The sequence below is a fragment of the Emys orbicularis genome, chromosome 12 (assembly GCF_028017835.1).
Source record: "Emys orbicularis isolate rEmyOrb1 chromosome 12, rEmyOrb1.hap1, whole genome shotgun sequence".
Lineage (NCBI taxonomy): Eukaryota > Metazoa > Chordata > Testudines > Emydidae > Emys > Emys orbicularis.
In genome coordinates this window covers 4,543,030-4,669,939 of record NC_088694.1, presented here as the reverse complement: position 1 = coordinate 4,669,939, position 126,910 = coordinate 4,543,030, and the positions used below count along the sequence as shown (strand labels likewise).

Below are 126,910 nucleotides of genomic sequence, written 5' to 3'. Positions count from 1 at the left end.
GACATACACCCAGTGTTACACACACACACCCCGTGTGTTACATACACAGAGTGTGTGTCACATTCATAGACATACACCCAGTGTTACACACACACACACACCGTGTGTTACATACACAGAGTGTGTGTCACATTCATAGACATACACCCACAGTGTGTTACACACACACCGTGTGTGTCACATTCATAGACATACACCCACAGTGTGTTACACACACACAGATACACACACAACGTGTGTCACATTCATAGACATACACCCACAGTGTTACACATACACACACCATGTGTTACATACACACACAATGTTACACACGCAGAGTGTGTCACATAGACATACACCCACAGTGTGTTACACACACACACATACATCATGTGTTACGCACACACACTGGCCCAGTGGAGCCCTCTGCCCATGTGGTGTTAATTTCTGAGCAGACTCCATTATAGATTGTTTTAGGTAGGGCCCCTAAACTGTCTCTGACAGCTATTTTAAATGAAGGGCATGTTCATACCCATCAGTTTCAACAAGGATTTAACCCATCTTATTACAACAGCACACTGTTTCACACACAGCATGTTACACACATACACATCCCCTCAGTATGTTTTAGAAGGGGGCAGCAGCCTTTCTGGGCCAGGCCTGCGAAGATCCCTATTGCACATGCAGCACCTCTCATCCCCAAAAGCCCCAGGACACTTGGCAAACTGTGCAGATGCTGCATCCGCCACGACAAGGGGATGTTTTGACTGAGGAAGCCAGGACCTTGTCTACACTAGGTCTTATCTTTTTTTCTTAAATTTCCCACTGTTACTACAGCTCTTTTGAGACGGCAACTGAGAACGTGAGCGCAGACAAAGTTCCAAGTGGCCACTAGTGTTTCAAGCACTGTGGGCTTATCTACACTAGAAACTCGCATAGGTGCAGCTGCACCTTATATACGTAGTTATACCAAAGTAATTCTGTAGTGTACACCAGAGCTGTGTTGCGTAGACCTGTGCTGAGTGTGTGGAGTGCGGCATTATTAACAGATTTGTTTTTCAAGGGGGCTGTCTTTGGGGCCATTCACTGGTAGCACAGAGTTCAGGGAGTACTTGGGAGGCAGGGGTCTTTGGGCCCAAACCAGTGGGGATATGGGAGAAAGTAATCTGTTAAGGAAGTGGAGTTGCAGCTGCACAGTTTCTGGATCTGGCCCTCTGTTCATAAAGTACCTCTGAAGCACAGCTGAGGTTTCCCACTTCATCAATGCGGAGAAGGCGGGTAGTCCGGACAGAGAAAAATGGTATATTGTAATGTTAGGGCATTTACTTCCTGTTGTTACCTTGGCACATCATGATGCAGCATAATAATGGGATATCTGTATGTCAGCATGTCCTTCTCCTCGTCAGAACATCACTGCTACTTCACTTTGCCCCATTTCCATTTACCCAATAAAGCTACCCAGGTTCGCTGGAATGAATCTCAGCCCCGCTTCATAAAAATGTCTTTGGCAGAACTTTCAACATATTCTGGCCTGAGTGACAGATTTGTAGCAAAACCAAGTAGAATTGCTTTAAAGCTGCATTAGAAATATTACAGAGTTCTACAAAACTCCACTGCATTGACTCAACTCTCAAGTGACTACTTTCCCACTGTGAGAGGCTTTTAAGAATTTGTTGAGGAGCACTGAGCAGAGACTTTTCTCTGTGAAATCTTGATGGTTCCTGATGGCCTCTGCTCTTGTGTTTACCACCAGATGGAGCACTTTGCACATGAATTTGTCCATCAGAAATAATCGTCTTTCAGATGCATAGTTGAAGAGGAAAAGAAAGAAGCTAAAGGTTCTTTCTGCATGTCCATACTTAGCATTGAAACCCACCTTTCTGAATGAAAGCATATGAAATCTTCACACTGTACTTCTTACCAGAATTCATTCAAAACTCAAGGGGAAAAGGTCTTCATAGCTTGAGTAAATTTCTATCCACTCTTCAGCCTAGTGATTACAGCCTAGTTTTGTACATCAAGTGAACTGGTGTCTCATCTAACAGACCTTTAGGAGAAAATTAATTCCATATCTTAGCTCTCGGTATGAAGTTAAGTTTAATCTGTGTGGATGTATTTTGCTATATTGCTTATTGAAGGGATAATATCCATGGCACTGATATATGCAAAGCAAATAATTGAGCTTGTTGTTGATTAAATGCTGAAGTGGAGCTGTGGCATTTAATCAACAGCAAGTGCCATTTATTGCAAATATGGTTCAGTACCATGACAATTGCTGCCATTGTACTACTAGAGAGCACTTTTAGGAATCTATTCTTATTTTAGAAGGGTTTGCAACTAGTGGGTTGCTATCACCATCTTTGTAGGACTTTACAGTAATGTTTATATCTGGGATACATCTTAGCTGAATAGGTGGGTGGAATGAACTATTGCTGCTGGCTTTTAGGACCCTCAAAATAAGTGAAGTCCTCTGTCCCCCTCCATTCCTAGTAAGCCTCAAATTGCAAAACAGCCGGATATTTTACATGGGGGGTGTTGCTGTGTCAGTGCATTGATTACAGAGGGAGAGGGAAAGGAGATTGAGAGGGGTGCAAAGAAAGATGGATTAAGGGGATTTATGGGGCATGTGGAGGGAAGAAATTATGAAGGCCCTGACCCTCCTAAAAAGTCATGCTGATGTCCCCCAGAATCCTAAAACTGGTTCCATTAACTACTGATGAAGTGCCGGACAGAAAGTGAATAGCTGATCTAGGGTGGGTCTTTAATGTGAATAATTGATCAAGGGTGGAAGGCATGTGTGGAGAAAGGAGTGAAACCACTGGAGATAGGGTCTGAATGTCAGTAGTGGTTTCAATGTCATAAATAATGATAGTGCTCTCTCTTCAGGACTCCATTTGGCTTAGAATATTATTTTCTTCTAGACTGTGCTCAGTGTCATTGTTATTAGTTATTATTTGCTTGGCACTGGCAGTGTGCTCAATGCTTTATCCCATGTGCATGCAGCAACCTGGGGCAGCTGGAAACAACAGCAGTGGATACATATATACTTTGGCCCAGAGCCACAAAATTACTTAGATGCCTAAACCCCTGACTTAGGCGCATGAGTCCCAGTTTTAGGCACCACTACAATCCACAAAACCCCTGCTTCAGCGCTGCCTAACCCTGGAGGTGCCTAAACTCACTTGGTGCCTAAATTTCCACAGATGCCTATGTTTCTGCCTCTGAGCATGCGCACCGCTGCCGCTTTCGCCACATCTAGATACCTATATCCTACATAATCCCTAGCGTGAGCCACAAACCAGGGGGAAGATAGGCGGAGGAGCACCTCTCACCCATGGGCACGATCTGGTAGGTGTGCTGATAGCAGGGATTGGCAACCTTTGGCACGTGGCCCATCAGGGAAATCCACTGGTGGGCTGGGATGGTTTGTTTACCTGCAGCATCCGCAGGTTCGGCTGATCGCAGCTCCCACTGGCCCGCACCGCTTCCCGCAGCCCCCATTGGCCTGGAACGGCGAACCGCAGCCAGTGGGAGCTGCGATCGGCCGAACCTGTGGACGCTGCAGGTAAACAAACCATCCCGGCCCTCCAGTGGATTTCCCTGACAGGCCGCGTGCCAAAGGTTGCCGATCCCTGGCTTATAGCCTGCCCAGTGGATTGGGTCCCATCCAAATTCAAAAGCAGGTGGTGGTTTTATAATTTATAAACCCAGTGGTTGTGGAGACCCAGGTTCAAGTCCCATTTCAGGCAGAGGGGGGAGAAAGGATTTGAATAGGGGAGTCCAACACCTCTTGGGAGAGGGGGTGTTAACCACTGAGCTATTCTGGTGTAGGTCTCCCTCACGCTTTCCTATGGACGCCGCTGTCAGGGCCGGCTCCAGGCACCAGCCGACCAAGCACGTGCTTGGGGCGGCACCTTGGGGCAGGGCGGCGCTCGATTTTTTATTTTATTTTATTTTATTTTGGATTCGGCGGCGCGGCGCTCGGAAGCGGGAGCGGAGGCTTCAGGCGGCGTGGTGCTCGGGGGCGGAGCTTCGGGTGGCGTGGTGCTCGGAGGGGGGGCGGGGCTTTGGGCGGCGTGGTGCTCGGAGCGGGGGCGGGGCTTCGGGCAGCGTGGTGCTCGGATGTGGGGCGGGGGCTTCGGGCGGCGCTCGGAGGGAGGGCGGAGGCTTCGGGCAGCGTGGTGCTCGGAGAGGGGGTGGGGGCTTCGGGCGGCGTGGTGCTCGGAGGGGGGGCGGGGGCTTCAGGCGGTGCTTGGAGGGGGGGTGGGGCTTCGGGCGGCGTGGTGCTCGGAGGGGGGCGGGGCTTCGGGCAGCGCGGTGCTCGGAGGTGGGGCGGGGGCTTCGGGTGGCGGCGTGCTTGGGGGGGCGGGGCTTCGGGCAGCATGGTGCTCGGAGGGGGGTGGGGCTTCGGGCGGCATGGTGCTCGGAGGGGGGGCGGGAGCTTCGGGCGGCGTGGTGCTTGGGGAGGCGGGGCTTCAGGTGGCGTGGTGCTCGGGGGGGCGGGGTCTGGCGCGGTGCGGCACTCGGAGGGGGGGCTTCGGGCGGCATGGCGCTTGGAGGGGGCGGGGCTTCGGGTTGCTTGGTGCTGGGGGGGCGGGGATTTCAGCGGCACTCGCGGGGGGGGGGGGGGTACGGCGGGGTGGCGCTCTTCTTTTTTGCCTGGGGCGGCAAAAAAGTTAGAGCCAGCCCTGGCTGCTGTATTGTGGATTAATAATTAAAGAATCACTGGAGCAGTGAGACAGGAACGTGGGTCTCTCACATCCTAGGTGGGTGCCCTCACCAGCAGGCTATAGAATCATTCTTCTGCTGGCTTGCCCAATGACTATGATCATTGCAACAAATAACGCCCTTTGTGGCTCTGGACCCTTCTAAAATGTTTCCAAAGCTGTTTCGACCAGACTCCATGGTACGTTTTGCTTTTACTGGATGTTCTGTGAACTGGATGTCCTGTACCTAATGCATCCTTGCATATACTTACTTGATGTTTTGCTTCTTTGCCAAAATTAAGGCAAGTACCCAGAGACAGGACAAGGCTTTATGGTTTTTTATTTCTTCCCCGTGGCGCAGAGCAACATTTTCAGTTTTGGCTCGGCAGCAGAAAGAGCTTATCCTCCGGCAATTGTAATTCATGTTGAATGTGCCTCTTAAAATATTTTTATTGTGCAGTTATTTCACTTTTACAACATGTGTGTATGATACTGTAAAAACGAAAAGTGAAGTTGCACAGGACTAGCGTAGCTGAACTTAATCAAAAGCAACCCAAATAAGTCCTTTGACAAGGGCTTTAATATCTCTTCAGCACTATTGCTTTGTGGCACCACAGTTCTGCTCAGAAGGTAGAAGGAGATCATACTGCTGGTCACACTGTTGCATGGACAATCCCTAATGGTATAAGTCCACCCTCCCCATCAGTGCTGGCCCAAGGCCAATCATGGATGGTACAAACTGCCCAACCAGGACTGCTTCACAAATTATCCCTGTTGAGGCAAGCCCTGCAATAGAGACTGAAGCAAGATCAGTGGCATAAGACTCCCAGTGGAAACTGCCCCTGGACAATACCTGGAGCATTTCCAAATAGTTCCGGAGAGAGCTTACAAAGGACAAATTTTAGCATCCCCAGCCATGCAATGAAGACTGCTTGATGGATGGACCTCTTTATATGTGCTAACTATGAGTTAGGGCATCCAGGTCTAAATGATAGCTCTTGTCCTCCATTTCATCCCCAAACATTCATCCCTTTGGCATATTCCAAATGTTAAGCTTCTCAGGAGCTTTAGTAAAGAAGGGGAGTCCACGTTGCCTAAATATGATAAAAAAACCAACCCTCTCAGTGCTGCTCGCTTTGCTACATAAAAGGCACAATAGCTGAAAATAAGTATATAGGACTAGATCCTTACCAGGTGTAAATCAGCATATTTCCAGTGAAAAAAATGAAGCTGTACCAATTTACAACAGCTGAGGATCTGGCCCATAAGAAAGAGCAATAGCAATTTTCCTCCTAATTTGTGTCTAATAATGAGAAAATCCTAATAGATTCATGCCATACTGAACAAAAGACGTGTGCATGCATTTAAATAACTTGGAGCTTTTTGCTGATTAATTACAAATTGGGTTTTTCTTCTTTTGCATTTCCAATTAAGAGTTGGAACAGATGGTGAAAGCTTAATTTAAACTTATATATCCCTTGAAATAATCAGAATCTCCCTGTGCTGGGGTTTCTGCTACATCAAGAGGCTTTGAAAAGAATCAGGACTATAGGAGAAGTCATCTTTTATTAGAAATTTATGATTGGGTAAGCTAGATGACCCAGAGGTATGCTAATGTTCTGTGTTGCCTTTTGCCTGTGTATCACCAATTCAAATCCATTCCAGGGCCGTAGACTGAAAATTGTTGACATCAGATGGATGGTTGTGTGGTAATGACTTCAATCTAGTTTCTAGGGGACCAAACCCACATGATAAAAATCATCATCAAGGTTGGCACCCTTGCAACCAGTTTTCATCGAAGAATATGCACAATGTGCCTAAGGTAGCATGTGACCAGGATTCATCAGTGAATTTGGTCCACTGGTTGGATCCTTAGCTTCCCCGGTCCAGGCCAGGTACTGAAAGGGAGCACGACATGGACATTGATCCATGCCCTCCCTTGGGCCATAGTTACTGAGTTACCCTCTGCCATTAGGGCATGAACAGGCAAGTTGCTGAGCATCCTGACTTCAGAGCATATCAAAAATAATGGAAGAAGAAACTGCTTTTAAAAGAGTACGGTCCAGAATTTCAAAAATAGTAAGCTTGCAAAATGGGTGTGCAACTGCATGTCATATTCGTGCATGCAGATACCACAGATGAGTGTGCAAATGCAGTAATTGCACATGTTAATATGCTTAATTACTGTTTGCATATGCAATCACCCAATTTGCAGAAGCTGTTGTAATAACTATTGTACTTGCACAAAGTGGGAGTGCAATTGCACCTATTGTGCGTTAATAAATCTGCCTGTGAGACTGTGCTAGCTGTAGCTCGCTGGTCACAGGTAATTGTGAACAGAAAAGATCACAAGCTTAACTGGAAGCAATTCAGCTGTGATGGTGGAGATTGTTGACCCTTGGGGGGCAATGGCTGGGTAGTGAGGTAATTAGCCCAATAAGGGGACAGTGTACAATTGTCAGGAATAGGACCTAAGGGGGGGAGCTCAGAGTGAGTTGCATGGAAGGCTGTTTCAACCTGAGTGTCATGTTCTGCGCTGCTTGGAATCTAGTGATTAAAAGTACATACGGGGAAAAGAAATGGACTGTATGTTGTGGGCTCTGCAATTAAAAACAAAAATCAGACTTCTCCATTTCACTGAAGGGAGTACAGCTACTGACAAGAAGTCAGTAGTGAAGTGCAGTGTGAGGAACAGAAGGCTTCACCCTGAGAAACTATTGGGATGCGTTACAGTCTTTTCACACAGGAAACTGAAAGAAGGCTGTGGAATTCTGAGCTAGGACCGGCTCTCTCTGCTCAACAACTTGGTAAAGCTTGTCAGAGAGCAGTAGCCAGAGAAGAGCTTTAAATACATAAATAGATAAAGATTGCAGGTTAATGCTAAGCCTGCACTCTTTTTTATTAAACTACAGTTTCCCAGTGTTTTAAATAAACAGTTTTAATGAGGTCTCTGAGAAAGGATTACCTTTTTTTCTCAACTATTACCAAACTCCTCAGCATCCTCCTTCACTGTCCTTTAATTGTCCCGTTATAGTCCAAAGCATATTAGATACGTGAAAGGACACTTCCTTTATGCGACATTATAGCTGGCATAATGCCATTATTGCTGAATTCCTCTGTGCAAATGTGTTTATGTTTAGGGGATATTTGAAAGGTTTAAAAACAATATTCTCCTGGGAGCCATATTAATCATAGTCAGCCTCATGGGCTTGATCTCCTTTCTTAACCATGAACTTTAATACAGAAACATTTTCTAGCACAGCACTTTCTGAACAGAGACTAATTAAGACCCAAAGCAATTTTCTGTCCAGCACCAGAAGCAGCAGCAGGTTGTCATCAGGTGCAAGTGGCTTTAATTTTCAGTTTTGTCTTCCCAAAGATGCAGAGGTGTCTGTAGAACGGATGGCCTGTTGAATGTGAACAGAAATGGAAAATCAGCTTGTCACAGGTAGGGCTCTGCTCCTGCTTTCCAGCCCCTCAGAAACAGCTCAGCCTCCCCCACTTAGATGTCCACACCGTGCTGTTTATTTCAGACCCCTCCACCAACACCTTTACAGATCCATGGGGCAATACTATTTAGAGCAGCGATTCTCAAACTCTTCATGGGGTCACCAGGGCTTAGACTTGCTGGGGCCCAGGGCCGAAGCCCGAGCCCCACCACCCGAGGGCGAAGCCTGAGGGTTTCAGCCCTGCATACTGGGACTCAGGTTACAGGCCCCCACCTGGGGCTGAAGCCCTTGGGCTTCAATTCCCCTCCGGTCAGTGGGGCTCGGGCGGGCTCAGGCTTTGTTCCCCTGTCCTGGGGTCGTGTATTGTCAGAAGGAGTCGTGGTGCAATGAAGTTTGAGAACCCCTGATTTAGAGCATCCCCAGGACCCAAGAGGTCTACCTCCCTTCCTTCAGAGCTCTCTGAGGCTATGTCTACACTAGCACCTTTGTCAGTAAAACTTTTATCAGTCAAGGGTGTGACTGATTGGGAGCGGGGCCAGATTGGATAATTCAGATAATCAGGAGAATTGGTAAAGAGCTTTCTATCCCTTAAGATGGGGGGGGGTGGGACTTGGGCAGTCAGCCCTGCATGGCTGGGGCTCAGGCAGTTGGTGATTCGGTTAATATGGGGAGACAGATAATGGAGGCGTGGATAAACGGGGTTCTACTGTATATCAATAAAACACTGAGTTCAACTGATACCTGTATATAGTGTGGCTAGGGAAACTAAAGTTCAGCATTTCATTTTAATTATGGAAAAACATGGATTTTTATGGGTTTTTTTTATCAGAGAAGTTTGGGGTTTTTAGCACAGGAAACTAGGATCCCTGCCGATTAGATAATTACACTCTATTCCTCAATCAAACCTCTCCCGGGGAGCCAGTGAACACAGTTCAGGCTCCCTTGCTAGCTCCCAGCGCTGTCACACTGTCTCTGAAAACGGACACCGTTCAAATGTATTATTCTCACGGTGACCAAATAGCAGGTGTGAAAAATCAGGACACTGTTTTTTCGGAGGAGGGGTGAGGGGATAGTTGCCTATATAAGGTAAAGCCCCTAATATCAGGACATCTGGTCACCCTACTCTCAGCTGAGTAGACAATATCAAACGTGGCTGCATTCTCTTTGGTTTACTTAGACATTTCATGATACTTTTGCAGTGGCAAACCATTGTTCAGGTTTGCTGCCCCTCTACAAAATGCCACATTGATTCCTTCTTTTCACTGCTGCAAGATGCCTTTTGCTTACAGTGAAAATCTTGTGAAACTACACCAGCGAAAATGATTTGTGTTTTGCCATTTTGCAAAATTGACAAGAAGCCAAAATAAAGCATTTTTTAAAATGGCTTGAAGTGGGTCATTTCTCATCTGAAAAAGAGGCTTGTTCCACCTAGAAGGGTGTGTTTTGTAATGTATATATTGCTTGAAGAAAAGGGCTCCCCTTACCCACTTTGTATTTCTGTTCTTTTGGGGACCCGTACAGCTCACGCTATTTGCTGTAGCTATGATTGGCTGATTACAAAAATTGCAGAGCACCAATGGTGAAATTCACCCTGTTCAGAGGGTCGGCATTAGACCTGTAACCGCTTCAATCCCATTTAAGATTCATAGGTTTTAAGGGGCACATTAGCCTTATGCTGGCCTTCTGTATAGGGGTGAATTTCAACCCTAATGATCAAGACAGTTCGGAAGGCCAGTCTCTGATGTTGAGGACCAGTCTCTTGATCTGAAGGTCCATATTTCCTGTTGAAAAACAGTCTCCAGTGCTGAAGACCTTTCCCTGATAATCTGTGGACCAGCACAGGTGTGGAAACTGCTTATACATTTTCCCAGTACTGCTGCACCTCTGCTGTCTCTTGGCCTGACTCAAAGCCCATTGAGGTCAATGGAAGCCCTTTCCATTGGCTCCAGTGGACTTGGGATCAGGCCCTCTGGGAAAAGGAAAAGAAAACAAATTGACCAGATTAAAGTTCTTTGGAATTTAAATCTTATGGGGATTTGACATTCTACCGAGATCACTGAAAGCTTTTGCACAAGCAATTATAGAGTTCATTTCTAATCGTGCTGGAGAGAGAAAGACCTACTGTGCCCTTGTCCTTTTGATATATGGGTTTCCTCTCCTGAGCTAGCCTTCTTTTCTAAGAGGATTTTGTCCACAAATGTAAGCTGGTTGGGTAGAGAAACAGAACTTGGCTTCTGCTGTGCAGATGGAGTGACTGTAGGGAGTACCCTGATTCTTTCCTCCACAGCATTGGACAATGCTTCAGAATAATATCTGGAAACATAATGAATTGGGAATGAGCTGCTGGGCTGCCAACGCACATGGCAATAATCTGGGGAGCACTCAGTGATTTAAAGATCCAAGTTAAATATTTTGCATTCATCTTCCAACCAGCAGCCTTGAGATTTGCTCAGCTGGAGCTCACGTCTCCTGGATAAGCTGTTAAAATTGTCAATAAAGGACTGAAAATAGAGAAGGTTTTCAGTGCGCTGAAGGGCAGTACTTAATCTCGCCCAGTGGGGACAAAAAAGGGACATTGATACAGGAGCGATTTACATTAACGAGCAAGAAAGGGCTCTGCAAGGCTTCTAGGTATATTAGAAGCTTCATCTCCTTTCATAGCCTCTTGCTGCAGCAGCAATGACTCTGATGTCACAAAACCTGAAATTATTACTTTGCTTTAGCATCAAAAACATAGACGAAGAAGAATTTCGGGGTGGGGGGGCTCTTATTTACAAGCAAAGTGCAAAGAAAATAGTAACACCCTCTTCCCTGGGACAAATGCAATGAGCTAGGCAGTCTCAATCCAGTTCCCAGAAGATGACTGTACACATCACAAAATTTAACCAGCCCTCTGCTGGCTGTCTCATTAGAGCTTCAGGACTGAATGGGCATGAAGACTTTTACTCCAAGACTGAGGCAAATTGGTGGGTCCAGGTGTGGACATTTACTGTCATACATGGTTTACCTGCTTTCTAAGTGTCCAAAGCTGTCAGGCCAGCATCTTTCAGCTGATACAGATTAACATGGCTACCACTCTGAAACCTGTTACTAGAAGGGAAGTGATTAATACACATATGGTAGGTCAATGTAAGATTGCCTAATCCCCAGTGAGGTCAATTCTATTTACATGGAATTTAGACCACTTAGGGCCTGACCTAGCTGGCCTGACTCATACCTAGGGTGACCAGATGTCCTGTTTTTAAAGGGACAGTCGGTCCCATATTTAAGCCCTCCTGCAGGTGTCCCGAATTTTTCTTAAAAATGGGCAAATCGTCCCGTATTTTCTGTCTCCACACCATCAGTACTGGCGGGTCCTGCTGCTAGCCGGATCCCTGTTTGCCAGTCACCCACTAGTGGTGGGGGGGGGGGCTCCAGTGGCCGACGATGGGGGTGGGTGTGCAAGGTTGGTTAGCTCAGGGCACTTGGAGTTGGGCCTTCTGAGTGCTAGGCCTGTCTCTGCCAGTGGCCTGCTGTGTGACCTTTGCTGAGTCCCTTAACTGCTCTCCATTTCCCCATCTGTAAAAAGAAGGCAATAATACTTATCAACCTCATGGGCAGTTGTGAATCTTAATCAATGTCTCTAAAGTGCTTTGAGATCCCTACATGAAAAGTATGGTGGCCAAGTTGATCAAAGTGACTGGTGATTTTGGGTGCCCACTTTGAGACACCTCAAGGGGCCCTGATTCTCAGAGAGCGGGTGATCAGCACTTTCTGAAAATCAAATCTCTTTAAGGTGTCTCAAGTTGGGCTCTCAAAAGCAGAGGCACCCAGAATCACTAGTCACTTTTGAAAATCTTGGCCATTAGTATTATTACTATTATTAATTACATATAAGAGGCAGCCTGGCACCAAAACCCTCGATCTGAACATTCCTGCTGTCAACTAGGATGTTGTTCAAAATCCAGAGATAATTCTGGATTTTGCAAGCAGTCCCTATATTTCTAAAGTGATGAACCAAAACCCAACCAAAATCTGGAGTATTTCAAATCTGGATCTAAAGCTTGCAGATCAGGCAGAATTTCTATATTTTATTTTTCTGCATAGTGGCGTCAGAAACTCCCTGGATTTTAGAGGACGGGGAAAAGACCATATGGTGCATTCAGCTGTAGTCCAAGTCAGTTTGCAGACAGTCCATGGGCTAGTGCTGGCTGGCCTAGATCCTACATCTGACAGTCTCAGTTGGAGGACAGAGAGAGAATTATGTGCTGATGTACAGCTCTGGGAAGTACCTGCGTCTCTCATCTTCCACGTGAGAGCACTCATTTATCTCTAGGGGAAAGGGAAATGACTCCACGGAGGCGCAGAGGCAAGAATTTATTACAGAATTCGACCGCTACCATGTCCCTGTGACCTTTACATCAGGTCACATCTGTTAAAACAGCTGTGTCATCAAAGGGTGGAAGAGGTAGCCATGCCTCCAGGGGAGGAAAGCAAAGGCCTATCAAAGACTAGTTTCAGAGTAGCAGCCGTGTTAGTCTGTATCCGCAAAAATAACAGGAGTACTTGTGGCACCTTAGAGACTAACAAATTTATTAGAGCATAAGCTTTCGTGGGCTACAACCCACGAAATATATGCATCCGAAGAAGTGGGTTGTAGCCCACGAAAGCTTATGCTCTAATAAATTTGTTAGTCTCTAAGGTGCCACAAGTACTCCTGTTATCAAAGACTAAAGGCCGAGAGGAAAAAAGAACTATTCTGACTCTTTTATCTCTTTCAGTGGGCTTCTCCTGCTGTTCACCTTAGCCTGTCCCAGGGCAGCTCACCTCCTGGAGGCTTCCGCCCAGCTCCACTAATCTGCCCAGTCCTCTAATTACACATTTCATGGTTTAATGAGTTAACACGTATAACTCAGGGCCTCTGAAGGAGACTGGAGCAGAGGGTGCCTGAGCAGGATTATTGTTTGTGTAATCTCTTTAAACCACTGGCAAATGCAGCGTCCTTCATTCAGCGCAATGTTTGATTATAAAGTTATTCCCTCGATACAATTGGAAAGATCCCAGGTCCCAAATAAATGAGAGCGTTGGTGAATTCTCAATGGCACACAGCAATCTTGCACACTGAATAATTTCTATTGTTTCCTTAAAAAATTGTTTTTAAAAAAATGTATATGTAGGGCGTCCCGTCCATTTCCCTCTAGATGTAGCAAAGGTAACACAAATGGAGCGCAGGTATGGTCCAGCTCCTCAAAGGTATTTAGACACCTAACTCCCATGGGAATCAATGAGAGTTAGGCGCTTCAATCCCTTTGAGGATCTGGGCCTGTGTGACAGTGGCTAATAAACACACAACACAGATTTAGGCCGCACTCCTGCAGGCAACACCCTGCACTACCCGGAGCCCCGTAGAAGTCACTAGTGTTCCGTGTGAGCAGAAGCGGGGCCCAAGTCCTTAGAATACGCTGGAAATGCTTCCATATACGTCCCTCTGTGGGCGTATAAAGCGTGCCGTTTTGTGCATCCCAGAGGAGTTGGAAGCACTCAGCTTTGTTGCCGAATTTAACCTCTGACTCCCCCAGTAAGATAGCGCTGTATTATCTCACTTTGCAGAGGAAGAAACTGGCACACAGCGGTTAAGTGACATGCCCAAGTCTTCATAGCAAGTCAGTGGTGGTGCAGCAAATCGAACTCCCAAGCCCCGACTATCCATGCAACCTCCTGCATCACTAGATCACGCTCCCTTCTTTCTGTATCCTTTTAGCTTTTGTTTTCTACTTGCTTTCATTTCCAAAGCCCATCTCAGAAGCTAGAAATAGATATTTTTTAATCCCCTACCAATTTGTTCTTTTTCATTTGTCAGACATTGATTTCCTCCCCTCACCCCGCATTGTTTCTGATGCGCTTGAAATGACCATGCTTCTATTTTGCTTCCTGTTTGTGCCACAGTGAAGATGACAAAAAGCAAGGCCTGCCACAGGGTGGCTAATCATTTTTAATTTGGGGGGGAGGGGGGGTTTCCATTTGAGGATTGATTTTTCTGTTCATGTGCTGGATATTCCTTTTTCCCTATGGTAGGAATGTGCTAGCAACTGTGAGTTTGAATGGTAGCAAGTTCTAAATTGCTGTAGAATTTCAATCTCTATTCTATTCTATGTAGATTCTTAGACTGTGCTCATCATCATAGTATCTGTATCCTCCAGTAGCATATTAACATGACTAACACATCTGTCATGGGTTGTTTGTTTTCTCATCCCTCTCTCCAGGGGCACAAGCATGTGCAGTCGAGTGCCTTGTTTTTGTTGGGATTTAAGGATTTGGTTTGGGTTTAAATGTGCGTATTGCTCTATATTTATGTTAGAAAAGGCAAGGCCAAAGAAATGCACCTTGGAGTAGCAGGTAGTGAGGTTTTGTGATGGTCCTTAAGTTTCTCTGTTTCAGATCCTCAAAGATATTTAGGTTCCTAACTGCTACTGAAATCAACCAGAGTTAGGTACCTAAATACCTTTGAGGATCTGAGCCTAGTTTCCAACCCTGCAACTGCATCCATGGATAGGCCTTGGGCTTGGGCTTGGATGGGCTTGGGCCCACCTGTGCCCTGGGAACTCAATAGGTTCATCCATGGATACAGGCCTGCATGCCCAGGCAGAACCCCTTTGAAGTCAACGGGCTCTGTGCAGGAGGTCCTTTGAACCTCTGGAGAGCCCATTGACTTCAGTGGGGCTCCACATGGGTCCAAGGGTCCACCCACCTGGATGCCATTGCAGGATCAGGGCCCTAATGTATAAATCTTACCTTGCTGTATAAGGAACTGCCATGGGGATGCCTGGCTGCTGCTGTCTCATCCAGTTGGATTAGCCTTGTTTAGGTCCCAGGTGCAGTGAATTGGCAATCTCTTGGAACTGAGGTTCAGGAAGTGCAGGAATATAAAGAGGAAACTTAGCAACAGGGTAGATAAGGAAGCTATGAAGAGAGAGTCTAATGCCAGAGCTGGCTAGAAAACTTCATTCTACTTTTGGTCTAAACATTTTACTTATGGTAATTTTGTTGATATTCTTGTCTTTGGCTCCTTTCTCTCCGCTAAAGGAGGTTAATATATTTTATTTTACCTTGCTTGGTCTGGTGCATCCTTTCCTTCTGTGTCAAGCCCACCTTCTTCTCCCCAAGCTATCACTATTGGTACAAGGGCTGCTTGTTCTCCTATTTATCAGGAACTGAGCTGACGTCTGTTTTCTGAAACCAATTTAGATATTTAGGAGCAGTCTTACAGCCTTGGATTACTTGAATTATCACCTGGGGTCAGGAACTCTGCTCTATTTTTACAGTGTCTAGCATGCTGGGGTCCTGTGTCCATGACTGGTGTTCGTATTAACTCCATAGAGTTAATAATTCTGGTTGATTACCTAGTTTTGCTAACACTAAGGATTAAAAAAAATCATGTCACGCCTCCAAAAATTGAGATTTTATTTAAGACTGAGGGTTTTTTTTTTTAAACTTGCCTGCTTGTTTATTAATCTTTTAGGGTTCATACTTTCAAACTCTTCAGGGCAGGAACCTGGCTGTAAAATAACCAAAAGCAGAGCTTGAGGTGTACTAGGAGTTAAAAAAAACACCATATCGTGTAGGACTCAGCTTACACTTAGGAGAGTTGGCAACACAGAATGGAAAAATGCCTGTGATTCTACCTAAGTGATGTGTAATTATCTTGTTGGATTTAAAAAATAATAAAGAAGCCTCTCTGAGGCTTTAGGCACCTTAATATAATTAATTGCCCAATAAATGCAATTACATTGAAACTCAGCAGCAATGAAATCGATTCCACCGGAAGTTGGCTGGTTGGCCAGTTATCCTTCCATCATCCAGGAAGCATGTCCTCAGCCTTCTCCAAAGACCCTATTGAACAGGTGACTTTCAGGGTATGCTGCAAGGCACCAAATTTACGGTATTTTGGACCAAGAGGGGGGGATCAAACTCTAAAGTCTTGGAACTCTCACAGGGAACATCCTGCCGGCCACCTCCTTGCTTTCATAACCACAGCTTACGTTGGCTTTATGTGCCAGTAGTCATGGCACGGGACTGGCCTGTGTGCGCTGGATTATGTAGAGGATTCACCTTGGATTTTTTCCCCCTGGTATAAAATATACTAATAATTTCAAAGCAAATTATCCCTGCGACTATGAAGAGGTTTTTGGTGATTGGTTTTGATGTATTGAATAATTTCATCAGCCCCTTGTCCGTGGCTGCTGGTCTGTCTGGATTTCTTGCACTTTTAGGCTGTGCTGGATTCTAGCTCCAACTCTACAGCAGGTTTAGGGGCTAAAATTCCATAGTGTGTAGAGTCCAGCTAAACAAAGTAAGGGGTGGGGTGGAATCTTTCCAAGATTTGGATTATACAACCACCAAGTCAACCATTGAAAACACCGACTTCTCACCTCTCTTTAGACAAAACCCAAGTCCTTTACTTAACCGAGATGGAGTCAGCGTCTGCCTCCCTTACTCTGCAAATAGAAAAGAGCCACTCAAAGTAAGTAAGGGTGGTGGAACTTTGCCCTTGTTATGTGCCCATTGATAGGGTTTCTGCCCACACTACTTACTATAAAAAAAACGACTCCCCTGCTTCTACTACTCTACAAAGCAGGCAGCCATAACCACACCTTCCTTTCCCCACCCAGGTTCTAGTCAACTGGGCCAACCCACCAATTAGAAAAGTCTCCAGAGTCTAAGCCTAAGGACAAGCAAACACACGGTGTCTCATTTCTGGTGCAGCTTATTGCCCATGCAACTGGTTTCTGAACTCTCTTCATGCTTCCTCACTGCTCGGCTCTGGCACGGCTATCTCCCTGGCAGCTGCCCAATCAGCCTATGCCAGTGAGCGAATCCACAAAGAAAGGCAAGAGCTTGTAAAAGGATTCCACGCAGGGGGCTCTCTAAATAGATCAAATGAGGCCACGTGCAATAGTGTCACTTTATATGATAGGGATAAACAGCGCGGGGGTTGGGGGTTGCACTCTCTCTATGACCTTGTCTGCACTGATGATTTGCCCCAATTTCACCCATCAGTGGCCCAGCCATTGGCACAACCCTTAGCGTGGACAGGTTACATTTGCACGAAAGCAATTTGTGGCCAATTGCATCTTCACCTGCCTACGTTAGGTTGAAGTAGGGGCAATTCATCAGTGTCGACCAGCTCTGTCAGTCTCTCTCTTTGTTTTGTGCAGAAAAGCAAAATTCCAGACTTTGTGAAAATGATTCATTTGGTGCAGCCTGCACAAGCGATCCGGGAGTGATATGCATGTTACACCTAGATACAAGGGGAGAAGCCGCAGTTCAGACAATTTCTCTTCCTTCAGGCTGGAGCCTGCAGTGCTAACATGGACACTTGGAACCATTTCTGGGATATGGGGAGGTGGGTGAGTGGACGTTTGGCACGGCATCCCCCAGAGTCAAATTGATCCCCATTCTGACTCCATCTCTGCCATACTGGCAGTGCATGTACTGGGGAGCTGTCTAATGGGACTGGAGTTGGAAACAATCTCTACCAGTTAGCAGCCCATTAAGAGTAGAGGAAGTTCACCCCCTCCTGCTTTGCTGGGTCCATCTGTCTGAAGACAGACTCAGAGAGGCCCGATGAAGTGGGCTGTAGCCCATGAAAGCTTATGCTCAAATAAATTTGTTAGTCTCTAAGGTGCCACAAGTACTCCTGTTCTTTTTTTAGAGAGGCCCTGTTTACCCTGAAAATTTGCTGCGGGTTGCAGCTGGGATGGGTAAATGGGGCCTACAACAGCAAATTGTGGATTCACATGAAGGCTCTTCACAACCACAAAGAGCAGAGGCTTCTTTATTTTAATGAAAGCTCAGACTCTGAAGAATTGTGTGTGTGTGTGTACACAACGGAAGACATTAGTTACACAACTCAGTAGCTTAAGCAAAGGGCTGGGATTCAGGAACCTCTCTGTTCTAATTCTGTTTCTGACACTAATTCCCGCTGTGGTCTTGGAGTAAGTCACCTAACCTCTCTGCCTCAGTTTCCTCAGCTGTAAACATGAGGCTATTATTAATTTGCCTTCCCCATACAGCTGGTATCAGGATTAATTAGTTAAGATGTGCAAACTGGGTTTGAAGATGACGAGCGCTAAGTGTTAATATCTTTCTGCACAGATGGAACGGGCCCGTGGAGTTGAGCAGCCGTCATCCTAGAACACACTGCGCTCAGCTGCTGTCTGCAGCTCTTCACGCAAGGTTAGGGCCTGGGCTGGGGCCACGTCCGCAGTGCTCATTAAGGCTCTGCGGAATTTGAGGCTGGCATCTGTTTGCAGTACAGAGGCAGGAGTAGCACGTACACTTGAATCTTAGCAGAGGAAGGGGGAGAAATAAAAGACCGTCGGAAAGAGAAAGCCCAGGGAGATTTTTCTTCCAACAGGCAAGCCAAGGAGCTTGTACTGACTCCCTGCTCGGCGAGGGCAGGGAAAAGAGAGAGCCCTGTGGCTCTGGAGGAAAAGATGAACCCGGCAAGCACAACCTTCGCTTTCCTCACTGTTCTAACAGCCTTCATGCAGGACAGCTCTGCAAACCTCGCTGCTCCTCCAGCCAATGGCTCCCCCTCTCTTTTGAAGTCCCTGCCAGGTTGCTGAGCTCTGGATTTTGAAGAGTAAAGCAGCTGTAGCTAGGACATTTAGCTCGATTTCACATACGCGTTTCACGTTGATCTGTCTGGTTTTCGTTTTGAAATCGTTCACCTTAGGCGAAAGGTTGGGGTTGCGTGAGGATCATTAATGCTGGGCACGGAGCGGCAGGCTTCTGTCTGAGAGGCTGGATCTCAGAGTTCAGATGCAGCGTAGGGAACAAATTCACCCAGAACAGCCTTTCAAGTTGAGGGTTCCCAAGCAAAAGCAACAGGGCTCCACACTGCTGCAGGGAGCCAAGTGCCATGCGTTAGCTGCTGCTCCAGGCTGGCGGGGAGGAGATCAAGTCATGAGTTGCCCGTGTTCTCATTCCATCAGCGAGCCCAGAGCTGGCATCAGTTGCCTCCCATTCCGTTCCTGCTGCTGGAAGGAGAGAGGGCACCAAGAATTGCTAAGTCGTTGCAGGATCTTCCAAAGTGCCAGTTCCCCAGGAAGTCGCTTGCTGGTGCTCTCAAGGCCAGCCCTGGAAATGACCATAGAGATCTGAGGCTGGTCCTCAGGAAATGGCTTATCTGGCAGCCTCTCCCTAGGAAATCCCCAAGACCAGTGCAGTCAGGAAAAAGCTGTTCATGGGGGATTCTTCCCTGTGGGCACCAGGCCTGGCTCCAGCCAAGGCAATTAGCCGGTTGCTTTTAGAAATACAAACTTCACCTAGTTTAGGAAGAAAATAAAGGAACTCTGGTTCCCGGAGGCAAACTTGCCCCGGCTCTGTGATTCTTCCTGCCATTAGCATAGTTGCAATAGCTGTGGAGTGGATTGGGTGCTGCCAGGGCCGGCTCTGGCTTTTTTGCCGCCCTAGGCAAAAAAGCCACCGGCCGCCCGCCCCCCCCCCCCATTGCGGCAGGGGAGGGCGCCGAGCCCGGCTGCGGGCTCGCAGTCCCCGACCGGCCGGAGCGCCGGGAGCAGGGCGGAGAGCCCGGCCGGGGCTCTACGCTCTCCCCGGCGGCCAGAGCGCCGGGGGGAGGGCGGAGAGCCCCTGGCGGCCAGAGCGCTGGGAGGAGGGCGGCGAGCCCGGCCGGGGCCCCGCTTTCCCCGGCGGCCGGAGCGCCGCGCCGCCCCCCTCCAGGCGCCGCCCCAAGCACACGCTTGGTGGGCTGGCGCCTGGAGCCGGCCCTGGGTGCTGCTACTCTTTCTTTGTCCTGTACCATCCTGTGCACTAGTCAATTTGCTAAAATTAGATCTTCAGAGAACAACACTGTCGATGCAAGCAGCAGAGAAGAAAGCAGCCCAGCCGCCCCACCCGAGCTTTGAAGTGTCAGTCTACTTAGCTTCATGTTTTCGAGCGGCTCAGCTGCCATTTTCTAGACAAATATGGCAGACCAGGCTGTAACCCCTTCGCTGCTGCCGGAATCAGCCGTGTTCTAATAAATGGAAGAGCCGGGCAAAACAGAACGATGCACCTAAAAGGCCGGGGCTTGCTTTCACCATGATTGTAGAGGGATATCTGGTGTTTGGCTAGGCAGTCAGACAGGTAGGTTCCTAAACGGCCATTTGCATGCTCCATCACTTGCTTTGTGCACACAAATGTAAGAGTGCGGTTGTGGGCTTGGGCCTGCAATTTTAATGTTTGACCCAGAGAAGGGAGGTTGGCCACGCGTGAGATGGGGAAGGATCGTCTTGAGGTTAACTCACAGCAGTGGGAGACATTCGTGGCTTTGCCACAGACTTCCCTTCGTGACCTTGGACAAGTCACCTAACTTCTCCTTGCCTCTGTTTCTCCCTCCCTAAAAGAGGGTTAATGACACTGAGCTGCCTCCCAGATGGCGTGTGAGACTTGGTTTGCTAATCATTGAGTGCTGAGAACCGGGAGGGAAGGTGCCAGCCAAGTGCAAAGTGTCATTGCTGCAGCTGGGCTTTTGTAAGGGTGCTCTGGCTGGATTGCTGGGGTGCGAGATGAGTCATCTCTTCCCCATAAGGTGTGAGGCAGGGGGCAGGGGGCATTAGAAAGTTCACTCTGCGTGTTTTGCAGTCATTGCCTCAACAGCTGGGAGTCAGTGTCTAGGGCTGGTTTGTCCCACTGCGAGCAGACCGGGGTGTGTGTGGGGGGTCTCTGTCAAATTGTGCTCTCTGGGACAGTGCTCATACTGTGTCAGGGGGGTGGACTTATCATGTCGGGACCCCAAGCAAGGACTTGGAGCCAAGAGGAGGAAAGCTCAGTAGTAATGTGCCTCCCCTCCAGTCTTGCTGCTGTGGCAGAAGATCAGGTGGTGGGTTGCCTCCCTCCTGGGAAATCTGGCTGGCCCTGGACTGTGAGCTTAGTATGGTGTCCCCAGATGTACCGTGATCACTTGCATTGCTTGTGCAAGGCTGAGGTGGCATCGCAGTGCTGCCAGCTATCTACCTTTCACCTACACGAGGGACGGGTCACTTTCTGATTGGTTTCTGGGCTTTAACTGGGCAGGGAACACCTGGCTTTCTTGGGAAGGTTGGTAGGTTCCTGGTATTGCAAGCCAAGGGCCTCATTCCTCACAGGCCTCCAGCTGAGCTCAATTACACTGGGTGGGAGCTGTACTTGCTCTTGGTCACGGGGCCGTGGCCTGGCAAAAGGGTGATGGACCATTGGGTACCTGGGCTGGTTAAAAGTCAAGTCAGGAAAAGCAAATGGGTCAGAGAAGAGGGTGCAGAGAAAGAAGAGAGGAGAGGATGGATGGGCTCAGAGGAGGGGAAGAAGGGGGGGAATGGAGAGGCACAGAAGAAGGGGGAGAAGACAGCATAGAAAAAGGAGAAAGTTGGGAGGGGAGAGAGGAGAGAGGCAAGAGTTCCAGGGAGGTAAAAGAATGAAAGGAAGGGGGTGAGAAGAGAAGGTAAGGAACAAATTCATGTCCCCGCTCTCTTCCTGCCCCACAGCCAGCATTCTTTCCCCGCTCTCTGGCATTGGAGGAGGAGAGTTTGCTGTAGTACAGCTACAGGAGTAATGGCATACGGGACCTTTCAGACCAGGACCTGGCACTCGCTAGAGAGGAAAGGCCAGGCCAAGAGTTGCGTGTGTTGAGGCAGGAGAGACCTTGAAGGAGCTGGCTATGCAGTCGTCAAAGAGGAGGACGGGAAACTGAGAAAGGGATGGGAGGCATAAGACAGTGTCCCACCCTTGTTCCAGTTCCTTTCCAAAGAGGGGTTGAGCCGCAGGTTGAGGTCAGCGTAAATCTGTTTTCACAGGCAGCCTGGGTGTCAGGTTAGTACTGTCAGCCAATGTCACTTCAGAAAGCACATCAAACAGTGAGTCATCAGAGGATCCCTTTGCATAAGGCAGACAGGTACAGGCTGTGATGGGAATTGCAAAGGTGACCTTACCTGTCTTTCAGCTGGCGGTGAAGGTTGGAGGCCCATTAAATCAACAGAAGGAAGAGGTGCCACTGCACATAAGTCTCTGGGTGAAATCTTAAAAGCCTTATTAAATGTCACTGATAAAATGACTTAGCCAGACCCAGACCTCTCTCTCTCCTGCTCTCAGCTCCTTCCCTCCTCCTCCTGGCTGGCTACAGACACAAAGGGCTGGGCCGTAGATTCAGCTGGGAGAGGAGAAGATTGATCTGTTTCTCCAGACAAATGTGACAATATCTTCATCATCGCTGGGTGCAGCAAGTGAACTGTGGACCCTTCCCAGTCACTGCATCTGTCTGCAAGCAGATCGTGTGTGTGTGTGTGTGTGTGTGTGTGTGTAGTGTTCCTTTTGTTTTTTTAATGTAGAGACCTGGCTCTAAAAAGACCCTGTTGTTCTAAAATACAAAAGGTGGATTCATGTGCTAAGGGAACTAGGCTGGAATCAGCCAGGGCTCACCTCTGCACCCCTGAAGGAAAGGGGGCATATCATTTCCTGATAGCGCTGTAGGCCCAGACATTCCACAGTAGACTAAGAAGAGTTTAAACTCTTCACAAAACTACTTGATTTCCATGATGTCTAATACCTGGTGTGGCAACGTTGGGTGTCCTTTTCAAAGGCAAGTAAAAGGGCAGAGCCTGCAAAAAATACACATCTATTGCACTCATAACATTCACATGGGTACATACAGCCATCCACTGGTGTTAGAGTCACAGGCGGAGGAAAAACCGAGACAGAAGTGTCTTGCGGCTAAGGCAGGCAGATAGGAGATTGGAAGTCTATCCCCAGCTGCGCTAGCAACCTCCTGTGTGACACTGAACAAGTCACATCACCTCTTCATGGCTCAATGCCCCCATCTGTAAAATGGGGATGATAGTACCTACTACACAAGGTGACTGAGGGTACATTACACCTTGAAGGGTTTAACCCTTTGTTACTTGCCAGCTGGCCTCTTTTCTGGCACCCTTTTACCGCCATTATGGAACTGCTCAGTTTTGATCCTGACTTACAATCAGAGTGACAAGGTGGCTGAGATAATATCTTTCATTAGACCTCACCCACTTTGTCTCTCTAATATCCTGGTTACAACAACACTTCATATTACCATCCCAGTGGCAGGCTGCTGTATTCCATGCCCTTTCATATCTTTTTCCTTACAAATCTGCCTAAGCACTGATTCTGTCTTAGGTCTCAAAGTTTTGGCCCCTTGTCGTGACAGTGTATTTCATCGGGCTTGTCTTTCACCGTGTTGATACTTAAGTTGTGGGTTTTTGGAACGTAGACAAAACGATTTCTCCTTTGTTGTGTTGTGCTGGTGCTTTGGGGGCCCAGTCACAGCTCAGAACCTGCTGTGCTGGGCATTGTACAAATACGGAACAAAAAGCTGGTCTCTGCCTCAAAGAGTTTCCAGAGCATAAAGCCTTCCCAAGAACACAGCGTGAAGGACAGTGAGCCGGATTCTGAGCTCAGTCACCGTTCTGTAAATCCAAAGGGACATGAGAATCTGACTCAAGCCAGGGAGGGTTTTTCCCCCCCTTGTTTCACTTGATTCATGACCCACCCCCATAGGTGATTAGGAGTGACTCCTCCCTCTCAGCATCAAAGCAGATGGATGGGGCAGGGAGGGGGAAGGCTGCACTACCACTGCCCAGGCGGCACCTGTTCTGTGGGTCAGTTAAGGACGTCACTCTCCGAGGCTGTCAGTCTGGCTCACGTTACTAGCCCTATACTTGATATTTCTTCTCCAGTCCAGAATATTTATTCTGCCCTTTCAGTTTTCCTTATGAACCTGGCCACTCCCCCCCCCCCCCCCCCCCAGTGCATCAGTGAGGCTTTGGGTGTGGGGTCACAGACCCTGACAGAACTTAAGCTTCTGTACCCTTGAGGTGCTTATTCCGTGCTGCTCATCGTTATGGTATTTGAGCCTCTCTCCGTAACATCCTCAGAGAATGAGACTGAGGCATGGACTTGCCGGAAAGCACAAAGCACTTGTCCTGGTCGCTGTACTCGGCAGCAATTGTCAGGGGAGTGCTTGGGGGAAAGATCTCAGCTCACGGACAAGAGTTGGTGCACGTCCACCTTCCTTTGTAGAAGTGGCAGCCTGAGTACTAACTCATATACGCTGGTCGGGCTTTTGACCAGGGCAGGACAGTACAGCTCCAGGGTCCTAGGCTGGGGAGCTGAGGGTATTTTGGCTGAATCCTCTCTATTGTTGCTTCATGCAGTGGCTGGTCAGAGCATTCATGAATACAGCTGGGTGTGGCCCCTGCCTGCGGATGTTGTGTGAGGACAAGCTTGAGGGCTTTGCAGCTTGTCACAACATCACAGTGTGAGAGGGAGCCCAGATTGGTGAGACAGAGGGCTCGGTTGTATCCCAGTTCCCGGTGGCACAGAGCCATCTGCACCGAGGCTGTATGCCTCTCCTCCGGCTTCAGGGCACGCTCCATCTCCCCCACCTCACTGCTGCCTCTGGAACATCGTTCTCTGTCCCCTACCGTGCCAGGTGCACATCAGAACCACGCTTCCGGGACTGTCACAGTAACTCCCTTACAGACGTAGAACGGGTGTGTACAGCACAAACACAGCCAACAGCTGAACACGCCAATGGCATAGGGAACTCCCAGACAGTCAGGGTGTCCAAACTTGGCCTTACCAAGGAGCCACGCTGGTTACTTGCCAGGAGCACAAGGGACAGTCGAAAATGGGACAGACTGTAAACTCTTTGCTACAGAGGGCACCGTCCACGGAAATTGAAGGCCCCACTTTGCAATACTCCCCTCTTGAAAAAAGCATCTGTCCTCCTCTTTAACAAAGAGGCGAGAGCAGATCCCAGCATCCAAAGCAGCTGTCTGCTTGGCCTGAGATGGGGCACCGCTTGTGTGTTGGGATCCCCAGTCTCCGTGGAACGCTGAAGGCAGCTGGGAGTCAGGCTGTCGAACTTCAGGCCATGTGACCCTGAGTCACACTCTGGCTGCTCCCACCGGACTGAAATTAACATGATGTCATTTCCAATGCCCCCTTTATCACACAAACCCTCCTCTGAGCCTCTGAAAAATCAAATGCCACAGAGGACAGGACCAGACTGGCACAGGCCTTTCCTTTTCCATTGAGCTGGGCTATTTTCAGCATTAACCACAGAGAAGGGGCCACCGAGTCGCCCTCCTCTCCCAGGACAACAGAAATACAAGACGAGGAAGCCGGGGTGGGCTTAGCGGGGTTGCATTCATCTGGCCTCTGCCCATGCTGTTCTGTTCCAGCGCTTCAGGAGCCAGGGCTGGTCGGCTATTCCGTCACTCCTCCGCACAATACATGGTCTGTTCCCATCTGCGATTGATTTCTTGTTTTTTACAAATCCTCCAGTGTCGCAGGCTTGTTAGCGGGGTGAGCGACCTGATGAGTAGCCCAGCGTCTCCGTGGAGACGGCTAGTGAGGACACCTTTCCAGGCAAAGCCAGCCTGTCCCATAGGACCTCTGTTGCCTTGAGTGCTGCATATGGTATTGTCTTAATATCTTCTGCAAGATCTGTTGTAAACAGTGGAGGGGTTATAACCAGGTTCTGGGAACCCCTGGTTCTTTCCTCCAGGCTTCCAAAGCCGGCTAGCACTTTATCTGACAGAGAGAAACTCAGAATTCTGCATGTGCCTAGAAAGTAACGGAGCTAGAGTACCATGCACTGCAAAGCCAATGGATAACGAGTGATTATCTCTCTCCCCCAAATCCGGGGGTTGGTCCCAGGGTAGTTACTTTAGGATCGCCTGGGTGTAGTTCCTGGGCACAAGCTAGCCTAGAGAGGATAACAATAGCAGTGAGGACAGCGCAGGTAGAACAAGTCCAGTGTGGCCCCTGGGTATGTCCTCAGTGCCGAGCGTGCTGGCGAGCCATCTTCACTGCTGTTGTTACTCCTGCTAACTGAATCAAGCTAGCTCGGGTCGGCGAGCCCCTGCCCAGGTTTTGGTGTGTAGACATACAGACTCCTGGAGCTTCGGGGTAATTACTAAGGACCAAATCTTGCTGTTTTCTTTACATGGGCAAACCTCCAATGGCCACGCCTTGCCGATGCTGAGCAGCTCCCCGTTGATTCCAAGGGGAGTACAGAAGTCAGTGGCAAGTAGCCATGGTCTCCAAGGAGAAGGTTCTCAAAGGCTGTGGCAATTACATGCTTAATTTGCATGTGTAGTTACCAAGGTTGTTCATGCAAATAACCAGCCTTGGTCATTTGCGAGTGCAGTTAACTAGTGTGTCTGCACAAAGTGATTTTTATGGAGTGATTAGGCCCATAAATATATGGTGAAAGGTTTTAAACCCAGGCTGGGCTGCTCTACACTACAGCCCTATACAGGTATAACCGTGTTGCTCAGGGGTGTGAAAAATCCACACTTCAAGTGACATAGTTACACCAACCTAACCCCCTGTGTAGACAGTGCTGTCAGCGGGAGAGCTTTGCCTGCCAGCGTAGCTACCCCCTCTCTCCTGGCAGTGTAGAGCGGCTTCATTAAAGCACTCCAGAAGCAAAGCAGTGTTTCAAGTGTAGACCAGCCCTCTGTTTCTCTCGCGCACACACACTAGGACTTGTGCACAACATTAAAGCCGTGCCTATGCTTTGAGCTGGGAGGGCGGGGGGGTGGGGGTGGGGGGTGACTCCCCGCTCGTGTGCTGATTCTCCCGTTGAGAACTAGTGTATTTATAAATAGCAGTCTAGCAACAAACCCAGCCATTCAGCCCAGCTCAGCCATGCCCCCGCTTCCCATGCTACCATGGCTTTGCTACCAGAGTCTGTGCACACAAGCAGGGAATCACACCCCTAGTTCGGAGCACAGATGTAGGCTGCAGGCGGCTCCTTGGAGGTGTAAGATAGGGGCTGGGCTGCAACTCATGAGGGAAAAAAATGACTGTGAGGTGTCTCATGCTAACAGAGATGTCAAGCCCAGAGCCCAGAAGGTAATGCAAAGCCAAATCTGGGGAAATTGACACCTGCACTTTGCAAATAACTAGCTCTGTTTAGGTGTTGCTGCTTTATAAGCCTCAATGTGATGATGACTTAGATTTCAGCTAGGAAAGTGAGAGAAAGGGCTATAAAAAAGGACTTGTTTTTAGTCCTGTGTCTGCCTCATCAACTACTAAATTAACACTTCTGGAAACTATTCTCACTTGATCAGTGCTGCCGAATTCTCTGAAGACAGGATGTCCTACTTAGCGAAATCAACTCTGCATTAGGTAAATATACTTCCTGAAATATTAAGTAGTCCCACGCAGCAATCCTGAGGGGCTCCCTCAGGATACAACTACCACATCTGCTTACTTCAGGATGGGAAACAGATGCTCAAAACTTGCCGACCGCAGGGGAGACTTTCAAAGGCACAAATGGTAACTAGCTGCTTAATTCCTATTAATGTTTAGGGAGAATTTGGAGCCTTTGAAAATCTCCCCCAAGCCCAGTGGCAGAGCTAATAAGAGAGCCATGGATGATGTCTGCCACCCGCAGTGTCCTTCAGATCTATGTGTGGCACCTTTTCGAGCATATTATGCAATTGACAAAAGGAATTGTCTGATGCAAAGGTTGCCCCATGCTCACCTGGCCTGTGGGGCAATGCCCGGCTTGCTGCTCTGAGCATTGCAATATGGTGGAGAGGGTCGTGTGGTGCTGGGACCCCATGTGCCAGGTCCCAAAGCCACTCACTCATAGTTGGCGTTACAACCCCGTGCATCAGGTCACAATGCCTGGAGTTAGGCGCCGAGCCTAGGCCTGTGGGACAGAAGCCACCGCTGCTAGGTGCACGTGGGGAAGACTCTGTCCAGCCCACCACCAGTGACACATCACCATCCCAGGCTGCAAAACCTGAGTCTGCCATTGCCTAAGCCTGCCGATATCCCAGAGACAATTAGCAGGGCCTGTCTCCTAAGTCCCCTCTAAGCTGCACGGTCACGCAGCAGGCTATAAAGGGCTGCCTCAGCGCGGAGAGGCGCCTCTCCCCTGGCCCCAGCCCCAAAGCTGCCCCAGTGGGGAGAGACGTTCTCCCCCGACCCCGGGCTGCTGCAGCGAGAGAGGGCTGGGGGGAATCCTCTCTCCCTGCCACAGCCCCGGGGCAGCCTGCACCCCAAACCCCTCATCCCCACCCCGGCCCCACCCCAGAGCCCGCAGCTGGAGCCCTCACCCCCTGCACCACAACCCTCTGCCCCAGCCCTGAGCCCCCTCCTGCACCCTGAACCGCTCATCCACGGCCCCACCCCAGAGCCCTCACTCCCAGCTGGAGCCCCCACCCCCAACCCAACCCTCTGCCCCCTCCCGCACTCTGAATCCCTCATCCACAGCCCCACCCCAGATCCCTCACCCCCAGCCAGAGCCCTCACCCCCCACACACACACCCCAACCCTCTGCCTCAGCCCTGAGCCCCTTCCCACACCCCAAACCCCTCATCCCCGGCCCCACCCCAGAGCCCACACTCCCAGCTGGAGCCCTCACCCCCCACACCTCCCCAACCCTCTGCCCCAGCCCTGAGCCCCTTTCCGCACCCCAAACCCCTCGGCCCCATTCCCGCTACACATCACCTCCTTATTGGTGCACATAACAAAATTCATTCCGCACATGGGTGTAAAAAATTAGAAGTAACTTTGCCTGTCTCTAAAGCTTCCTCGGTGAATAGTTTGCATCCTCTGAAATGGTGCAAAGTGGGCGAATGTCAGCTAACAGCTTCCTGGGAATAATCCCCATTTTAGGGACAGCCCAGAGGAAGCTAAAGGGCAGTAGTTCCTTGCCAGCAGCCAGCTAATGATAATACTTAGCCTGGCTACAGGACCATTCCTCTGGAGATCTCAAAGGACTTTACCAAATAAAGCCAAGATTTATCACAAAAGAGACCAGTGATTTTGAGACTTGAGATGCCTTAAAGATTTTCAGAAAGCACCGAGTTCCTGCCCTGTGAAAGACCCTTTAAGGTGTCTCTAGTTGGACACCCAAAATCACTAATCACTTCTGAAATTCTTGGCTTACCTGTGAAAGAGGAGACCTGTTACAGCCATTTTAGAGATAGGGGAAACTGAGGCACAGAGTAGTTAGTTGATTTCTCAAGTCTTCCCAGCTGGGGGTAATAATACTTAGCTCCTTCACATGAATTAATTATTTGTAAAGCACATGGAGCTGATAGTTGCTATGGAATATTATTAATAGACTCAAAACAATCACTGATCAGGAATATAGAATGTATAAGGGACCGCTGGTTGTTGCATATAGAATGATATGTGGGTCTGCAACAATTGAGCGAGCTCTCCAGACAATGCTCTCCTTTATTCTACAGCCCTGATTCACCCCCAGAGCGAGTCCAACCTGTGCACTGAATGAAGTAGGGGTCCTGTGGTTAAAAACAGTATGTGACCACATAATAAAAGACTGTATCATAATGCATATGCACAAGGGGGCTGAATTAAGGTTGCACAGGCATCCTTAATTCTGGCATTTCTTACATTTTGAGGGCTGGACTTTGCAACCTCACTAACGTTCTTTCAGTGTGAGTTTTTTTGGGGTGTAATATAACTATATAGCAGGCTGATGGTTTGCGGTTCACAAGTACATACCTATCACTTATCAGATCACGTAACACCATGCAGTTATAATCAGAGCACAGCAAATCAATTCAAGCCGTCCTCTACCTTTTATAATCAAGCAGTGTAAATAATAAATCAAATGCCATACGCAATTAAAGAGAGCAAGCAAGCACTCAAATCACAGTCCTGCAATGGAGTGAGAACTTCAGGTCACGCGTACGTATATAACTACTATACTTCTCATGCCGGTTAGCAGCTAGGTGCTTAGAAACCCTTCTCGGGTAACTTTGTAGGGCCTTACCTTACTAGGCACATAGCCCCATTGATCTCAGTGCGGCAGCTTGCAGAGTAAAGGACTAGTCATTGAGAGTAAGGCTGTCAGATTCTGGCCTCTTGTGCTTCACAGGGTTACATACTGCCATTTCAAGGGCAAACTGTGGGGCATGTACTCACAGGAGTAGCCCCACTGCCTTCACTGGGACTCACTTGCGTAAGTGCTCGCTGAAGGTACTTACAATGGACCAGCTGGCCCTTAGCTCACCCCTCCATTGCGGCTTCCAGACTTGTTGGACTCTTTACTGGGGTTATGGAGTTCGCTCGCATCCTGGTGCCGGTTCTCAGGGTCTCATCCATGATGTGAGGTGGTTTGGGGCAAGACTCTATAATACCCAGATGCCATGTCCCTGGGGGGTCTAAGTGGCCAGGCAGGAGGTTCAAGGCCAGATTTTTCAGCCATCCAAGAGGGTCGGGTTTTCTGGTACCGCTTCCCTTCTTGGCTGACGAGCCCCTGCAGAGTGCTGATCATCCTCTACAAGGTGATGAGCTCTCTCCATTCACAATGAGGACAATAGGAGTTGAGGGCACTTCAACTGTAAGCTGTTTTGGGTAGGGACTGTCTTTGTCTTGTGTGTGTGATGAAAGCGAGGAGCACGAAGCCAGCAGTATAATTTAACTGGACTGAGATAGGATGCTGGGAGAATGAAGAAGCACGAATACTGCAAGATTATAGCCCCAATAAAAATAGCCTCTCTGCACATTTGTATTTGACAAAAATACCTTTTCCCCCTTTGCCAAAGCCATGGCTGACGGGGGTCACCTTCTGTAGCCTGCAGTGAAACCTGAAAGCTGATACAATCCCTATCCTGAGACCAGTACTCATTTATAGTCAATTGGATTTTTTATTATTATTTGTTTTTGCTGCCTTGACATAATCCTGATTAATTTTTCATAGCCCTGTAGACTGCTACCACTACAGTTATACGCTGGAGTTAAAGGTGAACTTTCCTCCTCCTTTAAGCATGCTGAGTATAGATTACTGTCTCTCAGGTGCCACAAGGACTCCTCATTCTTTTTGCTGATACAGACTAACACGGCTACCACTCTGAAACCTGTTTTTAAATACAGTTTTCTGACTTTTTCCATGCAGCATTCTCACTGTTGAGAATATTTGTAAAGCTAAGAGAATATTTTGGCAAGGACTAAATTCTCCAATGAATTTAACTCCTTTTTATGCTCATAAAATATCCATACCTACCTACCCACCTACCTGGTCATCCAGCCTTGGAATCATTCCCAATTCTATGTCCTCTACACCTCTGGCACCAGCAGCTGAAATCACCAGTTGCCCGCCTGGAAAATAGCTCTCCAACACCACCTTCTGGCTTTCTGGTCCCTATAGGACAGTCACCAGAGGCTGTGCAACCTCCCACAGAGGTGGGGGGAGGATCACAGGTTAGGCAGGAGGGCACCCCAAGGGGGGATATGGGACCTGATCGTAAGCTGGGACAGAGGACGATTTGTTGCTTCTCAGGGGACCCCTCCCCCACCACAATTCAGGGCCTATCCTGTTTAAGTACAACAGAATAAAAATGAGAGACATCTAATGCGGCTGAATCATTAGCACTGATGGACCTTGGCATAGTATTGAATTGAATGCTGATGGTGAAGGTTAATAATATCCTTTAGATTCTAGATATACTTAATAGCCTTTTTGATTTATTCCCATCATGTGCTATGATTTTTCCGGCTGATGAGAGGTTTCCATTAATGAATGTGTGAGTGAAGTAACGGTGAAATTATCCACTTCTGTTCCTGCATTTTTCTCCTTATACAAATAACTTCCGGCAGAAATCTTTTTATCTCATCTTCCTCCTTTTAAGATTGCATCAAGGGCTTAGGCTGGAGGGAGGAAAGCTAGTGCTTAATTACTGTCTTTCTTCTATGCAAAATGAACTTGCTGAATCATACTGTTCTTATGCCCTTCCCGGTAAGGTCTGGAATTGGTGAAGCAGTGTGGTCTAATGATTGGAGATGGGGAAATAGGAGTTAGGATCGTCTGGGCCTTGATTTTTAGAAATGTGCATGCCAATTGCTGCTCTAAAAATCAGGTCCCTCAGTTCTACTGCACAAACCAATTCACTGTCTGCCCTGGGGCGAGTCATACCCTCTCTGCGATTCCATTTCCCCATCTTTAAAGCAGAACTAATAAATACTTACCCACCTTTAACTGAGTACCTCTCATGAAGGGTGTTTTGTGAGTGCACAGCTATTGTTAAACAGACAAAAATCTGTGTAAGTGGTACTAGCATGTATATATGGAGCTACGCTGGCATAAAACTGGAGTACCACAATTGTGAATTAGGCCCTTCATATTTACCCACCTTTCCTGAACTCACAGTTCGTTTGCTTTTAATAAACCTACATGAGTAAATATTATATCGCACTTCCCCAAAACAGCCTCACCAGGATCACACTCATTCCTGTGTTCTGTAGATTCACTTTTAATTTAAACCAAGTAAATATGTTGTAGCCTGGTGTGATTCTCAATCAGTTTTATCAATTTATTTGCCATTGAAGGTCTCTCTAGAGTAGCAATGGGTGAACCTCAGAGTGCTTTGGGTTTCCCAAACCTCCCACATTATATTTGGGGTTTTCAAAAACAGGTTAAATTCACAGACCTTTTTTTCCTGTTTATTTTTCTTTAACGTGTGATTAAGTAAACAAACAGTTGCTTTCTAGCTCAAGAGGAGCCTGTCCGTGTAGTATGGTGAGAAGACTATTGTTTCCATCAGCGTGTTTTGTAAACAGTACAGGGACTTGTGACATTCCCCAGAGTACATCCCGAACTACTGTGTCCCTTTAGCACTCCAGCCTGGGATGCCTTTTACACTGCTTTGCTAGTGAACAGCCACTCCTCCAGGCTCTGCTCACTCGTAGCCACCAGCATCCAAAGTCACTCCCAGCTGAGTACATGAATGCTAGGCACAGCCATCCCTGAATTACATATAGGGCGACACCCGCAGATCCCTCAATACCAGCCTTGCTGCCCCAGAAATGTGCATCTTGTTCTGTTCATTAGCCCATTGGCTCATTTCAACAATGGGTAATGAATATGCACCAGCCTTGTTGTCTCAAGTGGAGGTTCCCAAACACTTCAATCAAGCACACTCGTTTTGATAAAACAATAAAACAAGTTTAGTAGCTAGAGAAAGATAGATGTTAAGTGATAAGGAGTGGTAAGTCAGAAATAAAAAGATAACACCACAAGCTAAATCCTAAACTTTGCCAAGCTAAATAAAATTTGAAGCAAACACCATTCTCACCACATCGGATGCTGTAGGTAATTCTCAGTTCATAGTTCACAGGCTGGATTTCCTTTCAGGCTGGGACCACTCCTCTTAAGTTCAGTGTTAGGGCATGGCTACACTTGCAGATGTAGAGCGCTTTGGGTTAAACCAGCCTCCGGAGAGCGCAGTAGGGAAAGCGCAGTCTGTCCACACTGACAGTTTCAAGCGCACTGGCATGGCCACATTTGCGGCACTTGCAGCGGCATTGGGAGCGGTGCATTATGGGCAGCTATCCTAGCATGCAAGTGACTGCAACGTGCTTTTCAAATGGGGAGGGGGGTGGAGTGTGACAGGGAGTGTGTTGTGTGTATGTGGGGGGAGAGAGAGTGGGTTTTTGGGGGGCTGAGAGCATGTTAGCATGCTGTCTTGTAAGTTCAGACAGCAGCAGATCCCCCCCCCCCCCGCCTCTCTCTCTCTCACACACACAGCATTCCACAGTAATGGTTACTTTGTCTCGGTGCAGATAAGCAGCCGGCTGTCAGAAACGGAGCTTTCAAACGGCATATCCGCATTCCTACAGTGATTCAAAACAATGACAAGAGTGGCCGCTTGATTTAAGGGGATTATGGGACGTTTCCGGAGGCCGATCAGAGCGCAGTAATGCAACACCCCGTTCACACTGATGCCCAGGCATTGTAGCCAAGGCGCAGCAAACGTTATTCCACTCGCCGAGTGGAGTACCAGGAGCGCTCTAGCTGCGGAGTCAGAGCGCTCTACGTGCCTTGCCAGTGTGGACAGGAAGTGAGCTAGGGTGCCCGGGGCTGCTTTAATGCGCTCTAACTCGCAAGTGTAGCCAAGCCCATAGTCAGGTATTCATTGATGTTATGAGCAAAGAGGTGTAAGATGGAGAGGAGAGGAAAGAGTCTTGTGGATGCCACTATCATTTATTTTTATACCCACCTCCTCTCTTGGAGGATTACCCCCTCCCCCCATCCCCATTGGGGTGTAAATAAACAGTCCCCTGTGTACAAGAGATTCGTACTATGTCTGGGAGGAAATGTAAATTTCTTGTTTACACTTCCCCTGCTGTTGAATCTCTGATTAATCAGGTAATGGCTCTTTAGCACTTTGCTGGCATGCCAGTGTGTCTTTGTCTCTGAGGAATTGTCTTGGGGTGTTACCCAGAATTACAACATATTTCAGTAACAATCATACAGCAAAATCTCATAATTTCATATGTAGTGTTGTTACACGCATTTCAGCAGGATAATAATATTCAGCAGATTATGAGTTTTCAAATGATACCTCACAAGGCATACTTTGTACAAAATACATCATAACCATGTAAAAGTGGTTAATATGGAGTACAGGGTGACACAGGACTGTAGCTATTTTTTTTCAACAGTCTCTCTCTCCTCCTCTCTGCTCCCTTTTCCCACAGTCTATCCTAGTATGATGAGAATCCAGGAATATTCAAGCCCAAATCAAACTTCTGAACCTGTGATGGTCAGTTGGGATTGAAATTAGGCACAAGTTTGTTGTCCCTGCTATAAATACATTGAAAAATAGTTAATTGAATTTCCACCGGTTCCTTTGAAAATCCCAGCATTGGTGCCTAATGCCCCAGGATCCATATCCAATAAGGAGCCACTAAGAAACATTTCATGAAATAAGAAGTGCAATAAGCATATAAAGAATGTTAGTTTGATACATATGTAGGACCTTATACAGCAAATGAGATATTGTGGGCAGCTGTCCCTTTAAAAACAAGCCTTCATCTATATTTTATGTTCTCTATTAACTTCCCTGAAATGGTGATGCTGGCCTTCCTGACACCTAGCACTGGTCTAGCAATTTTCCACAGAAAATGCTGTTTTGTTGAAATCGAAACATTTTGTGGGAACGTGTCAATTTCAATGAAATGTTTGATGGAAAAGGTTTGAAATAAAAACAGAGTATTTCATTTGGATACATATTCCGTTCTATTAACATACATGTCAGTGGTCTCTGTTGTAATGTTTTGCCATTACTGACACAAAATGTTTCCATGTTTCCGAATCGAAATAGTCCAAGATTTCATCCCAGTTCTGGACAAAACAAATTGCAAAACGTCAGAATTGACAGCAGAATGGAAATTCCATTTTCTGACCAGCTCCACTGACCCCAGTCACTTCCCACTCCAATTCTTGGAGCCACTATCGCTCCTCTGATAGCTCAGCTAGGGTGGCACCTGTCTGGGACAGCAGGGAACACCCCTGCACTGTGCATGGGGAGGGAAGTGAGCAGTACTAGGCTCGTGTATGAAGGTGCATAGGTACCATACTGACCCCATCCCTGCTAGTCTCTGGATGGCTCCTTCCAACTGGGCTGTTCTTAATTACACTATAATGTCAACTCTGTCTAGCAATTCGGAGCTGATTTTGGGGGGGCTCTCACTAAAACACAGGCGCCAAGGAATTCTGCTTGCGCCACCTGCCGTTTCTCCTGCTAGAAGCCACTGTGCCGCCTTGCCGTACCGAGGCAGAGCTTCAGAAATGGCCCCTCTCTCCATGCTTAGTAGCACTCACCCTCCACTGCAGGCTGGGAAGGGATAGCTCACGGGAGTAAGGGCCCAGAGGAAGTCCCCTCTCTTGCAGACTGGAGACAGGGGCAGCTGCTGGAGCCCACCAGGGAAGTGAGGAGACTGGGATCATGGGGGGGGACACGCTCTGGGAACTTGCCAGAGGATTTGGGTTCTGGGTGATTGGGTGTCTGTGTGAGCTGGCCAGGAGGGATAGCTCAGTGGTTTGAGCATTGGCCTGCTAAACCCAGGGTTGTAAGTTCAATCCTTGAGGGGGCCACTTGGGGATCTGGGGCAAAATCAGTACTTGGTCCTGCTAGTGAAGGCAGGGGGCTGGACTCGATGACCTTTCAAGGTCGCTTCCAGTTCTAGGAGATGGGATATCTCCAGTAATTATTTTATTATAGGAGATTGAGAGCTGCAGGAATGGGGAGCCTGCCAGAGGGAGTGGGGGTTACAGGAACCTAGTGGGGTCAGACCCCAAACCAGGATTTATTCTTTGGCCTAAAAATCAGGAGTGTTTTTTTTTAAATCTCATGATTTTAGGGGTTCTGTCTCATGACAGCGCAAATACTGGGATTGGAAGTGCTGATTACCTTGCCCCAATAGAAGTGGCTTGGAGCTGAGACTCTGGAGGAGGAGGAAGAAAATATGAAAGCAATCATCCAAAATACCTTGACTGCTCCCTTTTTAAGATGGAGGAGGGGATTTACCTAGAAACCGAGCCCTGACCGTCTGCAACATTTCACTGGAGCAAACAGCCATTTGCTTTACTGGAGTGCGAGAATGTGACTGAAAATAGCAAACTTCCATTTTAAAAGAGCATCTAACTTTTAAAATGTCCAGAATGATTATTAATTATTATTTTATTCTTGATTTGTTATTATTTGTTTCTGAAGTGGCACCTGTGAGAAATGTATTTTTAGGGTCAGACTTCCTCTGATCGCTCTCATCTCAGAGCGATTGCTTACAGTTGCGTTACGCAGTTTTATATAGGAAGTGTGTAAGAGACACTTCACCACCGGCAGGCATCTGGCTACCTCTGAAAATGGGGTTAGGTTTATAATACAAGAGCCCAGAGTGTATGCACGGTGAGTTCTTGTTCCAACGATTGTTTGCTTCTCAGCGCTGCACACTGGCCCTTCATTTCAGCAGCTTCCTAGAGAAGGAACGTTGCGGAGAAATAAAATGAAATTACAGGTTAGTGAAATGCTGCTCTACAGAGACACAGTCCTGGATTGCAGCTGAACCTCCCACTGACGTCAAGGAATTCAAGAAAGGACCCTAGCTTTTCATTTCATAGAATGGGGTTGATGTAAAAGGCATTCCAAGCCCTGTGCCCACAAACGTGTTAGAACTTCCCCTGAGATCCCTGATTGCTGCTAGAACAGTGTGAACAGTATGAATTCAGAACAGGGCAGCACTTATTTTGTAATCAAGACAGTTTGGCTTGGTCTGAAAGCATTTTTCCAGTGCTGTTAGCTTCTTTCTCCCCAGATCCATTTTTTAAGCACAGTTCTCTTAGAAGACTGTGGACATGGGGTGCAGACAGAGCCTTAAACTACTGGGATTTAAAAAGTAATAGATAACAGGGTCTGTAAACGGAGGGAGAGATATCTACAGAAAGCTTTCTTTACCTATATTCCCCCACAGCATTACCTGCGGTGGGAAAGGAATGCTGGTAGCAACCCTGCTAGTGTAGATGGGATGTCGAGCAGCTATTGGGATCTCATCTATCCTGGCAGGTGGTTAGAATGGTCTGTGCTGCTGCTCCCAGGTTTGCAATCTCCAGTTCAGCTCTGTGGGTAGTAATGATGATAGGAAACTTGGGGCAAACTCCCTCCAAATCCTAGGCCCTGATCTTGCAAAGACTTACGCTCATGTTTAACTTGACATTTGCGAATAGCCCCATTGACTTCAGTGACATTACACATGAGGCTAAGCGCGTGCGTAGGTGGTGGTAGGCTCGGAGCCCGCATGTAGATAACAGTTTCATGGTTTCTGAAAAACAAAAAAAAAGTTCAATTTCTGAAAACCAGAACATTTCCGCTTGGCAAAGCCGCCGTGGTGGCTCATGGAAATTGCCGTTCTGCTTCCTTGTGCCTCTATTTTTCTCTATAAGCTGGGCTCCCTGGCTGGACAATGTCCAAGGTGAAGGGTGGGGCCAGTAGAGGTCCCCAAGCTAAAGTCAGGGTTGGTGCTGGTTGAGGTTCTTTGGGTAGGGTTGGGTACCCCAGGGCTCACTGGCCAAGGGTTAAAGCTGGGGTCGGTATGAGTCCTTGGGATGGGGACTGTAGGGTTAGGGATGAGTCTAGGAGGGCTCTCTGGGTTAGGGACAGTGGTTGGCTGGTTGGGGGCCCTGTACTCAGACTAGGTTGGGGCTGGTATGGCATTCTTGAGTATGGTTAGGGTTGGGGCCTGTTGTGGTCCTTGGCTATGTTTAGGGTAGGGCCACTGGGGCTATTTGGCCAAGAGGTAGTGGTGGAGGTGCTGTTGATAATGGTGGTGTTTCCCATGCTGGAGCTGGGGCTGGGGCCAAAGTAGGGCTCCCCAGTCTAGAGTTATGTTTGAGGTCAATCAGTGGCTCCAAGCTAGGGTTATGTTATGGCTGAATAGGTAGCTCCAGGCTAGGGTCTGAGATGGCTAGTGGTTCCAGGCTACTGACAAGGTTGAGGTCTGATTATTGCCCTGGTCATGTGGCCTCAGTCGCTGGCCTCAGTCTAGGGTTGTAGTTTGGAACAGTTGGTCAACCTTTGTCAGGGTTTTGGTTGGGTCCCCTTGGTAGCCTCAGCCTAGTATCAGGGTTGGGGTCGGCAGGTTTCCTCACACTACGCTTAGCGTAGGGGCTGGTTGGTGGCCGTTTGGGGCTGGTGGGTGATCCTGGTCTAGCATTACTGTTGGGAGGGGTGGGGTTAAGGGTTTCGGGGGCAGGGTTGGGCAGGTTTGATATCTCTGGCTAATGTTAATATGGTGTCATATTTATTAATCACCATGTAAAACTCTGGAAAGTGCCTAGGGGTCTAACCCCGTTTTAATGGATCTTATGCCATAATGAGATTGGTTTATAACCAATATTAATAAAAGCAATGTGCTGCAGTTTATAGCTGCATCAAGGTGCTTTATCACCATCACTGCTTCGCAGCTGAATGCAGACTACTCAGGAAAACACAATAAAAGCTAGGAAATGCTCAGTCCTTGCTGCTGTTACAGAGGTATTTGTGAAATACCCTCCCCCCTCCAGACGCTTGCAGGATTCCTTTGTTGCATAGATCAGAAGAAACTATTCACTCCTCATTTCACTTCATAGCACCTTGTCAAGGAGCTGCGCAAACTTCCAAGTATGTAAATCCTATACATCTTTTTGGATCTCGAGGGAGATAATAGAGGCTTTGTGCCGAGAACAGAATGGGGCTTTCTGACAGGGAAGGGGGTTTAGTTTCCAGTACCTCTGAGGATTAACTGGCAGCGTTTTGCCCGGCCATGCTATATTATACCATGCAGCAGGATGATTGGTTTTCACCCACCCACCCATGCTTGATGGGGTAGAAATATTTTGTTTATATCTCCCTATCTGCCTCTCTCGCAGTCATTTGGGCACGCCCCCCTGGCCAAGCACTCATTGATGGTTAACTGACCGGGCTTCCCTAATGATATGCAAATTAGCGGATGGCCTGTCAGACCATCCCCTCGCACGACGCTACCGCCAGGGTCCTGCCCTTCAAAGCGGCGCCTCCCAGCCCAGGTGAAATCGTGTGTGGAAGGGAAGTGGGTGTGTCTCTTCCCTGCTCGGGGGGCGTAATGCCGGGGAGCCCGGAGAATACCTGCCGCTAGTGCCCTGAGGGGGTCAGTCGGAGAAAGCGGCGCACGAGAGGGGGCTAATCAGCTGGAAACGGAGCAGCTTCCCCTTGTCCGTCTGGATCAAGCTCAGAGCCAGGATGAAACCAGCCGCGGCGGCGGCACATGTGGCCGAGTGAAACCTACCAGCGCCCCGCAGGGCGCGCGAGGAAAGGGAGCGCACAGCCGCAAAGGAGATCCGCCAGACGCAGCGGGCCTGGGGGTGACCACTGCACCGCTCCCTCGATCCCCTCCACCCCGGGGGGCTGGGCGGACCCCGGAGCAGAGACCCCCGGCGCCCGAGCGGGAGGAAGACCCGGCCGGGCGGCCCCCTGACCTCTCCGGAGCCCGCGGATCCTGCAACCAGCTGTTGACGGACTGGCGAGCGCCGAGGGAGGGCGGCTGCCTGGGGACCCTGCGCCGCTGGCGCACATGGGGGAGCGGGCGCGGAAGGACTGACTGGCTCCCGCCGCCAGGCTGCTCCCCGAGCCGGATCGGCCAAGGAGACGGGGCCGAGGGCGGCTGGGACATCGCCCTGGCGGGGCTGGGCTGGTGACCTTGCTGGGATGCGGGCGCCTGTGCAGCCTCCCTCCAGCCAGCCGCGTCGGGGGGCTCTCAGCCCGGGGACACAAAGGCCGGGCAGCCGGGTAGCGGTCGGGGCTGGGCAGGCGGATTCGTAGTGCCCGAAGTGGGATCCCCCGGGGGCAGAGGCAGGCAGGAGAGAAGCAAGCGCCTGGCTGGATGCACACACGCCCAGGGGGAGGCGGCCGTGGCTGGACTTGGGCAGCCGAGCCGGAGGAGTCGGGCTAGGTGGCTAGGTCCTCCTCCTTCCCCAGCACGGTTCTCCTCCTCCCGCGAGGAGCCGGGCGCCTGATGTTCACCGACCTGCGAGCCAAGCTCAACCCCCCGAGAGGCCGAGATGGGGCTCTGAAAATGAACTGCGGCGACCCGAAAGAGATGGAAGGTAAACGGCAGCGGGCGCTGGGTCGAGGGGGGGGGGATGCTCTTGCTTTCTTCCCAAGCCACACACGCCGCTTGCTAGGGGCAGGGGGGGTGGCAGACCCCGGGCTGGCTCTGGCTCTCCGTGGGATGCACCAGGTGGAGGGAGGTTCGCAAGCTTTCAACCTGGGTCGTCCCCCACCCTTCCTGCAGAGCCCCAGCGGAGCGAGCTGGGTGTCTTGAGCCCCTTCCAGGCGGTCCTGGGTTTGCAAGACGGAATGGGGGCGCAGGATGAGACGGGGCGGGAGGTGGAAGCAGGCTGGGCGGTGGAGGCAGGTGGGCGCCTGGCCCGTTTGCTGAGCAGGGAGGTGAGTGCCAGGGAGGGGCTGCGGCTTAGCTCAGGGGTTAGGGTGCCGGACCCCGCTTTGTTTGTGGGCTGGACCCCTCGGGGCGAGGGGGGGTCAGATGGAGGCGAGCGTGTTCGCTAGAGCGATACGAACCCGGGGGGGAGACTTCAATCGCCTGGGGGTAGAAGGCCGATGAGCGAAGCAATTGTCTCGCCTCGGTGCAGCGGACAGCCCCGGGGGCCGGTTTCCAAGCACTGTGGTCTCTGGCTCCCCCCGGCTCCGCTCTCACATCGATCACATCCAGGCGGTGCAGTTCCCAGGAGCTGCCCTACGCCCTGGTGCTAAAAGTTTGCCTCCCGTGAACAGCCCCGAGGGGAATGTGGCCGCTTTAGCTAACCATCTGCTCTCCTTTGTCTGGGCACGTCTGGCTGTTCCAGGGCATCTTCCGCTTTCTGTCCCCATCTCTGCAACTCACCCTGGCTGGGCATCCTTAAGACAATTCACCCCTCTGTAATGATACTTCCCTCCCTCCCAGGGTGTTGTGAAGCAAGAGGAATGTTTGTAAAATGCTTTGAAATCCTCAGATGAAAGGTCCCTGTAAGTGCCAGGCATTATTTAGGACTCCACACAAACCCAGCGGACAAACGCTGTTCTTTCAAAAGACTTTGATCCAGAGTCTAGATCAGACCTCCCTAATGCAGCAGCCTAATCATTGACTTCAGGCAAGGAAGGAACAAGATCTCTGGGCTAAATCCCGACACATACTGAACATTAGCAGCTCCCATGGTTCTGAGTGCCTGGCCACATGTGACCCTCGGTGACTAGATTTTCTGTAGCCTTGTTCTGGGTGGAATGAAACACCAATGTTCCTGTCTAATTGTCAGGGCCTTTGAAATATTATCTGTCCCAGACATATACAGATACATTGTCACTCAAAACCAGCACAGGCAACTCACCCTGGTAGTGCCTATCTCCCCTTGGTATGCCCGCAGACTCGCTGGGTGCCTTCTAGTTCTGGCCTGGTGGGAAATCTTCTGAAATTTGCAGCTAAATCAAGCGGCTCTATTTTAGCACTAACTTTCGGCCCGATTGCACTCATGTCAGCGAGCACTCACTTATAGGAACAGGCCCATTCTCTCTTGTCCTTGTCACTCCTTGCATTTCACCTGGCCCTAGCTTTAATTTTCAAATCAAAATCAGGAATTCAGTGCAGGAAACAGAATAAAGCAGGTACAGTTTGTTTTCTTTTCTCTCTTCTTTCTTCTCCCCCAGATGAAATAGCAGGAAAAGGCATCGACCTGATCTCTCAATGTAAATTAATTTTAAAATAACAAAATAATATTGACAATGTAAATATTCAATGAGAGAGCTTTAGACGAAGCCAGTATGGAATATTGGATTAGCATAATCCAAGGCTCTGATACACACTTAATGGGCAAAATGGGGCCATAGTGTAACTTCATTGATAATAGAAATGAATTGGTTCATTGGTGTCAAGCCGTCCCTTTAAAGGCATGTAATTTCACTGAAGCCAATGGGGATCTCTGGATACAATGGGGGGTAGAATATGAGCCATATGTTGCATTGAAGCTTGGGCTGGGGGTGGGAAGGCCATGTCATAATTTGGAGCGTCAATGATCCGATGTGCTAAGAACCACTCTTCTCAGGGGAGCCATGTCACTAACGCCCCAGTGCCCAGGAATCTTTCCCAGAGGGTCGAGTGGAATTCTCCATCCTTTACAGCATTCGAAGATCAGCTGAAGGGGAAAAGTAAAATAACACGAAGGCCAATTTATTTTGTGGTTCACATGGTGAAGGTGTCAAAGGCGAGGCATGACCTCTGGGGACCCATTCCATGAGTGAATGATGTGATATATTCACCAGTCCTAAGAAGCCCCAGAAGAACCTTAATTGTTTTTTCTTTTCCTGCTGCAAGCAATGAAGGAAATGCAACGGGCCTCTAGTTAATCTGAACCACAAATCCATCTTCTTGATTGCAGGCTAGTTTCTTGCACCATTAGGTGCTAAATGTCTCTTTCCCATGGGGAAGTTGGAAATGCAGCAAAATGACAAACGGTTTTTGTTCATCATAAAGCACACTTCTCTAACGCACTGTAGGAAGTTTATACCCAGTAGCAGAAATGCTAATCTATTGTAGGTACTTATGTGAGCCCCAACTCCATAGTATCTGTGCACATCACAGTTTTTACTCCTCACAGCACCCAATAAGATGAAAGTGCTATTATCCCCATCTTGCAGATGGGGAACTGAGGCACCAAGAGACTAAGTGATTTGCCCAGAATCATAGAGGATGGTGTGGCGTAGCAGGAACTCATCCCAGGTCTCCCATAGCCTGCCTAGCACGCTGACCACTGGACCCAGCCTTCTTCTCTGAGGAAGTTCAAGATTTTGGGGCCCAGATTTCCCAGAATTGTGTGTGAAAGAGACATTTGTGCACTCCTAACTTGCACGTGCACGTTTTACTGCACACAGCTGCAGTAACTGTGCACACAAAGTAGATGCAAAGGCTGTGCCTTTGTGTTTTGTATGAGTTTGAATTATTTCCTTTGGGCTTCTTCTTTTTTGTTGTTGTTGTTAAATAAGAGACTCTGAAATAAGTTTTATGGCCCCATATTTAGGCCCCCTATTGACGTTTGTCCCAGTCTGTAAACCCCCGTGAAGTCTGGCACGGTTCAGAAGGACTGGCAATTGAGAGAGGAAACAGGTGCATCAAAGGGGCTATCTCCGGAGGTGAAGGGAAGATTGGAATTAGGGTGACCAGATGTCCCAATTTTATAGGGACAGTCCCGATTTTAGGGTCTTTTTTTTATATAGGCTCCTATTACCTCCCACCCCTGTCCCGATTTTTCACATTTGCTGTCTGGTCACCCTAATTGGAATAGCGGGAGTGTCGCAGGTGAAGACTGAGGTACACCGGGTATGGAATAGCAGGGCTGCAGTACATGTAGGAATTATCTGCCTTTCTCCGGGTATTACCTCTTCCTTTTCATGAACAGCAAAATCACTCACACATTTTAAATGGAGCTTATTTTCCTGAGGCAAAATTCACCTCTCTAACTTGTGTGCTGATGTTCTGCTTTTCTAGATCTGCACAGGGAGGGAGAGCTGGAGCCCTACAGAGATCTGCCATTTTTATTTTGCACTTAACAGGCCCCTATTCCCATAGTATCTGAGCGCCTCTAAGCTTTCAAGTATTTATCCTCACAACAGCCCTGGGAGGTCAGGCAGATAAGGCCATTTTATAGCCTGAGGTTAAATGATTTGTCTGAGGTCACACAGGAAATCTGTGGCATAGCAGGGAACTGAACCTGGGACTCTCCGGATATGTCTACACTGCAATAAAACACCTGTGGCTGGCCTGTGTCAGCTGACTGGGCTTCAGCTGCAGGACTATACAATTGCTGTGTAGATGTCTAGGCTCAGGCTGGAGCCTGGGCTCTGGGACCGCTCCCTTTGCAGGGTTGCAGAGGCTGGGCGCTAGCCCAAGCCTGGATGTCTACATGCAATTTTATAGCCGAGCCCTGCAAACCTGAGTCAGCTGATGTGGGCCAGCTGCAGGTGTTTTATTGCACTGTGGACATATCCTTGGGTCCTAGGCTAGTGGGCTAACCACTGGGCAATCCTTCCTCTTTGCCAGGTGATGGGAATCTTGCTCCTAATTTGTATGCTTTTGATATGAATTTGGCTGCTTGAAATTTCTCTCTCAAGGGATGGTTGGTAACTTCTGCAAGTGGGTTGGCAAAACTGACATATCAAGTCTGTTCTAAGCAAATTTATAGCAGCAGGTAGCGGTCAAACTGCATCCGACTCAAAACACTGGGCAGTCCCTACCCTGAGACACTGCCACTGACTGTCTGTCTCATTCAGTGTTTTCAGGTCCTGGACTGAACAGTGGGATCTGTTGTGGAGGATTCAGAAATCATACATTTTCCTCTCCTCCCCTGCCCAGTCGTAGCGGTTGTTGCACTGAGCTCGTGTAACATCTATTTTTCATCAAGACGTAGCTAGTGCTAAAAGTGACTTGGGGGGGGGGGAAATTGAAGCCGCTGTGTATTTTGAAAGTGAGTTGAATAAACTCCATCTTCCTGTGCTGTTCTGAATGGCAGCTCCCAACCTTTTTCTAGCCAGACTCTCACCCATTCTGAACCCAACCAAGATGCATGCACAGTTAAGAAGCTCCCTAGGCTGTGAATTTATATGCAATGCCTATGTTTCTATCACCCATCACAGAAAGCAACAGCTGCTATGGGTTTCCATGCAGCAGGTTAGCCTTGTTCTGTCTCTCTGGCCTTTCCAGCATTAGGGGAGAGGCACTGAAACAAATCAAAGTGTAATGAGAGAAAACGCAGCGGGGGGATCAGCCACTGTCTTTCTGTTCAGAGCACGCATGCTAACCTGTTAGGTGAAGTCTGGGGACAAAAAACTATCTCCCAGGAAGATTTAGGACAGGCTCATCTCCAGTCACTGCTGGTGGAGGCTGAAATGCTACAGGGATGGAATGAACCAGGTTGATTAAAAAATAACCCTTTCTCTTCCTGGTTCAACACTTACTGCTGCTAAGCACGGCAGCTTGGCCTGGTAGGGGGAACGCAGCAAGAGGGTACAAGAACCAGTGCTGTCTAGAAATCCAGTGAAACCTACTCTAAAGGAGGGAGTGTTGTCTAGTGATTAGACTGGGGGGGGCCAGGTCAGAACTGGAATTCAGGACTCCTGGGTAGAGCTGGGTGAATTTTTTTTTGGAGAATAATAAATTTACTGAAAAAGGCATTTTTCAGGTCACCAAAACTATTCATGAATTTGGATCAAGTTTGACAAATAGTATAGTTTCATGCAGGAAAAAAATGGGAAGGTTTTTTTTTTTTATTTGTCAAAAGTTCATTTTGAAATGAAACCTTATGATTTTTCTTTTCAACATGTTTCACGTTGACTTTTTTGTTTCAAAAGAGCATCTTGTTTCAAAACTTCGCTAAATTAAAAAAGAAAGAAAGAATGAGACACCCAGAAATGATCTGAAACCAAAACTTCACTTTGGGTTAAAGGAAACATTTTGTTCAACCTGAAATGTTTTTTTTTTTTGGTTTTTTTTTTTTTTTCAGATTTTTTTGGTTTGGCCCCAAACTGAAAAATTAGTTATTTGTTCTCATCTAGCTGTTTAAGGGGAGTGAACTCTATCCCTTAGAGCGGAGGACTGGAAGTCAGAAGGCGTCCTGGGTTCTATTCCCACCTCTGCTCCTGAACTGCTGTGAGACCCTAGGAAAATTACTTAATCTTGCTGCTTCAGCTTCCCTCTTTGTATTTAGCTCCCAAAGGTATTGCAATATTTAATTAATGTTAGTCAAGTGTTTTGCAATCTTTGGCTGGAAGCTGCTCTAGAAGTGCTAAGTATTATTATGATTACAAAAAGACAATAAATCAAAGAGAATAATTTACAAGTTGTTTTTTTTTTATTGCCGAGTTTCACTGTAGGCAAATGATTGGTTGACTGACCCCAGCAGAGATGTTTTGAAATGGCAAGAACCCCATAAAGCGAGGAGGGATCCCCTGCTCTGAGGCGAGCTGCGGCGAAGGAACAGATCATGAGTATTATTTTTTTTAGGAAAGGAAGTATGGTGGGAAAGAGGTAGGCTTGGAAGAACATAGCTGAAGCCAAATAGCATTTTAAGAGGGGTAAGGCAGGATAGTGAGATTGTATAGGACGAATAGACCAGGTGAGGTAAGTGTCAAGTACATGTGGGTAAGTGGAGATGCATAGGAGACAAGAACGCCTGAGCTGTCACTCCATTTCTGACATGAACTCCCGGTGTCTATGGCCTTGGACACCTCATTTTATCTGTGAAGTGGAGCTAATGATATTTGCCTGCCTTACAAGGGTGAGGGGACTAGGGGAGGATCCTGGGTATGTAGGTGGCCCCCAAAGCAGGGTGTGTGGCCAGGCTGCAGAAGGCCCATACAGGGCAGGAGAACTCCCCCCCGTGCCATATGTGAGTGAAGAACTTGGCCTCTGACTGCTGCGGAGAAGGCTGCGGGCAGAGGGATTTAGGGTGAGAACGGGAGCGGCACAGGCGCAGCAAGTGATCTGGTGACTGGCCTGGATGTGGGGGAGCACAGGGGATGTGGGTGTGCCATGGCAGTGGGTTGGTGGAGGAGAAAGGTTACATCCCTCTGAACCCAGCTGAAGTTCCCTGGCTGAAGGTCCCTGACAGGCTGTGTCTACACTACCGACTTCTGCTGGCATAGCTGTGTCGCTCAGGGGTGTGAAGAGGTGTGACACTCCCCCCCCCCCCCCCCCCCCGCAGAAACCCCTCATGTAGAGATAGTTATACTGGCGAAGCTCTGCTTCCAAGCTTGTTTCACTTGGGGATAGAAGGATGGAATTAGCAATACCAGTAAAAGCATGGCTTGGCCAGTATAGCTGGGTCCACACTAGGAGCACTTTGCAGGTGCAGTATGCCTGTGATCCCATCCCAGCAAAGCGCTCGGAGTGTAGACAGCCTCAGGCTCTGCCCATGGGTCCAAGACTTGACCCGGTGCTTTGGGGATGAGAAATGCTCCGTAAAGAGATGTGCTGGGTTGTTGGGGAGACGGGATGAGCTCCGTTAATACAGGCGAGGGAGGCAGAAAGCTGAGAAGATTAAAGTCTCCTACCTTTTTCTCTCTCTGTGTTTCATACATGCCTGCTAAGTAAAGGAGCCAAAGTCTTGCAAGCAGTGAGTAAAAATGACGATTAATACTCTGTTTCTGTAGCGCCTTCCATCCCAGCCTCTCTCACTGCCCAGTTCCGACGAGCCCCTGCTCAGGGCTAGGAGGAGGAAATGCACCTTTGCTCTTTGCACACCTGGTCACTCCTAGTATGCCCCTGAGTGCAAGGACTGCTCCAGTTTAGTGGCGGGAGGGTGCTCAGCTCCTGGAGGCATTGTGCTGCAATGAGAAGATCTCCCTCTGGGACAGGACGGTGCAGCTCTATGCCAATCCTCACCATAGATGCTGGAACTAAGGGGGCTGGGGGGCTGCAGCACCCCTGGCTTGAGGTGGTTTCCATCATATACAGGGTTTACAGTTTGGTTCAATGGCTCCAAGCACCTCCAATATACAAATTGTTCCAGCCCCCCTGCTCCCCGCCCACCCCGGGCTCCATGGTGCCAGCACGCGGCGGCCCGAACCAGTGAGGCCGCACCACGAGAGCCGGGCAGAGGACAGAGATTCCGTCCCCAGGAGGATTTTGCGATTTCAGAATTCGATTTCATTCTGATTTGGAACAAACCCTACACATGTTGAAATTCTCCATGGAAGCGAAATTGCCAAAAGAGCTGTTTGTGTGCGGATCTCTTTAAAAACTGGAAATGCAGTGGCATTTGGAAAGGAAAAATTGAAATGTGGATTATGTCAAAATGGGACATAATCAAACTCACCTCCTCCCCTTTTGTTTTCCTCTGAATTAAAGTTTGGTGAAATCCACGTGATTTAGCAAAGCCCTTCAATTCGGGGGGAACTGCATTGTTCTAATGGAAAACTGTTCCAGCCCAGCGTTCCTGATTCAGCTCTATGCACAGCATCCCAGGGGAGTAAAATGAAGAGCCTTAACGTGGGGAAACGGAGGCACGGAGATAAGGAGCATTCAGCAAGTCTGGGATCGAGCCAAGAGCAGAACTTGGATCTCCTGGAGTTTAGCCCTGCGGCTAGTGTTGCTTTCCTAATTCTCAGATGAGTTCCGCTTTCCAAACAGTGCGGGCAGCTGGTGACCACTGAACTGTGACATACAGGAATTCCACAGGCCCTCACCCTCCATTTTATTTGTCGATTTGGGTTTCCACTGGCAGCTTTGTCTCCACTGGGGAGCTGCTGCGTAGATGCACCGAACAAGGCTCCTTCCCCTCTTGGAGAACTCTTTCACCTCCGCGTATAATCTCCACTTGACACAGGATTAGAAGGGGCGAGCAGAGGAAGTGACAGGCAGATATTTAGGTCTAGTGGTAGCGGGTTAAGCCCTTTTCAGAGTAGTTTACATTCTGCCCTTCTGTGTCACTCCCTGGCCATGTAAATGAAGGAGCTTAGCAAGGGGGTTGGAGGGTGGGGGATAGAAGAGGGGATTATCTAAGGACAATGACCTGGGGGGAGGGGAGCTTTGGCTGTGCTGTCAGCAGGAGAGTGCTGTGTATAAAGAATGCCAGGGTCTTAATCCCCCTCTCTGCATTGCTGATTGGCTGGGTCGCTGCCCAGCTCGCAGAAAAAGCAGAGGGTACTGAGTGCTGCATATTGGCAGGAGGCTGAAGCGCCGATCAGGAGGAGTCAGTCAGGTATGGCAGGGGTCTGAGGGCAGAAGGGACTCGCCCAGCGCTGGCTCGCTCTCATTCGTTCATCCTCTTCTGAGGCTGCAGCCAGGGCGACCACCCTTCTCCCACGACGACGGAATACGGAGCCGTCGCGGTGCAACCCGGGAAGGCTGGGTCTGGTCTGGTGAACCTGCGGTGCAAGGACCCAGTTCCCTGTTGGTGTAAAAGGCTGGTGCTCCAACCGGCAGGGAGATGTGTCTGAGAACAGGAAGGGATGGGGTCATGCCTCTTTGTGTTTGTCTGGAGGTGGGCAGAGGCGTCTTTGCAAACACTGGCTCTGGAGAAGCGGGCCCAGGGGCAGCCTAAGCAAAGGGAGTTATAGTCCGTGCAGAAGGAGACAAAGGCCTGGCTGATTTTTGAATTTGTTCCGTTAGGGTCATCGTAGGAGGAAATCGGTTGATGCTTTTGGTTTTGTGGCTCTGCTGTTGAGCATTCATCTGTGTGGCTTTATTACTGTATTTACTGTAGTGTATGAGAGCCATGGATCAGGGCCCCACTGAGCTTGGCCTCTGTACTTTCCTATGCAAAGACAGGAAATCTCTTCCATCGGGTCCTGAAAGGAAAAGCTAGGGCTTGCTGATCTGCTTGTACCTTGAGCCCTCTTGCTCTAGAAAGAATGGACTCCGGCCCCTGCTGAGCGACCCCTTGACTTTTGCTCCTGTGCTGCAGAACTAAGTGCTGTTGAGTAACCAGAGAGTTGAAACCCGAGGGCTGGTTGGGAGAAGGGAGCAGAAGGTTTCTAAAGAACTGCCTCCAAGCTCTGGGATAATACAACTGCTGCCTGTCTCCATCGGAGCATAAACCCATCGGGGCGCTCCGTACACTGCCTTTATTCAGAGCGCTTTCATTTTTTGCCTTTCTCCCATCTGCTGCCTGCTCTCTGACACTGTTGGCTCGTCTCAGACCAGGTTTGAATACAGGAACCTGAGCTCCTGTGCGAGCCTCAGATACTGTGGGGATGGATGCAGGATAATGACCTTTGGAAACAGGTCCCTGTCTTTCAGCTTCAGGCCAGGACCCCTAAAGGAGTTCTTTAACAGAGCAGGACCCCTGCTCCCCTGCGTACCCCTTCTGTACTACATGCCACACTAGATGCAAGTATTCTGGGAAGGGATGCTAGTCCTGCTGCGGTGAAAGCTGAAGCCAGCTTCTCCTTACACACCCAATTTTATATATGTAAATAACACACACATTGTGGGTACGTACGTGGATGTCATTACACAGCACATGAACTAAACTGGAGGGGTCCCGCCGTGGAGCTGTCTCTCTTCAACAGCCTCAGGGTAACAGCAGGACCAGCTGCTAGCTAATAATGGGCTCTTCAATCTAGCAGCGAAAGGTCTAACACAATCCAATGCCTGGAAGTTGAAGAGAGACAAATTCAGACTGGAAATGAGGCATACATTTTTAATGGTGAGAGTAATTAACCACGGGAGCAATATACAGAGGGTCCTGGTGAATTCTCCATCACTGACAATTTTTAAATCGAGATTGGATGTTTATCCAAAGGATCTGCTCTAGGAATTATTTGGGGGGGAAGTTCTTTGGCCTGTGTTATACAGGAGATCAGACCAGATGGTGAGCATGGTCCCTTCTGCCCTTGGAATCTATGAATTACGGTCCCATCAGCAAAGGACGTAAGCAGCCAAACATGGCATGGCTTTAGAATCTAATATCCCCCTAATGAGGGCCCATAAAGACAAATGATTCTAGACCGAGCAATCCATCTGTGGGTGCATCATGTCTATTATATAATACTTTTGTTTTTAAAAGGGGAAAAACCCCAAACTCTTGTCGATTGGCTCTTGTGTTTCTGAGGGCGGCTGGTAACCGCTATCACCCTGGCTTGGAACGTTCAGCCACCAGTGGGGCTTTTACTTCTGTGACGGCCATATTATAATGCTTAATAACCTGTGGATGAGGTCAGCATTTACATCTCCCCTCTTCTTTAAGAAAAGGTCCCCTCCCATCTGTGATGTCAAAGTCACATTACACGGCGCTGGCATCAGAATGATGAAATAGCCCTTTCCATCTAAACCTCTGCACTTCTTCAGAACAGTCCTGTTGGCTTCTCATTGTTCCCAGTTACTGATGCCTTTGGTATTTACCTGTGACTGGCTTCTCCAGCAGACCCCTCTTTGCAGTGGGGTGGCCTCTGTTGCTCGGCCCTTGCACTGATTTGACTTAGCTCTCTATCTAAGTACCTACACGGCCTCCGAGCACCAGGTTTCGCTATGCAGTTGCATTTGCATGAAAGACTCCGCTCCATTTGTTATATTAAAAGAAGAAGTAATCACAAGAGAATTGTTGCAGTGGTTTACCGAGCAATAATCCCATATCCTCTCACGATCCAGGGTGTCATCAGAACCTTCATGGCTTATAGAGGAGAGCAGATACGTTTAGCAAGCCCATTCTTAGATCAGACCAGTTTCCCATTCCGTTTCCCCTTATTCTCTTAGCTGGTTTATGTCGTAATTAATTGACGAGAGCTTTTCTTTATTTCTGAAAATTAATGAAAGGAGGACATTCCCTTTCAGGGACCCATAGTCCTTTCAAGCTGTTCCGTCATTTAGTTCCTCCCTTGGGGACCAATGTAAGATTGCTTTCCACAGTGTGTTCCCTAAAGATTCCTTAAGTCAGATTAAAATGTCTCAGACAATGGCATTTCCACCTCATCCCTTAGGAGACCATTCCACAGCCTAATTGCTCTCACTCTTAAAGGAAACGTTTGATATTTCTCTCTGCTGAATGTGATCCCATTACTCCTCGTCCTACTCCTTGGCTAGGTTTAGTTCTGTACAACGTATCATTTGAGTGAGTGGCATTTTCTTAGATTTCAGTTTCCTGTTGCACAAGGGTTGATTTTTCTTTTCAAGTTAGGGATCACCCCTAGAGATCCCAACTATAGAAGTGAGGCTTTTTACCCATGAAAGCTTATGCCCAAATAAATCTGTTAGTCTTTAAGGTGCCACCGGACTCCTTGTTGTTTTTGTGGATACAGACTAACACGGCTACCCCCGATCCTTAACTATAGATATTAGCGCCCAATGGAATGATGGTTTTCTTGAACCCTTTCATTCCTACAGTGCCTCAGGTATCCTTGGAGAGGAGCTTCTCTTTGTGTGGCTTCAGATTGTTCATTGTAGTCTAAACAGTGAGATCTTAGTCCAGGGGTGGGCAAACGACAGCCCAAGGGCCACAACCAGCCCGTGGGACCGTCCTGCCCAGCCCCCGGGCTCCTGGCCCAGGAGGCTAGCCCTGGCCTCTCCCCTGCTGTTCCCCATCCCCCGCAGCCTCAGCTCGCTCGCTCCGCCGCCGGCGCAATGCTCTGGGCGGCGGGGCTGTGAGCTCCTGGGGCAGCGCAGCTGCAGAGCCCGGCCTGACCTGGTCTCTGTGCTGCGTGATGGCGGCGGCGGCGTGGCTGGCTCCAGTTGGGCGGTGTGGCCCGGCTCCAGCTGGGCAGCGCGGCTGTAGCACCGCCAGCCACCGGTGCTCCAGGCAGCGCGGTAAGGGGGCAGGGTGCAGGGGAGGTTGGATAGAGGGCAGGGGAGTTTAGGGTGGTGGTCAGGGGGTGTGGATGGTGGTCGGGGGGGAAAAGGGGGGTTGAATGGGGGCAGGGGTCCCGTCAGGAAAGAGGGGGGGGTTGGATGGGGTAGCAGGGGGCAGTCAGGGGCAGGGGTTCCGGGGGCAGTCAGGGGACAGGGAGAAGGGGTGGTTGGATGGGGCAGGGATCCCGGAGGGGCCGTCAGGAATGAGAGGAGGGGTTGGATGGGGCGGCGGGGGTCCAGGGGCAGTCAGGGGACAGGGAGCGGGGGTGTGTGGATGGGGCAGGGGTTCCAGAGGAGCTGTCAGGGAACGTGGGGGTTAGATGGGGCAAGAGTCCCCGGGGAAGGGCAGATAGGAGGTGGGGGCCGGGCCACAACCCCCTCCTCTAACTGGCCCTCCATACAATTTACGAAACCTGATGCGGCCCTCAGGCCAAAAAGTTTGCCCGCCCCTGTCTTAGTCCCTCATACAGCCCCATGCATGAGCACCCACAGACGATATGCCCATAAAGCCCGTACAGGGGTACCCACAGCCAGCGCACTCTCAGACCACGCCTGCCATTCCTTCAGTCCAAGGGGCTTCGGCCTGCTGCTCACAGCCTTTCACTGGCTCGCTAGCGATGAGAAGCTTGAGGCCTCCCATCATGACACGGTTACCAAAATCTCTGCACAGGAAACATCAGGTGTTTTCCTTTGAAGGAAAACTGGGCTGGGCTGTGGGAAGGGAGGGGCTGGGGGGACTGGTATCAAGTGGTTGGGGCCGGGGGGGTTAGCAGCAGGACTGGGGTAGCGCTGGGAATGCCCGCAGCACAGACCCACTGTTCCTCAGGTCGCAGAATCTGTTGCCGTGGTAACAGCAGCCATCTGAACAGACAGGATGGTTTCACAGGCGCGAGGTGGCAAGAGGCAGCACCCCCGGCACTCACGATCCTCCAGCAGCCAGCCAGACAACACAGGCCCGTCCTGCTCTACCCACCAGGCCCCCAGCCCTCCTCAAGTCTGGTTCTGGGAACGGCAGGTAACAAGGGCCTGGTCATAGCACAGAGCACGGGACCCCGGGTTATACAGACCCTGTCTGGCAGTTTCGGGAGCAGAGGTGTACGGCTCTTTTATACACACACACACACACACACACACACACACACACACACACACACACACACACACACACACACACACACACACACACCCCGACCCCTTCCTGTCCTCCTATTTTTACTTCCTGCCCCTCTGAACTGGAGCGTGGTTTCCACGGATCACGCTCCCAGCACGCGGCCCCTGGGATGTTGCCTCTTCAGCATTTTTGGTGCTCAAATACCATTGGAAAATGTACCAGGATTGCCCAGCAATGGTCCGAGACACTGCTCCTGCGCCATTGCGAGCCCTGGCCTGTGGGCTCCTCACTGCAGAGCTCTCTGGCATTTCGTCAGGGTACGGTACGTCTTTGCTGGCAGTGCCCGGACTGGAGAAGTTTTAGGGGATCCATACAGCAAAAGGGCACTCCGTCCCCTCCCCCCACATGGGAGAGCGGCATGTGTGGGGCAGGCCAGGCCAGCCTAAAGCTCAAGCCACAGCTGGAGGGTCCCGTTCACACTCAGAGCTCCACACTGCACCTCCCCCTAAGCAGCTCTTTGCTCAACCTCCTCTTTGCTTCCCCCACCCCCCATCACAGCATGGGGCCCCGCAGACCAGAAGGCCAGTGCCAACGAGTTTAAGGCACTGTAGCTTCTAAAGGGTTAACGGGTCCTAGCTGGTCACATGGCTGCTTGGGGCAAACTCCCCTCCAATAAGCCTTAATTTGCTGGGACACTAAATGTAATGGTATTGCCTGTGTGTGTGTGGCGGTTTCAGGCCCAGGGGACCCAGTTAGCCAGCCCTGGGCTCGGGGGAGCTCTACATCAAAGCCTCCAGAATCAGCGCCGATGCAGCACCTGTGTCCAACCCAAACGCAGCTGAGCGAGGGGCTTAGCAGCCCACCTGCCAGTGGGAGAGGGGCCTGGGAATGCATCTGGTACGCAGCTCCATAGCCAGCCCATTTCCTCACGGAGCTGAGGTTTGTGGTCGGAGCTCCTGCAGCCCGTGTGCATGGCTCCTCATCAGCGGCTGCGGCCCCATTGGGTGTCGTTGTGCATTTAAGTGCCTGCGGCACTGTCTGCTGGCAGCCAAAGCTGGTCACTGAGAACTGGGGCTGATTTCCTGTTCCTTCAGAAGAGCTGGGCTTGCTAACATGCTGCCTCTGCTCCCTGTGCGGCCCACAGACAAGCTTCCTTCCTTTAGAACGGCCTCACCGGCTTCTTACTGGAAAATACTCCCTGTCCTCCCAGCAAGCCCTTCTCCTGGCCACAAGCGCTGCCATAGCAACAGCCCTCTCCTGCATGGTTGCTCTGGGACTTGTAGAACAGACTTCTGCCACGGCAGCTAAGAGCAGGTAGCAGTAGTAGGCTGTTCTCCTCTAGAGGACCAGCCACCGGAGGGGAAAGCAACACAGGCTTTGCCAATGTGGTGCACTTCCACATCCTTCTCAGATCCTTCGGCCTCAGGGGTAGAGAAGAAGACTGGAGGACGTGGACTCAGTCCTGTGCCTCTTGAGCAGCAGCGCATAGGGCAATCTGGGCAGCTGTGGGAGGACGCTGGTGCATGGGGTATGTTTGTTGTCTTTCTGATATAAATCGTTCTCCTCCCCAGCCGCTGCCGCGCACTTCAGCTTCTGCCGGAACCTCCTGGAGCACACGGTGTCGGCCGAAAACCTCAACTACCGTCTGCAGCGGAACACGGGCAGCAGCCTCACCTGGCATGACGGGCGGAGTCAGAGGTCAGCAGGAGGCAGGACTGTCAAGCTCCTACAGCAGCCGGGAACCGAAGGCTCACAGGTACCAGCCTGTCAGGAGTGCACGTTCCTCGCCTCTTATGGGGCGTTAGCCATGTCTACGTGCACTGCTGAATGGCCCTTTGGGATAGAGGGGACCCTTCCAGCACATTTCCAGCATGCTCTCCCCCTAATCCCCACCCTCTGCCAGTGCATGAGGTGTCACAGTCCTAGGCTCTGGCTTGCTCTGATCTCCGAGCTCGCACTCCTTTTGCCTGCCTAGCAGGGAAAGAGAAGGTCTGTTCTCCCAGACTGATCCTGTAATGTGCTGAACACCCTCCCAACCCGTTGACTTTAAGGGGAGTGTCTCTCCCGCGGAGCTCAGCATCTCGCAAGAGCAGGCTCCTGATTTTGCTTTACGTTCTCATGATGAGTCCATAACCTGCAGAATTTAAGAGCTGATTATTGAAAGGGGACTTTAAAACCCCACCGTGTGGAAGGAGTAGGGGTGGGGAGTGGAACCTGGAAGCATTGTTAATTCTCTTTTTTTGCAGGGCTTTGAAGCTGAAAAGAGAAGTGGGACTTTTATTAGGCAGGCTGCACCTGCCGCTGGGGTTCAGTGGCACGTGGGTTCATCAGCAGAGTGCATGCTGCTGTCCTGCACTGAGCAGGCGTGGGGACCTGGAGTGGGCATGGGTTCTGTATTGTACACACCGTGCTGCAGTGTTCCCTTAGGGCATGTTGATAGTGCAATTGGAGGTGTGATTGCAGCTCAGGTAGACGTACCCAGCCTAGCTTCAGTCTAACTAGCATGGATAAAATAGCAGTGAAGACACAGCTGCACAAGCTAGGAATGGAAGTATGTACCCAGGCTTCCAGGCCGGCTTGTACGGCCTTTGCTGCCGTGTCTTCGCTGCTGTTAGTACCCATGCGAACTAGATTAAAGAGTTTCAATCACACACCTCCAACTGCAGTGTAGACTGACTCTAAAGCCTGCTTTATGCACGGCATTCAGTACCTGCCACTGAAGCCATAGGGGTGTAACGCTAGATCTCTGCAGCAGAGATGCGCCTGAGCTACAGAGTCTGGACCAAACTCCCCCAAAGTCCGGGGGGTTGGTTCTGGCCCCATCTCTGCAGTGACTGCCCTGGCGTTCTTTCTCCATGAAGCTACCATGTGGCAGCCTACTGCATTTTGCTCCAGCCATGACTGGGGGCGCCTGCTGTCCTTTCATTGCAAAAGGTCTCACTGCAGTCCTGACTGGCCTGTTGGGGAAGGAAGTAGGCAGGTGAACCCACAGGGGCATTGTATTCGTTATTACTAGCTATTAATGATAAGGCACTAGTCAGTGCTGCCTCATCACTGGAGTGTTCCCAAGGAGGGAGGCAAAAGGTGCTGACACCAGCAATTCTGCATCATCAGTTCTTTCATTTCCAGTACAAACTCCTGTCCATCAGAGGCTGAGTTAAGGGTGCCAGAAGCATTTTGCTTCGTGCCTCCAGCTCAGCGTCACTCTGTGCAGAGAGAAGACCGTGTCTCTCTGTGCTGAATGTCTTGGCCTCTGATTTAATTCTGCAGCATTAAAAACCAACCCCACCAACTACAACCAGGCTGTAACTTCCTTTGGTGCTTAAGGACCACTGAAGACCTGGGGAGCCTTGCCATTGACTTTGACTCAGACCCTAAGAAAATATGCAATGCGCGCGTCTGGCTTTAAACTTGCAATATCTCGTTCCAGCTGCGTGTTCATCCTGCCTCCTCCTGGCCAGGATGCAGCTGACGTTTAATTTCCTTTCCCCAGTGCTCAGTACACACTGTGAGTGCCTGGGGGACAGTTCAGTGGCCCCCTCCCGTTTGTGAAATGAGTTTGGTGGGTTTCAGTCAAGCTCCGGGTTTGCCAAGTGCCCACAATCCAGTTTGTACTAATAGGGGCCCACTTCCACTTGGCAGTGTTGGCAGAGAAGTCCAGGGCTGAAGGCGTGTCCATATGGCGGCTTAGTGCACGGGAAGCAGGGGTGTGGATGTGCAGCACGCTAACTGGCTGCGCGGACCCTGCTGTTGCGCACTAAAAGGTCCCTGGTGCACTTTGACCCGCTGCTGCTTGACGTGGGAGTAGGTGAACGTGCGCTAGGGGACTTTTAGTGCCCAAGAGCAGGGACCACCCGGCCAGTCTGTGCGCAGCAGATTCACACAGCCTCAGCTTGCCACGCGCTGAGTCTCTGTGTACATAAGCCCTAGATGACCCATGGAGATTAAATTCCCATTTCACCCTCCAGGGCAGCAGGGCTGGGTCTCCATGGACGGGCAGGCCAGCATGAGGTAGCTGCCCTGCTGCGGTCTGTGCTGAGCCCATCCTGTCAAACTCTGCTCAGGACCCACTTCTGCATCCATGGACTCGCAGGCTCCTTTCTCCTGATGTCAATGTAATTTGCTCCTCAGGGACAGTCAGAGGTCTCAAGCATTGGGTGAGATTAACAGAGTCTTGATGAGAAAATCTCCAGCCCTTCCAGCTGGAGCTCCCCAGTGACTGAGCTAGAGACGGGTCTGATGGCTGCAGCATGTTTGCTTTTATTTTAGTCCCTGCAGTGAACCCAGGGTGGCCTCAGGAGATGCTCCCTGGAGGGCGTTTTTCTCTGGGATTAGAAAAACAAAGTAGATCTCACCCCCTCCCTGTGGCGATCCACCTCTGGGTGCCTGAGTAGTGGTAACCCCCAGACTGTCAGCTGGGGCAATGGCTTAGTGGAGAAATGCAGCTGTGGTCAGCAAGGTCTCTTGCTAGGAGAGAGGAAAATTTAAGTGGCTACCATCAGAAAAGGACCAGGCAGCAGCTAGGGCTCCAGCCCTGCCCTATGAGCCGTGGGTGCCGCCCCTGACTTTCCCAACTCTGTCCCAAGCAGCCATCCTTGTACCCCTTCCCCTGAGCACCTGTGCAAAGGGAGGGGGAAGCGGAGCTGGGGTTGAGTCCTGGTTCACTGGGGACTAGGAAGCAACGCTGCTGCCCCCTGTCACGCAGTCCCATCAGAAATGGGCCATGGCATCCGCTTGGCTTGGAATCCTAACTGCTCTGAAGCTTGTCTTCTCTCCCTGCTGGCTGACTCCACGTCCCCAAGGCAGGCATTCAAGGTGAGAGAGGTTTCAACTTTTGTTGTCCCTGCAAGCGAGAGAAGCTAATGAAGAAAAGCCGGGTGAATTAATGCAAAGCGATTTGACTGTATTCGAAACCCTGACCTCGCAGCCCTTTCACACGTGACCCATGGAAGGAGGACATTAAAAGGCAGATACCTTGCAGATGGTTCCTTGGTCTCTTCCCAGTAGAACAGCCTTTAAGGCAGCCTCTACCTCAGTCCCTGAAACACCAGTGTTTGATATTCATGGCTGTGAGTTTATCAGAGAGACAGTTTAGTTCAGCCAGCTGGAAGAAGAGCCATTGATTCATTACACTTCCCCATTTACCACCTTCAGGAGCCCAGGGACTCATGCCGAGCTTCCAGCTGAGCAGAAATAACAAAAGAGAGAACCTGCAGATGAGTAGGGCTCGGTGCGTGCTGTTCCCATCCTCAGAGCCTGGTTCTCCGGACCGCCACTAGAGCTTGAGGGCGTCCCGCTGTGACCTTACTGCTCAGGACTGCAGTTGCCCTGGCCAGCAGAGACAGTCTGAAAATCACTGGGGTGGGGGAAGGAAAGTTGAAAGATTCCCATCTGGAGCAAGCAAAGGAAATATTTTATGGTATGCTCTGAAAGAGTTTCCAGGTGCAGGGCTGCATCTGTTTGGCTTAGCGGTCACGTTCGAGGTGTAATCTCAGCCAGTTACGGGGAGAGGCGATTTCAGACAGCTTGCCAATTTGTGCAAACGTGCTGAACCGCCAGGAGTTCTGCAGGGCTCGCTCCTGTCTGGGGAAATTGCGGGTTCCTAAGTGCCTATTACCCCGTGGGTGGGTTATTTGGATAAGTGATGCTGTGGTCTCAGCATTGTTTCTTTGTTTGGTTTTAAAGAGCCATTGTTATGCTCAGGCACTTTGTTTTCCTTCTCCCATCATTGCTGGTTACTTTGATATCTGTGGGCAAATAGTCGTGTTCTGCATTAGAACCAGATGTTCAACGGGGTGTGAATGGGGGTGAACTGTGGGGACGCAAGCCGATTTTGGCCTTAATGAGGAAAGGCTCCATACAGGCACATAACAATCTCCTTCCTGTCCATGCTGCCGTTGAGCTCACTGGAAGATTTGCCCATGTAAGATCGTAATCTGGTGAGTCCTCCACGATGGGGAAGAGACATGCAAAAATGTGCGTGGCACTTAAATGAGCAACTTGCTTAACACATGGAACTGAATCTTTCCATTTTGCATCTTTGCTGATTCCTGCCCCCAACGAATTCATTCTCCCAACACCCCTATGAGGGAATAAGGGTTGTGACCATGGAGAAGTTAAGTGATTTGCTCAAGGCCACAGCAGGAATCCAAATCAGAGCTGGATTAGGACTCTGGATTCTCTGGCTCCCACTCCTGTGCTCAAACCACTAGGGCGGGCCTTCATCAGAAAATGTGTTGGGTATTGGAGAGAAAATGTTAAAGCCCAGAGTCCTTCCCCTCCTTACCCATCTCCCCGGAATCTGAACCTTCGGAATATGTCTTGTTGCATTAGTTTCCGTGAGTCGTGGGATATCCAACAGAAACTCTTTGTGACTCCTGGGCCAGATTTCCGAAGGGTCTCAAAGCGCACCCCTACGTTATGCGTGCAGTTAATGTAACGGTGCATGCAAAGTGGGTAACGGCATGTGCAAATGCCAGTTCTGGTAACTAGTGTGTGCAGTTCCCCAATTTGTGCTCACAAAAATCACAGTAACAGTGGTGTGTAGTTAGGCTATTCAGTGGCTATTCAGATTCTTTGAAAATCTTGCCCTCCTGTACACACAGCCCCAACACTCATGCATGTGCCCACATGCACCTAAGCTAGTTTCCCAAAATTCCCCCGAAAGATCTCAGGAGGGATTCTCCCGCCCCTTATAGCCCCTGTCTGATGTAGCGGTGTACAGAGGCCTTAAACGCCTCTAAGATGGCCAGGGGGAAATTCTCCTGGTGCAGGCACCGTCGGCAGCTGACGGCTGCTCTGCAGAGCTCCCCCCTGAAGTGCTGATGGACAAGGCTCAGGATAGAAAGGTGCATGTCGAACGCTGGGGGGATTCTGGAGCAGTGCTGTGTTGCAGAGCTGCCCTCTCCGGGGTCATTTTTGCCTTTGACTAATCCAAAATCAGGAGGAAAGAAAGGTGGCTTCCCTCACCTGCCCCTGGGCTGCGCCAGTGTGTGTTACGCCACCTGGAGGCACCACGCATGATCCCGGCCCTCGAGGGCAAAGCTGCCGTTCAGCCTCATCCATCCTCGGATGCCAAATTTGCTCTAGAAAAAGCTCCACTCATCTGAGCACTCCTCGTGCAGCCAATTGCCAGTGCATGAAGGGGGTGGGTTTGGGGCATTCCTACCCTGGTTATTTCCCAGACAAAAACCTGGCCACACTCCGACGCCTGCGGCTGCCTGAAAGGGAGTCACAAAGTAGAACATTTAAGGTCATGGCTGATAAAAGGCACCGGATTGTAAGCAGGGACGGGGCAGCAAGTTCGTGTCACAGCTGCCCGTGGCTGGCTGGTGTTTGCCATGGCAAGGACATGGGACTAGTTTTAGTAATCCTGGAATGTCTGAGTTCCTGGTGCACTAATTGTCTCTCTTCGCCTGCTTAATTAGTCAGTGTTCACACAAGGAAGTTGACACTGCACATTGCAGTACAAACGCAGCTGACCTTCTGAATCCTGGCATATTGCTACTTGCCGCTTCCAAACACCACTCCCTACTTCTTGCTTGCCTCGAATATGCCCCAGCTATATTCAGCATGCATTGGCCCTTTCCTATCCCTCCAGCCCAGGCTGAGCCACGGCGGGCGTTGGGGAATTCAGCTTCCGTCTGTCTCAGAAAAGCTCAATCTCAACGAAGACTCGGAAGAGAAAGCTCCTCCTTTCATGGAGATGAGGACACGCAAAGGAGGAGGTTCCCTGTACAGAATCCAAACCAAACTGGAAGAAGGGTGTGGGGTGGATAAGATCCTGCTTATCTAGGAGCAGGAGAGCAGTTCTATGGTCCTTTTCCGAGCTGCTCCCCCGACCCGCGTGTCATCCAATGTGCCGTGACACATGGAGGGGCCAAGAAGTTAAATAACTTGTCCGAGGGCAGGTGGTAAGTGTGTGGCAGAGTCGAGAGCACAATCCTGATGCCCAGTTCCCTGCTGTAACTACTGGCCGACCCTTCCTCCCCTAACACCGTGGCTAATAAGAAACATTTAAAAAATTCAGCCCTGGCTCATATGGGCAGCGAACGGGACCTGTGATCATTGGTGGAAGCTCTGTTTCTGAGCACGGTTTGACTCGGGGCTTCTGTGCACAGGGGCGGTTCTATGTTTTTTGCAGCCCCAAGCATGGCAGTCAGGCGGCCTTTGGCGGCACGCCTGTGGGCGGTCTGCTGGTTATGCGGATTCAGCAGCGTTTCTGCGGGTGATCTGCCGGTCCCGCGCCTTCGGCGTACCCGCCGCCGAATTGCTGCCGAAGCCGCGGGACCGCCGGACCTCCCGCAGGCATGCCGCCGAAGGCTGCCTGACTGCCGCCCTCATGGCGACCAGCACACCGCCCCCCCATGGCTTGCCGCCCCAGGCACGCGCTTGCTGTGCTGGTGCCTGGAGCCGCCGCTGTCTGTGCAGAAAGGGGTCTTCTTATGGCCTCCAGCCCAGGTAGTTCCTGCGATGAGCTCTCCCAGAGCCCCATTGCTCTACTTGTGGACTGTGTCAGCCTCCAGCCAAGGCTATTATTACCTTCCTTTTCAGGAGCACTAAGAAGGAACTGTGGACTTTGGCCTCCCAGGCCTATTTCCCCACCTAATTGGGCTGACTCCTGACAGGAAGAGAACTCCTGCTGGCCAGAAACATTCTCCGTGAAGGATTGGAATAGTCAGTCCCTGCTATTGCTGCTCGGGACATGTTATTTGCTTTGTACTGAGCTTAATCCAGGTTGCAATGACCTTGCAGCGCTGAAGTTTCTGTAAAAATCAAATGGGAAGAAGAAAACTTTACCACAACTCCAGAGCCACCTGCAGGCTTCAGAACTTGGCCAGGGCAATGAAGACACATGATGTGCACCCGGGGCCAATGCTCCAGTCCCTGGTGGGACATTCTGGTCTGCATGACAGCGCTGTCCAGAATCAGAGTGCATGGGCCAGCTGCAGGAGGCAGCTTCTTGGGTGGGAGAGGGGAGACTGTGTCCCAGGTGGGTGAAGGCGAAGGCAGGAATTCGGTGTGAGGAACATATTTGTGACATAGCCTGGGAGGCAAGTTTAACCCTATCACATTGCCACCAGAATGAGTTTGAATCTTGGACTTTTGTTTGCCGTGGAGGGTCTGCTGGAGTGAATGAAAGCAGGGATGTGCCATGTACCTCTGGCTGCACTGAAGCCATTGACAAGCCAGGTTCTACTGAATGTTGGCTGGGACACCATGAGAGTAAGGCCCGAAAACTTCTTGGGATCCTGGGTAAGGGACGGGATGTGCCTTTTTGTGTCCCCCCCCCCCCCCCATGGAGCTCTACAGTCTGCTTTTCAACGATGTCTCTTCCCATATTGACCACTAAGAGAAAAGCTTCAAGCTAGGTTGACAATGAGTAAGGCTAGCGGGTAGGCCGTTGCTCTGGCATGGCATCAAGGGTCACTGCGCTCTGAGCCCTGTGCTTCTCCATAAGGAATCCCATTTAACAGCTGAGGGAAGCAAGACACAGAGAGGATGAGAGATAAACACTTGTCAGGGATGGTCTAGATAATACTTAGTCCTGCCATGAGTGCAGGGGACTGGACTAGATGACCTCTCGAGGTCCCTCCACTCCTATGATTCTGTGACTTGCCCAGGGTCGCATGGCCGTGCCAAGATTCCAATCCAGGCTCCCAGCCTCATGCTCTTAACCACTAGAGATGCAGGGGAAAGAAAGTGGATGCTCGAGGGTTCTCTGCCTCCTAGTGCAGGGAGTTTATTGATAGAGTTTCTGTGGGGATATTTAGGGGATCCACGACTGGGGTGGGGCAGAGGGTGAGTGGTCCCCTGGAGTCTCTGTTTTGGGGGGTTTCCAGTTGTTAGCAGCCTGACTACAGAAAACCTCTTCTTACCAGCAAGCCGGCAGGTCCACCAGGACCAGAGAGGCCTTTGCTGAATCTCAAGCTGTTCTTGTACTCTTCCATCCTCTTCAGAACAACAGGGTCCAGGTGTAAGTGATGCCACTGCGCCAGCCCAGGCCATATGCTCCCAGCGCCATCAACAGGGTTTTTGCATTTTGCTGGAGGTAACTTGCTGGTGCCTGGTTGACAACAGTGGACCATAGACAGGTTTATTAGCTAAGTCATTTGCAGGAGCTGTGAGCTGCAGATGCAGTTCCAGCCCCTATCTTTCTGTTGCATAATGTTCAATGCATCCATCCCTTCACCTCCCATCATTGGCGACTGCTTCTTTCTGCACTGAGCAGATTAAATCAGCCCAATCCCTGCAATCTGTGAGGGTGGCCCCCTTGCTCTGGAGAGAATGGGTGCAGTGCACGTGCAAAGAGCTAGTCACCTGTTCCCTCACTCTGGCTCCTTGTGAGTGTCCGAAACCTGGGATGACTTCACTCCCAGTGCAAGTGGGATAAAGAATTTGGGGATGAGATGGAGACCGAGAGTTTCTTGAAGCCAAGGGGGGACAGCAAGGGCCGGATGCCCAGCAAGCATACCGGGATGGCAAAGGATGGTGGGCTGCAGCTTCCGTACCCATCTCGTGAGCATTGCAAAGCACAAGGTGGTTGTGCTGGGGGGGAGGGGGTTTCTAGGCAGCTTTAGTGTCTCAAATGTTGGGCTTATTCTGAAAGGACCATCCCTGGAGCGGGCTGTGAAATGTCGCTTGAACTCCCCATTTGAATCTCTTGGCAGCATTTGGACATCCCAGTCCGGCGCTGGGTATGTGCACTGAAACCACAGGGCTGAGCGCCGAGGGGGGCGAGTCCCAGCCTGTTGTTGTTTCCAGGTCACACGGGGTGCCGCACACTCAGCCCTGCTGCTTTAGAACAGCGCTGGGGAGTCTTGCGCTCTGGCCAGGGCCGGCTCCAGCTTTTTCGCCGCCCCAAGAGGCGAAGCGGAAAAAAAAAAAAAAAAGATAAAGCCGCGATTGGCAGCAGCTCTACCGCACCGCTTCATAATTCGGCGGCGGGTCCTTTGCTCCGAGAGGGACTGAGGGACCAGCCGCCGAAGACCCGGAAGACCTTTCCTGCATTGGGATGAGCCAACCTCTAACTGCCAGGGCAGGGAAGTGACTTCCCCATGAGCAAGCGGCCCCCATGGATGGAGCTTGCACCTTCCTCTGATTCACCTGGCACTGGCAGCTCTCAGAGACGGTGCCCGACGGCTCTGCTCTGGCAATCCTTACAGGGACAGCAAGACACCAGGCACTGCTGGGAAATGTCCTGGCTTGCTCAGTGGGGCACGTAAGCATTCAGGTCCCCTTTGGTCAGGGCCAACGTCTTGTGAGTTGGAGATTAACCCTGTCCCCTAAATGATCCTGCCGGGACAGTGACCCTGCACCACTGCTCTTCCTCCCCGCTGGACCTAGGGAACACACTGGAGAGGGGGGCTGATTTTGCAGCTGATCCCCTTGGTGGCTGCAGAAGGTCCTGGATGAGCCCTGTAACAGCTAGACCTGGGAGCTCATTGCTGTTTGCCTTCGGGCGCAACCCCCCTGGGAAGGGAGTTGAGGAAGGAGCTGTTATCTCCCAGCATTATGTGTGACTGAGGATTTCAGGGCAGGTGGAGGCAGAGGGAAGGAATAAGCAAGTGCTTTCTGGCCAGTGCATTAGTGCGTAACAGCCCTGAGCATTCGTTGTAATTGGATTCCTAACTAGCAAAGTCACGGCTGGCTGGGACATCTTTGCAGAACGGTTCCCTGGAACGTCACATACACTTTTCTGCGGAAAGGAAGGAAACAGCACGTGACAGGCCCCCCTTCCATCCCCCGCCCCCCATCAAGCTCTAGCACAGCACCAATTTTACAGTAACGAAATGGGAATTCAAAAAGGTGGAGCTCTCCCATTTACCCAGGGGAAGATGCAGCAGCCACGCCAGCATTAAATCACACCCAGCGGGGGAGTGGGGGTGGGACATCCAGGCACCCCCTTATTCACCACTGTCATGTCATTAGGACATGTTTTGTACAAAGTCTGCCTTGTGAGGTATCATTCTAAAATCCTTGATCTGCTAGACAGTAATATCTCCTTGGATTGTATGTGCTATCGGTGTATGTGAAGTTATGAAGTTTGGCCATGTGTGTGTTACTGAAACATGTTGTGAGGTTGAAAACATCCACAAGCAGCCTTTCGGGTACAACAGGAAAAAGGCCAAACAATGTTAATGGCTTGTTGAGGAAATGCACACAAGCACAAGGATTACCCCAGGAACTGCGTACAAGAGAAACCTCTCAGAGATAGCACCACCCAATGAGAACTGTTTGACCCAGGTCACAGCAAAAGGGCTTTCCAGCAAGGGGAAGAAGATATAAAAGGGGGAAATGATATTATGATGGTACCTCACTCTCCCTACAACAACTCGCTTGGAAACACCTGAGGAACAAAGACTGAACTGGGGGAAGTGATGGTCCCAGGCTAAACGGATTTCTAGCCTGTGTATGAAAACCTGGGAAACCCAAGCTGCAAAGCAAAGGCAGCTTGTGCCTTCAGAATCTGCCAACCTGTTTATCACTCGGGGTGAGAATTTGCTAATTCATATCCTACCTATCTCGTATGTTAAGCTCAGTTTGTGGTTTTGTTTATTTACTAGGTAATCTGCTTTGATCTGTTGCTAACACTTAAAATCCATCCTTTTGTAGTTAATAAACTTATTTTGTGTTTTAATGCAAACCAGTTTGCATTTGACTAAAGTGTCTGGGGAAAATCTCAGCTTGGTCACCAAAAGTGTGCATGGCTCTCTTCACATTGAGGGAGAGGCAAACCGGCTAGATTTGACCAGGGCAGGATGGTACACCTCTGGGGTCCTAGGCTGGGAAGCTGGTAGCTAGAAAGCCTGCGTGTAACTGCAGCCGTGTGAATGCTGGTGCAAGTGCAAGCTTGAGGGCTTTGCATCTTGTCACAGCAGCGCAGTGTGAGAGGGAGCCCAGGCTGGTGGGTCAGAGGGTTCAGTAGTACCCCAGTTCTAGGAAGCACCCAGGGGGAGAACCCGTCACAGGTGGCTCAAGGATCGGCAATTGAAGAGGTCGCCTTTAGGCCCCGGGTTGCTGGTTCTCGTCCACCAGAGGTCGATGTTGATGAGGAACTGTTTGCAGCCTGTGTGAGGAGTTGGGTGGGTCTCAGTCCTATCCTCTCTGGACAGGTGCCTCCCCCAAACAATCCTCACCGCTGATACTGATTGGCAGCTTGCAGGGGAAGGTGCTGGGACTGGTGGATATGGAGGGAAGAGAGATGACAAGAGTTATTTGTTTGGGGGAGATCAGAGTATTGGCTTGAAAGGTTTTGTGGGGCCCAGGCTGCAGTTACTCTTGGGAGCCTGCCTGCGCTGTTCTCTCCTGACAGAGGCCCTCAGGCAAGAAATGCTCTGGCGAAAGAACCTCCATGATTATGGATGCAAATTGGACGAGTGCACCTCCGAGGGCTAACAAGGCTGGGTCACGCTTCACTCGCCACGTGCAGGTGCATTTACCCTGTTTGCCCAGGCAGCTACAAGCATGTGTGCTCTTGTGAAGGCTGTTTTTTTTACAATATAGGTGCAGCTGGGCCTCGACTGTTTGAAAAGCAGCGGTAAGTTGTGGAGGGTGCTTACTGGCGAGCAGCTGAGCACAGGTGCTCTCCGCCTGCGCACGCTCCCCAGCTGAACGAAGACACACATTGAGAGGTACTGCCAGGAGCAATGCAAACCATCAGGGCAGTACCAGGAGTGACAATGCTTCTGAGACAAAGGCTGCTGCATCACATGCTGTATTGTTATTAGTCTGTATGTAGGCAACCTAGGGGCCCTGCTCTGCACCCCTTTCTGCTAGCCACTGTGCATACAAAGAGGGAAAGACGGTCCCTGTCCCACACAGCTTGCAATCTAAACACAGGATGAGGTAACGGGCAGAGAGAGCAGATGGGGGAAGGACAGACTGACAGGGAAATTATCCTGATTAGTACAGTAAGCAGCAGTCATAGCATGCCCATGCAATGCAACATCCTTCCTGAATGGCGGCTTTCTGGGAAAGACTGGAAAATGCAGGAGTAGAACACACAGCTGGGGCGTAGTCAACAGGCTTGCCATGGATCTGAGTTCTTGTCCCTCTCCTCTCTCCCTGTGTTAGCTTCTGTCCATGCATGGTTTCCTACAACTCGGCTGAGGCTGCTTCTGGACAAGCCAATAAGAAAAAGACCATTAGGAGGGTTAGGATGATCTTACAAAGTAGCTTGGGCAATGTTATGCAGGCATTGCTGCTACCAACAGTGGGGTTCTCCCTTCCAGACTATCCAAGCCTCTCTCTTCTCCAGCGATGTTTCAGCCTGGCCTCTGTTCATCCCATGGCTGAGTTTTTTTCCTCCTGGTGGTACTGAAGTCCATTAACACCCTCCCCTTTCTCTGTTTCTTGCTTCAAAACCTCTGTAGGGTCGTCCCTGTGATCACTACGGCATTTACCATACCAGCCCCACGCTAGGCAGCCTTACCAAGCCGGTGGTGTTATGGACCCAACAGGATGTGTGCAGATGGCTAAAGAAACACTGTCCCCATAACTATCTCATCTATGTGGAGGCCTTTTCCCATCACGCTATCACAGGTACAGTAGATGCTCCCTCTCCAGCTGGTACTAATTGAAAAATGCTGATGATGAGTAAAGACTTTCGGTGGTTGTTGCATACAGGTGGTTTGGTTTATTAACATAACTAGCTGAATGTGATTCACGTTTCCCCAACACCTCTCCCTCAAGACAGCTCAGTCCTCACCTGTAGCTAACACCATACTCAGAGCTAGAAGGGAGCCTTCAGCCAAACCCCTAGATCCAAATACCATTTCAGGGGCTTGGAATCAACCCCCAGATCTGAACTCTGCACAAGACCCCTACCTCTATGAATCAAGCCAGAGTCATGCCTCTGTAGTGTAGGGTGCTGGGCCCAGCTCTGATCTGTCTGCACCCAGAGCCAAGGCCATTTAAAACCCTTGCTGACAAGCGTGGTGGAAGTAGGGCACTGCAGGGGGAATGTCTTGTGACAGGCAAAGTTGGTCTTTGGGTACTATGAGGGCTTTGACATCCCTGATTTAAAGGGAAATCTCAGCTACCTTTCTTTCTTTAAGTAAGTTTCTCTTCCATTTCCCTGCTCAGGCAGCCATGAGGAGAGGCAGCAGCAAAAACTGCTTCACACTCCCATCCCAGAATGCTAAGACCGGCTCTAATCAGCTGAGTTTCTTCCTGGCCCTCTGCTAACCAACACCTGAGGGGAGCTCCTTAGCCACAATCTCTTTATGCTGACGGGTTCTGGGAAGGGCTGGGGGCTGTGTCAGGATGGGTGAGCCTGTAGCAATCTGTCACAGCAGTCTTTTAAAATAAACTGTAAGGCAAGATCTTATGTTCAAGTGTCTGTCTAGGCACCTGAAGGTGACTTAGTGAAAGAGATCTTCCATTGTTGTTTGCAGTGTAGCTGTAGTCATGTTGGTCCCAGGATATCGGAGAGACAAGGTGGGTGAGGTAATATCTTCTATTGGACCAACTTCTGTTGGAGAAAGAGACAAGCTTTCAAGCTCCACAGAGCTTTTCTTCAGGTCTGGGAAAGGTGCACATTCCATATCTGATCTCCGTCCTCATCTTCAAAGGAAACCTGCACCCCACCTTCCAAAGACGAGCCTGGGAGCTTAAATTCATAACTGTGCTAGACATTAAAAATCATGGACTCAGTAAAAGACATTGGATTTATAACAATCTGTAAGGCACTAACCCTCCTTTGTCCTACAGCTGCAGAGGTGTTAGCTGCCCACTTCACCTTGAATGGTCTCTTGCAACATGTGCTAACTCCTTAAGTTTAACAATCTGTCCCACTGTGACCCTCTGAGCCCTGGTCTACACTGGGGGGGGATCGATCTAAGTTACGCAACTTCAGCTACATGAATAACGTAGCTGAAGTCGGCGTACTTAGATCGACTTACTGTGGTGTTTTCACCGCGGTGAGTCGACTGCTGCCACTCCCCCGTCGACTCCGCCTGCGCTTCTCGCGGCGCTGGAGTACTGGAGTCGACAGGAGAGCACTCGGGGGTCGATTTATCGCGTCTAGTCTAGATGCGATAAATCGATCCCCGCTGGATCGATCGCTGCCCACCGATCCGGCGGGTAGTGTAGACATACCCCGAGTACGTTTCCCAGACCTGAAGAATTGCTCTGTGTAAGATCAAAAGCTTGCCTTTTTAATCAACAGAAGTCGGTCCAATAAAAGCTATTACCTCCCCCACCTTGTCTCTTTAATAAAAAAGAGTCAGGACTTATTATTTTAACAGCAAAATTTAACCATTTCCAGTTTCTTTCCCAGCTCAGAAGTTAGGCGGCTGTGGGTTTTGTGTGAAAAGAGGAAATGGCTGAACAGAAGGCTGTCCTCTTTAGAATCCAGTCACGCCAGAGAGTCTGGCTAGCTAGGTTCTCCACTGTTGTATCTGAGCACCTGGTAATCAGTCACAGACTTTCATCCCCTACACCACCCCTGAGAGGCAGGAAAATATTAATCCCATTCTATAGATGTGGGATTGAGGCTAGGTTTAATTAAATGACTGGCCCAAGAGTCAGGCTGAGTCAGGAATCGAACCTCATCTTGTGCCCTAGTTACTAAGACATTCTTCCTATCTGCCTTGCTGCCTATTGCTCTGCTCAATGCAACAACTAGACTCATCTCATGTAATATTAATAAGGCGCCTGATGTGACAAAAAAAAATGGGAGTGACTGGAAAAGTCATTAGAAATGCAGAGATGATTGAGGATTAAATATTAAACAAATTTCCTGTTCCTCATAATATCAATTTCCTACCTCATCATTTGTTGCTGATTGCATTGCGTGCCGATAGCTGCAGGGTTAGACATGGGAACTTGTTCACCTCTTCATTCTACAGCACCCAAGGAAGAGGCGGAAAATGCCATCAAAACCCTTTAATCCAATGAGACACTGGACAGTGGGCACTCTGCACCTCAGATATGAGCAAAACGTGGAACTAAGAGCCTAAGGAACACTTTGCAGAATGTACATAATGTGTGAATGGGACTTTTTGCTCTGTTCTCTATATTCAGATTCAGTTTAGTGTAGGTTTCGGTTGAGTTCAGATGCATCTACAAGGCAAATCATGCCTAGGTGTTGTGTTAGAAATCAACAGCAGCAAAATCTCATAAACTGTTCTTGCAAGAATGTTGACCCAAACTGTCAGGAATATCATAAGATCAGCTGGAAAAAAATCTTTTGCAAACAATTTCAAAATGTCGAAGTTGTTTCTGTTTTGCAGCATTCAAAACAGACCTATTTTTTTTCATTGTCTGGGATTTTTTAAATGTTTTTTGTTTTGTTTTTGCAAAACATTTTAATCTATTTTCATCAAGACCAGTTTTCAATACATAAAAATATTTGGATAATGCTTTTGATAAAGTGTTGTGAAAAATTTTTCACAAGAAGACAAGCTTATAAAAGTCACCCGCTTTTTGTGAATTTCTTTGTTTTCTAAAAGGGGCCATTTTTTTGTTTTAAGAAAAATAAATGAAGCCAGCTCTGCTGATATCCTGATATTTTGCCCATCTCGGAAGATGTAAATCTAGTGAGATCAGCAGCTATAGTAAGACTTCCACCATCTTCAGCAAAAATCTCATCAGAGCGACTGTTCTTGCAAGATTTTGCTACATCCAAACAGAAACCAGAAAATACCTGAGGCCTCTCCCAGTTCTGGATCCAACCTAGAACTGAAGCCCTAGGTGCTGGGTTAATATGTGAGGATCCACCCGCTTCTCCCTCAAACTCTGAAAGGCTTCAGATCTGAGATTCTGCTACTGTCCTATGTCCCACACACACATACTATAGACAAAGTTCTGCCCTGGAATGTGTACACATGAATCCCTTTCATTTCAATGGATGGCTACATTCCCATTACCAAAGGAGGACTCTAATCAGCTGATGAAGGTTCTAGCCGAGCTGTCACTGGGAATAACCACAAAGGCCAGGGCTCATTAGCTTGTTACAGAAAGATAGTCAACACCAGCTTTTTCCCTGCTCCAAAAATAACAACAAAGCAAAGCAATAACCTAGTTCAAGAAGTTTCATTATAGTAAATACCTGCAGTTCTCAAGCGGTTAAAAGGTCTTTGATATTCAGCCTCATACTGCACAATCTACCTACATTATGCAGGTATTGGTATCACTGCACATCTGGCCAGGTGTTATTGCTTACATATGTATTTAATATCTAGGTACCTGATATGGCCATATAAATTACACTTTTTTTCAGGTGTTAGACTGTAGCAGAGTATCCTAAAATAGTAAATCGGGGGCTGTTTGATCTGAAGAACAAAGGGATGTTTGTAGAAGAACATCAAGAAAGACAGTAAGCGAAGCTGCAGAAGTAATGTTTTAAAGTTTTCAATTAGCTAGCTGGGTGTTGGTAGTCAAAGTAGTGTCCGCTCCATGGGTGTGTCTGTCTGAGGAGACCCAGAAAATGAATCCAGTCCCCACAAAGCAAAGGCGATGGACTCAGTCCCGGCCTTTTTTCCCTCCCTCTCCACCTTGCACAGAATCACTAGTCTGCAGCCTGCTTTGCAAGGCAGAGATGGATCATAAAATGCTTTGCCAGGAGAAGGCAGCGGGGAAGGGAGCGAGAGAGATGGGAAGCTGTATGCCTTTGTCTCATGCCCTAGAGGAATGACACGGCACTAATGTAACAGCTCACCCAAGTCCTTGCATCGGAAATAAAGGAAGTATTAGCGAATGTACTCTGGGAGACGGGGACAAAAGCTGGCTGTAAAACCCCTCTTCTGATAGCCCCTGGACTGGAGGAGAATGGCTGTGACTAAAAGCGCTGATGGGAACATTAATGTGTTCCGATGGGTACTTCTAATTTAACTCCTCACATTGCCAGCGTACCAGAGAAGAGCGGAGCCGGGGCATTCCAAATAATATGTCCTGATGCAGGAGATGGAGCTGACAAATAGAAAGCGCCTGCCTTTAGGGAGTATGTGATCTGAGGGGCAAGCACTTGACCCAAACTTCAGGATTAGGATTAGGGCCACTTTGTGATTGGCGTTGCTGGAGCCTTGCCCTTTTCAGGAATGTCAGAGGATGGCGAAGGGTGCCCAGTGACTGTTCGGTTCTGTTTGATTTAGCCTGGCCTTTAACAAGTAGGGTGAGCGACTAGATCTTTTGCTGAGACAAAAGCTGGTCCTAGCCTTGTGTGAGCGCTCGCACAGCCCTTGCAGCTGAGTCGTGGGAGAGCCCCGCGGGTTAGCCTCTAGGGCAGGCTCCCGGAACCCACAATGGAATGTTTACACTGAGTGGCGGTGCACACTGACAGCTGTGCATTCAGCAAGACACTACCTGCTGGAAACAAGCGTGCCAACATGGCTTTATTTGCAGAAAAACACCTCCCCCCGTTCCTGATTTTACTTTCCATGACCACCTGGAATGGGCCCCAGGTACAGCCCAGGCTCCGGTACTCCTTGCATGGGACTCGGAGCAATAGAGCACTTACTGCAGGCAACAGAAGTCATTTTGACAGACAAAAAGCTTGTCAGTGCAGGGCTGAGACTCTCCCCACAAAGGGAGCTGGGGAGAGTCATCAATATACAATTCAATTGACTAACAGTCTTACCGGAGCTGCATTACGATTCAGTCTAAGAACGTGATACGGCAGCGGCAAACACTACATGTGTGCAGCTCTGGTGTAATTCTTTTGTATTGTATGGTTGCTGCTGAGGCTGTTGCATTGCTGTGTTAGGTGATCACTGCTGGAGGGGGCTGCATTTGTCACCATTTCCCTCCCCGTCCCTCCCTTCTTGCCTTTCTGATGAACAGAATTCAGGTGCTTATTTGTTCTGCATTATGGGGATGAATTTTCAACACGCCCCTCCCCATTAGCAGATGCAAATGCCGGGTTATGCATGTGGGTGTTTGATGTTTGCAGCTTGATCCTGTGGGCAATACTCATGGGGCACTTTTGAAGCCTGTTTGGGTACCTGGCCCTCGCTGTGCTAGGACTCTTCCTGATGGCTGCCTTTTGGAAGCGAGCACCTTTTGACCCAAGCGGTTAGCCAAAAATTCAAGGTCCTGTGCGCTGTTCCAGTTAGGAGGAGAAATTGGTGATGGAGTCAGGTGATTCTCTGATGCAGTCCTATTGATTTGCATAGAATGTACAAAGTCCTGTTTCCCTAAACACAGCAGGAATCAAATAACAAGAGATGGTGTCTTTGTTCCAAGCCCCTTTTCCAGCCAGCGCTTAGCCCAAAAGCTCTCTCTCAGCTTTTCTCAGGGCCATGTTGCCAGTGCTTTTTCTGACAGCATCCTTGGCTTTCTGCTGCTTCTCACCCTGCTTCTCTGGTCTTTTTCCTGTTTCTCCGAGACACCCAGACACACACAGCTCCACCAATCAGTGCCCCAGCCCCTGTGTTTGCCACGACAGTTCCCAGGGAAACCCCTTGGGCCTCACACTTCCGTTTTTACTCAAGCCTTGCCAGATGCCTGTTTTGGGTGGTGGCTCCTATTGTTTGAGCTATCTGGTTATAGGAAGGAGCTTAGTGGCTTTTTTACATCGATCCTGGCAGCTGATACACCCACCAGCTCCAGCAATGTTTAACCCAGCCCAGAACACCCTGCACCTGCCTATGGACTCCGGCCGGTGTTCCCAGCGCCTGGCTTTCCTTAGCACGCACCATTTCACCGCTGATGAGAGTCGGAGTGGTGCTGCTCCGTCACTCTGAATGAGCGCTGTCTCTTCGCTTGTGTTTGGCAGGTCGGGCACTGTTGCGGCTGAACGCAGAAAAGCTGCAGCGCATGGGCATTATTCACGAGTCTCAGCGGCAGGAGGTCCTCCAGCAAGTCCTGCAACTCCAGGTGCGGGAGGAGGTCCGGAACCTACAGCTGCTCAGCCAAGGTACATGGGAGGGCGAGGAGGGGCTGTGAAGCAGCAGCCATGAATCCTTTGGTGACTGCAGCGGTATGTGCCTGGCTCTGCAGTCATTGGGTAAATGCCAACGTTCTTGGGGCTTGAAAGGGGAAAGGGGGCAGATGGCTTGGGATAGGTAATGGACTGTGGCATGTTTCGTCTGTAGGTCACTGGTTCAAATCCAGCCCGCGTCGGCTCTGACTGAAAGTTGTTGCGTCCGATGGCTATGTGGTGGCCTGCATGCAATCGGTCTGACGATGTCAGCCCCCTGGGGATAGGTGACCTCCTCCCAAAAGCAACCCCCTTTAAATACTAAATAGGATCCCATGCATGAGAACTGTGCTTTCTGCCCTGGACATTGTCACTACAGAACAGGACTCAGCTAAGGGTGGAGCTTCTGCTTTCTTGGAGATTAGCAGAGAGCATCAGTCAGCTCCTGCCGCTGACACAGGCAATGCCATTGTTCCTTTCGCAGCTGTGTCTTAGACCCAAGCCACAGCCGCGGACCCTCCATGGTGCCTTAGCCTGCTGTCCCAGGATTTCTCAAGGCTCAATCCCAAAATGAGGACAGCAAGGGAATAGAGGAGGAAACTTGGAACAATACAGGACTGAATTCTCTGACGCTTTAGCGCCAGGTGCCTAGTGCCATATTCCCAACCTAAGTCATAGCAAAGATGGGTCTAAGCCAAGGGCCCCTTCTGTTAGCTCTGAGGGGCAGCTGGCTCTGTGGGGTGCAGCAGGGCATTTGTGGCAGCTCTAAAGATGCAGCAAAGTTCTCTGTGCTTTGCAGTGGGCACGCTCTCTAAGGCCTGGTCTGCACTAAAAAGTTAGGGCAGCCCAGCAACGTCGCTCAGGGGTGTGTAAAATCATAGTTAAGCCGACCTAGCCCACGGTGTAGACGGGGTAGAAGAATTCTTCTGTTGATCTAGCTACTGCCTCTCAGGGAGGTGGATTACCTACTCCGACGGAAGAGCCCCTCTCTTGGCATAGGTAGTGTCTACACTCAAGCGCTACAGTGGTGCTGCTGGAGCCATTCCGCTGTAGAGTTTCAAGTGTAGACAAGCCTGTCAAGTGTAGACAACCTTGGCGTTCATCCTGTTCTCTCTTTCCTCCTTATTCCAGCTTCTTTTGGAAACGTCTCCTAGCCAAGCCGTCTGCTTGGCAGATTGTTCCAACACTGTGAACCGAGCACCTCTGGGATGGACTGTGGACCACAGATATGAAAACCTGAATCGCATGCTTGGAATATAAGAGACAGTTTCCAAACCACTCAAGGGTCTTCTCTCCCACCCTCTCTCTTTCTCTTTTATTAATATTTTCCTGTGCAGAGATCAGACATTTTCTCCAGCAGACATGGCTGACAATTAGAGGCAAACTAGGACAATGGTCACCAGGACATGTGATGTGCTCCCCTCTGGGATCCAGTCAGTCACAGGGGGAAAGACCTCAAGATGAATGTGGTAGCTGGAGACAGTTCATTTTAAGAATGGAGTTGCAACCCGGTCATTCTTGGGACTAATCAAACCAATGCACCATGAAACCTCATGCGCCCCAATGACATGCTTTAACCGGGAGGGCCTCTGGGCCCAGTGCAGGCTGCAGATGTCCCCAGACTCTATTGGTGTCAATACCTCGGAGCTTACTGGGGAAGCTTTAGTTCTCTCTTCAGACTGGGCTGTCTTCCAGTGTCCTAGGAGATAACGTTAGCAGCAGCAAATAAGATGACTGGACAAGCCAGCAAAACAAAAGGCAGAGCCAAGCCCCTGGAGATTGGCTTCGCTTTGTGAATTAAAACAAGAGCTGAGTCACTGAAGCCAGAATGCATACCCATAAAAGAGTAAATGCAGGATCCACACACTCAGTGAGGTCACTGCGGCCTCTCAGAAGCAGCACCAGGAAACGTTCATTGGGTTGTCCTTGTCCTCATTTATGGGCATATGGAGGAACCATGATTAGTTGGTTGGCTTCATCCACCTTTGGCACCACCCACCTCTGTGACTGGTTTCTGCACTGCCAATGCAGTCAGAGCTGAGGGAGAACAGGCAGTCCTCTTTGTAGAGCTCAGAAATGCTGGCTGAGAGAAACTATGCCGTGGCCAAAGGCCTCGCCCGACTGTTAGCCTACAAAACGGCAAGCTCCTAACAGTTCATGAAGCTTACGCTGGCTGCATTTATAATGCTGTGGAGCCTCCGGGGTAGGTTGGTTCAATAGGATGTGGTGGCGGGACTGGGCAGAAGACTGGCTTAAGGGCTGAGAATCAAGGGTTCTTTGGTGCAATATTCCATTGCTTTTGTGTCCTCTCGTACCCTTCATTTAGAGAACTCCTTATAAACCTTCATGTTTGTTTATATTTTTTTCACCTGGTTCATTTGCATTTCGAGCTTTCACCCAGTGTTCTGTTCTAAATTCTGATTCTCCACCGCACACAATAATCCAGGTTTGAAGCTTGAATTGCTATCCAGGAGTATCCTGGCATTGCCCTGGCTCGTGAAATGCAGGCGCCTTTCTGGCCTCTGCGACATGATTAGTACCAGCAGCACTCCTTTGCCATCACATCTAGACCCCTCCTTTCACACCCCGCCCTGATAACGCAGGCGTTGCTTCTGGAACAGTTGGCTGGTATTTCACATTTCACAAACTGGCAGGCAGGTAAGAAACTGTGAAACAAACCCTGGAATTTTTGTCTGAAGTGTCTCTCTGGTATGTCTCAGACTTTCCATTCTTCTGTAACTTTCAGTGACTTATGCACCCAGAAAGCAGTCATCAGCCCTAAGTATCTGGGACCAAGGCTTCTTGCTGTACACGCTCAAATTTCTCAGGCCAAAACCAAAAACCAAACAAGGCTCGTCTTATCTGCCCGTTGTCTTATCTAGAGCTGGGCAAACTATTTGCAGTGAACAATTTATCCTATGAATCTAGCTGTTTTTTCTGTTAACAAAGGAACAGGCTTTGCTTTTTTGTATGGATTTGCCCATTATTTGATATTATTCAGCAGATGGTTTTGTAAACATTTCAGGATATGCAGAGCAAGAGCCGATAGTTGGAAGCGAAGGTATAAAAATTCAAACTGGAAACAAGATGAAAAATGTTAATAGCAAGGGTAATTGACTTCTGAAACAGCTTACCAAGGGCTGTGGTAAGTTCTCTGTCTCTTGGAGTATTTAAATCAGAATTGGATGCCTTTCTAAACAAGATGCTCTAGTTTAACCACAAGTTATTAAACTAGATGGATGAAATATTGTGGTCTGTATTATGCAAGAGAGCAGACTAGATGACTGTAGTATAATAGCCTCTTCTAGTCTTCAAACGTATGAATCAGTCACAAACAATTACTTTGAGTATTCACATATCAATATCTGTGTGATTGGTCACTTAAGTCACATGGTATTCTTGCTGCATCCTGATTGGATGACTCATGGGGATCCTAGTTTTTGGTGATTAAAAAACAAAACAAAATTTTTTGATGAAAAAACCTATAAAAATCCATGTTTTTCTGCGATTAAAATGAAAGGCTGAACTTCAGTTTCCCTAGCCACAATATATGGAGCTATCAGTTAAAACAATATTTTCTTGATATCTTTACAATTTTTAAGCTGACAGCCCGAGCCCTGCCCATTCTCCTGATTATCTTAATTTCTGATTATCCGATCTGGCTCATGTCCCAATTAGATGAGATAATTGGGGTTCCCCTGTGTATGTTTTTATTTGTTCACAAAATGTAAAAACTAAAGATTCTCTGTAAAAATGCAAATTCCACGTTTTTCCATGGCAGACGGATTTCTAGGGTCCCTGCTCATGCGTAGCTTTCAAGATGGTTGTGCAAACTCTCCTGATCCAAATACTAGGGAAATTACTCCTTCATAGGTGTATCCACAACGATTACTCTTTCCGTGAACATCCTTGGGAATGAAATAGGCTCGCACACATCATCCCACAAAGGGCTAAAATAAGTTGCGAGTACCGTCAAAGGAAATTCGTGGGATTTATAGATAACGCTTATGCCTCATTCACCCTGCTCTGGCCCTGTCTCTGTGGAAAGCAAACGGACTTGCACTTGAGCCCTGTTGACTCAATGCCATCAGAGTTTGCTAAGAGACTATTTGTTCTTTTAAACAGCCCAGCACAAAATACTCAGAACGTCTGCAGCTTCAAAATAGACTGGACCAGCCTGTTGACTCTGTAGTGATGCTGAGGGCACCTATATAGATGACATCCAGAAAAGCAGCACACTTCAGAAGTGTCGCTCGGGGGGAGATGCAGGCAGGAGGGAGGGAGTAGGGGAGTCACAACTCTCAGAGTGCCCCCAGTGATGGGCAGGGGTGGCTGTGGGCATCTCAAAAGAAAGACTTGGCCTTTTAATTTTTGGCTGTTTAAAATCCAAAACAATTCCACAGAAATGCTGCAGAAAGGAGAAGCAAGAAGCCTGTAATCTTTGCCCCTGTGGGAGTGGGGGGTTGTATGTTTGCTCAGAGTTAATAGTTCAGTACAGCTAACAATGCATGGGAAAGGAAAGGCCGCCAGCTTGAGTGGAAGCTGCATTTCCAAAGTGAATGTGTCGTGGTAAGCAGAATAGGAGCACGCAGTGCTGCACCCACTGATTAACACGTCTGACAGTGCAGGCTGCTAGTTGGCAGGGAGCTGTCAGGGACATGATCTGCTGAGTGTCACTAAGGAGGAGAATGTGATGTATTGAAAACTGTTAAAATGATAAACAATCACTCTAAATTCTCAGGGGGCTTCCTGGTCCTGCTTGCAGGCTAGGGGGCTCTGTAGGGAAGCGTGTGATCTGGATCTTCACTCTTCAGAGTCAGTCTGCAAAGAGCCAGGCTAAAGCAAGATGGGTTGAGTTGTGCCTTGCCATAGGGAGCAGCCTGCTCTGTCTCTCTCTGGTTTTGGTTCAACAGTATTTTATGTTTTTTATCTAACTTCTCTGCATGTATGTTGTGAACATGACAGAGACCATTTAAGTGTCACTGGAAGGGAGCTGGAGAGTCTCATGTTTAAGGAATTGGAAAAAGTAAACTGGGTTTTGATGTTTTAGCCCAATATGGTGCCAACACCGCAGAGGTGCAGCCTGCAAGCCACCCCAGCGCTGCAGCTAGCAATATCATCGGTATCACAGAGGTGCAGCTAGCATCTGAGAACATGTGCAAATACCCACCACCCATCTGCTTCTCCTGCACGCTCCCCAGAGCAGAAGTATCATTGCAGACAATAGCATTGCAACAGCTGGGCAAATACTGCAATTTTAACTTCCGCTTGTTAAAATGTTGAAATGAATTTGCTTTGGCCGCGTGTGCCCCTTTTGTGTTTGCTCCCCGCGGATAGTCTAGCAAATGAGTTTACTGGCAGGAATGTTTGGGAATTTCAGCAAATGTTGTTGATTATTCAGAGATAGTGAGTTTCAGACTCATATTTGCACCAGAAACTTGACCTTACATTTATCCAGTCAGGGACCAGAAACATACCATGTGACCTGTGCCCAATCAAAACCACTCAAATCACTATTACTCTCTGTTAACTGCTCAGGGAGGAGCTAGAGACAAAGAATTATTAGTGGAAATTCAGTGACTAATTCTGATTAACAAATAAGCTTGGGAAAATCACAATCTGTTCGTGGACAATTTGCAATGAGAAAAAGATGTGGAATTAATTATTTGTTATGAATTATTTGCCCAGCCCTCGTAACGACTGTGATCACTTACAGAGCTAGTGCTTTGCACTCACGGAAGTCAATGATAAAGCTCCCATTGACTCACTCTGGTTTCTCTTCAGATCGTATAAATCTTTAGAGGTGCAGTATCAGGGCCTGTGAACATGGAGGTCTAGCAGTGTGGTGTTAAAATACCATATGAAGTTGTCCCCAATGAATGATGATGACACTCCATGAAGCTATATGGCCCCTCAAAGTTGGCCAAGAGAGCTGTCTTATTTGCTGAAGTAATAACCACAGCTCACAGAAACCAAAAGAGTCAAACAGCCTTTTAAGTCCCCATTACTCCATACCCACTAGCCATCGGTCAGAAAGGGGACTAACTAGTGATGGGTCCGTTAGGAGTGAGGCATATTAATGTCCCCCAAATCCCAGGCAATTTTCAGCTTTACATCTATTTGCCAAAGAACCCCCTTTTCCCCCTGCATCTGGGGGGAAATCCATTCCTCACGATGCAATGAAGCCATGAAAAGTGGACTCCTTTGTACACTTGTAGTCATTCCATGACCGTTCACCAAACCCTCTTGCAATGTGCAGCAAGGGGCTATCCTGCGTTAGCCAGCAGATGGATTAGACGATCCAACAGCCCCTTTCCAACCTCTAATTTCTGTGACGCTCTGCCGGGCTGTTAAAGGGCCCGATTCTCCTCTCGCACTGGTGTAAATCAGGAGTAGCTCCATTGCAGCCCAATGGAAAGTGCTCAGATACTATGGTGATGGGCAGCAATATAAAACCTTAAGATAAGCTCCATGAGAGGAAAATTGGGTCCTGACCCTACCCTGCTGAACAGGTGAGCTCCCTCCAAAAAGACATGGAAGATTGCCAAGCCCTGCATCTTCCCGGAGGCCTTCAGCGCGTGAACAGTGAGATCTGTCTGTGCTTCTGCGTCAGTCACAGCACTGCTGCCCTGCGCAAGGTCGAGCGGAGGATGAAGGGTCTCATGGAGGGAAGGGGCTTGGAAGCTGCAAGCTCTTTGGGGATATTGCCCATGCAATTTTAATCAAACACTAGTATTTTTATGTTAATTTGTTAATTCCATTCTACTCTTGGCTAACCCCAGCTCAAGTGCATTGGCCGGCCTGCCTGGCAGGAAATGGACTGAGGCTTGGGAATTGGGATTTTGACGGGAACTTTGGGGGGGGGGGGAGGAGAGGGCTGCAGGGGTTGATTAGGATCCAGAAGGGAAGCTGTGTGGGGCCAGTTGTGTCTCTCATAGGAAAGTAGTGCAGGCTCCAGGCTCTTATTAATAATGCACAGAGCAGGATGGCTGGAGCTTCCTGCCGGTCCCAGGCTGATTTGCTTCAATTGCCTGGTTTGCTTCGTCACATTAATATTAGCAGTTTCAACAGAATCTTTCGGGGGGGGGGAGCTCGTCCCCCTCTCTTCCCCCCACAGCCACCTGCCGCTGTCCCAGGTCATCCTCGGGGGATGGCAGCCCCGCCGGGGCAGCTGATGACTGCAATGGCTTAGAGATCCAGTACAAGGCTCTGGACTCTGGACCCCTGCAGCTCAGGACGGAAAATGTGAGCATGGAAGCCAGGTGCCGCTGCTGAGTCACGGCGCCAGGCATTCCAAGCCCAGACCGGGGAGCCGGGCTCCAGCAAGGACTCGGGATGCTGGGGGTGCTCAGTGACCGTAGTAAGCGCTCTCCTGGGTCAGCTGGCTGAGAGCCCACATTCGCGGGGTCGGCTGAGACCTAGCCAGACTCCTCAGCACGGTGCAGGTAAAATGGCCAATGAGCCATTGGGCCAGAGGGGGTCCCCAGATGCAGGCATGGCCGGCCGCCTCTGCAGGCAGGTCTCTCTCGCCCTGCCTGTTTGGAAGAGATGGCGTGACCCCTCTGGAGCACTATACCCCCTCCCTTGCATGCCCCTCTGGAACCCCCGACTGCCAGAGTCGGGGGATGGGAGCCAGGATTCCTGGGTTCTATTCCTGAGGCTGCCACCAGCTCACTGTGTGGCTGTGAGCCAGTCCCATTAACTTCTCTGCTCCCTTTTGTCCAGCTGGGCACTGGAGAGGCGCATGGTGCCACTTCGGGGTTTTAGGAGAGGTGTGCCCCATGCAGAGCATTGGGGGTGGGGTATGATCATGTTCACACTAAGCAAAAACCAGAAACTTCAACGTACTGTACCAACAACTGCTCCAAATGTAGGGCCCAATCCTGCCCTCCGTGTGCAGCTCCGTTAACTGCACTAGGCCTGTGCATGGCTAGCTGAGAACCCATCCGACCCAGGGGTCTTACAGTGCTGCCGACCATTGCAGTGTTATCACAAGTATCATGATAGTTTGTATCAGAGGGGTAGCCGTGTTAGTCTGGATCTGTAAAAAGCAATAGAGAGTCCTGTGGCACCTTTAAGACTAACAGATGTATTGGAGCATAAGCATGCGTCTGATGAAGTGGGTATTCACCCACGAAAGCTTATGCTCCAATACATCTGTTAGTCTTAAAGATGATAGTTTGTGTTAGCCAGGCTGGTCAGGGATGGTGTCCATAGCGTCTGTTTGCCAGAAGCTGGGAATGGGCGACAGGGGATGGATCACTTGATGATTCCCTGTTCTGTTCATTCCCTCTGGGACACCTGGCACTGGCCACTGTCGGAAGACAGGATACTGGGCTAGATGGACTTTTGGTCTGACCCAGTCTGGTGTTTATTTAAGTCCCTGCTCCTAGGGGCAAGTGACGGTGTGAGAATTCCCCTGAGTTTCTAGCCTTCATGTTGAAAAGATGACCGGAGTGTCCCCTAAAGGTTAAAAAAGCAAAAGGCAAATAGAAAGATCCCAAATTTATGATTTGAACAAAATCTCGTGACTTTTAAGTTGATCTCATGATTTTAAAGGGGGCCAGATTCATGGGTGTTAATGTCTGGGTTTGGCAAGGCTGGTATTAGTCGTTCAGTCTCCATCCATCTGAAACCTCTCCTCTCCCCTCCAACTCCATGGGAGAATCCGAGCGCTCCGCTCCCAAGCCCTGCAGACCACTCCATCTGCATGGGGGCCTGGTGCCATCCCACCAGCTCTGGGGACCCCTACGGGTTTTCTCCCGGGTGGCCCGTCATCATTGGAGCTGAGCCCCTGTGTCAGGCGGCCCAGGGAACCCCTCGGGGGGGGGGCGGTGCACGGAGCTGGGCACAGAAAGCTGTGCAGCTCAGGCCCGACTCTAGCATTCTGCTTTAGGGTGAGAGGAGGCAAGACCCTGCCCAAGGCTAATCCCCTTACCGCTAATCGCTGGACCAGGGGTATGCGGCGCAGAGACATGGGTATTCCAGACTGAAGGGATCTTTTTTCCAGGTGGATCTGGCTCTCTCCAGCTCCCACTCTTTTATGCTCATACCCCCATTGTCCTCAAGGCCCTGCACATAACCACACCCTATCCCAATAAGACAGGGTCCTGTCCAGCGTGTGCCTGCACCGCAGACTAAGCCTGCGTCTCTGGAACCGGCGCTTGTGGACTCGGTGTTCCCAAGCCCATGCTTGAGCGTCCTCACTGCATGGCAAACCTGGGCTTACACTTGCTGGGCCCGTGGGTCACAGCCGCGCCAATGCGTCCGTATGGCGCTACGCAGACCTCGGACTCAGGTCTGGAGCTTGTGCTGCATCCACGCTGCAAAACAATTGGGCCTGGACTTGAGTCAAGATGGGACTGAAGCTCTGAGCAGGGTGGTAGGCTCCGGGTCCTGGGTTCTTGCTGACCCAAGTCGGACTCAGGGGCCCTGGGCTCAGGCCTGGGACACAGCCCAGGTGTCGTGTGCAGTGTAGACACACAGTTCCCTCGTGCTTCCCAGCCCCTCACTCTTCTGCAGAGGCCACTAAGCGCATCCCTCTCAGAAAGGGGCTCTGCAGAGCTCCCAGCCCAGGCACCCAGTGGCTGGATGGCACGCTGGGTGTACTCGTCTCCCAGTGTGGTGCAGTGCCCCTAGGACCCTGGACTTCAGAAAAGCAGACTTTGGGTACGTCTACACTTACCGGAGGGTCCGGCGGCAGGCAATCGATGTTCTGGGATCGATCCCGGAAGTGCTCGCCGTCGACGCTGGTACTCCAGCTCGGCGAGAGGAGTACGCAGCATCGATGGGGGAGCCTGCCTGCAGCGTCTGGACCCGCGGTAAGTTCGGACTAAGGTACTTCGAATTCAGCTACGTTATTAACGTAGCTGAATTTGCGTACCTTAGTCCGAAGTGGGGGCTTAATGGGGACCAGGCCTTTGACTCCCTCAGGGAACAGATGGGCAGGATCCCCTGGGAGAATAACATGAAGGGCAAAGGGGTCCAGGAGAGCTGGCTGTATTTTAAAGAATCCTTATTGCGGTTGCAGGAACAAACCATCCCGATGTGTAGAAAGAATAGTAAATATGGCAGGCGACCAGCTTGGCTAAACAGTGAAATCCTTGCTGATCTTAAACGCAAAAAAGAAGCTTACAAGAAGTGGAAGATTGGACAAATGACCAGGGAGGAGTATAAAAATACTGCTCAGGCATGCAGGAGTGAAATCAGGAAGGCCAAATCACACTTGGAGTTGCAGCTAGCAAGAGATGTTAAGAATAACAAGAAGGGTTTCTTCAGGTATGTTAGCAACAAGAAGAAAGTCAAGGAAAGTGTGGGCCCCTTACTGAATGAGGGAGGCAACCTAGTGACCGAGGATGTGGAAAAAGCTAATGTACTCAATGATTTTTTTGCCTCTGTCTTCACAAACAAGGTCAGCTCCCAGACTGCTGCACTGGGCAGCACAATATGGGGAGAAGGTGACCAGCCCTCTGTGGAGAAAGAAGTGGTTCGGGACTATTTAGAAAAACTGGACGTGCACAAGTCCATGGGGCCGGATGCGCTGCATCCGAGGGTGCTAAAGGAGTTGGCGGATGAGATTGCAGAGCCATTAGCCATTATTTTTGAAAACTCATGGCGATCGGGGGAGGTCCCGGATGACTGGAAAAAGGCTAATGTAGTGCCCATCTTTAAAAAAGGGAAGAAGGAGGATCCGGGGAACTACAGGCCAGTCAGCCTCACCTCAGTCCCTGGAAAAATCATGGAGCAGGTCCTCAAGGAATCAATTATGAAACACTTAGAGGAGAGGAAAGTGATCAGGAACAGTCAGCATGGATTCACCAAGGGGAAGTCGTGCCTGACTAACCTAATTGCCTTCTATGATGAGATAACTGGCTCTGTGGATGAGGGGAAAGCAGTGGATGTGTTATTCCTTGACTTTAGCAAAGCTTTTGATACGGTCTCCCACAGTATTCTTGCTGCCAAGTTAAAGAAGTATGGGCTGGATGAATGGACTGTAAGGTGGATAGAAAGCTGGCTAGATCATCGGGCTCAACGGGTAGTGATCAATGGCTCCATGTCTAGTTGGCAGCCAGTTTCAAGTGGAGTGCCCCAAGGTTTGGTCCTGGGGCCGGTTTTGTTTAATATCTTTATTAATGATCTGGAGGATGGTGTGGACTGCACTCTCAGCAAGTTTGCCGATGACACTAAACTAGGAGGCGTGGTAGATACACTAGAGGGTAGGGATCGGATACAGAGGGACCTAGACAAATTAGAGGATTGGGCCAAAAGAAACCTGATGAGGTTCAACAAGGACAAGTGCAGAGTCCTGCACTTAGGACGGAAGAATCCCATGCACAGCTACAGACTAGGGACCGAATGGCTAGGTAGCAGTTCTGCAGAAAAGGACCTAGGGGTTACAGTGGACGAGAAGCTGGATATGAGTCAACAGTGTGCTCTTGTTGCCAAGAAGGCTAACGGCATTTTTGGGCTGTATAAGTAGGGGCATTGCCAGCAGATCGAGGGACGTGATCGTTCCCCTTTATTCGACATTGGTGAGGCCTCATCTGGAGTACTGTGTCCAGTTTGGGGCCCCACACTACAAGAAGGATGTGGAAAAATTGGAAAGAGTCCAGCGGAGGGCAACAAAAATGATTAAGGGTCTGGAGCGCATGACTTATGAGGAGAGGCTGAGGGAACTGGGATTGTTTAGTCTCCAGAAGAGAAGAATGAGGGGGGATTTGATAGCAGCCTTCAACTACCTGAAGGGGGGTTCCAAAGAGGATGGAACTCGGCTGTTCTCAATGGTGGCAGATGACAGAACAAGGAGCAATGGTCTCAAGTTGCAGTGGGGGAGGTCTAGGTTGGATATTAGGAAACACTATTTCATTAGGAGGGTGGTGAAGCACTGGAATGCGTTACCTAGGGAGGTGGTGGAGTCTCCTTCCTTGGAGGTTTTTAAGGCCCGGCTTGACAAAGCCCTGGCTGGGATGATTTAGTTGGGAATTGGTCCTGCTTTGAGCAGGGGGTTGGACTAGATGACCTCCTGAGGTCCCTTCCAACCCTGATATTCTATGATTCTATGACCCCAGCCTGGCCAGCCAGCCATGAAGAAATGCTTCTGATTAGCTCTCCGGCAATCCGTCTTCCACAACAACAATCCATTTCAAGTGTCCCCAGTGATTTCCCTAAGTCATCTCTCCATTAAATCTCCCTGGGATTCCAGATCAGCAATAGGGCAGTTTAGGAGAGGCCAGCAGAATCCCCTGGGAGGCTAGCCACCTTTGTTAATCGGCCTTGTCACTCACGCCACCAATGAGGGGGATTAGATCTGCACAGCAGGGCTCTCCCAGGCCTCTGTTCCCAAGGCACCCAGATTCTGTTACGCTCACAAACAGCTTTGCTACGTGCTTTTCTGGTGCGTGCCTGTTTGGTTCTTCCAACGTGGTGTTTTAATGAGGATGCCGATTTTGCAAGAGTCACTGAGTCCTGCAGGACTTTTGAAGGAAAGCTGTGTCCTTTGGTGTGATTGGCCAGCAAAAGGATTTTACCCAAGTATAGCCGCATTTTCCTCTTCCTCATCAGCGTCTGGTCTATCAGGAGGAAGAGGCAGAAATACTAGGAGCCAACAGCACTGGCAGCAAAGGGCTGAAACCCCAGTGCTTCTGCAGTAAGCTGTGCTAACCATGGGACCTCCCAGCCTGCTACGGTATTTCAAACTAACTGCCCAGCCCTGTGCCCATGGAAGTCACTGGGGAGTTCTGCCATTGACTTCCAAGGGAGATGGGGTGTACCCCAAAAGAATAAAAGTTACGGGGCGACCTCTTGGGCTTTACTATTTGAATGCCATTTCCCGCTCTGTAAGTGAAAGGAGGAGGCATCCTGCTGCAGCTTGTGTCCGACATCCCAGGGACAAGAGAGGTTCACACTGAGAGAGCCAGGTGTAGGATCATGTGACCTTCGTCCTGCCCCATGGCCCTAACCCTTGCTGTCTCCTGAGCAATGCTGCACGTGATGTAATGGCAATCATGGTCTTGGTTGAATGTATTTAAGAGAACTTGGTGAGAGGCAAGGTGTCTGCGAGTTTTCTCTTTTGCTCTGTGGTACCTGATCCTTTTCCCGGGCTTTGAATGTGTGTAAGGTTTGTTCATCTGGTTTTGGTTTCAGCAGGAAGTTAGATTAAGAGATGGACAATAGCTGGGACGCTTCTTTTTATACCTGACACAGAGATCAGGAATAAAAACTGGTTCTTACATTGAAAAGCTTTGGTTTGGTTAATTGCTTTGACAGATGGTGCTTTGATCTCAGAGGCCAAATTCTGCTCTCAGTTCCGGCAGGGTGACTCCAGTGATTTCCGTGTTACTCTGCTGTCACCAAGAGGCGTTTATCATCCTTCAGCGTGGAGTCAAAGGTCTGATGCTGCTCCGGAGGCAACTCAAGGCTCAGATCAAACACCGCTCTTCCAACGTGGAGAAATTTAGACGCTGGTCCAAACCAAAACACCACCTCCAGGCTCCCCTCTTTCTCAAACGTTGGTTGGCTCCTGATCCCACCCCAGGGGCTCAGTTAATTTCCATTTGTGTTTGATCACCTGCAGTGGGTTGATTGGAAGAAAACCGCCAGCCTCCATTTGTACGGAATGTTTTTTTTTCCATCTGAATTTCCTTCTCTGCTTACTTCTGACCTTTTCAGAAATGTAGCTGATGTTGTCTCCTGCCGTCTCTCTCACACTCCGCAAGGCGGCAAGGCTGACTGGGTTGTATTTATTTATTTATTTGTTGGTATTCAGCTTCACTCTGTGCAGCCTGAAGATCTCAGCAGGACTTCTCACAGCTGCGGGAATTGTGTTTATTAACAAGCTGCTGGGCTTACACCACCTGAGCCGCCCACATGTTGTTCCTTGGTGCATCAGGATGTAGCAGTCAGCAACGTGCCCGTAGTCAGAGGCTTTCTGGGGGGCTGTTCTTTCCTCAAAGCACGGGCTCAGAGAGAGTGGGTTTCTAAGCTGCTCCAATACAGAGCATGGCCAAGCAAGCGTCCGAAAGAGAGAAGCATAAGATTGAGCTGACCAAACAAGTTAGAGCTCTGTGGAGTTAGAAAAACACCTCTGAGCTGGGGAATAAGCTGCAATGGAAGGTGTGGAGAGGAAGAGGGTGAAAACATTTCAGCTAAAGGCGTGCAGGGTGGGTAGTGGCAGCCAAGGGAGAGTTCAGAATGCAGTTCCTTCTTGAGAACAGAATGGTTTTCCAGACAGAGAGTGTGAGGGAGGGAGGGCATGGAGGAGATAAGTGCATACAAGGTTGTTACAAGGAGGAGGGAGAAGAATTGTTCTTCTTAACCTCTGAGGATAGGACAAGAAGCAATGGGCTTAAATTGCAGCAAGGGCGGTTTAGGTTGGAGATTAGGAAAAACTTCTTGTCAGGGTGGTTAAGCACTGGAATAAATTGCCTGGGGAGGTTGTGGAATCTCCATCACTGGAGATTTTTAAGAGCAGGTTGGACAAACACCTGTCAGGGATGGTCTAGATAATACTTAGTCCTGCCATGAGTGCAGAGGACTGGACTAGATGACCTCTTGGGGTCCCTTCCAGTCCTACGATTCTGTGATAACTGCAGTTCTTGGGCATGCAAGTAGATTTGCTGGACGATGGCCCGCATTCTGGAAGAGAGGCCGCGGAGGTCAATGTCAGGTGCTGTGTCTGTGTATCTATGCGTGTTTGCATGCACACACATGGCCAGCAATCAGCAAAAGCAAAGCAAGCAGCTTCCTGGGCTCCTAATCTTTGGGAAAACCTGCCCCACTGTGAAACCTCCGTAACTCACAGGTAGCCTTATCTCTGTGCCTAGTTGCCACGGTGATGGGCAACTTTATATCAATACCTAAAATAGCCGGATTGATCAGATCGCCCTCTCCAGCAGAGGAAGCAGATAGAAGGAAGCAACTTGCCAGCAGAGAGAGACACACGCACACATACATACACAGAGCAAAGGACTCCATGCAGATCCATGTTTTCCCCATGGTATTTAGCGGCAAAGTTCCTTGGGAAAATAATCCTGTTCCCCAACTGCAAAGTGAATTAAAGAAACATGTAGAATAAAGAAACAGGCCTGCTCCGTCAGGGGGCCGAGTGATATCAGATCCCTTCCACAGCGTCTCACTCATTCATTCTGAACTCTCTTGCACCCACATGGGCGCATGCACACCCACACCCCCCAGCCTACTGTCATCTATCCTTGGACCCCCCTCTGGGTATTACAGACAGACATTGGGAGCCCGGATTTGTCTTAGGGTAGGTCTACACTTACCCGGTAGTTCGGCGGCGAGCGATCGAACTTCTGGGTTCGATTTATCGCGTCTTGTCTGGACGCGATAAGTCGAACCCGGAAGTGCTCGCCGTCGACTGCGGTACTCCTGCTCGGCGAGAGGAGTACCGCGGAGTCGACGGGGGAGCCTGCCTGCCGCATGTGGACCGAGGTAAGTTCGAACTAAGGTACTTCGAACTTCAGCTACGTTATTCACGTAGCTGAAGTTGCGTACCTTAGTTTGAATTAGGGGGTTAGTGTAGACCTGCCCTAAGACACAATAAACTCAGACACTTCTACACGAGCACCGTATTTCAAGTCACATCCCTTGAGAAATGTGACCTTATCCTTGTTTGTTTGCTCTCTAACGCTACGCTCAGTGCTGTACGAGACAAAAATAAAAACAGCGTCTGCCCCAAAGAGGCTGCGCCGGGAAATCCAGAGCGTAAATGACTTCAGGTTCTTTTCTTGTCATGACTGTTACTGTTATGAACATGCAACTGGTGGGCATGGCAGAAGAAATGAGTTATTAACAGGGACCTGAATGAGAAGAAGGTGGCGTTTTTGTGAACCAGGCCTGGGAGGTCATTCTCTGCCTTGGGGACAACATGGAGAGGGGAATGAAAGAGGGGGATCCAGGCTGGCATCGCTGGAAGAGCGTGGTGGGAAGGCAAATTGAAAAAAACATACAACGGGAGGATTGCATGAGTGGATAGAATCATAGGACTGGAAGGGACCTCAAGAGGGGATCTAGTCCGGTCCCCTGCACTCATGGCAGGACTAAGTATTATCACAGCTGGAGCTGTGAACATCAGACGTGGCTGAGTATTTCCAGCAGCCCAAGGTTTGGCGGGATCTAGATCTAGGGGTTTGGGCTCATTACCGAGGTAGCTGGCCTATCAGAGCACCAGTCCATTCCCCAAAAGGAGCAGGGCTGGGATCTGGGATCTAATACTGAGAGAACAACCAAAGCAGAGGAAATGGCCAAGGTAGCCTCCTGGGGCCTTCCCACACCCACCTGGGGAGCCCCCGGTTCTGCAGACAGAGACAGCCGTTGCGACTAGGTAGCTGTAGTGCTCCAGTCAGCCCGCACCCTTTCCAGTGATCTCCTGTAACTCTGGCTCAGACTCTTGCTACCCTCCTCCCAAGGGTAACTCTGCTGTGTTTGAATGCTCTGGGTCTCCCCGTGACCGCTGCCCTGGGTTTTTGGACAGTGACAATACCGCTGCGTCTGGCCCGTCTCTCGCTGTCGGAGAGCATTGTGTCATTAGCGGGAGATGCTGCGCCTTGATTTGAGAGCTCCTCCGACGGAAAGAGGAGTGACTGCATCGTTGCTGGGTTTGGCTTCAGGCCGCGCTACCCGCTACTCTCAGTCACAGTCGGTTACTCTCCAAACACAACCTGGGCAGGTGGCTGCTTGTTTCAAAATGACGCTTTCCCCGGGCGGCGTCTGTGCTTGCGCTGTTTCAGTTTGTGACCCTGGGACAAAGACCCCGTGTTCAGCACCAGCCAGCTGGAAAGTGGTAGGGAGCAGCAGGGAGACCAGCATGTCCTCAGCTTCATGGCACATTGAAAGCTAAGAGCCCAGCTCCACTAGGGGTCATTTATACCAGCGTGTCTGTTCTGTCCCCTAGGTGGCAGCAGTACGCTTCCACTCCAGCCATCAACCTACGCACCCGGCCGTCCTGTGCCTCTTATTGCCCCGTGGCAAAGTATCATAGAATCTCAGGGTTGGAAGGGACCTCAGGAGGTCATCTAGTCCAACCCCCTGCTCAAAGCAGGACCAATCCCCAGACAGATTTTTGCTCACCCTATGGCAAAGGGCCAGGGGCTTTAACTTCCCCAAGCGGTGAGCAGGGGCGACGTGAGGGAGTTCCTTTTATCTGCTCTTCTATTGCCTGTAGTTTCTTCCCATCCCACACCTAGCTGGTGCATGGCTAGCACGGTGGTGGGCAAGGAGAGCGACCCTGGAAGCCATGCTGGGGCGGGTAGACGCTCATCACGCCCTTAACATCTGGGTTCAGCCCCGCTACACCTGGCGGACAGGTCCCCGCATTGAGGATCCAGGAGAAGCGCTCGGGACCTAGTGTCGGGGACAATGCAACTCTTCCCTGGGGCCAGGGGAAGCCAGTCTGCCTCCAACCAAACATTTTGAATCCACTCTGCTGCCAAGACGGATCGCAGCTGGATCAGCTGTGGGGATGTGGGACCACGGGGGGACAGCTGGCTGGGTTGTGGTGGGTCCATGCTGGCGTATAGTAGCCTGGGTCATCCCGGGTTACGGATCCAGCCAAAAACTAGAGAGATGCAAGGTGGACCTAACATGACCCAGTCACCGCTGAGGGGCAGGCACGTGGCCTGGCAGGACGCAGCACTTCCTGACAGGCCGAGAGCCTGACACCAGTACTTTCCCTGCTCTTTCTGGACTTGATCTTCTAGCACTGGTGCCCTCGGGGCTGGAGCCTCCCCTGTGGAAATAAATCCCAGTGGTTTATGCTGGGTTAGCTTCCAAGCTGGCAAACGGTGGCCCTGAGGGAGTGCGGTCGTAGCAGCCCCTGCGGGCTCTGCCTGCCCCCATGGCCAGCCTGCAAAGGGGCTGATGCCCTTCCCCAGCAGCCCCCAGCTCAGGCCATTGCCCAGGGACCCGCTCTGCTGTCCGGAGTTAGAACACGCTGCCCCTAGCCCCTTTGAAGGACGTGGCCAGGTTAGAAAGCTCTGTCCCAGCAAGCCAGCCGATTACTGGTCCCGAGCGATGAAATGCCATTGGAGGTAGCGCACGGGCCTCATTGGGCTCTCCCTGCTCCGGAGGAAGAGTCTCAATACCGGCCCTCCCACAGGCCCCCAGTGAGGAAATCCTGGCTCAGTGCTGGGGGCAGGCTCCCCCATTAACAGCCAGGCTCCTTCCTTTTCTGGAGAAGGTGACCGTGGTTGGAATGGCTCTGGCGCCATCTAGAGTCCCCTGGTTTCCATGGCCCCTTGCCGGCTCCTTTTAGGTGTGGATATGGTGAAGGGCTGCTATGGTCCCTCTGGTGGACCATCTCCTAGCAACTGCCGAAGGTCGGGGGCCTATAATGACCCCATAGCACTACCAGCCGCCTTTGATACTGATGACCACGAGGTGTGGGTCAGGTGCTGGCAGGGTGCCACTCAGTGGCTTCATTCTTGGCTCTCTGAGGACCCTCGTGGGTGATGCTGGGCGATTGACTGGGCACTGCATGAGGTTGGCGGATGGAGTGCTGCAGGGTTCTGTTCTGTCCCCCCCCATCCCCATCACCGTGTGTGCGAGGCCATGCAGGGAGACTGCCGGGTGTTCTGCCAGGCCAACGGGATGTCTTCTCTTCAGGCACAGTCTGTGCCACCTCTCTCCTGTCCCAGTGCCTGACTGAGAAGTGGAGGTGAGCTGGCTGTAAGTCAGCCCTGCCAGGAGGCAAACAGAAGCCTCTGGAGGATTTGATAGGGGCTGTGTCTGTCTGTCTGTCCTCTCTACTTATCAAAGAAGGTCTCCAGTTAGGGCCCCTCTGGGTCCACACCTGTGGCTGGATTCCCAGGTGGCAGCCACACCCAGAAGTCTTTTTCTCCATCTGTTTGGCCCAGAGCTTGTGACCTTCCCTCTCAGATGTGGACTGAAGCAGTTACTCATGGCTGTCACCTCAACATTGAAGCCCTGCTCTGCACTGTGCCTGATGCTACTAGAGATCCTGCATCAGGACTGCTCAGCCCACACCCTAGATCCTCCCAGAAAACCACTCCCCCTCTCTTATCTCCTGAGGGGGTAACGAGTCAGCAGAACCCTCTTAACCCTTTCCCAGCAGGCTTAATGCCTGTTAACAAAGTGGGGTGTTTCAGGCAAACCCTGCCCACCTCGATGCCTGTTTCAAAGCTTCAGAGATACCACCAGAGGGTCCTGAGGAACAGTTAGAAATAGAACCTCTCACCTGCTATGGCAACTACTGTAACAGCATCATGAACTCACATTTTTAGAGACACATTCTGCCCTGTTCCATGGCAAGTATATCAGCACAGCCAGGCATATACACGGATTCCCAAGGTCATGAATCCCATTTGTGCAAATACTATGTGAATGGAGAGCACGTGCGCACACACGCACACCCTCCTTCCCCCCATCCCCAACTCCTCAAACCCTTCTAGAGTCTTTTATTTTATTTTTTTGGCGTGATGCCTCTGCCAGTTCTCAGCTTTCCCAGAGCAATAATAATGACTTGTATTTATCTAGCGCTTATCTGCCAATAGCATTCCAGGCCCTGCACCAAAACCAACACACAAGCCAATGAAATGCAGATTAATAGGGCTCAAATTCATGCAAGGTTAAAAACAGACAACAATTAAAATAAACATAAAGCAACAAAAATCAAATCAAATCAATGCCGTGCGAAGAAGGACTTTGGCAACAGAAAGGCTTTTTTGAAAACAGAACATTTAACGCTCAGCCTAAAGCAAATAGAACGGGAAATGGGAGATATTGGGGGCTGTTTGACTTTGCATTATATCTGATTGACTTTTTCTGCTTTCGGCTATTTTTTGTAATAGGCTGGAAAATGCACCATTGCATCAAATACAATGGCTATCATTTTCTTTTCCCTAAACAATAAGTCTCGGTGACAACACTCAGTTATAAATTGTAAAGCTATCATGCTGGGTTTTTGAGCAAGTAAAGCAATCCAATTGCATATGCAAAATAAATGCCTAATTTGCACACATAGTTACCAAGATTGCCTGGGCAAATTAGGTATCTGCATGGCTTACTTGCCTGCAAATCTGGCTGATTATGTCTCAAATTCAGCAAATGCTCACTAGCCAGCAAAACACTTAAGTACCTGCTTAACTTTAGGCACGTGCTTCGGTTCTAGTCACTTCAGTGGAGTTTAAGCATGCTGAATGATTTGCTGAATAGGGATGGACATAAGTGTGTACGTAAGGGCTTTGGTGGATCAGGGTCTGTTGGTACCTGGAAGACATTCCCCAGCAGATTAGACACCAGATCAAATTTAAGGTTTGAATACCTAGACTTAAATTAAACAGGTGTCCACAGGAAATGACAAACCCATACTTTACCTAAACAAAACCACTTTCTTTTCATCAGTATTATCCTTCTAATAAAGGAATTTATACACAGGCAAAAGCAGTGGGGAATGCAAGGCGGCAGGAAGTAATATAACAAACTGACAGGTAAGAAACAATAAAGTCAATATTACAGTATCACATGACAGAACAGGAGAGCCCTCCAATCCCCTCAAAGCATAGCATGCATCTATAACAGACAGGCAATGCTCTTTGGTGGTAAACATTTATATAAAAGAAGAATCTCAGCTGGGGAAAAAGCCAATGCCTACTCGCAATCATTTTCCGGTATTTCTTATCAGATTGTGCACACACTGGAAAAACCAAAAGGCAGAAGAAGCACGCATGGAGCATGTGCAAATCCACTGTTGCCAACAAAAATTACTAAATGCAGATATTGATTTTCTTTAGAGTTCTCCAGTACAAGGACAGCTGCAGTTGTGTATCTAAATAACCGGAGCGTGGGGCAGGCTTTAATGCTTTTCACCCATAAGCAGATCTCAAAGCCCTTTACAAAGTGAGTGAGCATCATTCTCACCATCTCACAGACGGGGGAACTGTCAGGCCCGCGCTAGAGTTTGTGTGGAAAAGCTCCAGCTGTGCTAATGAGCCGATCCAAGTTACACAGTGAAGCACTCCTTCCCCTGAAAGACATAATGTATTCACAGATGATACAGCCTGGGCAGCGGAAGGGCTGGCTTCCCCCACATCACTTGCCAACGGATCTGAAACATAGGCGTACCCTCTGCACCGATGGCTGAAAATGAACATGTGCAGGGTCAACCCAATTCCCCAGCCTTTGTAGCAGAGGGTAGTCAAGTGGAGAGTCGAACACACTTTGCTACCATACAGCCAAACCTCAGTGGCCCCAGCCGGATCAATGACAGAACCATATTAAAACATGAGCTTGGACACAGTCCCCTGTGAAACCTGGGCTCAGGTCGGCAGAATTGCTCATGCCCCTTTCACGCACACCACATCTGAGACTGTGGGGGTTGTGCTCCAATAATGACCCATGCATGAGCTGTCAGCAAGGTCGGAATGTGGAAGCTACTGCGTGAGCTAAAGGAATAATTCTATTACCCAGTAGCAGTACTAGGCTGTCATCCTCCAGTACCGTAGCCACTGGAGAGAGAAGTAGCACACATTTTGCTAATGCAATACATTCACTCTTAGGCATGTGCATGCAAAAACTTTGGCTTTGATGTGCCTGGCATCCAGTGCTCATGGGCATGTCCGGTGCACACAGAATTGCCTATTCACGCTTTCATGCACATTATTATTCCTATTTTTTTATTTATTTAATGTGTTTATTTATTTATTTATTTGCATCACTGTAGCACTGAGTGACCTCAGTCCGGGATTGGGTTCAACTGTGTGAGGTCTCCACATATCAAGAGAGCTTGCAGTCACTTTCTGATGGCCAACACAGCCATTTCTGTAATGCAGCCACAGCCTGACACTGAGATCTCTGTCTCTCTTTTCTCTTCTTTCAGGGCTGTGACGCTGGTGGTTCCAGCCTAGTCCCTAGTGGGCATTTCTCCACATCACAGAACTGCCACCCGATTGTGCATACCCGGGGCCCTTCACTTAGATCCAGACTGGAGCGTTACAACACTGGAGCGAGGCCATGGCTGCTGGAACTGCGGCAGGGCACCTTGCGCGGCTGCAGCTCACACTGCGCTGGGATCCTGTCAGTCGCGTCTGTTCATCAGCAACAACCTTCCGAAGGGAAAAGCCACACTATCCTCCACCTCAGGAATGGGAGCAGTCGCGCCAGTTCAGTGCTGATAGGATGGCTCCAGTCTCCTTTACTCACGGCACAACGGGAAGAAGCTTGATAGACACCCCATAATGGAGACTAGCCTCCCCTAGGGGATTTTACTGGCATATCTGTCTGAGGGACATGAAACTCCTTGGAATGGATTTCACCGGAAGCCTTACAAGTTATAATGTCCTTGCTGGTATTTCCAGGCCTAATCAATCTCGATTCCTTGCTAATGAACTCAGAACAGTGCCGGGATGGATCAGATGCCATTCAGGACGAGATTGATAATATCATTAAGATTTCCGCAAAGGTCCTTTCTTTTTTTACCTTGTTAATTAAGCTGGTGCAGAGGAGTCCACCATGCAGAATGCAGAATGAGGCTTGGCCTGCCGAAGGGGGACCCTGCTGTTAATGGGACACAGAGTGGTGTCAAACTCATCAACCTGTCTGCGTGGCAGGGATAACGGGCAAGCCTTGCCCGGGTGGCTGAATGGAATCGTTTTTTCACAGGGGTGGAGTGGAGCAGGATCTGAGAGGGGAAGTGACTGTAGCTTTTGCTCTTTACATAACACAGCAACGTGAAGCGGTCACACGGCACAGAACTGTATTTACTAAACAGATACAAACCTGGAAGGCCAGGTTAGGTCCGCACTGTTCTCTGGCTGGTTTCTGGAGGCCTCTAAAACCATAGAACATGGTGAGCTCCACTGGAGGGCTCACAAACTATTTAAAACAATACTACCCATTCCTAGTCACTGCAGAGGCACCCACAGGAGTCTTACGGTTCTGCTCACAGACCTTAGGCCAGGAGGAATCTTGCTTATCAATGGGGATTTCTCTCAGCTAGGACTAAATTATGCCTCACCCTGCGGGGTGGGGTGAGGATGGAAGTGGGTAAAGGAAGTTTTGCTCCTTTGCTTTGCAGCGTTCTGGTTGCAGAATCTTGGCTCTTGCACTCCTGATGCACAAAAACAAAGGGAGTGAGGCCCTGATCCTGCGGCGGGACCCAGGCAGCCAGAGCCCTGTGGAAAGCAGAACCCCCTGAATCATGATGACATCCAGCGAAGAATGCCGTGTTGACCTGCCGCTCACATGGCAGAGAGAGGACTGGCTGTAATAAACAAAAAGAGGATCCTTTATCGAGGTCACTGTCCATGGGCAGGGCCCTGTAGTTCCTTCTAGCTAGATTCCCCAAAGTGGAGCAGGGGTAAAGTGTTCACCCCCGTCCAACTCCCATGCACACCTTCGCCAGCCAGTAGAGCTGGGCCAGAGTGGAAGGGAAATCACACTGCTCCCTGTAAGCGTGGGCAATGGACTGCTAGCCCCTCCAGTCTTCCTTGGCTGCCACGCCTCTGGGAGCAGCAGCCAGCATACAGAGTAGCCTGATCCCCAACATGAACAAGTCCTAAACCCAGAGGGCTGAATCCTCTTTTGCACTAAGCCAATACACAGTGCAATTTAGTGGGTGGGAAATGGTGGTTTTGCTTCCTGTTCAGGCTAGGAAACAAAACAGCCCACACAAATCAGAGCAGCCTCAGGGCTGCTCTAGCTAAAGCCAGCTGGAACAATCCCTAGGATTGTTTTGCTGGTCCAGGATCACTGGAGCTACACAGTGGCTCCACCTCCTCCCACCCCGATGCACTTCCTTCCCTCCCTCCCAACATGCGCCTACGGTGGTGTGGAGAGGGAGTGACATGTAATATTCCAAATTAGGATTCTCCCCCTCACCAGTGGAATCTCAGCCAGCCATTTAACAATCCCTTTGCGCTGCTCAAGTAGTCAAGGAACCAGCCCACAATCTTGGGGGGGGGGGTGGTTTCAGAAGGGGCGTGGGCAAAATGGAGGCGCTCATAGAAATTAGGGACCAAGTGTTTGGGGGGTTTTAAGCTATCTTGATAGTTTTTAAATAAAAGTTCCAGTAGATGTAGATGGTAAATTAATGGGCACTTAGTAAGGGGGAAAGTTTCCTTAATTGGAACGCATCGAAGCAGGGATAATTGTTTCATTGAGGTTGGGTTTTTTTAAAAAGGATTTCCTTCAATTTTAGACTCTCATTTTTAGCTCCTAATTGACCATGCTGAGAGATTTCTCCTTTGAACCATTCTAATGAGACTCCCAGAAAGTTAGCAGGTTTGAAGAATGAAGTCACATGAATAGGAATGAGAGGGGGTCAGAACCAGGAGAGCTCAGCATTCTAGCTAGAGATTTCCATCTAGGTAAAATATAATCAATACACACAGATCAAAACAGGCATCTTGGGGGAGATCTTGATTTCAACGGGACTGCTCTCAGGGCAACATAGGGCTTACAGTGAGTCTGGGGGAGACTGAGGGGAATCTGGCATTTCATCTTTACCACCTGCCCTGAGAAATTTCATGGTCACTTAAAAAATGTAAAATCAGATCTGGAAGTTCAGTGGGAAGGATTTGAAATAAGTAATTCAACTGGGTGGCCATTTATGGGGAGCTTGGTCTCACCCCCACCTGTGACGTGCCTAATTTGCCTTCGCAGGTGGGGAAAATGAGTCATGTAGCTCTATCAGACATCTGGGATAACTGCTTGAGAAAGCTGCCAGAAGCAGAAGGCTCCTGCAGGACACCCCTGAGACACTGGGGGAGAAAAGACTTCAGCCAGGTAGGGCTGGTAGTAGCTTGAAAGACTCCAAGCAGGAGGTCATGGGAGGGGCTTGGTGAAAAGTGGGGTGGGATGAATATATGAACTTTGAGGACTTTCTTGTGACTGGTCTGTGTTAATAAACAAGGGTATTATTGGCCAAGGGAAAAGCCTTTGTGGAGTTCTTAAGGAGCCCTGAGGAGAGGGAAACTGAGGCAAGGATGCCTCAGACTACAAGGGCGTACTCTGGCGGCAGGGACCCTGTTACATCAGTAGGAAGGACCTTTGTTTGGGGCAAATTCACCCTGTGCAGAGGGCCAACAGAAGGCCCCTTCATCATTTAAGTTCCAGTTAATCCCTCAAGATAGCATGTATTTTGCCTGTTAAAAGGATTAATCCTAGCTCTCTGGGAAAGCATCAAAGACATCCAGCCTCATGAGGCTTTACTTGTTTGGGGGGAGGGGGCAGAAATTGAATTCACATAATTCCTCTTATTCTGGAGACAGGAATACTCCTGAATCAGTAACTGAGCCCTGCACCTGCCCCACAGGGGAGGAACGAGCAGGGGCCGCTGGTGACGTCAGGAAAACAAGAGAGAGAGCCAGCAACTCCATTTTACCTAGACTCATTCTAAACCTGGCTAAGAAGTCAAAGGTTCCACGTGCCCTTATGATGTCTGGCAGAGATAAGGGGACTGTGGTGAATGTGTCATCACCAGGCTGTGCTATTTTAAGAGCTGTCTGTGATTTACAGTAAAACCTGACATTTTCCTGGCGTAACCACGTCAATGGCTCTCAAATAAGGGCATAGAAAAGGTAAAAGAGGGGAGCCTTGTCTAGCAGCTCCAACCAGCACAAGCCACTTGACTAGCACTCATTGATATTTATGTTGCTTTTAGGATTATTATATCTAATCCACTGAATAAAATGTGGGCCCAGGCCTGTATCCTTAACTGCCATAAAGAGGTATGGCCACTTCACCCAGTCAGAAGCCATCTCGATGCCTTGAGGTAGAAGCCCACTGTAATGGGGTAGTGGCTTTTAGTGCCAGGGGAGGTTGTCTGGGAGGCCCGTTACCTTGTTCTGTGTAGCCAGGGAAGGCAGCCAAAAGCCAGAAAAATACCAGACGCAGTCACTGGACGAGAAGATGGCCCTAGGGAGCAGTTAGTGTCTGGGACAGGGAAGGTATAGGGCCCTCCTAGACTGTTGTTCCCTTAAGGGCCTGAGACCAGGAGCCCTGTAGAGTGGATGGGGCAAAACTCCCCTCTCACCCAACCAACACAAACAGGGGTTTGAGGTTACTTAGACCCACCGGGGGAGGATCATGAGAGTTATTAGTTAACTGGGTGGGGTACTCCAAAGGAGACCCTAAGCTTAGTAAAGGGAGGAGCTGCTGAGACTGAGAGGAAGAACTCAGCTGGGATACAGTCCCAGGAAGGAGGGCTGTGAAACCCTGAACCTGAGGGGAGAGTCTACACGTCAAGGAGGCCAGGACTGGAAATCACACAGCCCCACGAAGGAGGATGGTGAAGACTTTGAACTTGAAGGGAGAGTTCACAGACTGGGGACACTAGGGCTAGAAGCACACAGCCCCAAGGATGGTGAAGTCCTGCCTCCAGAAGAGGAGCTCTTTGTGGGAGGAGCTGGTTAATCTGGTAGAGAGGGTAAATATTGTTCTTAAAGACGCTGGATGTAAGTGGACTATTCTTGGAATTCATAGGGAATCTGAGGCCAGGTGACTGCAGGGCCATTTCAGGCCATAAGGGGCTGCACTGGGACAGTAGCTGCCTATACCCACATTCTCAGAATTGTGCACAACTGTATGTGAAAACATACACGTGCATTTGCTGTATTCAGTTACTGACGTGCGTACAACCGTAGCAAAGTTTTGCCTGAATAAATAGACCTGTAGTTTAAATCTCACTGAAAATTTGGCCCCTTTATGATTGAACTAAACTTTTTTTGCTGAGTTCTGTAAAAAAGCAAATCCGTTGGCTGAGATGCAGCACAATTGCCAGTGGTCCGTGAGGCATGCACTGCGGTGGTGGGATGGGTGTGTCTGTGAATGTGTGTATGTACCCTGATTCACGGTGTATATACACAGTAAATAACACCCCGAGCTGTTTCAGAAATGCAGAGAGCAGCTTCTCCAATTCAGTCCCGGTCTCTGGGGCTCACAGCCTCCGGTGCAATATTTCAGCCCCCTGTGAGCTCCTGCTGGCATTTTACTCTGTGAAGAAATTAGCTTTGCCTACAGGCCTGGTTGCTCCTGCTCCCTGCCCCGGTGGCTAACCAGAGCTCCAGAGGACTAGCTGCTCCCAGTGTTCAGTTACTGGCGGGAACTCTTGGTGCATTCCACAGGACCTCCCAACTGTCACCGAAGATAATGGAGCGGTCACCATGCAATTCCAGTACTGACCTACACCCTGCTGGTACTGCGTGGGTTCATGCCAGGGCAGGGTCAAGGCAGGCAGTGGAGAGAGTGACGGAACTGCCCCCAACCTGTGAACTCTCCCCTCTCCAACCTGCCTGTAAGTTGTCATTCTAGCTACATTCCAGCAGCGCATCTTCTCAGCTGAACAACCGCCGTACCTGGAAGTGATCTTTCCAGCCAAGAGTGCCAGCAGCCAGACACTGGCGGGTGAATTCTCAGTAGTTTCCGGGGAAGGGGATTAGGGGGTGCAGCATGAGGGCACTTGCTGAAGTCAAGGGGAGATTTATTATTGGGAGGCAATGTGACCTAGTGCCTAGAATACTGAGACTTGGAAGACCTGGGTTCTATGCCTGGGTCTGCCACTGGTCTGCTGGGTGACCTTGGGCAAGTCACTTCCCTGCCCTGTGCCTCAGTTTCCCATCTGTAAAATGGGATCATGATACTGGCCTCCTCTGTAAAGTGCTTTGAGATCCACTGATGAAAAGAGCTGGGTATTGTCATTGATTTCAGTGGGTGTAGGGTAGGTGGCGAGCACATTCCTTGTCATACACACAGCCTGTTTGGCTGGGTTGCATCTTCCTTGTGCCAGGTGTAGCTAAGATTGCAAGACAGTGATGTTACAGTATTAGCATGATCCTATCATTCTAGTAATGATGTTGTGTCAAGGATTCCCTCCAGGGATAGGCCTCTGAGGGACTCTGTCTGTAGGGGAGTCGCTCACAGGAAGAGATGGCTTAGATTGGCACGGCTGTTTTCATCTGATTGGTTCATGTGGTCTGAAATATACCCCGCTCCAGGAACTGCTCACTTTCTAGTCACCCTATAACCACTCATGGCATCACTTTTCCTCTGCGCTGGCTTCTGGCAGGCCCAGAGTGTGAAAGTGGGAGTGGGTTGGGAAAAGGTGATTGCAGATTGTGAAAAATTGGGATAAAAATGTTGTTCAAATGTTTCTATGACTTATTTACCTATTGTACTTGAGACAAGATTTCTCGAGGAAATATTTTCAAAATATTTCATTTTATTTCAGTGGGGAAAAATAAACTCTGCTCACTTTCACTTTTTTTTAAAACTTTCCTTCCTTGGAAAAGGGGGAAGGGAAGTCTAGGAGTGAGGTGAAGGGCGATGGTTGGTTTGTTTCCCTCACCCAAGCCAAACAATTGTTCAGGGCGAGGGAGGGGAATCCAAATTTTTCTTTTTGAAAAATTGTCCAAAAATAAAAATAACTTCAAAGTGATTTTTTGTGTGTGTGAAAATTTTCATTTTGGTCAAAAAGACATTTTCCACTGGAAGACAAAAGTTTTTTTGGAACACTTTTGACCAGTGGTAGTAAAAACCTTCCCACCACTAAGAGAGAGAACTGCTTCCCCAGGGTAAGGGTGGAACCCTCTTGCTTGGGACCTTCATAATTCGACTGGACAAAGCACTAGGAAATGTAGGGGACAGACCTGGAGTATCAGTGTGCTGGACTAGGTGTGGAAGAGCAGATCGGTGCATTTCCATCTCCAAGCTCTGTGGCATGCGCAAACAGAAGAGAGTTTCTGGATGCCTTTGACACAGGGCTAAGTGTATTATGCGTTTAACAAGCACCGGGCAAAGATCACTGCATCATAAATCTTGATTAAACAACCGCACTCCTCCCTCCCCCCTTAGAACAGTCAGCACTTGATTTACCGTGGCTGCCGGGAAGCTGTTGAAGGAAGCTCAACGGCACGAGCTTGGCAAACATAATTTATCCTAACAGCTTTGGCTTGATTCATTTATAGGAGACAGACAGGCCGTTCGTTTCCAAACAATTATCCAAGCAAAGGGCAGGACCAGCTAACCTTCCCACCAGCCCTCCATAAGTCAACCCTCCCCGACCCGCATATCCACGCATGCTGACGCTCGGGTAGGCCAAAGAGTTCCAAAACGTGCTTCCAGGCTGCAAGGTGGGCAGAACCCGCCGGGTCGCGAGCTCGGAGACACAGACAGACGTTATGTGGCTGACCGAGAGGCCGAGTTTTGTGAGCAGAATCATAATCCTGGCTCCCTGTGGTCCATGAGGACTGAGGCCCTTGCAGACATGGTTTCTCAGGGAAGAGGTGTTTGTTGTTTTTTGGGAGGGGTAGGGAAAAGCTGAGGGGAAATGAGTGGCATCTTCAACATCCCCTGCTGGGATGATGTTTCATACCTGAATGTGTAAAAGTAAAGCTTAGAGCATCTGCCCTATTTGATAGAAAGGTACCTGTGTGCTAACTATAGGGAATTCCCGATCTCTGCATTCTGGCTCTGCTTCCCACTAACCACTCTCTTTATGCCTTTTGCTGCCGACTGTAGACTTCAGGCGACATTTTCAATGAGTTGTGGTGTGCATTTACCTGGCTTGTGTGGGTAACTGAGTATGCAGTCCCAGCAATTGTGCGTGTCGGGTGGGTAACTGTGAGCAGAAACCCAGGAACTGCATATGCAAATCCGGTAGTTGTGCATGCTGTCCCAGCAAGGATGTGTGCAAAATTGGTGTGCAATTGCATACCTATCCTATTTGAAATTCTGTCCCTTTATCATCTTTCATGCTTCCCATAGGCATAGAACAGCCTCCCATTTAATATACATCAAGCTTTATCACTTCCTAGCTTTATAAAAATGCCTCTAACCACATCTGTCCCACAAAGCATTCCAACTTTAATGCCATGTTCCCCCCTGGGTTTGTTCTGCATTGCACCTTATCAGACCAGCTTTTAGACTGTAGTTTCTTCAGGGCAAGGGTCTCTATGGATGGTCTCTGTCGCCTATCATACAGTGCACCGATAATGCCACATAAAGAATAAATAACTCCGTGTTTTGATTTCTGGGGCCTCATTTCTCTCTTCAGGGAGGAACATTCTCCATTAACCTTCCCCTCTTTTTACTTCTCTGTTTGTAATCGCAGCCATTTTGCTTCCTCGCTCTATCTAAAATTAAATCTGTTCGGGTTTGGGGTTGGTTTTTTTTTTGCTTATATTTGCTGAGTGCATGCAAGCACAGGAAAACATCAGCATAATTCATACCACACACAATCGTCTTGGCTTCGGTTTGCAATCAAAGGCACATGCTGCGAAATAAGTGCCTTTCATAAGGAGGTCTGAAGATAGCCCGGGTGCTGTTTCACAAACCATTAGCGATTCTGTCTTTGTTCTGATATCGCACTGCCTCAGCCTAAACCATGAGCAACCTCAAATGTTTCCAAGCTGCGGCTATGACACTGCCAAGCTTCACTCGGTTAATTTATTTATTTTTATTAAGGGTGATAGCAAAAAGTGACTGTTGTTGATCCCTTTGATCACTTGCTACCAGTCTCTCTAACCCCTGTGAACTGGGCCGTTGTGGTGAACAAACGATCGTGAGGACTGTTGTGTGCAGGAAACAGCAAACTCCCTACAGGGAGAAAGTGAGAGTCTGAGGTGAAGGACGTGGCTATACACTTTATGATTGTGTCTGCGCTGCATGGGAGTCCATGCATGGCCAACGAAACACCCCAAAGGCCTGGCCTGGGATAGGCAGCTACCATTAGCGCTGGCCCTCTGGCCTGGATGATGGAGAGAGACTTGGAAGCAGGCTGAACCTGCAGCCCCACACAAAATCCGTTACGCTGTTAGCGGCGCCATTCCTTGAATGACCCATTAAGCCAGACGTTAACTGCTCTGTTGCTATTCCCACAGCAGCCACCAAGTGCTGACGTTCCAGTGATGCGCTTTAACCTGCAGGCAGGACCTGCCCGTTCCCAAGAGCCCAACGGGATAGTTGTCATTGACTAAAATTGGAAGGAGGATCAGGGCCATACCGGTCCGTGGGCAGCACTGGAGGAGTTGTTGCCTCGTTACGTAGCACTGAAGGAGCTAAAGGTCCCTTTGCACTGAGGAGAGCAGATGGCCACCTGCCCTCGTCAATGGTGTGCATGTGTATGCAGACTTCACGGCCACTTCATTGCCTATATGGTCCCTGCGCTCCTAGGAGTTATTGTTACTTTGTAAAGTGCCTCGAGAGTGCTGGGGTATGAAAGATGCTCTATAAATCTAAATTCTATTTGATTTCAACAGATTTAATGGGTCTGAAAGAAGCTGTTACAGCCTATTGGGTATTAACATGTGTTTTAAAATTATTCACCATGTAACAACCTACTTACAGGATAGACCTGGGGGGGGGAAGAGGAACCGTTCCAGTTTAATGAAGAAATAATACACGTTCCAAAACTGGCTTAACACCTACTTGTGTGTGTGAGCAGACTCTGAATTTTCAAAGATTCATCTCTGCACGTTAGGAAATAGTTGTTCTGGGCCATTGGAGCACGTTTCCGACTCCAATATGAAAGATATTTCGTTTGTTTTTAACTCTCACCCAAGTGTCTTGCCACGTCAGTCTTGAACTAACTAGAGAAATCTGGAGTTACGGCTAAAGACTTGGGGTGCTACTTTGTCCTTAATTCACCCAGTTGTGGGGGGTTGTGTCTTTCAACTGCTATTGAGGGCCCAAAGGTGTGAGTCATTAGAAGTGGAGGGTGCTTAGCAGCTGGCAGGAGTGGGCCCTAAGAATGGGATTTAATTTAGGGCCTGGGTGTTATAGCTCTTACTCTTTGCACCCCAGAACAAGATGAATAAACCACGCGGGCACAGCTGAGTCCCAAAGAACCACGTGTAGGACGTGCACACTACGTCGGTGCTGCTGCTCTGACTGACTAGAACACAGTGAGCATCACTAGAGGGCTCACAAACTGTTTAAAGGGATACTACCCTAATCCGGTTGGGGAGAGGGTGAAGTGAGAGAGCTGGATGGGAGAAAACAAAGAAGGGCGAAGTTAGGTGGAACGTAGGAAGTTAGGCCGTTAAATATGGAATTCATCCAATCCATGTATTGCAGGGGTGGGCGAACTTTTTGGCCCAAGGGCCACATCTGGGTATGGAAATTGTATGGCGGGCCATGAATGCTCATGAAATTGGAGGTTGGGGTGTGGGGAGGGGGGAGGGCTCCAGCAGCGGGTGCGGGCTCTGGGGTGGGGCCAGAAATGAGGCATTCAGGGTGCAGGAGGGAGCTCCGGGCTGGGGCAGGGGGTTGGGGGGGGGGATGAGAGCTCCGGCTGGGGGTGCATGCTCTGGGGTGGGGGTGCAGGAGGGTGCTCCGGGCTGGGACCGAGGAGGTTGGAGGGTGGGAGAAGGATCAGGGCTGAGGCAGGAGATTGGGGCCAGGGAGAGGGACAGGGGTGCAGGCTCCGGGAAGCGCTTACCTCAAGCAGCTCCCGGAAGAGGCGGCATTTCTCCCCTCCGGCTCCTATGCAGAGGCATGGCCAGGTGGCTCTGCACGCTGCCCTGTCCACAGGCGCCGCCCCTGCAGTTCCCATTGGCTGTGGTTCCCAGCCAATGGGAGCTGCGGGGGCCACGCTTGGGGCAGGGACAGCGTGCGGAGCCCCCTGGCTGCCCCTATGCGTAGGAGCCAAAGGGGGAACATGCCGCTGCTTCCGGGAGCCACGCGGAGCAGGGCCAACCCCTGACCCTACTTCCCATCTGGAGCACAGAGTGGGGCAAGCCCCAGACCCTGCTCCCCGGCGGGAGCTCGAGGCCCGGATTAAAACATCTGAAGGGCCGGATGCGGCCCCCGGGCCATAGTTTGCCCACCCCTGATGTATTGTCTACAGCCTGCTATTGGGCTTGTTTTGTTGTGTGCACTTTGAGTTTAAGTCATAGTAAATATTTTTTGCTATGAAAAAATAAAAATATAAATTATTTTCAAGATGCATAAAGCAGCAGCGCAGAGTTCGGGACACAGTTTCCAAAAGCTCCAGCAGTAACTGAGCGCACCTGTGCAAAACCACCACATTTGTGATGCTGCTCTAAAACTGTGCATGCAAATCGGGTGCTTCTGGCTTTTTGCAAATTCAGCTACTTCCCTGTTGGCATGTGCAGTTCTCCAGTTTGCTTGGGCAGACACGGGCATGTTTTGGATTCTGCTTTCAGAGTTTGTGACCCTTTGTCCAGCCCCTCACCTGCTGCAAACCGTTTCGCACCATTGAAGTCAACACAGCTCCACCGGCTTACTCCAACTCAGGAGCTAGAGTCTGAACTCCGGAGTTATTTGTTACTTAAACAAGCAAAATCAATCGCTCTTTCCAAAATAAATACAATAGGGCCAGATCCTCAGCGGGTGTAAATCAGCAGAGCTTCATTGACTCACTGGAGCTACAGAAACAGGGTTTCAATGGTTTGTGCGCCCTCTAGTGGTGCACTCCGTGTTCTGTGGTTTTTTCAGACGCTGCTAGAAATCGGTCGAGGATTTGGCCCATATTTGTATAAATAGCTTGAACCGACTGCTGGCCAAAGATGCCAGCTTGACAACCCTGGAGACTGGAGTCCTCTTTGTATCCAGAGAATAGGCAGGCAGTAGTGGGGCAAGCTTCCAGAGACTGCCCTGCTGGTGCGTCTCACTCCTGACCCAGCTTGGAGAGGGGAGTTCAGTCTCCATGCTCCATTCAGTCCTTGGCCTCTCTGCGACTACCAACAAGGGAGCAAATTAGCCCCAACGGCAGCGGTGTTCTTCTGAAGCGGATCTGAGACCCCTTGAGCCCTACTGCACAGGCCCGCAGGTGGGGACAGTTTGTGGTCAATGCCATGGCAGGCTGCACCGTGCCAAATCTTGCGGGTGGTTTTGTGATGTGGAGCAGAAAAGCCTGGTCTGAGCTCACCAAACTTCTTGACACTTGAGATCTAGAAAGGAATCTCAACTCGTCTCCAGCGCTGGCAGAAGGGTAGGACTTGAACCAGGGAGGTGCTGAGCATTTTATGGGGGGTAATGAGCACCCTCCACTCCCACTGAGTGCTAAATACCTTGCAAGACCGAGTTTGTAGGGCACTGTCCTTCTGAGCCATGGAGATCCCTCCTCTGGGACAAGCCAGGAGTGAGAAAAGCATTCAGAGACATGGGTGTGAAGAGGCATTTGTCCCATATGATGCCCTTTCAGGTCACATCGTTTTAGCTCTCAGCAAAATCCTCCCTTGCCAACAGTTAATAAATGATGAGCTGAATGCCTGTGGAACAGCAGGGTTACTAGCTGCCAGCAAAGGCTATCTTTAATATCACTTTAATTTGCCTTTGCCTCTTGAGATGATAGTGGCTGTTTGTTTTGCCCCGCTCTGACTAATGCCCTTGGTTTTCCCCCTTCAAGATCATCAGCATCACTTCTCCGTCCCGCCTGGAAATGCAGGAGAGCCACTGTAAGAGGAAGGGAAGGAACCACAGATGTATTTTAGGATGGAAGAGGATGTGTAAAAATGAAAAGGCTTAAACAGAGAGCATGGTAAGATGGTCTCTGTGCAAATATTTATCTGATCCTGGCCACGTAATTGCTTTCCTCGTCGCCGGGTCTGCAAATCAATTTAATTTACATCCTTTGATTGCTTCATCCTCCACTGCCTTGCACCTTCTGTAGTCATTTCCTTCTGCCCCCCAAAATGGGGGCAAATTGCCACAATTCTAAATTGGCTGTTTCACACCCAATTTGCATGCAGTGTAAATGGGGACACAAGGTGCAAAGCACTGGAGAATCAGACCCTCTATGTCAGGGGTAGGCAACCTATGGCATGCATGCCAAAGGCGGCACGTGAACTGATTTTCAGTGGCACTCACACTGCCCGGGTCCTGGCCACTGGTCCGGGGGGGGCTCTGCATTTTAATTTAATTTTAAATGAAGCTTCTTAAACATTTTAAAAACCTTATTTACTTTACATACAACAATAGTTTAGTTCTATATTATAGACTTATAGAAAGAGACCTTCTAAAAACGTTAAAATGTATTACTGGCACACGAAACCTTAAATTAGAGTGAATAAATGAAGACTCAGCACACCACTTCTGAAAGGTTGCCGACCCCTACTCTATGTTATGGGCCTGATTTCCCCACTCCAGTTTTATGCCAAAGTGAATCAGGCGTAAAACTAGACTAAGAGTGACTGACTTTTTCTTCTTCTTCTGTACTTGTACTCTTAGGCACTCTAATAATACAAATTATAAGAAGAGGCCAAACTCTGATCTGAATCACACTGGTGTAAATCCAGAGTAGCTGTTGATTTCAGTGGCATCACCTCACACTTACACTCGTGCAATAGATCAGAATCTGGGCTGCAGCTCTCGCAGCTGATCTCTAACAATGAAGCGGCAAAGCGCCTTCTCCTCCCCCTGGCTGTGCAGGGCGATTTGCCTTGATGAAATCCCCCACGCTGTGTGGCTCTGTTTTTATGTGCATAGGTTATACGCCAATAATCTTTTTTACAAATCCCAGGAGAAGGGGAAGCTAAGCAGTTCCTCGTGGCTCGTTCCCCTTTTCAGACCTCTAGCGCTCCGCCAGCACCACCTAATTGCTCCATACAGGACCTCCGAGGTTTCCTTCCCTCTGGCTCCTGCCGCCCCTCCTGGAAGGCTGTTGCACATGGTTACAATTCTCTGCCTGCAGACAGCTTCCCAACATCTGTTCTAAATTTGCTGGGGGGATTTCCAAGTTAATTTCTTGCCCCCCTTCCCCTTGTCCCAGCATGGTCTGAAAATAGTATAATATAAAGTCCAGCACAGTTACTATTTAAGAGGTAGGTACCTCAGTCAAACCTGCGGTTGGCTGCTATCCGAGCCTACTAATGCTGTTCTAGGTGGTTGGGCTACCTTGCACTCATAGCTCATACGTAGAAAATGCCGTGAGCAAACTTCATGGCACCCGAGCAAGGGCTCCACCACATCATGTTCGTAAGGCAATGACAAGGAGGGAGAGCACATTCCAGGGGGCTGGATACTTTCTGTTTCCCATAGAGCTCCTGCCCTGCAGCCCAATGTGCTGTCCACGAGAGTGTGTATTTCTCCGGACGTGTGCGTGTGGTAGGCGTGGCCGGCAGTGGAGGAACATATGGGATATTACGGAGGAGCGTTTAAGGAGGCATCTGTACTCGGTTTGCGGCCTTGTCCTGAGGAGGAGTCTCTGAGCGTGCTCAAGATGATCCACGGTCCCACTGGGTACATGAAACTGTCTGACAGTAACAGCTTTCCTGGCTTCCTTCCCTGCCTCTCTTCACATCCGGCTGCTTGGCTGGGAAGTATGCTGCCCCAGATATGCCTCATTTGATAGCAAGAAGGTGGGCTGGTCCTTCACTTATCGCCCCCTGGTCTAATTATTAGGTATTATTATTAGCATACAGTTATATGCTCGGCACAGAGGTTCATTAAGTTCTTTCCTTGGGATGGAGACAAGAAGGGAACCCACTAGGAGATTCCTGACGTGGGATTCATTAGGTGGGACTCCCCTCTGCACTTTCCATCTGAAAATGGCGGAAGCCCGCCCAACGGGGCCTTGACCAAAAGGAGAACGAAAAATTAACAAATCAAAGATTGTTTTGGTGCCTTTTAAGGGACTATTCACTATGCTGGCATCTGGGTTTTACTGCGTTCTTGATGGCCGGCTCCAAGCCAGTCTCAATGCAGTATGGGTAGGGCCCTACCAAATTCATGGCCATGAAAAACGCGTCACGGACTGTGAAATCTAGTCTTCCCCTGTGAAATTTGGTCTTTTGTGTGCTTTTACCCAGATTTCAAAGGGGAGACCAGCGTTTCTCAAATTGGGGGTCCTGACCCAAAAGGGAGTTGCAGGGAGGTCCCAAGGTTATATTAGGGGGGGTCGCAGTATTGCCACCCTTACTTCTGTGTTGCCTTCAGAGCTGAGTGGCTGGAGAGCGGCGGCTGTTGGGCAGGCGCCAAGCTCTGAAGGCAGCGCCCCGCCAGCAGCAGCGCAGAAGTAAGCGTGGCCACCCTTACTGCTGTCTTCAGAGCTGGGTGGCTGGAGAGAGGCAGCTGGTAACTGAGGGCCCAGCTGTGCAGGCAGCAGTAAGGGTGGCAATACCATACCAGGCCATCCTCACTTCTGCGCTGCTGTTGACGGTGGCTCTGCCTTCAGAGCTGGGCTCCCGGCCAGCCGCCGCTGCTCTCCAGCCGCCCAGCTCTGAAGGCAGCGCCACCGCCAGCAGCAGCGCAGAAGTAAGGGTAGCAGTACTGCTACCCACCTACAATAACCTTGCAGCCCCCCCAGGCCCCACAACTCCTTTTCGGGTCAGGATCCCTACAATTACAACACTGTGAAATTTCAGATTGAAATCCCTGAAATCATTAAATGTAACGATTTTAAAAATCCTCTGACCATGAAATTGACCAAAATAGACCGTGAATTTAGTAGGGCCCTAATTATGAGAGGTTTGAAAGGGCTCGGCTCGTACATCTAATTTCCCCACTAACTGGGTTAGAAAAGCTGCTCTTGTTTTAGCTTTCCAGCATTAACACCCCACTGGCCCATTTCATCTCTGCCCTAACTCCACTGGCCTCAGTGAAGTAGATGCCAGGGATGAATCTGGCCCTAAGTTTTAACACACAGCTGCATGGTATCTTCTGAGATCTCAGAAGGCTCTTCCTACTCGTGGTTGTTAATTTCCACTGCCACCATCAAAAGGGGGGGGGGGGAGTTAGCTATTCATCTGCACACCACATTGTGCCAACTTCCCCCAGCAAATGAAAATCCCTCCCTGTTCACCCCCTGCTGTAAGCTGAGCCTGAGCAATCTTGTCAGGGCCATGAACCATGCAGGAACTTTTCTGAGGCTTTTTTTTACTTCCAAGGCTTTTTGCAGCAGAAATTGCTAAATTTGGATCCCCTTGCAGCAAGAGGTGGTGGAAAAGTCCTCATAGAGCCCCAAACTGGGGTAGGTTAGTGTTAGAACATAGGCCTCAGACTCCTGGGTTCTGTTGCTGGCTTTGCTAACCTTGGGTTGGGGGCAGTCCTTATGAGCATGCGCGCACACATATAACTTTACTCACGCGAGTAGTTCCTGTAAGCAGTTTCAGGATTGGGCCCTATTTTATCACATGGCTCTGTGACTCAGTTTCCCCATCTGTAAAATGGGGATAATAATACTTCAGATGGGTGGCATGAGGCTTAATCCACAAATGTTCCTAAATCACGTTGAGAGCCAGGGATGAAGGTTCAGGTATAAATGCCGGGTGTGTGTGATACTACATGGACTGTGACAAAAGGTACTTAAAGGATGGGGTCTGGGACACTGAATGCCTGGGGAAAATCTACCAACCATTCTGCCAGTCTGTGAGAGTGCTCTTGTCTTAAATGCCAGCCAAGAAAGCCAATGGCATTTGTTCTAAGGAGGAACTAGACTCAAGATTCCCAGCATGACAGCTCTCAAATTCTGGGTACAGCTGTAATTTCTATTAATTATCTTTACAGTAACAATCTTTGGCACTTATACAGCACCTGGTCTTATCCTCAATATACAGATGGGGAAATCAAGGCACAGAGAGGTAACACATGTTCCAAGGTCTGAGGTTTCTTAACTCCCCCTTCCCTGTTCCCTAACCACTCGACCTCCCCGTTACGTACAGAGAGGTCATGGGCCTAACCTCCCACCCTACCTTCTGACTCCCTTCTAATTAACTCCAGCTGTGGGCGACTCGCTCTTTTCAGTACTTGACACTTGGTGAGACTTTTTTTTCCTCCCCAGAAAATCATCTCAGTTTTGATGCCAACAGCTGAGCTTGATTTAGCCCTTGCGTGCATTTGCAATAGCAATAATAATCATTGATACCAACGACACGCTGGCTTGGTTCCATCTTCTTCTGTTCATAGTGTCACTGCACTCTTTTCCCACCCCCTCCTCGGGTCAGCTCACGAAGATCTGCTTGTGAGTAATCTGCTCCTGGAGGGCATGATCCTGCCAAACCCTCCCTGCTGTGCTACTCCAATTGAAGTCAATGAGGCCCTTAGACTTCGAACTCTTTGGAAGAGTGGGCTTGCTTCTCCACTGCTCTGCACCTGGTCTCATTTGCAGTTGGGCAAGGCGGCTGGGAAGCTTTACCCTTCTGAGGTGGTGGTATCAGTGGGCACTCCCTTTCCATAGGGTTATACAAGGACACAAGCTACCTGATACAGAACAATCCAGACCATTGTCTTATATGCTTGCAAAGCACTCTACGCACACAGGCCCTCCTCCTGCAAATTCTTATCCAGGTGCTTAACTTCCCCCCTCGGGTGCCACAGAAATACTTGGGACACTACGGACAGGGGCTGTTTCTCTTTTATTCCTGAGATAGAAACTGCCCTTTCATATCTTGCTAATTTAATCCAGATTCCTGGGAGCGTGTCCCCCGATTGCTAGGGCTAAGTAACGGGTGGGTATGTGCCAGGGAGTCCACTTCTGCAGAGGAGGGACCATAGGTGCTGGAACTGGGGGTGCTGCTGCACTCCCTGGCTTGAAGTGGTCTCCATTAAATACAGGGTTTACAGTTTGGTTCAGTGGCTCTCAGCCCCCCTGCTATAAAAATTATTCCAGCCTCCCTGGGAGGGACATCCCTAGAATTAACCAGGGTCGGGCACAGCCCCTCTGGGTCTAGCCTCAGTAGAGGGAAAACCTGTGGGGAGTCAGGGTCTGTTTGCACCCACAACACACAGCCCCATTGTAAATTAAACCCAGAGTCTGGGAGGACCAGCGGGGTGGCGGCTGGACTATCCCCTTGATCCAAAGGGGCCTGGGCAGAGCCACCCTCTGCCAGCCAGCTCCAGTCCCCTGCGCCCTCGGGCGCCCAGGCAGCGGGTGCCTTGCACCTCTGCCCCCTGCCTGGCCCCACGTTTGCAAGAAACGGGCCCCGAGCGCTGTCCACTTCCCACCTTTGGACCTTTCCAAGCGGGCTGCTCCCGGGCGCACCTGCCTCTTGCGCCCTGGGCGCATCGCAGGGTGCCCGCGCTCGCCTCTCCAAGCCCCCCCGTCTCCACCCAGGCGCCCGGGGAGGGGGGGGGGGGGAAGAGCCCACTGTCTCCGAGCGGAGGCTTGTTGCAGTATTAAAATAATAACGCGAGAGTTGCAAGTTGCTTCCCTCTTCCCCGACCGTAAAACTGTCAAAGGTAGCCGGGAAGGGGGGCGCGGGGGATCGCGCATGAACCAGCGCCGCCTCGCCCGCTCCAAGCGCGCGTGTGTGTGTGCGTGCGGGGGCCCTGGAGAGCTCGCCACAAGCACCGAGGTAAGGAGCCCCCCCCCTTGGCAACCCTCCTCCCCTCCCTCGCCCCCCCGGCCCTTTTCCACCCTTGGCCCTGCTTTTACTCCGCCCGGTCGCCCCCTCCCCGGGCCCGGTCGCCCCCTCCCGAGGATTTTGCTGCTTCCTTTCGCGGCGCGCCTGGGATTCCTTCCCCCCCCCCCCTTGCCTTCTCTCTCCCTCTCCCTCTCTCCTCCTTCTACATAAAAAAGTCGCCATTTTGCTTCACTGCCTTTTCCTCCTCCCCTTAATTATTTTTCCCAGGCACAAGAAATAAAAATAGTTTTCGCCCCCTCCCTTTTGCAAAAAAAAACAAAAACAAAAAAAACCAACCCCACACCCCTCCCTTTTTCTTAATGGAGGGTGGACACTAAACCCAGGGGGCGGAGGAGGCGATCTGGGGGGTGGGGGGGCTGGGAGTGCAAGGGGTTTTTTCTTTTTTTTTTCTTTTTTCTTTTTTTTTGCAGCGTTGGCACTTTAAAGAAGGGGGCTTGGAAGTTGCTCCCCTGAGTCTCACTGCAGCCTCCCCCAGCGGTGACAGGTGACATCCACGTGGGGCGGCCCCTGCTGCCCACACCTTAGCCTGGGGGGGGGACCGTAAGGCGGGGGGGCCTGCGGCCAGCTGAGCTCCGGAGAGGGGGGCCGGAGTACAGGCAGGTGAGCTCAGCTCACACCTGGGCAGGTCACATGGCAGCCAGGTGGGCACAACTGGGCAGGGCAGGCCAAGGTCATGTGAGTCATGTGGCCACCAGATGGGGAACCCAGGGGGATGACAGCCAGGTGGGCACCGGGAGGGGTAGGTCAGGCAAAGGGCAAAGCATGCAGGCAGGTAATGACATGGTCAGACAGGGACATGACAGCTGGCTGGGCTCCCATAAGGATGGAGCAGATCAGAGACAGTACTTCCAGGTGGGCACTCCCATGGCCCAGACCAGGGATGTTATATCCACGTGGACATTGACATGGGCTGGGCAAGGTAGGGGCATTTTGTCCGCTGAGCACTCCCAGCAGGGACATGGCAGCTGGCTGGATGTTTTCATAGGACGGGCTAGGTCAGAAACATTACAGCTAAAACGCCCAGAGACGTTCTCTCCAGGTTGTCATTGTCGTGGGCAGGCGAGGTCAGATCTGGGACGTTACAGCTGCATGAGCACTCACATAGGCTGGGGCAGAGACTTCTATGCCAGGTGGGTAGTCGGCTAGGGAGGCCAGACAGGGCTGTGAATCCCATAAGTCAGATTAGGTTAATTCTGTTTAATGTCTTTTAGGTTTCATGCTTTGCCATCAGCTTTGGTGCCAGGGGGCCGGGATCTAATACGTTTGAAACAGAAACTTTAAACCATCAGAAGCTTTTTGTGTGTGTGCGTGCGTGTGTGTGCACACATACTCATTGTGATGAAAGATGGGCACATTTACACCCATTTTAACCTGGTTTTAGGTCTGTCCTTTCAAACCGCAGTACTGAATGATATCAATGGAAAATCTACCAGCCCTTAATTCCAGCGCAGCTTTTGTGTGGCCGTGTTGTTCCTCCACTGCTGGAGAAAGAAGGGAATTAGTCGGTTAAGTGCCGTGTGCCTATAGAAAGCGTAGGGATATCTGTATAAAACACGGAACATTTCTGTAAGAAAGTTACCAACTAGCGGATCAGCCCGTGATTTGGAGAAAGACTAACAGAAATTGCTGTGGAACTAGGGAACTGCTCAGTCCATTCATCAGAGCGTTGCCCTGGTTCCCGTCGACAGCCAGAAGAAACAATAATCAATACTGAGGGAAAGTGAATTGTCAGAAACTCACAAGAACAACAAACATCAGTTTAGCCCATTGGTTTCTGCTAGCTGTTGTTTCTGACTCTCTCCTCGTGCCGTTAGCTTCTGCGTTCTCCAGGGCAGGGATCTGTGACCTTTTCGGCACCGTCCTACCCCTGAACAACGCCATGAACATTTGCAGCAGTTTATAAATGATTAATAATAAGTAAAGCAAGTGGATATTGGCCTGCTGTACATCAGGTGTATCCTTTGCACCATGATTAGCACTTTACCTGAGAAGGTCACGCTGGTATGCCAGGGGAAAGGGATTTGTTAAAGACCTACAGGCCATTGGCATGTGGACTCACTGGGGACTGTTAGGTCGTGGCAATGAGTAGCTAGTGGGGATCAAGCCAGGAAATGCTGGGTTAGATAGTAAGGGCCAAATTCAGGTGGCAGTGGATGTAACTCCATTAACTTGACCCAGCATATTTAGTGATGAGCGGAAACGGACGGGTTTTTATGCACAGCACTGTTTTCCCTCTTACAGTTAGTGTCACATTAACTCAAATAGCCATAGATTTCCAGGAAGCAACATGCCAACTTCCTATCTGCTACCTTGAAATGCCAATATCTACGTGTCAGCACTGGTGCCCCCGGACCCAGTGACACCAGATCAGTTCACAGGACAGAGAAAAAATTGCCTGAAAAAGTTAAGTTACTGTGGTAACAGGTTTACCTGTGTAAAACACGACAGACTTTAATAGGACTTGTGCCAGCTTATGCCAGGGCTGAATATGTCCTGCATTAGAGTGAGATACACTCTCCAAGCCCCAATTCATGTTATCCAGACACTTTTGCATGAAAGCAAGTTTGAAAAATATATGTAGATTTTGTCACCTTGTACAATTAGATTTTTGAGAGCCCTCTGGTAAATAGTCTCTCCCTCATTTGCTTTCTCCTCACTCCCATCCTTGGTCTCTGCATTATCGGGACTCCCCGTCCTATTGAGCTTTTTGAATCTTTGCTCCCCTTTTGTTCCGCCTCATCTGGCCGTTTGTGTTGGTGAGAGAGAGTTCGTTTTTGGAGTAAAAGACATTGCATTGTAGAATGAGCTGCTTTAAAAGCCTTGCTGGCAACTCCTGGCCCATGCTGCTCAGGAGAGCGCTGAAAACTTGAACTCAGCTTCCCTGTGTAGCAGTTAGGTCTGAGATCTCTAAATCACAAGGCTGGTCCATCTCTTCTACACTGCAGGGAGTCCGCTGGATCAATTTCTTTGATCCAATGTCATAAACGTAACTCCTAGCGCTGCTATATTTCAGATCTGTCGATTTCCCCCCTTCCTCCCCATTGTGAATCCCAACAGGGTTTCAACCAAAAGTTAAGGAAAGGGTGGAAAGAGGTTGGAAGTAATTGATCACCTGGTTCCAGCATGTGCCATGAAAGAGTGAGAAGTTTGGTTAAAATATGATGGGTTGATTTCTGCTCTGTTACCCTGGTGCGACTCCACTAAATCCATCAAGTTGTACCAGATTTGGCCCCCATGTAAATATAAGTAATTTTGTTATTATTTTAGGCTAGGCGGAAAGGTGTCAAAAGCAATTAGGTGGAACATAAAATATGTTGGAGAGTTTCTAAGCTGCCCCCTTCCCCCCCACCCCACCCCCAAAAAAAGTTTGTTGTAAGAGAGCGTGTGCATTAAATGGAGTGAACAAAGTGGTTGGTTTGGTGGTACGGGTACATTTTTTGTTTAAAAGCTGTGGTTTAATTTTTGGAAGTGACGTTTTTCGAGGCATCAATACTCAAACTTCCTCAGGCTCTCATGGTTTAACTGATATTATTATTAGGCGTTTGTTTAAAGCGCCTGATTTTCGAAGGTGCTAAGTACCCACAATTCCTATTGAAGTCAATGGGAGTTTTCAGGTGCTCTTCATCTAAGACCCCCAAATGCCTGGGGGTTGTCCTTGCGTGTTGGTAGCTGCTTCCCATGTCTGGGGGTGAAACGCCCCCCTCTGGCATTCACACCTCACATCTGCAGCCTGACAGGAGACCATGTGATATGATTGCTCTCTCTAAATATATCAGAGGGATATATACCAGGGAGGGAGAGGAATTATTTAAGCTCAGTACCAATGTGGACACAAGAACAAATGGATATAAACTGGCCATCAGGAAGTTTAGACTTGAAATTAGACGAAGGTTTCTAACCATCAGAGGATTGAAGTTCTGGAACACCCTTCCAAGGGGAGCGGGGGGGGGGGGGGGGGGCAAAAGACATATCTGGCTTCAAGACTAAGCTTGATAAGTTTATGGAGGGGATGGTATGATGGGATAGCCTATTTTTGGCAATTAATTGATCTTTGACTATTAGCGGTAAATATGCCCAATGGCCTGTGATGGGATGTTAGACGGGGTGGGATCTGAGTTACTACAGAGAATTCTTTCCTGGGTGTCTGGCTGGTGAGTCTTAGTCCCACATGCTCAGGGTTTAGCTGATCGCCATATTTGGGGTCGGGAAGGAATTTTCTTCCAGGGCAGATTGGCAGAGGCCCTGGGGTTTTTTTGCCTTCCTCTGCAGCGTGGGGCACGGGTCACTTGCTGGAGGATTCTCTGCACCTTGAAGTCTTTAAACCATGATTTGAGGACTTCAGTAGCTCAGACATAGGTTAGGGGTTTATTACAGGAGTGGGTGGGTGAGATTCTGTGGCCTGGGTTGTGCAGGAGGTCAGACTAGATGATCATAATGGCCCCTTCTGACCTTAAAGTCTATGTCTATGATGCCTGGAGAGTCTGTCATGGGACCTCCATTCCTTGGGTGAATTTCACTGTACGTGCATGATGGGGCTATGGTTAGAACCAAGAGAGTTCCTGAGTCCCGGACTTAGACTCAGTTCAAATTTTCTCTACCGCTCTCTTGCGTCTGTGTTCTTACATAGCATGTGTCATTCAGAGTTCACACAGTGAGAGAACAGAGAAAAGAACCCAGGAGTCCTGACTCCCAGTCTCCCATGTAATGGTTTCAAAGGAAATGTTGCTGTCTATCAAGTAAATAATAGACTCTTCATTAAAAATTGTCTAAGTATGTACTCGATTTATGCGACAAACACAGGTATTATGGTCTGTTGCATGTCTCATTAAAACACTATAAATACGCAATAGTATGGTATACCTGAGCTATCCTGGTCTGGTAAGGAATGTGCAATTTTATGGTTTATTGTGTTAGCTGGTTGAGCATAGCCATGTCAGGTTGTCTTCTGCTGGATCTTTGTCAGTACCGTTAGTAGTAGTTGTATTTATTATTTTGTATTGTCGTAGCGCCTAAAATCCTAGTTGTGAACCAGGACCCCATTGTGTTAGGTGCTGTGTGTGTGTTTATGTATGTGTAGCCAAATCAATTAAATCACAAAGCAGTTATATGTAGACGATGTCCTGGGTTTGATCTGAACCTGCGCTGGGTGAATACCTCCACAGTCTCTCTTCGTATTTTGAATTTTCTTCCTTTTTGTAAAAAGAACAGGAGTACTTGTGGCACCTTAGAGACTAACAAATTTATTTGAGCATAAGCTTTCGTGGGCTAAAACCCACTTCATCGGATGCATGCAGTGGAAAATACAGTAGGAGGATATATATACACACACACAGAGAACATGAAACAATGGGTGTTACCATACACGCTAGAGTGATCAGTTAAGGTTATTACCAGCTCACCTTAACTGATCACTCTAGCGTGTATGGTAACACCCATTGTTTCATGTTCTCTGTGTGTGTGTATATATATATCCTCCTACTGTTTTTTCCACTGCATGCATCCAATGAAGTGGGTTTTAGCCCACGAAAGCTTATGCTCAAATAAATTTGTTAGTCTCTAAGGTGCCACAAGTACTCCTGTTCTTTTTGCAGACACAGACTAACAAGGCTGCTACTCTGAAACCTTCCTTTTTGTGTTTGCCTTTCTGCGAATGAATTTACTGGAAGGAATTTTCAAGGGAATAGCAGATATTAGAAAATATTTGTGGAAAGGGAACTTTTAAATTATTAATGTGAGCATTTGCTCTAGAAATGGGATTCTAGCTGTTATGCTCATCCAGTCAAGGAACGGGAACAATACCATGTGACCTATGGGCCCAATCAAAGCTAATCAACATGGCTCGAAAGTAGAATATTGAATGCATTGCGTGCAGGAAGTCACAGGGCATACTTTGTGGATCAATTATTTATTAAATCCCTGTGAATAATTATCTCTAATAACCAATACATTTCAGAATAGCAAGCTGCTCACAGACAAGGATGCTCTTTGGTTAAGGCACTGGACTTGGGATCTCTGGTAAATTCCCAGATCTGCCACAGTCATTCCCCATTCCTCAGTTTCTCCTCTGTAAAATGAAGATAACAATGCTTCCTTTCTCCTACCATTTGTCAGTCCTGTCTGCTTGGACTGTAAGATCTTTGGAGCGAGGACTGCCTCAGGCTGTGTGTACAGCGCCTAGCACCATAAGGCCCTGATGTTGGTTGGGGCTTCCGGACACTGCTGGGCTACAAATAATAACAATTAAGAAACACACCTCAAACAGACAAAGAGGCTAAATGAGCTGACCTAATGATTCCCTCTGTTCAGCTCCAAATGCCAGAGAATGCAGAGTCCAGGCTGTAATTCCTCCTTTGATCTGGAGACTGATTAACCCTCGTGTCTGTGCTCACGACCAAGCTTTCATTACCAAATGCCACACGTCGGAGAGTCTCGGCATGTTACCCCGTCTCCCAGAACAAACCACATGCACTGCCCTGACCCGCACCAGGAGTCCCATGAAAGTCACCTCGCCACCTCTTAAAATTCTGTGTGACCCTGCATGACCTCTCTGTGCCTGGTAGCCCTGGCCTAGATTTCAACAGCAACTCCATGCGTGGAGAGCTTGCAGGAGCTGGTTGCTTTGCAGTTGATTCCGCAGCCCAGCGTCTCTGGAGGCAGAACACCTGAAATGTCTCCTTCCTTCCCATGACACTGCAGTAGAATGTCACCCTGTATCTGGCACATTGGGCAGCACTGTGGGAATGTTTGCCTGGTATAATGCGCACGGTGCAATATGATGATAATAATAATCCCTAGCTCTTCTGTGTGTGTGTGTGTGTATATATATATACATATATATACACACAGACACCTATCTTATAGAACTGGAAGGTCATTGAGTCCAGCCCCCCTGCCTTCACTAGCAGGACCAAGTACTGATTTTGCCCCAGATCCCTAAGTGGCCCCCCTCAAGGATTGAACTCATAATCCTGAGTTTAGCAGGCCAATGCTCAAACCACTGAGCTATCCCTCCCCCCACTCCTGTAGTGCATTTCACCGGTAGATCTCAAAGCCCTGGATAAAGAAGGCCGTTATCATTGTCATCTCTGGAGAAACAGACACACAGTGAGGGAAGGTGACTTGCCCAGGGTCAGCCAGCGGGCCAATAGCAGAGTTGGGACTAGACCTCTTGAATCCCAGTCTCATGCTTTCGCCACAAGGCCCATGCAGCAGCAAGGGCAGGTGCCTACACGCAAGCTGAATTCCAAATGATTCTGGTCCCTAGACCTTTGCCGTTACTTGGGATGGGACTTGGGTTGAGGCCTTAGCACATGATGAGCAGACCAATGAACATTCTTTTCGCGTAACTGCGGGGGAGCTGTGGCAGCTCAGATGGGCCAGTTGGGTTTGCTGAGCTGTGTGTCTATTGGTGTGTAATTAGGGCCAGCATCATGTAGATTCTTGTTAATCGAGTTAAGGCAAACTGACGCAAAAAAAGAAATTTTGTAGGAAGTTCTGAGGTGAAACATCCGATCTGTTTAATTGTTTGGGGGGAGGGATAGCTCAGTGGCTTGAGCATTGGCTGGCTGGCTAAACCCAGGGTTGTGAGTTCAATCCTTGAGGGGGCCATTTAGGGATTTGGGGCAAAAATCTGTCAGGGACAGTACTTGGTCCTGCTGTGAAGGCAGGGGGCTGGACTCAATGACCTTTCAAGGTCCCTTCCAGTTCTAGGAGATAGGTATAGCTCCATATTAACTGGAGAACAAACCAGAGCTGACTTTGCAGTTCCTTAGCTGTGCCACTGGACTGACTGACTGAATGAATGAATGAATGAGTGTAATTGGTTGCACCTTCAACATATGCACTGTCATCGATTCATAGATCTTAATGGCAAGGGGGACCATTATGGTCATCTAGTCTGACCTCCTGCAGGCCTCAGGCCAGGCTGTTGCATCCGGGGCTCCAGGAACGACACACCGGGGTGAAAGAGCCATCCATGGCTGTTCAGCTCGGCGAAGCTGCAGGGTTGTCGGGGCCAAGGAGGGGAAGCGCCGATAGGGAGTCTAGTGCTGATAAAGACATGGGATTCGGTCCTAACTCAAGGCCACGTCCTGCTCGGAGAGGAATCCTGCAGAGGATGGGAAACTGCATGTCGCTGCTACGTGGGGACGCTTTGTCAGAGGGAGCCCCAGCAGCCTCCCTCCCTCCCCCTCCCGCAGCTCTGTGGAAGCTGCTGGTGTGTAGAGCTCCGAGGCTGTGTGCGGATGTGGCTAGGTGGGCTCAGGGAGAGAGCTGCTGTCCTTGGCATCTGGCCCCTTCAGATCCAGGGGGTTTCCCCACATCAGGTAACGCTGAGACTTTGTGACCTTCCCCTCCCTGCTCTGAACCTCTCCCTCCCACCGGAAGGGGGCCACTCAGGGACCATGGGAGCAAGACTCTGATGGGAGCCCTGCTGCCGCAGAATAAGGGGGAATGGGGAATGTGGCACCTCCCCACAAATGCCCCACTCCTCACAGGTGCCCAAGCTTCTACAGACTGGTTGGGGACCAGAGCAGGCAGCAGTTAGGCATGGAGGGGTGTTGAGGATTTAGAGATGGAGGTGGGAGACTGGTGTTTGTGCCAGGAGCCAGGGGACAAGACACATGGGTGCTATGGTGTTTGGGGATCACTGAGCATCCCTTCCTTTCCTGAACATGTGCCCCATCTTTGGCTTGGCCTGTTTGGACTGTAAGCTCTGGGGGCAGGGAGCATGGGTTCTGTAAAGGACCATCTGCATTTACAGGGCTATACAGATGTTTAATTTCACAGCAATCATAGAATCATAGAATATCAGGGTTGGAAGGGACCTCAGGAGGTCATCTAGTCCAACCCCCTGCTCAAAGCAGGACCAATTCCCAACTAAATCATCCCAGCCAGGGCTTTGTCAAGCCAGGCCTTAAAAACCTCCAAGGAAGGAGACTCCACCACCTCCCTAGGTAACGCGTTCCAGTGCTTCACCACCCTCCTAGTGAAATAGTGTTTCCTAATATCCAACCTAGACCTCCCCCACTGCAACTTGAGACCATTGCTCCTTGTTCTGTCATCTGCCACCATTGAGAACAGCCGAGTTCCATCCTCTTTGGAACCCCCTTTCAGGTAGTTGAAGGCTGCTATCAAATCCCCCCTCATTCTTCTCTTCTGGAGACTAAACAATCCCAGTTCCCTCAGCCTCTCCTCATAAGTCATGCGCTCCAGACCCCTAATCATTTTTGTTGCCCTCCGCTGGACTCTTTCCAATTTTTCCACATCCTTCTTGTAGTGTGGGGCCCAAAACTGGACACAGTACTCCAGATGAGGCCTCACCAATGTCGAATAAAGGAACGATCACGTCCCTCGATCTGCTGGCAATGCCCCTACTTATACAGCCCAAAATGCCGTTAGCCTTCTTGGCAACAAGAGCAGACAGACTTGCAGAGTATGAATAATAACTGCAAAAGCACGTCTGAATTTTTAGGTGCTTTTAGTTAAAGGTCTCTAGGCAAGAGTGCGGCCTAGTGGATAGAACACTGGACTGAGACTCAGGAGCAATGCGCGTTCTCGTCCTGGCTCTGCAACTGGCCTGCTGGGTGACGTGATTAGGCAAATCACGTCACCCCTCAGTGCCTCAGTTTCCCCATCTGTAAAATGGGGCTAATGCCTCCTTTGTAAAGAGCTTTGAGATCTACTGAAGATAAGAGCTAGGAGTTATTCACAAAACTGTGACGTGCACAGTGGGTCTGATTCTGGTATCACTCCAGTGACTTCAGTGGACTCCTGGTGTAGACGTGTGTAATTGAGGGTAGAGTTGGGCCCAATAAGTACAAAGGAGCAGCTTGCCCAAGTAAACCCAAGAGCAAAACAAATACCTAAGCATAAGTAAATAGTAAATACAAACAAGCAACCCTACAATAAACAACACAAACCAGGAAACATTTGGAGTGTGATGTCCATCGAGAGTACAAAATATTTGCCCACTAGCTGATGGCACAGAATCACAGTGTCTGTTCATGTGCTTTGTACCTTGCCTCAGTGTCTGTTAATTGTTTGGCAGCATGGCTTTTATGGGCTAGCCTGAGAGTGTCTGTGTCCAGGTGTGTGTGTGGTGGGATAACGTTATATCTGTCTTAAAAATTGCAAAGCCCTTGTGATTCGTGCGTGTCAGCTCTGTGGGACATCAAAATACCCTCCTGAGAGAGAAAAGTATAAAGTTGTTGATGTGTAGTCATTAACTTATATGCACTGAAGGATCTGTGCTCATGTGAAGATCCCTGTTAGAGGCACAGTAGCTTTTGGAAGAGGTTCTCGGATCTGGGCTATTTCTTCTCCCACTTTCAAAAACACACACACACCTTCTAATAACAGTGCCTAACCTCATCAGAACGAACACACACACACACACACACACACACACACACACACACACACACACACACACACACACACACACACACACACACCTTCTAATAACAGTACCTAGCCTCATCAGAGCACTCTACAAACATTAGCTAATCAATCCTCCCCCTGCTCCTGGACAGTGGGTAAATATTAGCATCCTTGTCTTGTAGCTTGGGAAATTGAGAGTTTAAATAACTTTCCCATGGCCACACAGTAGGGGTGAGTTGGCCACAGAGCCCAACCTGCCTGGCTCTGGGCATAGGCCTGTTTTGCAGAGGTCTCCCAGGGGGTACATCAACTCATCTAGATATTTGCCTAGTTTTACAACAGGCTACATAAAAAGCACTAGTGAAGTCAGTAGAAACTAAAATTCCATACAGACAATGTTTATACTGCTCTATATACGACACACTGAAATGTAAGTACGATATTTATATTCCAATCGATTTATTTATAATCATATGGTAAAAAAGAGAAAGTCAGCAATTGTTCAGTACTAGTGTGCTGTGACACTTTTGTATTTTTATGTCTGATTTTGTAAGCAAGGAGCTTTGAAATTAGGTGAAACTTGGAGGTACGCAAGACAAATCAGACTCGTGAAAGGGGGACAGTCGTCTGGAAAGGTTGAGAGCCCGAGTTACAGCACTTGGCCATGTCTGTGTGTTATGGAATTGCCGTTTCAACCCTGCACAGCCCGTTTATTTGAACTGAGGACCAACCATGCAACCTTTATTCACCTGAGTAAAAGAGGCAGGGTCAAGCCCTCGGGTCCTCAGGGAGATTAATCTGGCCTTCTCACTCAGATCCCAATCGGAAATTGACTTGTGCATTAGAGGAACAAACTGCCATTGTAAACAGATAAGCCAAATTCATCCCTCGTTCAGCCCCATTGATTTCAGCTGAATGACACCGGGGATGGATTTGGCATAGTCTGTTTAATCATCCTTTACAACAGAGGCTGGGCTAATGGGAAAGAGCTATGCTTCAATTGACTCCCATCTACTTTGTCTCCACAATGCAACTAATTATAGAGACGCTGCTTGCCTCTCCAGGCCAGCCCTTAGATTCACCTGCCCCATGCTGCCCTAAAATCACCAGTTCCTCAACACTAGCAGATTCATTACATACTTTAAGAGGCTTCCAAGCTATAAAAGCAATAAAGACCTCTGCAGCTAATGACTTCCGGAGGACCCCGTCGTCTCTGCTGCATGGGTGGCCTAGTGGATTGAAGTCTACACCATGTGTTCATGCCACTTGTTTTAACCCCTCCCTCCCTCCGTTCATTTTATTGTGATGTTTTTACAGCGTGTTTGAAAATACTCCCACTCGGGCTGGAATTGTAACAGCCAGCAATCCCAAAGACTCTTCCTGCCGCCATTGAAGTTGATGGAGTTTTGCTGTCGGCTTCCACGGAAGCGAGATCGGGCTTCTCGGGATCATTTTTGATGTTC

The 126,910-nt window shown here is 49.5% G+C and overlaps 1 protein-coding gene across 1 annotated transcript; it reads left to right on the top strand.

The window, feature by feature from the left end:
* Window positions 1-40,486: 40,486 nt before the first annotated feature.
* Window positions 40,487-75,926, top strand: SAMD10 (sterile alpha motif domain containing 10). The gene is made up of 5 exons (XM_065414967.1): window positions 40,487-40,577; window positions 55,481-55,665; window positions 68,285-68,453; window positions 74,629-74,769; window positions 75,904-75,926. Exons 1-5 carry the CDS (start codon window positions 40,487-40,489, stop codon window positions 75,924-75,926), a joined length of 609 nt encoding a protein of 202 aa, XP_065271039.1.
* The last annotated feature ends 50,984 nt before the right edge of the window (window positions 75,927-126,910 follow it).

Coding starts and splice junctions, on each gene's coding strand:
- SAMD10 (XM_065414967.1), top strand. CDS start 40,487: ATGTTCACCGACCTGCGAGCCAAGCTCAACCCCCCGAGAGGCCGAGAT. Junction 68,454..74,628: donor TTCCCATCACGCTATCACAG/GTACAGTAGATG, acceptor TGTGTTTGGCAG/GTCGGGCACTGTTGCGGCTG. Junction 74,770..75,903: donor CCTACAGCTGCTCAGCCAAG/GTACATGGGAGG, acceptor TCCTTATTCCAG/CTTCTTTTGGAAACGTCTCC.